The sequence below is a fragment of the Arvicanthis niloticus genome, chromosome 22 (genome assembly GCF_011762505.2).
Source record: "Arvicanthis niloticus isolate mArvNil1 chromosome 22, mArvNil1.pat.X, whole genome shotgun sequence".
In the NCBI taxonomy this organism is placed as follows: domain Eukaryota; kingdom Metazoa; phylum Chordata; class Mammalia; order Rodentia; family Muridae; genus Arvicanthis; species Arvicanthis niloticus.
In genome coordinates, this window is record NC_133429.1 from 11,737,295 (window position 1) to 11,881,473 (window position 144,179).

Here is a 144,179-nt window from a genome sequence, read left to right on the forward strand (position 1 = left end):
ATACCACATACCACATATACACACACACATACCACACACATATACACACATACCACGCATGTACTTATACACACCACTGCTTAGAACCTGGTAGGGAGAATGTTGAAAGTGGATTTGAGTGAATCTGCACATATATTGCCTCTGTGTCATTGTGTCACCAAGGAATACTCCCCTGTGTTCTTCTCAGGTTACATTTTGATCAAGTGCCTTTGTTATCTTGCTTAAAGGCATAAATAAATAGAAAAAAATAACAATAGAAACCTTCCATAAGCCATGTAGCTCAGCTGGTAAGCATCCACTTAGTATGAGTAGCGAGTGAAGGGTTGTCTTCCTGCCCTGGATAAATGATGTGTATTTAGTTACTGTTTATCTAGTTCTTGGCATATGGCATATTGCAAATAGTGACTGTTTTGTGAATGAAACCATGGGCAAGTGTATATATTTACATACATGCATGTAAAAAGACAAGGCACAGACAAAGACAAAGTGATACAGGAGTTCACAGGGATGCACCACTGTTTCTGGCTTATACAGACAGGGCAGTGTAGTCGCAGTCTACTTAATAGTCCAGTGTGGCCAGAACAATAGATGAATTACATAAAGCCGAGTATTCGCTTACAAAGCTCAGGTTAGACTTAACAGTAAAGGGCTTGGGTTGCTGCTCTGATTTCACTGAATCACCAACATAAAAACTGATGGAATTCAACGTATCACACTCCTGAATAAAGAATGTTTTAAAGCAGGTTTCTGTAGTCTAGAAATATGCATGCAGTGTGCTTTACATATAAATGTGAATACTTTCTATCTCTGTGTGTGTGTGTGTGTGTGTGTGTGTGTGTGTGTGTGTGTGTGCAGGCTCATGTGTGTATGGGTGCACATGTATATGGTGTGTATGCGCACATGTGTGCATGAGTATGTACATGTGTGTGTGTGCATGCTTATGTGTGTCTGGGTGCACATATGTGTGCATCATGTGTTCTTGCTCATGTGTATATGGAGACACAAGTGTGTGTGTGTGTGTGTGTGTATGTGTGTGTATGTGTGTGTATGTGTGTGTGTGTGTGTGTGTGTGTGTGTGTGTGTGTACACGCGCGTGCATGTACATGCATGTATGTATGTGTGTGTTCTGGTCCAAAAGTCACATCAGATACTTTCCTCTATTGATTTATTTTTAAGGGAGGGACTCTCACTGAATGTGTAAATCACAGATTCAGCTAGTAGCTATCTCCAGAAACGGATCCTCCTATCTCTACTCCTCCAGCACTGAGACATAAGGAATGCGCCACTCCTCTGGCTTGTCGTGTTGGTAATGATGAACTCAGGGGCTCTTGCTTGAGCAGGAGATGCCAAACCATCCCCTCAGTTTCAAATATACTATATACTTTTCTTTTGTAAGACAGGTCACTTTTATTCTGTCACCAGTGTATCAACACACTAGCAGAAGGGTAAGTGTTAACACATCAAGGGTATATACATTCACAAGTTACTTTCTTTATGAATTTTTACACAGAAAAACATACATTCCTTTTAGAGGAACTTATTAGAAGTTTCTTACTATTAATGGAAGAGATTGTAAGATGGAAGTAATAGGACGGTGCCCCTTTTCCTTGAAGGTGTGGGACATCAAAGGGCCTCATTTCCCACCAGCTAGTCTGTTACTCAGCGGTAGTATTGAGAGGGTACACATCTGAAACTTGCTTTTTATATCTTAAGCCCTCCTGACAATGACTGTTAATTTGACATTAGACAGGGGTGTGCTGCTAGTCTAAGGAGTGGGAGACAAATACCCAGGATGAAAATATAATTCTCCTAGACTTTCTTCATTTTTTTCTCTCTTTCCTTTCTTTTCTTCCCTTTTCTTTTCTTTCTCATTCTCTTTTCCAATGCCCTCCTTATTTTTTTTGCTTGTTTTTTTTTTTTTTTTTTTTTTTTTTTTTTTTAAAATACACTTACTTAACTGGAAGAATGAGAATTAACATTATAATCCCACGGGTATCAAATTTCAAGTGTGCCTCTGACTCAATTTCTAAAGTCAAACATCCTGGCCAAGGCAAAAGCGTCTGTGTTCCCTGAAAAGAGAGTACATCAGGAAGACATATTATTTACGTGATTACCCATAGACCCCATACCATTGCGTTTCTCCATGCACTATAAAATGTGTAACATAGTTAAGCCTCACACATGATTTTTGTCACATAACATTTGTTTGAGGGAGTCGATGATAGACCCATTTAAAGTGATGCTGGAGTTCAGGGCACCCAAGCAGCCCAGCCTGACCTTTTTTGATCACTTTCTGGACTGAACTAACTTGCATGATCCTAGCTTACTACATTGAGTTATTCTTCAGGTGGTATAGACTAGTGGCTGCCAGAGAAGAAAGTTTGCTTTTCTTTAGGGTGACCCCGGCATCAGCACAAATGGTCGGACTGTCCCAGCAATGAGGCACATCTTCCAGTCGTTCATTAACTTCATGGCTTTCCTTCATAGAGAAAATTCCCCAGGGTAGGACAAATGCAGTGCTGGCATTGTGGTGCTTGTGACCTAGGTGCCACCGTGGAAATGTTATCTATTAACTGCAGAAGTGCACAGGGGTGGCCACTGGTGCAGAACAGAAATGACTGTCATTAGACTATTCTCTGTGACCTCACTTAGTATCTGTTCTGGCTTTATTCTCCCCACTGTAAAGATTCCATTCAGTCCCCAGGGCCTTTGGGTTTTATGTTATGCTTGTTTTATATTGGGTCCTAAGAGTCATTTGGTTGTTCTATTGGGTTTGTACTTAAGGGCAGCACCTGGCAAACTGTCAATGCTTTCATTTGCATTATCTGCAAAATCCCCTGGAGTGAGAGGTTTGGTAAAGGCCAGGTGTTGGGAGGCTTGACCTTAAAAACCCTTTGGTAAGAACAGAGGCTCCCACTTAGAAGACTCGGGTTTCTCCCAACTCTGTAAATACTACAATCATCTCGGGATGTCTCTTGCTTTGCCAACCAGTGGAGTGAGATTAACAACCCTGGCACCTTGCAGAGGAGTTCACCAAGGCCAGGATGTGGGATCACCACCTTGCTGGAAGCCCAAGTTGGGAGAAAGCCTGCCAGTTGGGTTGGCAGGGCTCTGACTCCAACAAGATCCAAATGTGAAGTCACCGTTTTCCTTGTGAAGAGTTAGGGATGTGAAGCCAGGGTTGATTAAAGGGGGCCAGCTCAGCGAGTACTTATTAGACAGGGAAAGAAAGAAAAGGAAGAAGTGGGGTGCAGAGGGACCCCCAAAGAGTACCCGTCTTCTTCAGCCTTACGAAACCCAGGCATCAAAGTGAAGATGGTGTTTGCCCTCAAGTTTACCTCTCTAAGAAGTTTGGTAGTCATCAAGTGAGAAGCATTAAAGCCCCATGTGTCTAAACAAAACGTATCTAAGTCACATTGGGAGTATCAGCAGGACACTACTTAGCATTGAAGTTGCTTGGCTGTAGCTTTTCACACCTAAAGCTCCAAGAAGACTACACTGCAGAGAGCCCATCGTTGGTTCCTTCCAGAAGAGTATAAGTGTTTTCCTAGTCCAAGAGCAGCTTTAACCGAGATGCTTCCTTCAGGAAAGCAAATGTCCAAGTGTGCTCCTCTGGCTTCATGCTTTGTTTCATTAGAGGCAGACCACTCTGCAAGAAAGTCTGTCTGAACCTGCATCAACTAGATCATGCTATATCAGACCAGCCTGAACTTCAATCTGGGGTCTATGATTTACTATCCATACATTAGCAAACACTCTTAAGTTCTCCTAGCTGTCCTCGTGTGTCTCACAGCTACTTCAAGAATGTCATCTATTCCTAGAACAGCACTAAGCCCTTTTAAGTCAAAATGAAAAGAGAATATTCCATTAAAGTATATGAGATCATTAAATGAGATCATTAAAGTAAGATGAAAGAAAGAATTGAATATAATATACACTGGATTGTAGTAGTTAGATCATCATTCATTGACCAATTCTATTGGCCAGCCATTAAACACCTAAAAGTATACTCAGAGCCAGGGATAGGTAGATAAATGGTGACAGCTTAGCTATGCAGATGCTATACTGGGACTAGCAACAGATGAGGCTACTGAGGAAGAGCATCTTTTAAAGTTAAGAAGGGGACTTAAACGGAACAAAGGACTCTAGGACCCATCTCATGTCCCTGAAGTGCGAGACCCATGAACAGAGCATGTTGGGAAAATGGCTTCAGCAATAGGCATTGGCTGGATTGCTTTGGGGAAAATGGTAAAAAAGAAAAAAAAAATTCTACCCAGTAACGAGGCATTCATCAATCCAATGGAGGATGATGGAGGAAAGTGGAAAGGAAGGAGGCGGGTCTTAAGGACTCTGTGAGAGAATGGACACATGTGGTGAAGTCTGATGAGTAGGTACATAGAGTTGTCACAGAAGCGAGCCAAGACCTCACCCTTGGAGATGTCCAGAGTCCTTGAAGAATAAAAAGGAACACTGAGAAAATAAGTATGCACCTATACAAATGGGCATATACGCTAAAGTTTCAGCTGACTTTAATAACAGAGCACCTAGCACCAGAACCAATGTTCTTAATACATGCTATAATACTTGCTCAATTAAAAAAAATTGGTTGATGCAGAATATTACTATTAATTTTAAAAAAAAATCTGTTATCACTCTGCTACTCAAATTATATTATCATGACACAAACAAGGCCAGGTCCTGAAGTACCCTCTGAAAGCAAAGGATGGACAAATGTCTACCTTTATTGATCCTTACCCTAAAAACAACCTGGGCTTAATTAGGCCTGAAATTTCTCTCCACTGATACAAACAACAGATTGCACTGTGAGGTAATGAACACACTTCATCTCGTCTAGAAAAACACAGCACAGATGCTTAAGTAGGTGTTTGTGTGTGTGTGTGTGTGTGTTTGAGTGCTGTGAGGGTGTGTGTGCGTGTGCTTTATGTATATTTATTTTCTGCTGAGAAAAATAAAAACCAAAACACCCAAAACACTGACACCGGTAAGCAGAACCATTGTAAAATGTCAGTGGCACAGTGAAGGCCGGTGCTGGAAGAGATCTTCCTTTGAGCAATAATCAAGCAGCAATATGTGACGTAACCAACTGTTTGAGGAAAAAAACCCACACAGACGAAAGTGTAAATCAGAAAACGTGGACCATTCACTTGAGATTTCTTCTTTTTGGGAAAGATTCATATTGTCATGATTCGGTGTCAGTGAGGGTATCTTTGGAGAGCCATTGGTAACATGATCAATTCTGTATCAGCTAACCTACTTAGTCAAATGTCCTTTAAATGTTGCTATAATATTTTTAAGTTTATTAATTTTTATTTAGTGTGAGCACTGTGTGTGTGTGTGTGTGTGACACATTCATGTGCCTGCTTGCCTACATAAGCATATACATGCATGTACAGACAAACGTGAGGGGGTTGATGCTCCACCTTATGGCTCCTGGAGCTACAGCTTAGGCTGTCAGGAAGGGCAGCAAGTGCCTTCACCTGCTGATTGATCTCACTGACTTTCCCGTGGTTGTTTTTTAAAGAAGTATTAATATGTAAGTATTAATATGTAAAGAAGTATTAATATGTACGTCAGATTCTTAGTAAAGCTGATTTCTATTCACCACGTGGCTGCCCCTTACCCGGCTGATTGGAGGCCTCACTAGAGAGTAGCTGGCTTACTTGGGTGAAAAAGAAGGAATTGTGATTTCAAACTGCTCTTAGGTGGTCAGCAATTCATCCTCAGCTTTCCAGCCTACTGGTCTACGTGTAGATTTCAAGTATCCAACCCACTACATCTGTGTAAGTCGGTTCCTTAAAAGGGAAATACTGCATACATATATTAGGCTTCTCTAAGGAATCTTGACTAATGCAACTGTGTTTAAAATTTTATTAAATCAATATTAAATAGTTAATATTCATTCCCTGAAAGAAGCTGAGGCTCCAAGACACCAAGACATTATAGAGTGGAAAAACATATACTGTAAGTACATCTGTGTCTGAAGGGGTTGATTCAAAGCTCAAGGAAACAGATAAAGGGACTCCACAGTCTAGGGTGGCAGCCTCATCTCCCACATCACCCCAACACTTGAAACCTCATTCTCATGTGCCTCTGCTCATACTGTTCCCAGTGTCTGGGACAGCCTCCACCATGCTTCAACTTGGAAGTGAGCTCATGCTTCCAGAGTATATGCTTATAATGTGTCTTATTACCAAAGGTCCCAGTGGATACAAAGTCTCATCTTTAATTGAGTACTCAAACTTTTGTCCATGCAAGGGACCCCTACAGGAAATAATCTAAAATATTCCCAAGAGCCTCCTTGATTATTTTATTTTTAAATGAGGCTGGAGGCAGTTCCCTGTCTCAAGGAGCAGAACAAAACACCCTCAATCACATGAAGAGGTGGGATGAACTGATAATCCTGTTTCCTGGACAGTTTAGGGCTTCATAGAAATTAGACCCTTCATCTCAATTCTTAAATCATTATCAAGTATAATATTCTCCTTTTCCCATAAAAATCTATTTCCAAAAATACAACCATTGAAGTTGGATTTAAAAAAAAAAATGGAATCTCTGTGAACACTATGGAGTGATCAGTCAGTGTATCAGCCCTCCCCCGGGCTGCTGAAACAAACCTGGGTAATAATGTAAACTGTGTTATGGTAAATCTTGATTACCAACAGGATTGGCTCTGAAGTCAGCAGAGAAATGCCTCTGGGAAGGTCTCTGAGGGCATTTCCAGGAAGGACTATCTGAAGGAAGAAGACCCTTCACCTCAGTGGAGGACATCTTTCAGAGGCAGTCTAATTCCTCCAGAAAGGTAATGTTGCTTTGTCTGCTTGCCTTTGCTTTCTGAGTGTGAGGACACCTATTTTGTAAATGTCTCTGTTTGCTGCCATTCTTCATAACACCAGAATCTAACTTTTCCAGTATTCCAGTGTAGACAGAAGACCAGCAGATCTATAGAAATCCTGCAGCTTTCAGTACCAGACTAAGGTTGCATCCAACTTAGTGGGCTGTGGTCATAGAATTCTCAGTTTCTCAAGATGCAGGTGGCCATTGTTGGACTGCCTATACCTTATTGTGTAAGCCAATCTATATGTGCTCATTCTATCAATTCTGTCCTTCTAAAAAAAACCCAGAATAACACAGTCCATTACTGTACAAAATGTTGTGGTTTTTTTGTTTTTTTCATTTTTGTTTTAAGCTCTGTGCTGTCCTCGGGGCTCATCATACAAGAGAAAAATAAAGGATTGAGACTATCCTTCGGTCATTCAAGGAAGCTGCCAATGAGGGAGAGGATAAAGGGACTTTACAACTAGCTCACTGTGACCATGGTGACAGACTCAGGTCCTATGTTACCCCAATACTTGGAACTCACCTTGCCCAAGCCTGGACCAACACTAGCTGTGTTCCAACTTGGAAATAAGCTTTGCTTCAAGCCTTAACTCAATCCCAACTTGTTATAACATCTGCCAGATCCTTTCAAAGACTGGTTCCAAATATGAATGAGACTAACAGAGATCTAAACTATCTAGAATGTAATTAATCCATGTATAGGGGCCATTTCCCCCTAAACATCCACAGTCTTTGTTATCAGCATTTGTCTTGTAACTGCATTTACTTTCCCAGCACAATAACATGTCATGTGGCACAACACTCAACTGTTAGACTTCCGTACGTCATCCATACGCTGTCTGAACTATTGAACATCCACAGTGGTATTTACTTAGTATATATATATATGTGTGTGTGTGTGTGTGTATACACACACATATATATATATATTAAATTGATTCTTTTGAGACTTAGATACATATATTTAATATTCAATTTTAAATTATTTAAGGTCAAACTCGGGAAGACATAAAATACATGCTTCTTTTTTCTCATAGGCAGACTCTGGATTTGTGTGTGTGTGTGTGTGTGTGTGTGTGTGTGTGTGTGTGTGTGATGAGACTGGAAAGGGAGAGGAAGGGAAGATCTGAGAGAAGAGGGAAGAGACCAATGGAAGGCATGTGACATGAAAGCAGAAGAAAAAACTATTTAGGGCTAAGAGAGGAGCAGTTGTGGGATAGAAAGCCAAAGGGAGCAGAATAAAAACAAATTGCAGTGTCTAGTATGGAAAAACCATACTATTTTGTATACTGACTTTAAAAATAAAATAAAATCCATTCCTAGAAAATAATAATGCATTTATTCTAAATCCACCACCCCTTCTCTTAAATAGAAATTCCTAAAATCAGATGCCCAAGACAAACTTTGTAAATTATAGTAACATTAAATATTAATAATATAAGGCCATATTATTGAATTCTGGCTAGAAACTGCCACCTCTAAAAACTTTGGGTTTGAGGTCTACTGTCCCGTTGTTATTAAAGGGAGAAGCAAGATGGGGGGAGGCGTTCCAACCAACTAGGGTCAGATTGAAACTTTCTTCTTCATGGATTCAGGATAGAAAGGGGGTTAAAAATGGAATCACTTCTGTATTTAGTGAGTCTTTGACTGCAGGTGTTCTAACCCACATTTTGAAAACCAAGGTGTCAGAAACTATGAGGAGTACACAAGAAGACTGAATCAAGCTCCCCTTGGGAGCATCTAAATTTAGGTTTTATGGAATACATCATTTTTCCATCCAGCAATCCTTACACCCTGTGTCTTTTTTTTTTTAATTAATAAAATGAGAGGCCTGGTCATTTTACTCAGAGGCTTTATGCCTTTAAAAAATACTTTACTTTTACTGTCATTTATTCTTTGTTCTATAAGTCTTTTAACACCATGTTTTAAGCTTATACCAGGAGACTGGGAATGAAGAAGTCATTCCTGAAGTTTACAATACTTCTTTTCCCCCCTGAACACTTCTCTTTTAAATGATAGTGAGAATATCTTTATTTTAAAGAGTTTGATTAAATAAAGATATGCACAGCTTATGTTTGAATCCAGGACTGTTCAACCCTCCCCCAACACACACACACACACCTTCTAGACACATGGCCAATAAAGATTGAAGTGGCAGTTTTCCAAATGGCCACAAGAGGGCGCGCTGCTTTTTAAATTCCCAAGGACAGAGCCTGGGTGGGTTCTAGCCCAGAGGTTTGGAATTGGAGTGTCCTTGCCCACTTTTGGTTCAGTGTGGACAAGTACCATGAACTCTCATGAGTTCATGAGCTCTCTCTCTCTCTCTCTCTCTCTCTCTCTCTCTCTCTCTCTCTCTCTCTCTCTCTCTCTCTCCCAGCCCACACTTGCCCCTTGCGGTGATGCCTCATCTACCACCACTAAGACTGTTTTGCTCACAAACCCACATTAATTTGGTTTGTTTGTCCTTTTGACATTTTAGAAGAAATCAAATCCAAGTTTGATGTTGAGAAGAAACACTGATATCTTCAGTGAATGGATTCATCGTCTCTTTTCCCCCTGGAGAAAACGTTTCTTCAAGCAGTTACAAGCAACTCCCAGAGATAGAGGATGTCTTTCTAGGACCAACAGGAAGGAGGCTCTGAGCAGAAGGTTTGGGAAACCTAGCAGGTCCCTTCTCTTTAGCACATTGAGTTTTGGGGTCCATTCCTTTCCTCTTCACCTCAGACATTGGATCACAGTTCAGAAAACCTTCCCTACAAAGACAGACCCAAGAGAGACACCAGTGTCACCAAGTTCTCTGCCCGGTGGCCTTTGAGGATGCTGGAGCCCATTCCCTCCAAATCTCCATCCAGAACTTCTCCCCTCCCCTCCCCCTCCACCCTGCTCTCTCTTGGCCCTAAATAATCCTTCCTTCTGCTTTCAATTCAGATGTGTTCTATTATTTACTTTTTCTTCCCTCTTCCTGTCTTCTAGTTCCCTCCTCTGTAACATTCATGCGCATGCGCCCATGCATGCACGCGCGCACGCACACCACTGACATTAACGTCAGCAACAACATTAAAGACAAAGATTTGTTAATATGCCCAACAATGCGACATGACCTTTTAAGGTGTCCTCTCTCTAAGGAACACAGAGGAGATGGGGATAGGGCTCCAGCAGAAAGGCCAGGGGACAGGGGATCGGGACAGGCTCATTTTCTGTGACTCTCAGACAACCTTTGCTTTCTGAAAATGAACAAGTTCATTTTCTTTCTCTCTTTCTTTCTCTCTCTCTCTCTCTCTCTCTCTCTCTCTCTCTCTTTCTTTCTTTCTTTCCTTCTTTCTTTTTAAAGAAAGGTGTCAGAAGTCTTCTGAAGCTGTGGTGTTATGCAAATACACCACTCAAGTAGAAGGCTCGAGGGGAGAGTTATTTATAACCAACAGGCATTACACATGCAAAAGGTGAAACTGTGAATCCGAGTCTCCAGAGTGGATGCTCTCACGATGAGCACATCTTTGCAGCTAGCTATTTTTGTGGCACACAGTTCCCATATCCGTTAGATTCTTTTTCCAGACAGGCAACTATAGAGGTCTTCGCTAATTTCACAATGACCATGGATATTCCTTTCCAGTGGGATTTTCCTGGCCTGAACTCTCCCTGGACATCACTTTGCCATCACCTGAGCTTCATCAACAGATGCACCCTTGCTTTCTCTCCTAAACAGGCACTGTACCCACCATTAAAGGCCCCTTTCACCTTTACTTTTACTCCTGGAATCTACAAAGAAAATGGACATTTCCCCAGGAATTATTGACCCCTGCTTCATTGCCAACCTACCCTCCCTACTAATAAAGACCATTCTCCAACTTGAAATACGTGGCAATCACTTCAGGAAGTTGCTCCCCACTCTAATAGGAAACCGATAGTTCACCTCAGAATGTTACCACAGCACAGCTGATGACAATTACGATGCACCGAAATTCAGTTTGCTTTGACTGCGACATAAACTGGGACATAAGTTAAAAGTCAATTATCTTTTAAGGGTGATTGGGGTGATAAACCCAAGTGATTCCCTGTGTCGGCATGGCTGGGGTGCAGTATCTCATGGAATGATATGTGTTCAGTCCTCAAAGCAGCCCTTGAGACAAAGCAGTGGAGGGATAGGTGGTCTCTGCTGTGGACCACATAGCATCTTGGGACAGCAGAGCAAAGCACAGCACAGCACAGTGCCCAGAAAGCGCAAGAGTCAGAGTAACAAATGTGGAGAGATGCAGTAAGCTTCTAGAATATATCCAGACAAAGTTTGCTACAACTGCGTTGGAAAGAGGAGAGTCAAAGTACCGGCTTGAACAAAAGGCGCCAGAAGTAGATGAGAGTGTCTCGCCTGGACCCAATTCTCCAGACTTAGAAACCAAGGACCTGTCAACTCTCAACTGAGAAAGAGTTGAAAACAGGAGGTCTTTGTCTTTGGTTCCATGTAATATACTCATTAAGGTCTGAAAGAGGAGGATGGACTATTTGTTTTCTCTCTCTCTCCTTCCCCTTCCCCCTCTCCTTCCCTTTCCCCCTTTCCTTCCCCTTCTCTCCCCTCTCCCACTCTCCCACCTTCCTCCTCTCCCTCCCCATCCCCTCTCTTTCTCTCTCTCTCTCTTCATACACACACACACACACACACACACACACACACACGATCTCCAAAAGTTATCATAATTCAAGCACTCAAGGATGGCCTGTTAGCAGAAGCCTTGGTTACTGCATGTGCAGGGATTTCCCATTACTGCAGCCTTGGAAGGACCACCTGGTGATGCTGTACTTCTGTGTGTTCTCAGAGTCCGTCCTACCCACAGGAGCTTCCCAGCTATTGCCTCTCACACAGTATTCTTTCCTTCTCCTATTTCCAAAGGCTTTCACTTCCTGCCTCCCTGAGAAACTGCTGCCCCCTCCCACCACTCAGAAGTCTTCACGCTTCACATACTCAACATATAGCAGGAAAGTGTCTCTCTCCCTGCCTGTTGCATGCTTCCTCTTGCTTCTCTAGAGGTATATGAAATCCAGTACATAGTAGGTGCTCTCGTTGCATGATGTCTCCATCAATGGATACCTAACATCACCCACCACTGAAACAGCCTCACGGGTTTCTAATGTTCCTGTCTGAAAGGTAAACATCGCCGTGAAGTATTGACCACACAGAGGGTTGGACCAAGCCCAAACCCCTTGCAAAACCAAACTGATTTCATTTGAAGACAACCATCACCTCCCCAAGCAGATCTCTAGTCATGGGGCAGCAGAATGAGGCAGTGTGGAGTTTCCAGCTGGCCTCTGTCTCCACTGATGTGTCAGTACGTTCAAATCCCCCGAGAGTCCCAAGAGAGTCAGAGACTGATGCAAGTCTGGCTCACTTCCATCTCCCCTGGGAAAGCACACCTGGAGAGACATCCGTGGAAAGTGCAGCATCTAATCTGGGCTTTTGTAACCTTCTTTCATAATTCACTTTCTTATCTATTGCCTCTGAAAACCACTGAGAAATAGGTACAAACTGTATCAACAAAAGATCAGAACTCGATTCTCTATGGCAAAGGCAAGTTTATACATTATAAATAGCGAAGCAGCCGGCTTGATCCATGCTGCCAGCCACTTACCCAGTTGAGGGATTTGAATGACATCATAACCCTGGAGAGCTAGCCAGCTGGTATTATTTGGAATACACACACACACACACACACACACACACACACGCATGCATGCACACACACATACACACAGACGCACACACACAACTGTGCCCCACTTACACACACACACACACACACACACACAGACACATGCATGCACACACACATATACACACACGCACACACACAACTGTGCCCCACTTACACACACACACATTTTTGCAGAAGAATACAGCCAGTGGGAAACAGTGTGCTGCTCCCATCCTGCTTCCTTGGGGTCGAGGAGATGACAGACATCCAGCTTTGTTGAAAAATAGGATCATTTTATTTTTCAATCTGTCCCAGAGCTCAGCATAGTCTGATTCTCTGCACAAAGCATGATGCAGTGTCCTAACGGGAGGCAACCCACTGCTGCCTGCCCATCTATAGGTTTAAGAAATGAGATCATTCCCCTCACTTGGCAACTAGGACAAGGGTCACCCCCTTCCCTCCCCCTCACTCTCCCTTACACCCCTTCTCCCCCCCCCCCCCCCGAGAACTGGCTTTCAATCTAGTTTACCCTGGTCATTTCAGGGTTAACATCATTGTGCTTTCTGGAGATGGTCTTTTCTTCCTTTTTTATAAAATTGTTTTTTTTTCAAATTTTGCATTCGCCCTAAAATATAGCATTGCTCCGATGTCCCACTTACACCCTCTAATCCTGGTAAGGTGTATTAGCAGACAAGTGTACCTTCAAGCCCCGTGGAAAGTTAATCAGAAAACAGATCCTATTTTCTACGGCAGCCTCAGTATTTAACGTCTGCTAACCCTGTCAGAAACACACATTCTTTTAAGGGGGGGAGAAGAAAACGCTTCTGTGCTCCAGTTAATAAAAGCAAAGGTATGATGTTATTTGTCACAGTGCCCAAAAAAGTCCTTACTCGATAACTTTGCCAGAAGAGGGAGAGAGAGAGAAGGCGAATGTTCCCCCAGCTGTTTCCTGTCTACAGTGTCTGTGTTTTGTAGATAAATGTGAGGATTTTCTCTAAATCCCTCTTCTGCTTGCTAAATCTCACTGTCACTGCTAAATTCAGAGCAGATAGAGCCTGCGCAATGGAATAAAGTCCTCAAAATTGAAATGTGACATTGCTCTAACGTCTCCCATCTCTCTGGATTTCTTTTCCCCTCATTATCCCTGCCCACCAATTCATCTCCAGACTTTGTACTTCAGAAGCGATGGGGGAAATGAGCAGTCTTCCAACTCAATTATTTAAGATCTGCCTCTGTGACTTCTTGAAGGTAAATATCTCTTAACTTCTTCTTCTTCTTCTTCTTCTTTTTTTTTTTTTTTTTTTTTGAACTCGTTGGAGAATTGTATTTAAACTGTGTACTGTTTTCTTCTGCCTAGACTCGTTATTCGTTTTAGAATTTGCATTGTTTCAGAACTGGGAGTTATTTACAAATTGCTGAATGTGCAGTTCTGTGGGAGCTGTGAAAAGAGCTCTGGGAGATGAATGCATTTGCAGAGATATCTGTACGGGTAGAAACTATTGCAAGGTACTTAAGCTAAACCCTCCACTTCTACAGGGCTTCCACGCCGCCGCTTTAAGAGATTCCTTTAAATCTTGCCTGTGGCTCCGGGCTCTAAAGCATGAATATAAACTCGGGATGTGCTTCTCTTTCACAGGTGCAAGCGTTTGCTTTTTCAGATCATGTTCGTGTGTCTGTGTCTATGTATGTGTGTGAATTGTCAGGACTTTATTTAACGAGGCATGTCACAGATTAAAAGTTACATTTTAGATGATAGCTTTCTTTAAAAAAAAAATGCTTTTTTTTTTTTTTTTTTTGGAGCCAAGAATCAGGAATTCTTTGCACTTCTGCCCAGAAAGTCAAAGTTAAGAGTAAAGTTTAATTTGCTTTTCTGTAAAAGCTCTTAGACAACTTGCTGTCTTTGCATATTCAGAAATTTTAAACAGATCCACGCTGTGCTCGGAAAGCAGGAGCATTCTGGCGGCTGCTTGTCCAACTTTTCTCTTTGGAAGGGGACTTTCGTGACTGAGTTTGGGCTTGGATTTCGGTTTGAGGCTCTGCTGTTTGACTCGGTGTGGTAAAGCCTCTTTAGGTGAATTTAGCTGCCCGCTTGCTGCTAGCTACCGCTGCCACTGCCACTGCCGCTGCCGCTGCCGCTGCCGCTGCCGCTGCCGCTGTCGCAGCCGCAGCCGCAGACGCCGTCCGTGCACTGCCTTCTCCTTTCCATCACTGGCCCTATTTCAAGTTTCCATTCTCAGCAAAATTATATCCTTCCAGACTTGTGTTTTTTCAATTTGCAAGCACTTCTAAGCCGCTGTCACTGGCTCCTCGGAGGCAGTTGCCGGAGGGCTTAATTCATAAAAGATCCCAGTCAAAGAGTGCAGCGTTTCTGTGCTGCTTTCAAATGCTTCCTCGCTAGGACTGTCCTTAGGCAAGTAAGTGGCTTTGGGACTTAGGGAGACAGCCTTGTCAAGCACCTAATTGTGCCGTCTGTGAGATGCCAGCAAGCTCCAGCCACCTTACAGGAGTGAAGTCAGCGTTCATATACGCTGTGTGGTCTGGCAGCTGGGATTGGTGTCTCCCAAAGGGACTGTGGAATGTTACCTCGGCAGGCATTCATTTCGCCTTTGGAAAATCGGCTCCAAATGAACTTTCTTTCCGTGCTGGGTCTGCAGAACATTTCAGACACGGAGCTAGCAATACGCTTCAACTTTTCCCTGTACTTGCAGCAGGAGATGGCTGAAGGGAGCTGCTTCGTGGTGGTCTTTGAAACGTAGCTCAAGGGATAGAGGTCAGCTGCATAGAGCGGTGCACACAGGGCACTGGCTGGCTGTCTCAAGGTATTTCCCAGTGCCTGAGCCAGGGAAGGTGGGGGAGGAAGGGAAGGAGCTGGAACTCGGATCCCTATTCTGGGTAGCCAAGATAGAGAGCCATACAATGGAAATTAGTGGCTTCACTTGGGGGAAAGGATGGACTCCAACCCCCAGCTGTGCTATCTGCTCATTGTTTGAATGGACAAAAGGCAGTTTACCCAGGCTCATAGCATACCTGCCTGGGTGTCCGAATGTAACTAGATGCTTTCACAAACCCCACCCACAAAACAACACATGTTCTTAAGTCCTCAGTTTTGTATTCACCTCGGCCTCATAGTACCCACTCTGACCTGCTGTGTAAACGACCTGGGACCTACCAAAATGACCGCACCTCCAGTGAGTACCAACTTGCAACTATTGCCCTTGCATTTTGACCAGCCATTTTCGTTGTTGCTCAGACATCTGGAATCAATTGATACCTCACTTGTTTAACACAGAAAGGCCCTTGGAGACGTAGTTTTGTCAGTGATCTTTGAGGGAAGTGTTCTGAGTTCAGGATTGGCTTTTTTTGGCCCTCTCTTGCTCAGGCCCTTCCTTGTCCTCTTCCTATTACACCTATGGCTTGTATCTACTTGTTTTCCTTGTGGTTGATGAAATAAGGGGCTGGGGGAATGGAGAACATATGGGGGGACTTGTTTTGGACTTTTTAAAACTCCTAAGCAAGTCCGTTATTGTTTTCTGTTTGGGAACCATGATGTGATAAGCTCTGATTTTCTGTGAGTGTGCTGGACTAGTCTCTGAGCTAAAGAAAAATGCACCAAAGGTCCTAGGAGTGTAAGTACTGATATGTATCAGACGGTGGTTTTCAGTATAATTCCATGCAGAATGGAAAAGAAAAATTGATTCAAGCAATTTTCAGTTTTTCAATTCTATAAGTACATAGGTCTTGCCGGACTTAAATGCACTATCCCTTAAAATAACTATTAAAATGTAGTTTGGGACAGCTTGTGACAGTCTAAATTTACAAAGGCTGTGAGATTGAGTAACAGTTCCTGTGGAGTTGATCCAAACTAACCATTGCAGGTGCCTGGCCTTCACCGCTATCTGAAACTGAGCAGGGGTAGGGGGCAGTGTTTCAGAAATGGGTTTGCTGGAGTAACGTCCATTCTAGAGCTGATCTGTTGCCAGAGTGTAGGCAAGTGTTCTCTAAGACCAATTATGGAGATTACAAGCCTGCCCTTTCACAAAGAACCATGAAGCCCTGTTGGATTGGATTTTTTTTTTCAAATTTCCATGATAAATACTGAAGGGGGAGCTCCTCTTTCTTCTTTTTATAACTAAGAGGAATGTCTAGACACTTAGATCACTTCTAGAAAATCTGGTGTCTTTGGTTGTATGGAGATGGAGTACTTCCATACTGAAATCCTACTGAGCAAAGGTACCAAGGGCTTAACTGAGGATGTACCTCCTCCATAATTGCATGTCCTCTGTTCCTGATGATTTGAGAGCAGAGGGTTCCTTTCATCACCTGCCGCTCTGTAAGTGCTACTTAAATATTTACCTGTTGAGATCAAGAATCAGAGGCTTGGAGTTCCTCAACCCCTCCAGATGCTAGACTGAAGAATTAGCCACTAAATTGAAAATGGGTTTAAAACAGTTGAGCAAAATTCGCCAGTGATACAGAGCCATTAAGCGGAAAGCTCACACAGGACAGGGGAAGTGGCCATAAACTAAATGTCTGAGTCGCATTCTCCAAACAAGTTGAGATTGAATGAATTCACCTCAACAGTGAGGTTTAAAAAAAAAAGCCTCTTTTAAAAATTATAGCTTCCAGTATATCTCCATGAGCCCTTTTATAGGGTGGTTCACCCAATACCCTGTTGGTAACTCTTTCCACAATATTGAAAGCTTATGTCTCTGAAAGGGGTGAAGCCACTCACCTTGGGGGCCTTCCTGGAAGAAAGTATATGCTGATTCCACAAGTAGAAATACTGAAAAATGGAATGTCATCATAGTCTCTGCCTGCTTCTTAGAATGAAGAGAGACTTGAGTCCCAGGAATCCTGACTTTGGCAGGGATGCCATTTGGCTATTAACCATCGACTAGCTTGTGCCAACCAAAGGTCCCTTGGTGGATTTTTTTATAAAGTTGATAAGAGTGGTCCATGAACGCTTCCCAGAGATTAAGTCATAATTCCTGTTGCTCAAGAAAAGGCTCTTTCAGATTTTAAGCCCAGTGCCCTGAATTTAAAAATGACTCTCAGTGTGTACCTCTCTCATAGTGAGTTAGACGAGAGCAGCTTGGAATACAAGGATTACATTTATGTCCTGTTGAAGCTTGAGAAATGATTTTTAAGCTCCCCAACCTTCGGCCAGCCCTCTATTTTTCTGCTTGTGACTCTGCCCCAAGGCAGGAATAGAAATTAGAAACTCACTTCCCCAAGGCAGCCATAAAACATAGACATTTGCTTCTAACCTCCCATGACTTTCAGTAGAGAAGCTGGCCAGAGAGAAATCTGCTGCCTGCCCAGACTGATGGTAGGTCACTGGCCCCTCCCCACAGAAGGATCTTAAATCTCATACCCAGGATTTATGAATGCTTCACAAAGGGGCATAGAAGAATCAGGAGAAGCAAGACATGCTGGGTTTCCCACCTCAGTCTAATTAATGCTAATTCTGCCCACTGTCCACACCCCATTGCAATGAGGCAGCAAGGTGTATGGGAAAGCCCACCTCATCCCACCCTCCATTGTGGAGGTTTGTTTTTTTCTCTCCTGAAGGTTCTCACCTCACACAAATCTTTAATTAAATAAAGACATCATGCCTTTCCCCATCAGCCAGCAATTTTGTTATGGAGGTACAGACTATGGCCTTCATGATATAGAAGGAGAGGGATCACACCTTTCTGTCACAATGCTTTTTGAGACAATTGGGTTCCTAAATCTTCCATGTTTTTCCTGTTTTGGGATTGTTTGTTTGGTTTTCCACTTGTGGTTGTGTTAGCTGCTAACATTCACAGGTAATATTTCTCTCTTTCTCCACTTCTGCTTCCCCTCCCTCCTTCCCTCCCTTCTTCCCTCTCCTTCTCTGAAAAGCTATAAAGATAAATTTTTGTAATACTGTTCTGGCCAGTGTAAAATCTTCTTAGTCTATGGCCAGAGGATGATGGCTTGGTTAATTTAATATTCTGATCAATAATAAATATAATGAATATATGTACCATCTGGAGATCGTCAGGTTTTAGAGTATGTAAATTGAAAGAGTTTGAGTGCAAAGCTGAGCGAGTTTGATAATTCAAACTGGCATGGGAATCCCACCACATACACACACGCACACACATACACACGCACACACACACACACACACACACACACACACACACACTAAAATAACTGCAGCTTTTGTCGCCCAATAAATGTTTGTAGTCTTTTTACCCTATTTATAAAAGCCCCAGGAGAACTTCCGAAGATCCAGTCAGTAGTAAAGGGACTAACCATAGTATGTCCGATGTCAAGACAGGCTCAGACTAGGACACTTGGGGACCCTTCATGCTACACTGCTCTTCTAGGACAGAGTTTTAATGGATGATGACAAGGAGTACCAATTGAGAATCAACATATTGCTGCCCCACCCTTTCAGGGCCCTCAAGGATACCTGACCATTTTTTTTCTCCCTCTGACAGATAAAGATACACATCATGTCATCTTCACATCTCTTCTACCTGGCACTCTGCTTGCTCACCTTCACCAGCTCCACCACAGCTGGACCAGAGACCCTTTGCGGGGCTGAGCTGGTGGATGCTCTTCAGTTCGTGTGTGGACCAAGGGGCTTTTACTTCAGTGAGTAGCTCTCCCACCCCCTCCCAGCCCTCTTCTCTGTGCTACCTACCACGATTCTGAAGTACATGGTTTTCTGGATTTACAACTGCAGGGATTGGGTGAATAACGGAATGACTGCCTATGGCTCATAGCTATCCCCAGGCTCTGAGATCCATTACCTTAAAGTATGCATAACACTTCAGTGGGGCTTTGGCAGGTTTGGGAGATTTAGGGTCGAATTTTCTTCCTTAAGAGTTTGCCTTTAACTGCTTCCTCTGGGGCCTTCTTCCAGATTTTAGGGTCTACCCCCACTCTCCTGTTCCTCCCAATGAAGAAATGAGGCAGAATAACACTAGAATATTGCAGATTTTGTTCTTAGACATTTGGGCAGATATATAAACATACAGAGGGCATGCAGGATTACTTTGAGTGTTCTGTAATTTAGAGGAAAATGGTAAGGATCCTGTACCCCAAATTCATGTGAACTTGAGAAACGAATTCAATGGATGAAAATGGTAAGGATCCTGTACCCCAAATTCATGTGAACTTGAGAAACAAATTCAATGGATGATGAATTAGATATCTCCAGGCAACACAAAGCCAGCATGAGTGGACAAAAGGTGATCTTTGCCAAGAGATGTTTGTAAGTACATATTCTTTCTCTGACTGTGCACTGTGGTGTCATTATCAATATGCCCTCCATGCAGATTGACTTTGATACTTTCTTTTCTTCCTTTTGTCATTACATTCCTTTGATGTAGTCCTTCCCTGGGTATTATATCCACCTAGAAAGGAGTCTTTGAAAAATTCAGCATCACGTATCTTAAAAGTAGGTCTCAGACAATCAGAAAGTCAGCAGTCCGTGGGAAGGAGACAGAGGAATCAACGTCTGTAAATAACACACACCTGTATGCCAATGGCCACCAAGGGGAGTGACCACTTGAAGAAAAAAAATCTACCTCACACACAGCCATCTCACAGTATATTACAATGCAGTGAAAAACTGAAAGGCGAATGGGAACTCTGTACGTTTCTTTAGAAGTGCAAAGAGTTCCTAGAACCTGAGCATGAATCATTCACCAGGGTTCCTCTCACTCAAGTGCAGACAGATCATCTCAGTGAACCCCCCTTCCACAGCTCAGGCTCTGCATAGCTCCTGAGATGATTCACATTCTTGAAGTCTCTCTTGACTTCTCGCCAAATGCCAGTCTCTCTTGAGGCAGGTGGTAATGGTTGTGTCTTGTGTGGTAGTGTGTGTGTGTGTGTGTGTGTGTGTGTGTAAGAAGGAGGCAAAAGTTTATTCATATAAGTTTGAAACTATGAAGGGAACTACTAAGGAGACTGGTAATGTGTATTTACCATGGTTTTGGCAAAATAAAATAAAAAAGGCAACTTGGCAGGATATCATCGGAGTCGAACACGCTTTCAGCTGTTTGAATGGGAAATTTTCCACTTTGTGCTCCTTGCCAGTCCTTTATTTGAATAAATTCACTTACTCTTCTGGCAATAGAACAGTTCCGTCTAGTTCTCTGGTGCAGGGTAAATGAATGAGTTCGTTGGGTGGGTGATATTTTTTAACTACCACACTTGTTTCACCTTTAAGAACATTCTATACCAAGTGAAATGAGACATGAACACAATGGTACAATGAATCAAGACCATTCCATAACTGGCTGTAATTGAGCCATGTTTTCTCTTTGGAAAACATAAGTGGTTCTTACTTCCAATTCCCAAGGACTTTGTCTTCCCTTGGCAAGGCACTTGTGCAAGGGCCTTCTGGGTAGCGCCATGTTGAATTGTAACACCCACCATGATGTACTCCGGACTTCCATGCATGGTATGTGACCCTGCCTGTTATGTTTGTATCAGATAACGAAAACTAAGGCAAGAAATGATGACTCAGCTCTAGATAACTGGGCAATACTTATATGTGTCTGCGCAGACACTTGAGCGTTGAACACTGGCAACAGAAATCAATTTTAATGGACTGGAAGGGTTTTTGCATTTGATCACCGTGAGGATCAAATCTCAGTAAATGTGTTTCAGTTGTGTTCTAATAACTTAAAATGAAAAGAATTCATGTAGCCACTTGATATTTACAGCAGGGTTCTGGATTTCAAAACAATGGCTGTGTGAAACACGTGCTCTTGAGCATTCTGCCATGAAGAGTGTTTAAAATCACACTCAGCCATATAGAATCCCATGAAATTAAGCTAAATCCCATGCCCCACCTTGTTCCTTGACCATGAAGGTGTTCTTGACAGCTGTCTGGCCAACTCCTCTCTACATGAGAAGAGCCGATCCTTTTAAACTTCTTTAGTTTACTTCAAAACGGGGGGGGGGAGGGGGAGAGGCATATGTCATGTGGTAGCACAACAAGTATAAATGAGAGGCCGGGAGATGACTGAGAGACTGACCTTGCCTCTGAAGAACTCAGTCTAGTCAGAGGTTAGAATAAGTGTGTGTGTGTATCATATGCTGAAAGGGAAAATAACCTTGGAAAAAGAAGTTCAATTCTGTGAGCTTTTCCTGAATCTTCCCCCATGGCTCACGACAGGCCTTTGCCAGGCTCTGCCCTCTAAGTGAACTCCTCAAAGGCCATAGCTATTTATCTTTGAAGATCAGTGTCAAGTTCAATGTTTGAGTGATACAGTAGCTGCTGGTATCTATTAATTTGGACTGGCAAAATTGAATCCAAGGAAAACTTAATAGAACTGCTTCTGTGGGACTCTCCCAGTAAGAACCACCAAGGATTATGACCGCCAAATACTTTAGAACACACTTCTCACCTCGTGCCTACCCAGTTATTTTGATGAAACTGCTTGGCTTTCCTCACAGAATGTAATGTATGTATACCAACAAGAACTTAGAAGATGTCCTTTGACCATCTCCAAGCTACTACTCTCATGGTCTGTTTCCTTCCTGAGCCAATTATTCTTACAGGCATTAACTGTTGTCAACAAATTTTATTGAGTTTCCTTTTCATCCCCTAAGATTTACTGAGTGGGGGAAGTCAGCACTAAGCATTTACAGTCTTCGAAGCACCTTTTAAAGGAGAATACCCTTCACATTTCTGTCCCCCCAGTTGACATTTACAAGATTTTGCTTTTATTTACAAAGTTTTATTGATCCCATACCTTTTTTACTTTAAGCAGGTTCAACTCCACTTTGGAAGTATATATTTCTCTCAGTTGTGGAAGGCAGGGTCTGATTTTGATTTGATATTTAAGAAATTTGCCTCTATATTTATTTATTTATATATGGATAACACAAACTTATTTAACAAGAAGGGGTTTTGAATCCTATTAGAATTATTCTGAGTAAGTCTTTTGTTTGCTTGCTTTGTTTTTGTTGTTGTTGTTGTTTTGCTTTTGTTAATTCTTGCTTTGGGTAGGTTGACCCAGTTTTGCAAACGAGCTCACAACACCCTTCCAGCCCAAGTTCGGTGGAAGCACAGCAGACACAACCTCCTGGATGATCTGTTGTGAATACATCTCCAGCATAAGTAGAGCAGTTGATCCAAAATTAATGTGGCTTCCCCAGACATTTTTAAAAATGACGGATCCAGTGGAGAGCTAATTATGGATTCTTCCCCATGTACCATAGAGAGAGAGCATGTCAATCAGACGTATGCTCCTTTGGCTCTGTGAGGAGGGCAGTGCCATTGTAAAGCTGAAAGCTTACCAGCAAAGAGCTCCGAATGAACTGATTTCTTGGAACCCACACAGAGGACAGCCGCCCCATTATAACTCTGTTTTGTCTGAAGCACACCAGTGGGTAAAACAAAGTGAAAGAAGTTATGCTTGCCATAGGTATAATTTTGGACAGCTATGGCGAGAAACCATTTTTAACATGCTGTTTGGGAACTTCTGGAATTTTTCTCCTTTGAGGTATTTAAGAAGTTGACAGACAACCAACCATCTCGAATGGTTTCAATTAGGAACAACCAGAAGAAAGAGAGGTTCTGGGGTCCTTTTCAGTTTTAAGAGTCTATAAACAGTCCCTTAAATAAACTGTATATGCTTTACCTCGGGCAGTCTGGGGGGAAAGAGAAGTAAATCAATTAGAAAAGAAAGTTGGATACCCTTTCAGCTACCCCAGATTTATGGCTTTTGTAAAACATCCCTCCAGTGCATGCTTATTAGGAACAGATCTGAATAAACGAACGACATTCTTCATGTGTTAAAGCATACTGTTTTAAAAGAGTTTAAGTGAAACTTTGCAATTAGCTTTCATTGTTATTGATTGCACAAACCTTCCGAGGCTTTGGTTATTATTATAAACTCGAACTTCTTCCTTTGATATGCAGAGCTCAGAAAACTACCTCCAGACCTGTCAATCATTATTTATATGACTTTGGCAGGCATTTAAACTTCCTGGGCTGAAATGTCCTTGTCTATAAAACAAGGGGATTTTGTTAAAGCAAATGACCTTTAACTTTAACAGACTTGACGTCTAGGTTGCAAGCAACAAGCATTCATGCTATTGGAGAAGGGAGAGCCCTGGATTTAACTAGTGCCTGAGGAACATTTAACTTCTTTTATCTTCTTGACATCATTTCAGTTGGTCCCCAAAGGAAGCCAATCTGCTCACTTCAAGAAATAAGAGCCAGCTGCTTTGTTTTATTTCAGTTTGAGCTTTAGGTCTCCAAAGACAGAACAGAAATTCAGACATGACCTCAAAGTCCCAGGTCATAAACCTAAGGTTGTCATTTCCCTTTGTTATCAAGGACAATCTGCTGACGCTCATCTTTCAAACACGTTCACCCTGCTTTGCCTTTTGGGAGCAATGAGCAAATCTGTTCATTATCTCAGAACAGAACCCTATGAATCCGCCCCAAGCCTTTGGGCATCCTATTAGATACAGCCTGTCTGGCGAAAGAACAGCATAGGTTAAGAGATACACACACCCTCCACTAGCTTTGGGCCAGTGTGAATTTAGAGCTTCATTCATATGCATTTCCTTGCATAGCACCCCTATGGGAATTCCAGGCATGCATTTGTGTTAGTTCTGGTCCAAGTTAGGGGCATGGTCACTGCCTATAGAAAAACAATTCTCTTTGAAATTGATACATTGGAATTGACCTTATAACCTTGCTCTGTATTAGTACAGAGAGCTAATTCAATATATATACATATATATATATATATATATATATATATATATATATATATATATATATGGCTTTTATCTTGACCCTCAAATTTTTGCTACTACTTTTTAAAATACACTCAAGAGGACTTCTGTGGGAGACTAAGAAAAATGAAGGTTTCTGTGTGAAGTTAGAAAATAACTTTCAATTTTATGACATGTTAATATTCATTAAGACTGTCTTCTCCTGGATCAAAGAACTATAAACAGGAGAAGAAAGGTTCAAGACCAAAACTGTGGCCTCTTTTGACAAGAATCCAGGGCTGAACCTTAGCTCTGTAAACTTCCTGAGCGGGAAACCTTGAGCAAGCTCCTTAACCATGTTGTGCCTCAATTTCTTTATCTGTAAAATGGGACCTGCCTTACTGTGTTGATATTGGGGTTGAATGAGCTGAGGGATTCCAGCATGTTAGTTTAGAGTGGTGCCTGACACATCACACCATGCTAATTAGCTAGTCCATCTATCTACTCTCATCTAAGCTTTGGTTGCAGAATTTGCTGTAAAATGTTAGAGATCTGAAAAATCCACATAGTTATCGACTCACTTTTTTTTTCTGCTTGGGGCAGAAACAGTTCATTGTTGAGACAATTAATAGTAGTAACAATTCTGTGCACAGTGTCCGTATAAATGATGAGAAGAGTGATCTGCCTGTCTCATGTTTACTTTCTCTCCTCCTCTGTCTTTATCCCTACTTTGACAGGCAGAGATGGTTAGCGCATTAGACAAAGAAGTGGGCTGAGAAGATGCTCTGTAAGACACACTTGTGCAAATGTGAAGATGTAAAGCCAGATGCTGTGATGCAAGTTTGCAATTGTAGTGTCCCAATAAAGAGACATGGGAGGTATTCGCAGGAGAACCCTTAGAGGCTTGCAATCCAGCTAGTCTGACATACACAGTGACCAGAGACCCTGTCTCATACAAGGTGAAAGTCAGGAACTTACACCCGTGGATGGCCCCTAACCTCCACACGTATGGGATGGCATGCACACTTGTGCTCATACACAGAATAGACACACCACACACATGCACACATACACACAAAGTGAAATGAAAGGCATGGAGATTTTGAAACTTGATGGATCAAAAAGCCAAGTCCACAGCTTCTTGTCTCTATGAAATACACTCATTTGGTCACTTGTATTGTTTAGATGCCCACAGTTTTGTAGCCTAGGGAAGTGTTTCCTAAACCCTGGTCAACCCCTGGAAAATAAGAAGCAAGACCCCTGGTATAAAGCAGTTGGTTTTCAACATTTTCTTGAAATGAGGCCCCCGGGGTGTGGGGAGTAGGCATATCCATATAATGAACTTGTATTTTACCTCTGAGACCATCGAGAAACTGCTAAGAAAATTTCCTTGGAGTAAAGAAGAAAAGCTTCCTCTGATGAGAGATAGCTGCTGTACAAGACATTTCATAGGACTCCCCCAGATAGTACACAGTCCCTTTCTTGTGAGACCCAAGATGCCCTCTGTTCTGGGGAGCCTCACCCATCATTCACAAGTTTCATATTCTTCCTCTACCAGAAAACCTCAAATATTTAACTTTTTGCAGCATTTCGTTTGAAAGGCTTTCTTTTTTCTCAAAGAATTACCAGGGGGCTATTCAGTGGGAACAAACATCTCTTGTGGGTACCAAGAAAATGCTGTCAAAGGTAATGAAGGACCAGATATATAGTGAGAGCCTTATAAAAGTGGGAATAGCTGGTGGGTTGGAACACAAGATTTCTGTCTGTACAATGCATATCTCTACCGGCTGTTTAAGACCATAGGGTGAGAAGATCACACATCATCAATTGCAGGTAGACATTTAAGATCCAAAAAAGAGATTGAGCATTGTACAGCTTGAATGTTCTTCCAAACACCTTGTCCAGATACCGTGTGCCATGCCAGCACCCCTTAGGAGCCAATCCCATCTCTGTGGGCATCTAAAAAAATATAAGTGACCAAATGAGTGTATTTCATGGAGACAAGAAGCTGTGGGCTTCACTTTTTGACCCATCGAGTTTCAGAAGCCTTTCTTTTGATTTCAAAACCCACGGCACAGATCCAGACACACCAAGAACAGGCACAAGGTCTCTCCCAAGGAGATTCCCTATTGTCCTCACTAACAGGCTACAGAGGTGTTGATCTTTTCTCTAGTCAGATGTCCTTGACAACCATGGTGGCAAATTACCCTGCTTGCACTGAGCTGTTAGCCTGGTAACTGCTCCCATGCAGCACCTACCCACAAGCTCTTATATCCCAAAGAATTATTTTGGTTGCCTGGAAAGTTCAAACCTCTCATTAGCTGTCAGACTGAGGAGACAACATCTCGGAGTTGTGTTTGTTTTTATCTATATGTGAGACCTTGTTTAAGACAGCAAAGAGCTGTTACTTGACATGCAATTCCCCAACTGTAGTGAGTTGTGTGCCTATTTAATGCATTGTTTAGTCTCACATTGGCTAGAGCCATTTAAAGAAGCACTTGGCAAGCTCTAGGTCTTCATTCTTGGCATAACTGCCCCTTTTAGTTTTCCACTGAACCCTGGAACCCGAGAAAACCCGTTCACTTGCTTTACATCTGGCATACTGCTTTATGCAATTCAACAGACCCTTTGCGAGTGGCCCTCAGTATGTGTCCTAAGGTAATTAATGGCTTTGCAATATTTGATCAGCAGAAGCAGAGACACAAAGGGAAATTGTGCAACCCAGAAGAGACCACACAGCCTTTTAAATTAAAACCTTTTGCTTTAAATGTTCTTCTGAGCATTCTGCAGGAATAGAAATTTCCATTTCAAAGGGAAAAATGAAGTTCCACTGAAATGCCCAGGAAGACACTTAAAAACCGGATACTTGATCAAATATACACATCGATATCTCCCTTTTAAAGCTACCTGATTGTTGAAAGGAAGGGACATTGAGAGCCCCTACAAGCTTGGAAACTTTTGAGAAATAATCTTCCCAACGCAAAACAGAAACCCAGAGAGAAGTGATGTGTTCAAGGTCACATAGCTAATTAGAGGAATAGGAGATGTGTGGGTTCTGTTCTCTAATCCCAGTGCAGCCTGCCTCTGCTTAGCATGATCAATCATGCCTGTGTGAAATTACCTGGGAACTTCAAATGAGCAGGAGGGCGGGGGCGGGCTCAAGTCAAGTTCACGAAAACGAGCAGTCCCAGGGGAACCCTGCTTGCTAATAAGCACACCTGAGAGTTGACAATTTGCTCCCTTGTGGCAGAAATACTAGAAATGAGAGACATTTGCTTGCCTGTAGACATGGAGTACAATGCCTTCAGATGTGCTTTGCGCATTGACATCTACTTACGGTGTACTTTAGACTTTTATTGTATATTATGGTCCTCTGGCTACTCTCTCCAGTGTCAACTTCTGTAGAGCTGCTTTGGAATGACTTTAACAATGCTGTGTGTTCCTGGAAACAGCCTCAGCCTCCTGAATTGGAGGATCAGCTTTTTTTTTTTTTTTTTTTTTTAATTTCTCTGTCTCATGCCAAAAGAAATTTACACACCTGCTTTTTTTTCAGACTCTTAAGCAGATACTCTATGAATCTCTGATGGTTTCCTTCTTTGTGCCCTTTATGGGATACGAGGAAGGGCTGCCTGAGGGGCGTGTTTAAGCTAAAGTTTGGTTACACTGCATAAGAACTGTCAGGCAATCCTGTGTTTCTGGGAAGATGGCACTACCTCTGTGCCATTTACCCTGGTGAAATGGGTCTTTCATCAGAAACAAGCAATTTAGAAAGTCTGTTCAGAGCCAGCCACATGGAGCCAACTTTTGATTATCCAATGAAACCGGGGGAAAGGAGAACAAGAGTTAAAACTGAGGATTAAACTGATGTGTGGACTCTGCTGGTTTCTCTCATTCCTCCTCTCTGCCCATTTATGAAACCAGGTAACATGTTTTGATATCATACTTCATTCTCATACAGCCCTTCCTTTTCCTGGCAATGTTACTAGCAATAGGAGTTCCAGCTGCAGGAATATTGATGTTTGGGGTCTGGTAACTTCCACCAAAAGGAGGGGTCTGTCCAGTATATTAAAGTAGGCTCAGAGAAGTATGTTTGGCTCCTACCAATGCCAGGAGTCCCATTCTTCCATTGTAATAAACCTATATATTGCTTAATATATTTGGGGGTGCTAAATCACCCCCAATTCAGAACTACTGAACTAGAAAAGTATCTAGAAGAGAGATAACTAACAAAGTGGAGCAAAACCATGCATAAAATTAAAGATAACACACCACCTAGGAAGCCTTTCTAAATGAAGGGATTATGGGCTCAGGCCTAGGTCACTGATTCAGGAGTTGATAGCCTGTTGCCTGGGTCAAGCAATGAGAACAGTCAATGGAGCTAGGAAACCTTTTCTATGGAAATATACAGCTCTTGCTAGAAGCTATTTTCAAAAGCTTTCGCAGGCTTTCCTTTTTGCCTTACAGCTATAGAACCCACTCACTCGGTTTTGGTAAGAGAGGTGAGGACAAAAAGAAATGGCCCACTACAAATCTGTAGGCTGTAGAAGTTAGATCAAGATCACATGAAGCCAGTGTAAAGGATGCTGGCTACTTCTGCCTCTGTGCCTATGCCTGTTCCTTTCTTAGACCCACAATAAATAAAGTCTCTATCCTTCACTAGTGAAAGGCCTAGTTCAAAGTAAAAGACCTTTTGTCTCCTCCCTTATGCTTTTCCTAGCTGAGCATCATCAGACTCATTGTCCAGAAAGTCAGCAGTTGCACATTGAGTTTGACCCATATCCCCTACCACACAGCTCTGTGGTCTTGGGGAAGTCACTCTGATCTTGAAGCTCACACTTCTCATCATAAAATGTGAATAAAAATATCATGCCTCAGAACTGTTCTGAGACTCAGCCACAGAAGGGCATCCGAAACTAAAAGGGCTATCCAGGTGTGTCACTGTTAACACAGTAAAGGAGACGCTTTACCTTCTGTATTTACTCATTGCTGACAATTTACTTCAGACCTCCAATCTCTGCGAAACTTTCTATAATAATTATAATCTAGAAAAGTTAGCTCAGCCATGTATTCTCCTTGAATTTCTTAGTTAAAATAATGGCACACTGAGATCTTCTTCTCACCTATTTCTTTGTCTTTAGAAGGACCAAGAGCTAATTACTGGAAGAAGCAAGAATGAGATAAAGCGTATCATGTTACCACACTGAGGCTGCTGAGAGAGTTTATTCTCTAGGAAGTAGTCAGGTAGTCACTAAAGCAGCACGCGTAGGCAAAAGATCTCTGTTTCCCTCAGTCAGCTATTAGTGAGTTCTGCTTAGCCTCAAAGCATAGTGTTCAGCAGAGGGGATTTATTTCTAATCTGAAAAGCATTTTTCTCTCTCAAGTGGCCCATTGAAAGTATGTTTTCTTCATCATTGTCTGACTTAGACAATGATTTACAAAGCATCTTTTTGCTTAAGCATGACTTAAATGTAGTCAAAAGTATGAGTTTTGTCACCATATGGACCAATAGCAAGGTGGTTGTTCTATCTCAGAGGATTTACATGCCATCTCTAGAGATACAGATCTGATGTTGAAAATATACATCTGGGGCACACAATGAAGTATTGGCTACTGTTTCTGTGGATTTTCATCCTATTTTATAGCTTGTTGAGGGAAAAACAGAGACTAAATGTCCATAGATTTCTTTTTCCTGGCCACCACAGTTGCCAGCATGAGACACTTAATAAGACCGTGGTTTGATATTGAAAACCTCACCCCAAAATTTAGTTCATTCTTCCCAACCCTAGAATAAAGCCCCTGACCTTCTATCGGTTTCTACTATCATTGTATGTCGAGACTGAAGAGAGAAGAATTCAGTCTTCAGGTCCACTTGAGCTATTGACTCTGAGGTTTTCCTCACCACTGAAAAGTGAGCTCTCGAGACTAAGGCAGAAGAGACTTTTCAAAGCCTTCCAGACCCTCACTCATATGCCCTATCAAGTTTGAAAACCCTACCTTATACTCCATTCTACTCTCTTGTTCTTCTCGACTCATTTACAAGAATCCATTATAGACAAGGGAAGTGAACCCTTGGCATATAACTCAAAACACAGATAGCACAGCTGGAGGGCCTTTTCTCAGCAAACACCATAATAAGGTCCTATTGGTCAAACAGAACTGAAAAGTTGGAGAGCTATGAAGAACCACACAGCAATCAGATCCAGAGAACCAAGAATGAGAGAAAACCTGCTGTACACCAAGCCCTAAAGCAGACTGCTGGGGAAAGCAACCTTGTCATCCACATCCAGTTCCAAGAAAGTCCTGAGCAAGCAGGCACATTAAATGGAACCTTGAAAAAACTCACGTAAAATAGTCCTGGTGACTACAGTCCAAGTCCCCACCATGAGCTACTAGGTCACATTTTCTGGTTAGTGAATGAGAATAGTCATGGAAATTCCCAAGTGCTTTCATTCTGAAAACACTTCTTCCAGTTTCTATGAACCAACCTCATTGGGTCTCATTTCTTCTCCATCAGTGTGACTACATTATACTAAAGATAGCTTCCTAAACCTTAGAAGTTTGATATATTTGGAGCTTCAAAGGAAAGAGCAAAGGTGAAAAGGTAATTTTCCTGAGTCAGTTTAATGTCAGCTGGTTGTCTAGTTACTACATTTTCTATTGCTTACTGATATAAGCTACCCAAAGCAAAAGGTGTGTAAGACACAGTCACTGTACTCTTACCTTGCCAGTCTTCCATGAAGGTCTTCCATGAGGAAGCTTAAATTTTCCTACGTATTTTGAGTTTTCTATTTCTTTCCATTAAAGTCTCCAGTTGTTCATAGACTTATTTAGTTTGGCAGCAGGTGGTGGTGATTCATGGAATGAAAAGGTTGGAAGGCAAAGCTACTGAAAATGGATCTAATTTCTTAGGGTAATTTGGGAGCGAAAAATTGATAATTTGTCTCCTTTTTTTCTGGTTTCATTGGCTGCCATGCTGCCAAATAGTCACTCCATATGGATGCTTGGCCATTCCTGAAACGCATCACAAAACTTAGCTGCAACTCTATCTAATATGGTTGAAAAATAAAACTATGGTTGGCTCATTGTCTCATTGTTCTTGGCTGGACAGCCTCGATCAATGGCTATTGAGTGAAAAAAACAAGATCAGATGGAAACTATTTTCATCTTGTTTCTTCCTATGGATCCAGCCAGTTTACTGTGTTCCTCAATCACAGCAAATGTTCCCTACAAAAAGGATGGCTATGTTTTCAACACAAATGCAAATGCTAGTGAGTTCCACTCTCTCAGTTTGGGTGTTGAGATAGTTTTGTGTGTATGGGGATTACTTCTTTCCTGCTGGTCCTTACCTCCCAGTAGGGATATTTGGAGACAACATCTTAGATGCTCAGTGATGTAGTCACTTAATAGGCTTTCCTTAAGGTGGATGACAAGGATCCTAAGGTTGTAGGAATGTAAGACTTTGAAAAGTGTTCATGCCCTAAGTCTGGTTGGCATTCTTGTAGACTTATCATAATAACGCTTTTGCATGAAATCATGGAATTTTATCTTAATAGATAAGCTATTGGCCAGCAATTATACAGAAGTGATGTATAAGCTAAAGACAAATAGGGACTTATTTCTAGCTGGTTCAGAAGCACACACTTGCCCCTTGGAGCCTTACAGTCACTGGTTGGGTGACTGGTTTCAAGATAAATAACTTTGACCCCACTATCACTACCACATTTTAAAAAAATAGCAATACTAAAGAATAGAGAAATCTATCTCTCCAGGAAAAAAAGATGTGATTGATAGATATAGAAAGTGTTTTATATCAAAAAAAAAAAAAACACAACCTCTTGTTTACATTGGGTCAAGTGTGTTTGATTAGCAAATGCTCTTAAAGATGCATGTTAATGTTGCTTTGTGTATAAACATAGATCTGAAGGCAGGCTGCCCAAAACACCCTAAGAGTTTATTAGAGATATAGGATCAGGGGCTCCTAGCACCCGTAAATAATCTCAAATCTGCAAGTTAACTAGATCTCTTGGGGGAACTGAATACACACGGATGCTTGGTGAAACTTGTTCTAGAAAATAATTTGTGGCACTCATTCCAGAAGAAGGACAATAAAAACTGGGCACTGCTCAGCTGAATGATAACGCTGAGGTCAAACCTGCTTACGATCTCTACCAATGTAGAAGGCAAGGCAGTAGCCGCTATTTGCTCAGGTTAGTGGTTTCTCTACAGAGGAAACACAGAGACGCTTTAAGGATAACCCTGTGGCCTGATTTTCGGTGAACTAGAAATTGGAATTCCCAATTGCTGTGGCTGCAATTTTCAGACCTGTCACCGGGGCCAGGAACTAAGCTCCAAGACCTTAAGATCTTGCCAGTTTTCTTTTTCAAGAGTTACAGTTTTCAAAAATAACCCAGCAATACAGCTGTGTGTATATGCGCAGGCATGTGTGCATGTGTGCATGTGTGTCTGTGTATATACATGCATTTGTTCATGTATATAGTAGATGAGATTGCATTGAGCAAGAAAACGTGTTTCATTCCTACCACTTTGCCTCCATATTTATGCCAGCTAGATTCTCGGGTTCTAGTAGTCTCAACTGACTAGTTCCCTCATGGCTCCTATTTCGGTTTAATGGAAATGACTGAAAATGAGAATATATTTCTGTCACTCATCAGAAGGCAAAGGATAAACTTTAAAACTGTGCCTCAAGGTGATATTCAAGTTTTTTCCAGGGCCAGTCTGAAACATGACAAATCCCCTCCTTGAGTGTAATAATACAGAACCAGGTACACACACACACACACACACACACACACACACCAGCTTCCTGGGGATGTGATCCTGTAGCGGAACAGATAAAGGTGAAAGCAAGCCAGCATGAACTTCTGTCCCCTAAATGAGGATAGAAAGAAACAAAAGAGTGGTTTTAAATCAGACAGCTAGAAGATTTGGGAATCTACTCAGAACTAAATAAATCCAGTGGATGTAATGATCAAATTTGCCACTGGAACAATGTTATTGAGATTAACCAAGGCATTCTACATTGGAAATGGGTAATGGTGATCTCTCTTCTCTGTTTTTCAGGGGGAAAAATAGGCAATCAATACAACTTCCACATTTTCTCAAATACACTTTCCTTAAGGTCTTTGAAACTTCTTGAAGATACTCCATCTAGAATCTTGGTATTGTTCTTAGACTAAAATGTCATATTTGATCTGTCTAGAGCCAGGTGACACTATTTGCATACAATGATATGACTGAATCAATATTGAAAAAATAATATCTACAGCTTATCTGGAACTAGGCGTTTACATTGCATCTAAATCTCTTTAGTCCTGCTTTTTAAAGGTCCAGATAGATTAGGACTTTGTTGTTTGTTTTCACGGTTGCTAGCACGCTTCTCTCATTAACCTTTACTTGGCACTTTAATAGAAACATGTAGACGTTAAATTACAGCAACCTTCAGTTTCACTGTAGAATCATCCACTGAACATCTGCTTTGTGGTGAACAACATCCATGGGAAAATAAAGCCTGCCTTGACAGAAGATTTACTCTTGTGCCACAAGGACTCCTTAAATATCAATCTTATAACCCAAATCAGATAGGCATATTTCCTCCATCTCTGATTCTGTCTCTTGATTTTGTCGTTTACAGAATGCACTCTGCTTAGCCTAGGGCTGGCGACAAGAGGCTTAAAAGTAAACACAGCCACTATGCTCACGGAGTTGGTGAGCAGATCTCACAAGATGCTAGCCGCCACTTACAACCCACCCATCTATAACCCATACATGAATTGTTTTATATATGTGTGTATTTATAATAATCAAAAGATCCTAAGTAAAAGCAAAAATTAACACAGACTCTTGAAAAATAGGCTGACATACTATGATGGGGTCTGCTCTGAAGCCCAAGTGACATCCCTTGGCTGCAGCCTTCAGTGTATGCACTGTGAACCTAGCACTCATCACAATGTCCTTGAAGGCTTATTTCATTCATATAAATGAATGAAGTAATATGTAATGAATGAAGTAATATACTCCTCTGCTTTTAGCATGGGCCCATGCTATTTCTGCTTAAGATATACAAGATCCCTTTGGATGCTAACTATCCACTTTTCTCTCATTCAGTCCATCAGGCACTTATGTACTATCACCCACTCAGTCAGCTAACTTCCGCTGATTCATAGGAATACCACACAGACTTTATCTTTTGCACAACTTCATAGCTTTCCCCAGACATACCAAAGGTACACGTCATCTAGAATTTGTAAGATACCAGGCTCTCTCGATCGAAAGAAGAACCCGAGTCTGAAATCCCAAACATTTAATAAACTTAGAGATCATCAAAGGGACGCTCTTTCGACAGCAAGTGGAGAACTTGGCTACTGGCCTTGTCAAGCAGAAAAGGCTAGGTTCCTAGCCAATTCAATGGACCGTTTATGCAATCACCCAGCATGTTTAGGGCAGTGCAGACCATCAAACCCAACTCTTTTAGACAAAGCAAGCTGTAGCACTATAGTTTGTTTTGCACCGAGATCCAGAACAGCTGTTACCAATTCACTGGAAGATTCCACATGTGTCCCTCCATCCAGTCCAGTCACCATTGAGAGCCTCCCTCATCACTCAGCAAAACTATTGCAACAGCCTCCTCAATGCTCGCTCTGTGTCCAATCTTGCCTGACACCAACCATCCCACCCAGGAGATTAATCTTTATAAACACAGTTCTAATCACTTTACTCCTTTCCTAAACAACTTTCCGGTGTCCATGCTTGGCTAAATAAATTGAGCCCAAATTCTCTAATTTGACAGCAAGGCATGTTAAGGAAGGCCACTGCCAGACTTTGTCCAGTTGCATTTCTTAATGTTTCCCTACAGCAGAACCCACAAACCAGCAGCCTGTACGTCATATCTAGTCTTCATAAGTATTTTTCTTGGAAAAGACTGTGTTTTTGTAAAAATCTGAATTATCTGTCAATATTTTATTTATTTACAGCCCAAATGTTGTCTCCCCTCTAGGTCCCCCATCAAAGATTTCCTCTCCCATCCCATATTCCCTTAGCCCCTAAGAGCGAAGCTCCCCCTGGTATCACCCCACCCTGATGCATCAAGTCTCTACAGGATTAGGCAATCCTCTCTCACTGAGTCCAGACAAGGCAGTCCTCTGCTACATATGTGCAGTGGGACCTCAGACCAGCCTGTGTATGCTCTTTGGTTGGTGGCTAAGTCTCTGGGAGATCCTAGGTGTCTAGGTTAGTTGATACACTGTTGTTTTTCCTGTGGGGTTGCCATATCCTTGAGGGCCTTCAGTCCTTCTCCTAACTCTTCCACAGGGGTCCCCAAGCTTCATCCAATGTTTGTCTGTGGGTATCTATCTGTCTCAGTTGGCTGCTGGGTAGGGCCTCTCAGAGGGATGCTATGCTAGGCTCCTGTCTTCAAGTGTAACATAGCATCATTGGTAGTATGAAGGATTGGTTCCCGTCCCTGGAATAGGTCTTAAAACGAGCTAGTCACTGGTCAGCCATTCCTTAAGTCTGCTCCATCTTTGTTCTTGCATTACTTTCAGACAGGACCAATTTTTGGTCAATATTCATTGAAGGATAACTCTCTTCATAATGACATGTCTTTTCCTTCCTGCCTCACCTGAACCTCCACTTTTCTTAATTGCCTTAGTCTGGCCCATTTCACTTCTCGATATGATTTGCTTCAGTCAAAAACTCACTGAATCTGTTGGCTCATTGGGTCTACAAATGTCCCCCACATCTTCCAACATCCAACCTACATGACTTATTACCAGGTTTTGTTCATGGATTTATTCTTTCAATTGTAACTGCCTTTGTAAAATTTTCTGGCAGATGCCAACTTTCCCCTGAAACAAGAAAGCAATAATATTACTCTAGATGCCTTTATAATGTGTTCTATTTCATGCTGTTGGGTTTGGGGGTGTTTGGGGGCAGGGGTTGTTTTGTTTTGGTGAGTGTTCCTGCTTTCTACCATCTGCTTAGAAATAAGTTTGTCAAAGGTGAGAGAGGGCTATATTTAATTAATTTTTATAAGATTTCCCCTAGCCCCCTGTAAACAGTACACTAATGTTACATGGAATTCATTAAGTTACCCATTTTTCAATGAACCCCACAGGCCAAGAGTAGTTTGTACATTCCCATAGGAAGGCAGTAACTCATTTAAAGTGCAGACATGGCTGGGTTGGATGTTCCCTCTGGGCTTTAGGCATTTTCAAGAAGAAAGTGAGGAGTGATATATCAAAAGAAAACTGCTGAGGGAATTTAGGTAAATAGAACCTGAACCTTTCTGTTGGAATCGTGCTACGATCTCCAGATTAAAACACTATGGCAGGCCTCACAAGGAGCAACTTGTTTAGAATTGTAGGAGCCGGTTCATCTCCAGGGCCTCAGCTGAAAGCTGAGCATTGAGCCAATGCCAGGTAAACCACAAATATCACAGGAAAAATGAGATGCTAAAGTTCTCCCTCCTGAATTCCCAAGTATCTGTTTCTATAGTTTTGGAGTGCCTATAAAACAGACATCTGTACCTTCCCTGAGGACCTGGAAAGATGGGTTATCCACCATCAAGGTTGTAGAGTCAATTTTATGTCCCAGAAATGGATTCGACATAATTAATTTTGATGCGAGGAGACAACTATAAAATGCTGTAAAAGAGAGAGAGAGAGAGAGAGAGAGAGAGCAGAAAGTCCCTATAGTAAATGTAATTAAAGTCTGCAATAGTTCATGAACTATTATTTGTTATAGAGTTACTGTCAACAAGAAAGCAGAATGAATAAAGCCGCAGACTATATAGTACTGTTGATGGGTACCTCTCATGTTATCAAAAGTCTGTTGTAAGGTCTGTCAATCAAGTTTTAAAAAAATGATCCTTACACGTGTATTAGTAAGTACTGGAACCTACTATTTAAAATGGCACATTAAAATAGTATTCCTTTCTCTCTGTTTACCTTTAAATCATGTTATTAAATTTCCAAATCAATACTAAGAATTTTTATTTTATTCTCTTTATACACGATCATGTAAGAACCTCCACCGATGTTTAAGTAGAAGATGGATTGTGTTACTTCTGAGCACTCTCTGCTGAGATCCTTGGTGATGAGATCCTTGGTGAAGTAAAGGTTTGAATGTGCTTCCTATCCTTAAAGAGGCCAGAGATGGGGTGTGGGATGAGCTGATCTAAATTGGAATTGATGGAAAGATTACCTAGGAATCCTTTTTGTGAACGTGACAGATTGGTCTTTCCAACATAAAGTTAATACCTTCCAAATCCTACCTAGAGTTGTAAGGTCCATCCCTTCACCCCTAGCTGATCTCTATCCCACAGTACAGATAGAATCTGATGGAGATCACATGGGTATTGGTAATTTCTCAAAGCATAAGAATATTTTTCCAGAATTAAGCAGAGACTCTGTCTAAGTGTCTGTATATATTGATGTAACATTTATTTCTCTACCAAAAAGACAACAATTATTATAAAAAGGAACTCTTAGCTTGAGGTTAAGAACACTGGTCATCACGAAGGGTTTTGAAGTAGCTGGCTTAGAGCTGGGAAACTTCAAGCAGTTTTCTCCCTTTAAAACATGGATTCGAACATTTCACCTGTCTGCCAAGTGACATCTGCAATTTCCTTACCAAATTATGAGACTCAAGGCTCACTACTAACTTTTACATGTTATTTGCATAACAAGTCCTCAGAACTGAAGAAGAATTGGACTACAATACATGTTGAAGTAGAAAGTAGGTTAGCCAGGCTGGTCTTCATGTACCTTTCTGTGGAGCCTGGGGGCTATCATTTCTTATTTGGGTGTCATGTATCATTTCTTCCGACTGGAATGACAAGGGCAAATATAGGAGTCATTATACCATTGGTCAGTCCTTTGCACATTCCACCGCCCCTTGAGTAGGCTAAAAGGTTAATTACATACATCTCTTGGGCTACAGAAATGATCGAGGCTGTCTCTGGGATACAGTTACTTCAAAAAAACTAGGCTTTTGTTTCAGGGAAAATCTCCCACAGAGAAACATAGAAGGCGAAGGAGAACTATAAATAAGACTGTCATTTATGTCAATTATAAATAGATTTGTTCCCTTTTGATTAGAAGAGTAATGGTAGAAGTACATCTACACTCGAACAGAAACAAAGGACGAGCCACTGACAAAATATTATCACAGGATAACAGGTTTGACACCTGCTCCTTCCAGAGTTAGTTTCTCTGACTTTTCCCTAAATGAAGGCTTTTCTTCTCTTTTCAGTTTGGAATTCAGCATAGTCTTCAAATTCTTTGCCAAGTTACCATGTAGATGCAGGTCCTTATAAGCACCCATTGAGTACTTATAAGCAGTGAGTAACCTGACTGAGGAATGACAGAAAAAGGGAAAGTCTATTTCTCAAACCTGGACACTTGCTAGATAAGGAATGAGTTTTCCTTTCTTTCTGAAGGGAGGAGCGTTATCCAGAGGAATCACAACTCTCTATCTCCCTCACTGGTTTGCCAGTTCCTTATTTTCTGCTTGTGTCTATGAGTCATCTTTTCCCAGTGTTGGGGTGAGAAATGGCAGCTTTCAATCCAAACTGCCTGCTGAGGTCACCCTTGGATGAGGACAAACCAGCTGGGTGCCTCTGTCCTGCTCCAGGTCCCCCTCTGTGTGATGCAGTGGCATGGATCTCATCTTTGCTAGGATGAGGGGACAAAACATCTTGCCCAAGTCTACCCACCTTGGCCCATTAAGGGTTTTGACTCTAGCCACCCCAGATGGGGCATTAAAGGAGGGGCAATTGATAACAGTAGCTGGGAGTGAGGGCTGAGACACTGGGCAGTGATTCCTCTGGAAAACTCATATCCACCTGACATGGCCTCTGTGAGATATTTTTAAATGAATTTAACTCATCAGTTGGGAATTCACTTCTTGACAAACAGCGACCACCATGACAAACTGATTGGGTATCAGAAAGCCTGGCTCCCAACACATGAGGAAATATATAAAACATCTTAAATGTAAGTTTTTAGAACTGTCAGACAGGTTGCTGTGTGTGACTTCTCTCACCGAATGGCATTGCTGAACAACTCAGCTCCCTCTGGAAAGCTGGCATGCTGTTGTGCAACCCAGAGCCACAGTAATGGCATTCTGCTAACTGCATTTGCTATGCATTCAAGTTTTGGGTCAGAAGTTCCAAACAGAACCATTCCCCTGAAACATGAGCCCTTCGTTCCTCTTAAATGTCAAAATACCTTTGAACCTTATATGTCCAGACTGTCAGATCTAGTATTTTCCTAATCAAAACCTAGAAATGGCACTGTGGGTGGCTAGAGCCATGGCCTTCATTCCTTTCTTACCCTCCCTCCATACCCCAAGCCAAGATTTTTCAGGCTTTGCCAGATCAGAAGTGACAAAGCAATTCAGGTCCTTATGTGGCCAGCCCTCAACTCCCTGCCAAGCACTACACTAATGGCAGACTGACTCAGTGGGATGTGAAGACATGAGCCTGTGTACACCAATTTGTTCCCAGACTGTTAGGTAAACAGAAAACAGAAAACACCCTCTCATCATCCCTGTAAGATGTCTGAGCTGCATTCAATAGCCTGACTTTATATCCAGTGTTGACCTCTAATTTAACTGGCCTCTTGATGAGCAGTCTTTCACCTCCACTGAATCATGTATCTGGCTCTATCTATGAACAGTTTTCATAATTGAGGATGTGAGGTCTTTTTAAAAATTATTTTAAAATAAGCTGTCCTAGATGGTGCTTGGAGGCTTCATAAAGAGTGCCAAGTCCTGGCTTGTTCACAAAGGTGGAGATGGCCTTTAGACTCAGTGAAGTCCAACATTGGCACGTGCCATTGACCAGATGATGTGTTTGTCTTGTTCCTTTGGTATTGCTGTCATCTTTCAGGGAAATCTAGGAATAGCAGAAAGATGAGTCTACCCTTTTCCTGCTGCATGTCCCCCTCTCTGGGGATAAAGGAGAAGCCCAGATACTCTCAGATCCTATGAGTCACTCTGAAAGGTCAATCTCGGGCTTGGTTACTCTGAAGACAAGTTCTGTTATATACAATGAGAACCCTTGTGTTCCTCTGAAATCCATAGCTATTAGGTGAAGTGGAACATGGGATTTGATAACTGGAGATGTTCTGGAGAGAGAATGTGATTGAGAATCTGGAGATCACAGGATGGAACATGAAGGTGGAGCATATGACACATCTCGGCAATAGTCTAAATATTAGGGGATGAGGTGGCAAAAAATAAGCCAAAGCCATAATTTGGTACAACATTTACACTGAAGAATAATAACTTACATATTCTGAGCTCTCATTACATGCATGGCACTGTTTTAAACACTTCTGTGAATCATTCACACACTTCATTCTCAGCCACCTGCATAAAACAGGAAGTATCATTATCGTTACAAGAGAGTGCACTGAGAAACACAGATGCACATAAACACCTATGAGAACATAAAAGTCTAGGTGTGACCATTGACATGGTTGCTCAGACAACCAAATTAGGCACTCACTGTGCCTGGTGATATTCATGTCTTTAGTTCTTTGCTCTCTCAGTCCCTTTTCTGGGTAGCCCCTAAGGCTGAGACCATCTATCCTTGACTTACTCTATTCTCTTACACCATTAGCAAGAAGCAGTGCCTTCATATTCCAGGCATTTCTTTATTTGTGCATGGAAAAAATTCCCATATATACTTGTAATAGAGTTATGTATACATTTAGCCATAGTTTCCTCCAACCAGAATCAATGGCCTACTCCTCTGTATAGCCTCAGAATTCAGGACAATGTTTAGCACATGGAGATCACACAATTAAAAGTTTCTGAATTAGGCTGAATGCCTGAGCTTCAAAGTGCTTTACTATTGCAATATGTTGTTAAGATTATCATTTCAAATTCAAAACAAAAACCCCAAACAAATAAGTAAGTGTCTGAGAAATGCAGAGCCCTACAGGGAACTCTCCCACTCCTTAAAGTCCATAAAAATGAGTTTGGAAAGGCACAGTATAGACATTCCCGGGCTATGACCAAGTACAATCATCCCAGGCTTAGTTACCTATGGCCATAAAAGAATGCCACTGACCACAATGTTTCTAAAGGCAAAACTGTGTCTATACTAGATGATTTGTCTCACCAAGGGCTATGGGGTTCCAGATTTTCTAGTAGGCATCCTCCATCCTAAATAAAAGCTCTCAGCTTCACAACCCCTAAACCTGAGCAATTCTGAGGGAGATTAAAAACATCCAATTTAATTGAAACCTGTTTTTTTTTCACATTGAAGTCACAAGTTTTCACAGGGTACAATGTGTTGCCAATGTAGCATTTTCCAAACTAACTAAGGCACTTGCAGTTTTCTTTTTCAGGAGCATGTCCTCAGATTGCTTTGCAACATAGTTATCTCTAAGTACTCTCTGCAGTATAGATGAGGTTCTCGGTAGAAAAACAAATATCGACTTTTAAACATACACTTCTTTTAATGTTTCCCACTGGTTGTCTCAACTCAGCAAGTCAATATCAATAGTAAGAATATCAAATGGCCTACACTGATCTAACTCAGCTAGTGATCCAGATGTGTGAGCACCTACCAGGAGCACGTGCTAGTGCTGAACTGCTGACACAGTTTTGGCCATAGATGCTCAGAGCTTAGAAAAAATACAGGTGGGCAGTGCTACAAGACCATGAGAAAGGGAACGAGCCCTGCCTTCTGGGAGCATCTGATTGGAAGACAGTGTATTTCCTAGGCCTTCTTTCCACCCCAATGATTTGTATATATACATGACCAATCTCCTATCTTCTTCATCTCTATTTTTCTCCTTATTAAGTCCTGCAGTGTGTGTTGTTGTAAACCCACTGCTGTGGGAACTGATTTGAATTTCCTGTGGTGAAGAAGCTTCACTGTAAGGTGCAGTTTAGTTGTTCCTTTTATCTCACCTGGCCAAAAGAGGCATGTTGGTCCATATACAACATCAGACATTTTGTTCCCACTTGTCCCGGGTACTTGGGAACATTCTGAGTGCATTGTCCTTGTCATGAGGAGGCCCTCGATTCTATACATGTCAAGAAAAGGTCTCTTTGCATCCTGATCTAAACTTTTAGAAGTATGAACTTCCTTATCATGTTTTGTAAACATTACGTTTACCATGTTCTATAAACAAACAAGAAAGACGATGATGACAAAACAGTAATGCTCATGGTATTTGCTGGGAAGGGATGTTGAGTGAAGAGCATCTCATATTCTTGAAGATAGACTTTATCTATCTTCAGCCAGTGGGACTGATACACATTTACTGACTAAGTCAATCCCAACCAGGAAGTTCAATGATTTCTCTGCATGATTTCTGGAAAAAAAAAAAGCTAGACTAAGTTTGTGGAACCACTGATAAAATTCCACACAGGAGGCTTTGACTTCACTTGATACAGCTTTGGAGTGTTTCAACCCTAATTTGTTTTCTTACCAGAGGCTTTGTGATCTTACAGAATCCTTTTCTGTTTGTCTTTAAACACCGTTAGAGTGATCGACTACAATAAAACAAGATCCTCTAAGGTTTCTTTTAGTGCTGATCTGTGACTCTGTTTCCCCAGAACCCAAATCCTAACTCTAGTTATCAAAGATTTGAAGAGAAATTAACTCAATACCACTCTTCTGACAATCTACCCAAGATATTGTGAAAGTTTTATTAAAATTAGACAGAATAAGTCAAAAGTCGATGAACAGGTAGAAAGATAGCTATATTGGCAAAAAAAAAAGCATGTAAATATGGGAAAATGAAGCTAAGAGTATCAAGAGAAACTGACTCAATGGATCAAATAAATCATAACAAAATATATAATTTCTTAAAATGACAAATGTATACTTTATCTGTGTTGTTCATGTTAAGAATTAGAGAATGGTTAGTCTTCACTTCAAATGGAGAGAGTAAAGAAGAGATAGAGGAACCACAACCCCCCCCCCCAAAAAATGTAATTAGTATTTTGTCAGGTCTAATTTAGTCTCAGAGCCAATGAGAGTCCACCTGTCTCCTTGGGAAACATTATTTAGTGGCTTGTTTTCATGCACGGCAAAAGTTACTTGTTCTATTGGGGCAACTGAGGCTTTGATCTCTGTGGCATTTTCTAATTCTTTGTCATGGAAAGAGTTGATTTCAAAAAAATAGAAGTGGATTTGTTCTAGTCTAGCCAATGTGGCAGCTGTTAAAAGAACAAATAAAACAAATGCTGGCCAGGATGTGGAAAAAATAGACTATTATATACTGCTGATTGGAATGTAAACCAATCCAGACACTGTGGAAGTCAAGATAGGGGCTCCCCATAACTCTAAAAGATCTCTCAGATTCAGCTATACCACTCGTGGGCATTCTCCTGAAGGACCTCAAGTCAACGTATCACAGAGATAGTTCCACACCAGTACTTGCTGCAGCTGTGCTCATAATAGCTAAGTTATAGAACCCAACCTAAATACTCAACAACAAAGACTAGATAAAGAGTATGTGGTATGCACACAATACAAGTAAGTTATGTTCTTCTCGGGAGATGGATACAACTGGGGATAATGAAGAGAGTTAAGTACATCTCAAGGACAAATTCCATGTTTTCTCTCCCTTGTTGTTCCTAGATTTTTACATAGATACTTCATGCGTATACATATGACATGAGAGTAGAATCCAAGCTGTTTAGAGGAACAAAGGGCTGGTGAAGGGGAAGGACAAAGGTATAAAAGCCCACATAACATGGTACCTTGTACCAAGAATAGACACAACAAAAGTTGAGAACAAAATTAAAAATAAAATAAGCATCTCAGAATTAAAAGAGTTGGAAAAGACCTTCCTCCTCATAAAACATGTCCGTAGAGAAGGCAGTTGCTTCCTCCACATCCTGAAAGAGGCCTGTGATGGAATATCTCCAGAGATGGGGACCAGAAACAGCTTCACAGCTGCTCCTAGTCTGCAAACAGAAAAGCACATCAACACAACATTGCACTAGTCAGTGGGACAATGACTCAGCTGAGTTCCTTCCCTGAACCTTCCTCGCCTGCACCTGCTAAGACACTTAACTTCCTTCTGTTTTGTGTTTTCATTATTTATGAGTTACTTTCCTCTCTACTGAGTCGTAAACTCCTCGAGGATCACAGTTTTTGCTTTCCCATCCATTTTCACAATGCACAGCACTGGGAATCAGTGCCCTGAATATGGTGAGCAACCAGTGATTTTTCTTGTTTTTTTTTTTTTTTTTTTTAACAAATGCTGTTTTTAAATTGACTAGCAGCTTAACTCTGTGAGAAGGCAATTATATTAAAAGAAATTATGTCATGTTCACTGAGTTGTATAGACCTGGAGTCCAGTAAATTTTGGTATGTTCTGTTTTTATTTATTTACAAGTTTTTTAATAATAAAATGTATAAATGTTTTAAATTAAAAAGAAAATAATTTTTGTCAACATACTTTCAATTTTCCTTACTATTTAATCCACTGAAAATTATTCCTGACACAGTAGACTATAAATAAGTATTTTGGAGTGAACTTATGAATGAATGAATAAATGAATGAGTGAGTGAGTGAGTGAGTGAGTGAATGAATGAATGGCTATTCATGTTAATTGTTGTCCCTTTCCTTAAGAAACACAAAGCCTGTCCCAGAAACACCTGTGTTGTGCCTCCTTTTTCTCTGTTCATGTACATTGTATGTCTTATCAGAATGTCCATCCTTATTTAATAGTCTAAAGATGTAAGGGTGTCATTTGAGTCCCTGTAACCTCCCAGTCATCTGTTCCTTTTTTTTATTCAAGAGGTGAGAAGGAAGAGTGTCTTGGGATTGTCCAAGCTTTAATAAGATGAAAGTACAATTGCTCATCTATAAGTTTTAAGCTACATAGTTTAATCCTGCTGAATTATATGTCATGCAAGGCAACTCTGTTCCATAACATCCTCAAGAATCCAGCTCTTGAGCTGGTGAGGCAGCAGATAGAGGTGCTTGTCCTGCAATCCTGATGATGTGAGGTCAATCCCCAGAACGCATATCATAGTGAAAGGAGAGAACTGAACTGACTTCACAAAGTTGTCCTCAGACATTCACAAGGTTCTGTGGTATATGTGAACACACACACACACACACATACACACACACACACCGTAACACATGAACACAATATAGAAAAGAAAAAGAAGAAGGAAGAGGAGGAGGAGGAGGAGGAGGAGGAGGAGGAGGAGGAGGAGGAGGAGGAGGAGGAAGAAGAGGAAGAGAAGGAAAAGCACTGTAAAGTCTGAAAATGCTCTCATGTTAGCCAAGACTTTACTTACATCTTGTCTTTTGGCATCATTTACTGAGCTGTGTGATTTCCGAACCATTTCCAAAGCTGTCAAAAATTGAAGCAAAACCTCTCTCTAAGGTTCCTGTGGAATGATATAGGGACAACTTGGTGATGTTTAGCACAGACAGGCAGAGAGTAGATGCTCAGATCACATTTATCACTCTTATAATTCAGCCCGCATCTAAGGATGGCTTTAAATCAACCTGAGCAAGAAAATATTCCCGAAGTTTCTGACAGCTGTGTTTCTTGAGTAATTTCACACCCTTCCACTTACCAGATGCATTTGAGCAAATGAGCAGCTGCCAAGGAGACTGTAGTGTCTTTATCCTCACCCACCCTTTCCTTCCCATCTTTGTTGGATGCTATTAAACCAGGCAGAAGAAACTAATAAACTTCTCAGAGATACAAGAAATAATTATTGGGATCAGAAATACTCAAAAAAAAAAATGAATAGAAAATTGTACAGAATAGGGGTGGAGAATTTTCATGATGCCAACAGTATTCCTTTCCAATTTGTTTTCTTTATCCAGCTGAGAAAACTAATGTGGGCAGTCACTATAATACAGTAAGGAAAATGTACCTTTCAAACACACATCAAGTAAATGGTTAAGAGGTGTACCAGGATTTTGGTTTTTTCCCATTGTTTCATGCTAAATGACTCTTAGGGAATGTTCTAAGAGGCAGAAAGATCTCCCCATTAACTTCTAACTATTCCCACTGACTAATTAGTCAGGAAGTTTCTCCATAAGGTAAAAGGCAATGTAGTGGAATGAATCAGTGCTTAGAAGGATTCTAGTCTGAGTTCTGGCTTAGTCATTTAATAGACAGCTAAACTGAAGACACAACTTTAGATGTTTTCTAAGCTTCAGTATTCTCAACAAAAGCTGAGGCAAATAATGATGTCCTTATTATAAGATTCTTACATAGACAAATGATACAGTCGTTTCTAAATCAGACATCGGTGTCCTCAGGTTGCAGCCCTGTCCAGTAGCTACTTAAAACGGCTTATGGTTCCTCTCCATTTTCTGTGGGGTTTTCTTTAATCTGAGTCTTCCCATTTCCACTGTTGACTTCTAGGACTGGCATCCCATTGTCTCTCTTCCTTTGCTCTAAGTTCGTCCATATAATTAATAGGAAGAAGGTGGAAGGAGGAGACTTACAAGTTGTTGATATTTTGAAAGATGCGGTAGAAAGTATAAAGGGATCACGAGACCTGTAATAGAAGACTTGGAGTGATAGATCACCTATAGAAAGAAGTTACATATAGCTGTCCAGCTTTGAGTCTGGATAAATAAGAAGAAATGGCAAGTCTAAAGTTCTGACTTGGGTCAACTTGGCTTTAATTGGCAGCAATGACTTTGATTTTATAGATACTGAACCACAAATAATAGACAATCCCTATGGGTCATTAGGATACATAGCCAAAGTGGAAAGAGGGCATCACAGAAGAACTGGCTTACAAGTTTCACTGTACAGGCAACAGCTACAGCACAACCTTCTACTCTACTCAGCAAACGTGAGTTACTTTCTTAATGAAAAAAAAAAATGGTCTGGGGGAGATAACTTCAGCTGGTAGTATGCTTGTTGCACAAGAATCCAGATCCCCAGGGCCTATGTATAAAGCCCAGTGTGTCAGCATGTATTTATAGCCTTAGCCCAAGGAGCTTGGGGTGTGACTGAGACAGACAAGCCCTGAAGCTCATTGGTTAGCCAGCCTTGCTTAACTGAATCAATGAATTTCATTTTCAGTGAGATTCTTTGCCTCAAAAATAAGGTAGAGAACCATTAAAGAAGATTTATGGTCTTCGCATATGCATGAACACACTAACAGTGCATATAACACACACATATACACACCATACCATACTATACACGTACCATATACATACATACGCAATTTTTTCAAAATAAATAAATTAGAATTAATATTACCATTTTAGAGTCTCAGAAAGATTGAGAGACTCAATCACATAAGTGATCTTCTAAGCAAATTCATCCTTTGGACCATCAACTGAACATCTACCCACTATTATTTTTGAAACCATAATTCCACAGAAATATAACATATTGCAACTGGTAGTAAGACTTTCAGTGCTCTTGTTCCAAATGCCTCCCTTGTATTTGAGGATAACAGCAACTCAGGTGGTAATTCTACTAAAATGTGTGTTCTCCCTTGCTCACTGTCTCACTTCTAGCTAAGCTACCAAAGATAGAATTTTAGACAGTTTATCTTCATCAAAAATATTCCTTCTAGCTAAAGTACAGACACAGGTAACAGTAGACCTTATGGGTTAAGAGGTTTACAATTCAGTCCAATGAAGAAAGAACCAGCTGGATTCCTTGAGAGTTTTTTTTGTTGTTGTTGTTCTTAGTCTGAGCAAGAAGAGGATAGATCCAAACTAGATCTCAAATGTCTTGGAGATCTAGCAACCCATGACTTTGTCCAGTTGCATCTACCTTCCAATCCCACACAAGATGGAGAAGCGCCTGCTGCAACGTGTTAGGAGCCCCAACAGGACAAAAGCTGGCCTCTCTCTGTGGGGGCTGCAGAAGGGAAGCAGCTGAAGCAACACTATCAGTTTCCTTCCAGTACTGAGAAGAACAATTGAGCTCCTCTCAAGGGAAGCCATTCAGAGTTGGACAGTGTGGGGTCTGTCCTGTGATGGGAATGGAGGATTACTGAAGAATGGGGGTGCTTAGTCACCACGATTCTCTAAACACAGACTCAAAGATGGATAGAAAGCCAAGAGGTCCTTAGGTCCAGTCCCCTGCCTCTAACTAAGCCTTCCAAAGCAGATGGTAGTCATCCCACATTTAGAGATCTCCAGGGTAGCAACCTCTTCCCGCAGGCTCTGGTTCTGCATGTTTCCCCAGTTTAATCAAATTCTCCCTGATTCTAAATGGTAATGCATAGGGTGTAGACAGAACATACGTCTCCATGTCTGTTCCTTCAGTGCATTGGATGCCTAGTCCTCAGGGGAGATGAGGATCACAACCTTGCTTTTACCTCACCACAGTTATTAAGTCACCTTGCTTAGCCCTGTCTGTCTAGGAGACCTACATCTTAACTTTGTTTTCCATCCAGTTAATCTTTTTTTTTTTTTTTTTAATTTGCTGGAATATCTCCAGCTTCTCCAAATGAATCTTAAAATAGAGTGAAATCTAAGTTCCCACTCTAATTAAAACCTCAGGAATGCCAAGTTTTGTGGAAAGATAACTCTCTAGGCTTTCATTTCATAATCCCCCTCATGAGCCTGCCTCATGTTACAGTGTGTTGTACTTTCTTGCTCACCCAGAGCTCACAGATATTTTGCTATAGTGCTTGATACAGTGCTTGCTGCCAGATGGAACCGTTTCTGTCCATTTTAAACAGATTTTTGTTTTTCGGTGACTCTGTACTGAAGTCACTGAAGATCTCCTTAATTCTAATCCTACCTTCAACTATTCTGACGATCTGTTTCCAGACTCAAGGCAATCTGAAAACTATTCGTTTCTATTATTTGTCATGAAGGAAGGAGTCTGGATTTACACCAATCCCGTGAAGGGCTGGAATGTCACTCATTTCTCTCATTCCCCCATGAATTTGATTTGCACATGAAAAAAATAGTGCTGTTCACCCCTCTATTCAGTTAGGCAAGGGTCATCTCTTGAGCACTAATGATGTGCGCTGGGGATGCAAGAATAGACTAATCAGCTTCCCTATCCATTCGTGAGCCCATCTACTCGTGTATTAAAATGGGTTCATTAAGCAACGACTCTCTGCAGAATTATTCTGCAAAAGTCCTTGGCTTCAGAGACATCACATTCTAATGGGTTTGAGAGCAAAAGGAGACAAAGTACAAGTCAACAAATAAATAAATAAGATCATGTTGAATTTTGGTAAATGCCTTGAAAGAATCAATAGGATATTAGAATTGAGGGCGGGAGACTGCCTTAGATAGAGTGGACAGTAGGGCCTTTTTTTGAGTAGAATGTGCTGAAGACATTACAGCTTAAGATAGTTCTGATATTCTGAACCAAACCCCTTTAGCAAACTAACCCTTCTGTTTTCTCTGACCCAGAACGTTTAATGGGAAGTTAACGTTTGGTAACACATTGTTCCTCGGTTAATCATTAACACACCTCATGGATTCTTTTCAGAACTTTTAATCAAATGTGATAAACAGGGAATTTTGAAATTGCTCCTAGAAAAAAATGGGAGCAGGGTGTCACTGAGTGCGGAACAAGGGACTTTGGTGTCATCTATCTGATGACAGATGGGCTTCTTCATCAGGGGCCTTCCCATGAACTCAGGACTCTCAACATGTATTTTCAGCGCATCTGAAGATTTTTGCATGGAATCTCTTGAACAACAAGTACTCTTTGATGAGTGCTGGCCTAAAGAAACATCTTGGATCTTTAGGTGTCTTTTAACAATATAATTGGCATTATGAAGATGATTCCTGATAGGCAAGCAAGCCCTGGATGTCTGAGAAAAGATTTCAGTGGGAGACAGAGCATTGACTTCTTCAGTTCCTCTGGGAGGCTGGGCCGACATTTCTCCAGTTTCTTTGGATGATGATAGAGACTTTTGAATTTTTAAATTTCCTCTCTGTTAGAAAATCCAGAGACATGTAGTTATACATCATGCAAAGGGAGCTGAATATTGACATAGACCAGCATTTTTAAGGATCTGCCCTTTGCTGGAATTTGAATAAGCCTTAGCATTTGGATCACATGAACCTCTGGGTCATGATTCTTAGTATCTTTTGAACCTTTTGGACCAGGCAAAGTGTTTTACCAGCCTTCATAGGTTTTCTGGTGGAGTACCTGCATATTAAGGAAAGCTCATCAATATTTCCTGTGCCTATGGCTGGTCCTCCGTAAAGGCCCCTGGAAGTTTTGTAAGAAATTAGTAGAGGATGGAGAGTGTCTCACCCCAGAGATGCCAGTCATGCCTTGGGATACATAACACACTTCTGGTTGGGTGAATGAGACCATTCCCATCTTATCTGTCCCAGGAATAGATCTTTGAAGCTGTGTGAGGAGCTTCAGAGTCAATGGAAAGTAGAGACCTAGGAAAGGGATGATTTAAAACTCTAGTTCTTTTTTTTTTTTTTCAAGAGGAAAATGGAAACTGGGACTTGAAGGAAGTTGTAATCATCACACCAGCCACAGCTTCTGCCTTGCTTCTCCATTCAACCTGGCTGGTAGCTGCTGCCCATAGGACACTATTTGGCTTAAAGCTATTAGAAGCTCTAAGGAAGCCTCGTGAGGTGGGATTGGAAACTAAATCATGCATCATTTTCCCTTCCTTGACACTTCTCTCTGGAAGCAATTAAATTGATGGATCCTGCTTTTGCAGCAAGACCCATCCTAAGCCTTGCTTGACACACGTTGATAACTATGGATATAGCCTGACTGACAAACAGAAAGTTGTAATTCTTCTTCCCACACATGTATACATCCTCTTGTCTGTCACCCCTAGTTGGTTCTGTAAGTGATCATTAATGGTGTGCCCACCCCCTTTTGCTCCAGTTCTGAATGATCCCAAAAGGATGTTTTGATGAAATAGTTTTAAATTTGTGTGATTAACCTACTGCACTTTTTTTTTTTTGCTTCTCTATATTACCCTAGGGGATAAAAAGGTGGAAGGCACAGAGGAAGGCACAGAAAAGGACATAGGTTTTTGTGAATCCTGTCTTCTGAGCCTTGTTTTACATCCACTATAGAATTTTGAAAGCTCAAAACCAAATGGAGCTCAGAAAAGCAGTGTTCAGTATGAGAGGGTATCTCTGTGTTTCTAGTTTTCTGGTTTGGCTAGGGGACCTGTTAAGGCTCCAATTTCCTACCCTCAGACCTGGCGTCTTGTCTTCAGGTACTAGCTGGAATCCAGACCGCCAGACTGTGAAAATAAAAAGAACAGCGAAGGGGGAAAGGTCAACATATGGTTTTTGTTTCATTTCGTTTCTTCCTTTGGAAGTTTTTGATGGGCTTTTTTTCCCCCTTCCTCTCTGATTTGCAATAAAATTGGTTCTGCTACCAGACTAACATATGGATACCTTTACGAGGCAATCATCAAAAGAGATATGAAAATACTCTGGCATATTTTAAATGTTTGAAAGAGGTCTTTCTCAGTACTGTTGTTCTTAATGGCTCCTTCTTTTCATTCTTCCTGGGTCCTATTCATGTCTAGGCATTATCTAGTGCCATTATGTGACATTATCCAGTGCCACACAGAAGCAATGGTATCAACTGAGAACTTAAAAATGTGACTTCTCGGGCACTAGGCCAGACTGGCTGAAACATAAATCTGACACATGGCCCACTGGCCCATGTTTTAATAGCCCCTCCAAGTGATATCAATTCAAGCTTATGTTTGAGAACCACTGTGTGTGTTCACTATGTATCCTGGGATGTGTTAGTCTTCTTGGACAGTAGCTGCTTCAGGGACCACCACATATTCATAAGAGAGAAATCCATTCCATCACAAAGCTTTGAGGACAGGAGTGAGAATCAAAGACCTGTCATTTGAGGGCAAAGGAACTTCCAGATTCATCTACCACTTAAGCTTTGGCTTGTTTGCCTATAGAAGGAACAATTCTGGGTATTTAGTGGAGTTGTTGAAAGGGCTAAAGGACAGAAGACCTGTGACAATGACTTGTACTGCCAGTCCTTCTCTGGAGATAGCTGCAGAGTAAGTTGACTGTATGGATCGATAATGCTGACGTACATTATGAACTGCAAGTTCCAGGAGGTGGGGACGAGGGGCAGGAACTGTGTCTCCTTTGTCCTCTTCTGCATTTTAGAGCACCAAATCTGGGTACATAATAGCCAATCACTGACGCTTTTCAGAATGACATCAACTAAACTTGTCAAGTGCTTACTCATGCATCCATCCCAATCCTTATGAGGCTGTTGTCTCTTAGGATGAGCCCTGAGAGGTTCAGTAGTTTACCTGTGTCACATAGCTTAACATAGTGGAACCAATGTCTTAACTCGAGAAAAAGTCCATGTGCAAATCAGCTTCCCACAAAATCTCACTCACAAGTCATCATGGTGATATTTAGAAAAGTGATCTGAGGTGGCGTCTTTCGAGTTCTTGCTGTATACCACCTGATGCTACAGGCTTTCTCTGCACCTTAATTTGAAATTACCTATAGAAATATCTATACAATTATCATGCCTTTAACAGAGAAGACCTAGAAATATAGACACTAGCCACAATACTTGAGGGGTTTTGTTTGCTTGGTAGTTACTATTCTGAGTGGTAATGGTGGTGGTGATGGTGTATGTGTGGTCTCAAACTCAAACCCAGGACCGCACACAGCCAGGGTCAGAATTTTATTGCTATGCTCAATTCTCAGTCCCTGATGTTAGGTTTCTTCTCTCTAATGCTCAGATGTTTTTCATATCGTTTCTCTTTGTGAGCTATTTGTGTACCAGCTTTGTCAATATCAGTACCAATGAGCATTGAGGAAATGCACACAGATCGGACATGATTTTAGACCTAGAAGTACATGGATGACATTTCTGGTTTTAAGGTACATAAAACCAAACCAGAAAAGTAGGCTGATCTTCAAACAACAGAAGGTAAAGTCAAAGAAACAGTCAAATACTGCTTATTGGTTGTTTTACATGTTCAAAGCGATTCATGGAATCAAAATAGAGCAGAGTGCACCCCAGGACCCAAAATAACTTTCTTGTGCTATACCGAGACTTAGCACTTTCTCTGAATAACGGTTACTGAACTGTTGAATTCAGCATCCCTGCATTGCAGTATCCGATAAGATTACCATAGTCACTAGGGTCATAGGTGTATTGATCTGTCATATCCTTCATATTTTTTGCTGAGAAGACTGTCTAGACTGTAGACAGAATAACAAATTCAGTAGCCCACATTTTTTTTTTATTTAGATGGGAAGTTAGAGCGTCAGCATCACATATGCCCCCCAAAGAAGGTTGAACAAGAGCTCAGTTCTCTAGAGAGCACCTCAGCTCAAAAGAAGCATAAAAACAACACCTTTGTTATTTGGGAGGGGAGAGTCTACTCCTTCCCCTGAGGTGTGTGTGTGTGTGGGGGGGGGGTTGCTGTAGCAGCTGTGACCCTTGAGAGCCTCCCTAGAGAAGAAACCTCATAGGTACACAGTGCTTTTGAAAATTGAGAAGCAGGATTTCTTGTCGTCAATTTCATTTCCCTTGGTTTTTCTTCTGCTTGGTAAACCGTTGAATGCCAAACTCAAGCTTGGTTACACCCCATGTTCCTTTCATAAGAAACAGCACTAGTAATTGAAAACAGAAAGTGGTTCCTTTATTCTAATTCAGGGGACGCAGGTACGTTTCCTGTTTGGACCCCACCTTAACTTTCTCCTTCCGAACACTGGGAGAAAATCTGGATATAATTATCTGCTTTTGTGACTAAATTCTCTCTGGTTCTTAGGGTGAAAAAGCAGTCTGTCATCAAAATAGAACTGTCAATAATATCCTTTGATTGGATAACTCTATTTCCAAACATTCATTCCTGCAGATCGTCTAGGAATAGATCTTTAAAAAAAAGAATATTTAATTGCTGCATTAGTTAAAACAATAGTAAAACTGAAAATAGCCAAAATAAATAGTAACACAAAAATAAAGAAACTAAGGATAATAAATCTACCCAATAAAATAATCTGCAACTTTAAAATTATGACTATGAAGATCAGGTGGCCACATGGAAAATGCTTGCAATAAAACATTTTCATTTAACAAATTAAATAAATAAATACATTTTAATTAAAGAAATGCAACATTGCATTACATTTTGGCTGTGACTGTAGCTTTATCATAATTATCTACCCCTGGATGAAAATAAGGAAAAATTGCAAAAACGTTGGTAATGCAATTTGTTGGGATATTTGAGTCATAGGTAAAGTTCTATTATTTTACTATCAATTAACGTTCGAAATCCAGTTGGATTGGAAGTGGAATTGTCTAGCTATATGATAGAACTGAGTATCACCATCTGAAACTGAGTCTTGGCTTTATAGATGAGATGTGAGCACCCAATGTCCAAGTTATGTCCTTGGTTCAGAAGTTCAGAGACATCTCTCTCCCAGGGGCAAAAGCTACGTGTTTCCTTCGAGAACTCACCCTAATGCCTAGAAGAAAACTGTTTAACGCAAGTGCTTGAACACTTGAGTTGAAGGCTCAGCTTAAAAGACCTCCCCTACACCCTTCACTTATATCATGTAGCATGCAATTCTCACTAATAGTTTTCTCACTTTTAGAGGATTCCCAGGAAGGTGGCTTGATTCTGCTACCTAATAAACTAGGTTACAAATTAATCTTTGGAAATCTCAGCTTCCAGATATTTTAAACAGATATGGGCATAATGCCTACCCCATTTAGATGCTATAAAAGTATAAATAAGACATACAAAGTAATAAGGCGTGAAAAGTTTAATAGAAATCACTTAAAAGGAAGACGCTGTTGACTCTGTTGTTAGAAAGGCTTTGGTTTCTCTAAATGTACAAAGAAAACAGTGTTTAATGGGTTGTATCTCTATCTTTTTATGATGCCCTTCGGCTCACTCACTAGTGGATTTCCTCTAGGTATCAATCTTCATCTGTGTTCTTGTTTCTATGGAAGTACTGTCTAGATTACACTGTGTAAGTTGGGTTAGAGAATTGTAGACTTCATATTAGGCAGCATAGCCTCCTTTGCAACTCTGCAGCAATTCAAGTTAGGTAGAAGGATTGGAGCAGCCCAGCTGGAGATGCCTCTGATGACTAGATGACTAACCCAGATGGGGGCTGTGAGAGGACTCAGATGCCAAGAGCCACAGCCAAGGGCAAGAGAGGGATTTGGGTTAAAAGAAGAGCGTTAGGCCATGCACAGCCTGGAAAAAGAAGCAAGGGGTGATTTGTGGCCTGTTGAGCACAAAGGACAAGGTCTGGCCAAAGAAGGCAAGGATGTTGTGAAGAATGTGAGGAATTTATGAAGGGTCATCTTCCCACTGCAAGAAATGTCTGCCAAAGGCAAGCTTCCATAGACCAAGTCTCTCATTCAGTGAGAAGTAACCGAGGGGCTTGGACTCATCAACTGACCTTTATCTGAGTATCTTCTTGATCCAGAAGCAGAAACAATGAGGAGAGCTTATATTAGGGGCAAAAGGAATTGGCAAGCCTTTATAAGTTGGTGAAAGTGTTTCTATGCCACCCACTTCCTATCAATCTCTTCTTTCGAAGTCATCTTCTTTCTTCCGTGCCTCAAGTTTACAGTCTAGGTATGTCTGATTGAACATGAAGTGATGCCCACAGCCTCATATCCTTGACGCCTGGGTTCCCAGCCTGTGTTGACAGGTGGTTGGATAATAAAGACATTAGCTTCACGAAGGGATGGATCTGCTGATGATACCTAAATGGACTTATTAGGGAGTGGGGTGTGGCTTGAGAAAGGAGGTCACTGGAGTATACTTTCGAAGGGCACATCTTATCTATTCATCTGTCTCTTTCTCCCTCCACCTTCTCCTTTCCTCTTCCTTCTCCCTCTCTCTTTCCTTCCCTCTGTTTCGCCATCCCTCCATGAGGTAAAATACATCCCTTCACCATGCCTTTCTGGCATGATGCTTTCTGCCTTGAACCAGAACCATGCTCAAAGCAACTCAGCCAGCTGATCATGAGAGGAAACCATGAGTCAAAAATAAACCCTTCCCCGAAGTTTTTTAGACAGTTCATCACGGCCATAACAAGATACTGAACACAGTGAAGACTATCTAAGGTGTTCTCTGCTGGTTCTTCACAGAACTCCTACTATTCAAAGCCCAAAGCTTCACTTGTCTCCTCTATCTCTACTATATTGAAATGGTCAGGAGACCTTGAGAGTCATATCTTCCCATTAGCCCATTTGTAGATGTAGTTCTTACATAAAAACACATGTATTTATTATGGTGGAGCCTGTACAGACTATACCCATCAGAGGTCACTATGCTTTAAACTGTCCTTTCTTCCAAGATGAGAAACTTTGCATGGGATTCTGAGGAAAAGGGTCCTGAAAGGCAGGCTGAAAAAAATGGAGTGAAGGCTGACCTGCTGTAGGGCTATATATCAGAAGATACCATTAGACCCATTTTCTTCTAAAGGAGGGACAGAGCTTATTATACTTTGGAACCCCTGTAGCATCCCTAAACCTAGATCTAAGCTAAAGTGGACAGACAGAGACACTCAGAGAACCACAAGCAGTCATGCTGGCACGGTGTCCCTGCATCAAATATTCCTCCCAGCTGTGTGTCACATTAGGACTCACACTGCCTGCTCTCTGTGAGGCCAACTCATTCGGCAACTGTGAATAAGTTTTGCGAAGAATTGGAAAATGACTTCTGAGGCAAGGTCTCCAGTTCTCAGAAAGGAAATTCGCAGAAGTGAGTGAATGGTCAGAAGGCCAAAAGGCCATTGCCTCAGACCAAGTCCCAGGGCAGAGTGCTGGGCTGTTCTGTGTTTAGACTTGTAATAAAAAAAATACAAGTAAAAATGTGATTTCTCTATCCAATATCACAACCCTAAAGTAGTTTTTCTATGCCGAATTTAGTAAAATAATTAAGAGGATCATCCCCCACCCCCCCGTTGGTGAAGAATTATATTTGCTAAAAAGCGTTTAATGAGTTTTGGAATGTAGGCATGAGATTGGTCCCAGATGAAATAAAGATGAGAACATCTTCTAACTTGGAGTCAAGCAATTACTTGACTCTCTTTGCCCTCCCTCTGTCAGCCTTCTCTCTCTCTCTCTTTCTCTCTCTCTCTCTCTCTCTCTCTCTCTCTCTCTCTCTCTCTCTCTCTTTCTCCACAGCTCACCTCCTTTGGGTGAGGCTAGGTTGGGAATGTAACAGCTCAAAGCTAACAGTCTCCATGATTGCCAAAAGTTCACTGAGAAACCACTTTAGTTGACTCTGACTTTGCTGTACTATCCAAAGACATTTTTTTTTCAAAAGCTAGAGTGCAAGAGTTTGAAGAAAACACATAAGATCTCTAGATTATACTTAAGAAATCAAATGGTACGGAGAAGGGAGAAGAACCATGACAGAAAATCCACAGAGAAAAATTAATAATGATCTAACAAGTTCACTTTTATCTAAAATGCCCTAAAATAATATAATTATTTATTAATATGTATACATATCCTATAAATAAACCATCTGGCTTCACTCTGTATTCTTGCTTGGTACTTTGATAAATTATATATTCTGTCTGGCTTAAGAACTTTTTATATACACTTTAAGATTTTAGAAACCATAGAAAGAGTTGGTTTTTTTTTATAGACAGTAAAAAAACAAGAGACAAGGAGGGAAAGGGAGAGAGAAAATGAGAACAAGGGGGCACTTGAAAAACACCTTACTAAATGTCTCCTGGGACAATGTGGTAGCCTGCCTAGAAGCCCATTTATATTATCTGCGGTGAGATACTATACATTGTAACTAGTCTTTTCCGAGGAAACTGTGTGTGCCTACCTCATAGGAAGGAAATATCACACAAAAGGTTCATATACCATTGACAGGCATTATGGAAACTGGGGAGTTAAAACCCTCACTGAGTACTAGGAAGTTAAACATTCCAATCAACAATATTAATATCCTTCCCACCTATTGCAGAGAATTACTTATTACCTTCTGAAAGTGAAACCTTGTAAGTAGTAACAATAGAGTAATAGTAAACAATAGAATAATAGTAATAGTAAAAGACCCATTAACGGGTTTTTTTTGTTTAAACAGGGCTAGAGGGGTAGTTCAGCAGTTAAAAGTACTTAATGTCCTGGCAGAGGACCAGAGTTCCAGTCCCAGCATCCCCATCATGGTTCACAACTGTCTGTAAGTCCAGTTTCAGGTGCTCCAACATTCTATTGTGACCTCCAAGGGCCCCAGGAATGTTTGTGTGTATATATACATGCAGCTAAAGCATTCATACACATAAAATAAAACAAAGCTTTAAAAGAATTCAGGATGATTTACAAGCACTCCTCTTTATACCAAGACTCATTTGGAAATCCCAATGTAATGAGAGGCGCTCCTCTTTGTTAGCTTCTTGGTTAGCAGTATGTGCTTAGTTTCTCCCTATTGTCACCAACAGATAACTTTCTGGTGAGTTCTTTCCTATTCTCCTTCTAACTTACACTTGAACCCTACTGAAGTCCCCACAGATTTTCCTGTCTTTGTCCTTTAATGGAGTATCAGAACTTGACATTTTCTTCATTTTCTTGGCTACTAAGCCTAACACTGGTCTTAACTGTCCTTGAATTGAGCTCATGAAACTTGCTTGTATCCAAAACTAATCAGAGAAGAAACTTCCAACTCCCTTATCAGACCCCTCTGCACTGCTACATTTCCCTCTTATTTCAGAAAGTATTACATACTCTGTGTAAACATTACTTATCCACAAAGTGGGAAACATAGCCCACCTGACGCTGTGAAGAGTCAGGGCTTCAGTGACAGTGCCTGATGTTACCCCAAGTTTAGTCTGCTCATGTGAATGAATCTCTGAGAGTCTGGGTGATGTGAGAGGCCGTGAGAAGGCTGTAAGTCTGAGAACCAGTACTGCTCTCAATATACCATACCACCACCTTTCTCTCTCCTGGCTGTGTTTGGCTCAGCACTGAGTGCTATAGAAACACTCGCTGGATCTTTCAGTCAGAGAACAGCAGTGTTGACATACCAGCATGAAAGAACTGTCGCACACAACCCAACTGGCATCTCAGCACACATCAGGAAGTTATTTATGATGTGTAACACCCAAACTGTCTCCTCCTGCCCACCCTCCTCCTTTCCTCTCCCTGTGTGTGTTTCAATCTGTCATTGACTCTGGCTGCCTTTTCCTCTGCCATAGTGCCAAGAGCTGTTTCTGCTGCTGCAAAGGCCGTCTTCCAACAGTTTCCTCTCTGGTGCAAGCCTGGATGCCCGTCTTTCAGGGCCTCCACCTCTCAAGGCTCTCCCTTCAGACATGCCAGACTTCCTTGGCAGCTATCGCCCCTTTACCTGCCATACTGACCCTGTCACAGCCACCCCTGGGAAAATGTCCAGATGTGCCACATACAAAAAGCAAACAAACAAAGGAACCCCTCCTCCCAAAAACCCCAGAAGCCTAAGTAGAGGAGATTGACAGGAAACAGGACCCCTGAGAACCCAGGGCAGGTGGCAAGTTGCAAAAAGAGAAAGGGAGGGGGGGAGGAACAATAGACTCCGATGTGAAAGTAAAAATAAAGAGTGTGTTTTAATACCCTCTCCCCCAGCCCTACTGTGTCTGATTCATCTCTCTGTGGCACCAGAAAGAAGTATTGCTCTCTAATCATGAATGCTTGTGTTTTGACTACAAGGCTCCTATCACAGCTAAGAGGAACCAACAGTAACAGTGTACGTGAAGGAGACAATACTAATAGCAATCTACTATATCCAGATTGGAGCCAGACTCTCTGACAACTTTTGTCTTGATGTTTCAGCAAGAAAAGGGAGACGGGGAAGGGGGGGTCACTGAGGTGCAAAAATGTGGCTCCTCAGCTCCTCAGCTTCTCATTCTCTCTCTTAAAGTTTCTATCTCATCCAGGCCCAAGCCCAAGATGGAGTAGCGATTAGCAGTCTGGGAATCCTGGATGCTTTGTGACTATTCATTCCCAAAGCAGATCTGGCAGGAAGGAATCCTTGGTTTTCAATTAACTAAGGAGGGAACTAGTATCTAATTCCTAGCCTACTATGAACTCAGCATTGACAGGAGCTTCCCTACCTGATAGTCATTAGTGAGGAAAAATAACACCAAATGGCCTTCACCATCGAACCGGGAAAGACGAACTTAAGGACGGAAAGTCGAGAGACACATGAAAAGAACGGTGTCTGAAAGTGTGATACTAACCTCTCTGACCTTGTATTTGGCCCACCCATCTCATGCCTTGCAAGTCGGTTTTGACATAAGGTGGATATGGAAAAGCAATGGTTTTAACTAGTAGATTATTTGGGAGAAACCAAAGGCAGCAAAGATAGACATATCTGACCTCATGTTGTTAGACCTGACTGGAGGATCCAACCACAGCACAACATAAACATTAGCTATCCTCTCAAGGGAACGGTTATTTATTTACCTAAATGCAGACAACCTTGTCTATCTTGAAAACCTGTTTCAAACAGACTCTCATTTGAGGAGGGGTGGGAGGGGTGCGCTCTAAACAGGGAGTGAAGAAGATAATCCTTGCTCTAATCACTGTGTTAATCAACATAGCCCAATAATGCAGATAGCCAATATGTATGTAGTTCACTGCATACGAGTCATGAGGTAAAGAGCTACTTAATACTCTCAGAGTTTCTAGGAGATAGATTTGGAACAGCAAATCTACTGATGAAGATCTGAATCTTCGATTTGGTCCCATCCTAGTGCTGTACAGTTGAGTAAGAGGCAGCATGTAAATGGTCTGACTCCATACCCTGCTCTTTAACCACTCACTCCCCTGCCTCCATCATTGGTGTGGCAGGAATTACTGGAAGATCTCAGATTCAGTCATGTGTTTCAAATGGAAGAAGCCACCTAACTGGTTAATGGTAGCTAACTTACACTGAGAGCCCCAGTGAAATAGTTCCAACATAAAAATGACCTCTTGGTATTTGATTACCTTTCACCTTAGATAAACCAAACTGTTCCCTCAGGACAATAGTTCTGTGCAGGGAAGCACTTCTCTTGCCAACGTATAATTTTGTTGGCTATATCTACCTCCTTTAAGCCTTGGAATAAGCCCCAAACTAGTAAATTCTGCTGTCCTGGCAAGATGCTCTTCCTCCAGGGCATTGTATCGGGCTAAAGTAATACATCACGTTGCTTCCCACTCTGTCAGCCCATTTCTCTAAAGAGTCTTAAAGCAGTAATGTTTCTGCTTTGAATCTCAGTTGTTCTTGCCCCTAAGCATTGCACTTTGACTCTCTGACCTTTTAAATAAAGGGTACCTAAACAGTCTCCTTTCCATACCTGCCCTTGAGTTGGGACTTTCAAAAAGAGAGACAGACAGACAGACTCTCAAGAAAGGTTCAGCTTTCTGATGCTTTATTTCCTTCGTTTTAGACCCAGAGATACATAAACATTGACATGATTGGGTAACAAGGAGACTTTGGTCTTTGGCATTATGGGGATTTAGTAGATGGGAAAGGGTTGCTGAGTGGTGGGGTGGGGTGGGTAATATAGGGTCATGATTCCTAGAAAAGATGACCTCATCCAACTGAGAAGTAGTGGGACTGGCAAAAACTGCCAATTAAAAATTAACATAGGCCAAAAGTGAAATCGATGCCTAAATCTGATAGGTTGTCGGGACCGTTTCTGACACATAGTTCACAGAAAAGAGAACATTTTCTCAGTGTGCACTTTTACAGATGCCAAAGGTCAGGCTTTGGAAAGAGCCTTCCACAGACATGAAGGACTGAACACAGGTATCTAGAGAAGGCTCAGTCAGGTGTTATTTGTAAATATAGGATTTAATCCTTCTTCAAATAATCCTAATTTGAAAAACTTTAATATTGGTTTTGATTCACTTTATTCTCTAATATGTGTGAGTATATAAGTACAAACCCATATTGTTGTAAATAGCTAATTATAGATCCAGCAATGAATTCTCTTTCTACATTTTTTCTAAGCATACAGTCATGCATACCTTTTAATTTATTTAAATTAAATAAGACCTCTATAAAGTCTTTAAAGGATAAAATATTGACTCTCAAAGACATCAAATGGATCCAGGAAATGCTAACCATACAATGTTTTATTATAGTTTTCCTTGTGTTAGGAATTATGAAAGTGTTGGTTTTCCATATAAATCTATCAGAGTAGGAAAGATTGGAAAGCAACTTCTATTTATACAAATGAAAATTAAAATGTCTCCAGGAGTTGCAGCTTCAACCTACAGTCCCAGCACTCAAGGGGTTGGAACTTCTGTGTTCAAGGTTAAGGCCAACTTGAGCTATGTCACAAAACCTGTCTCCAAAGAAACAAAGGGAGGAAGAATGGAAAGCAAAAAGGGAGGAAGGGATGGAGGAAGAGAGAGAGGAAGGGAGGAGAGAGAGAGAGGGAGGGAGGAAGGGGGAAGAAAGGGAGAGAGGGAGGGAGGGAAAATGAAGGGATGGGAAGGGAGGAAGGAAGGAAGGGATGGAAGGAGAGAGAGATGGAGGGAGGGGTGGGTGAAGGAAGAAAGACATTAAAATGTTAAAATGTAGGGCTATGGTGTTCATTGTTCAGGGGTACATCGTATGTTCAGTATGCATAGGCTCCATAGGGCAACAAAAAAACTTTTACTGGACAGCTGTAAGATCGCTTCTTACATAATTTTCAGAACTTTCCTACTGATATGCAACACAAATTGGTGTCAACCGAATCTATTAGATATTCTATTAGATAAGATCCTCATAGACCAATGTTGACTTAAGAAGATTTCTTCTGTATTGTCAGTGAATTGGCAAAATCAATAATAATAATAATAATAATAATAATAATAATAATAATAATAACTTATATAAGAAAACAAAGGTTCTGACTCTTACAGATCCTAACTGTGATATTTGGTTGTGTAATCAATCTTCAGCTAATAAAAATTAAGGGAAGATTGTCTATTATCTAACAATATCATTTATATTTTCTATCAGACATGTTACTGAGAAATTTCTAGAAATTCCCCCCAAACCCCAACTTGAACTTTCTTGCCTCTTCATCCTGTTTTTAATTTTAAAAACTAAATTTAATTTATAAAGAGAAAGGCTCTACTTTAGTACCTCTTCCTCCTATCAGTAATGGTTTTAGAGAATTGTTGAATACTTTATAACCCAGAAAGGACTAAGTATGTTCCTAATTTGAAGATGTTGCATTTGTCATTTTTTTAAATATTCATGCACCAAATCAATATTTTTCTTCTTCCAATGACAGCTTTAAAAGCTTTCTCAATAATCAGAAGGGGAAATTTCACAGGAATCTAGGTAATGTACTGTGTCTCAAGTACATTTCCAGAAACTGATGAGAAACACAGATGTGTGTAGGTTGGGAGACATAGTTTTACTCCTGATTAATGGCCACAATTCTTTGCTCTAGAAACAATAGCCCCAGTTAAATCTCAGAAGTGCACACTTCTTATCAGAGAAGGGGGGGGAGGGGAGTGAGTTGTTTGCATCCATGACAAAATGTGATACTCAGCTAATTGGTGTGGTTTTGATGATACCACAGTTCTGCCCAAAACCCTTGTAACTAGCAAGTTTGCCCTGAAGATTCTTGAATTACTCCACTGACCATGCATTATTTAAAGGGAAGTGCTACTATTATCGAGGCCATCTGTTTAACCATTGGAAGTCTCTCTGTTCAGCCATGTTATGATTAAACATTATATCTACTCACAGTGGACTCAAAAGTCTAGGTTAAATGGTGGCCAGCTTGTCTGAAAAGCTGCCTTTGGTCTACATGTTAGACAACCTCTGAACCAAAACTACTGACAATATATATATAATTTTCTCTTTTTTTCTTAGTTTATTTTTTTTATTCACTTTATATCCTGGTCATGGTCTTCTATCCTTCCTCTCAAGTCTCACCCTCACAAGTCCTTCCCTCCCAATACCCCCTGACCTTCTCCTCAGAGAAGGGGAAGCCCAGTTTGGGTACCTGCCCACCCTGGGACATCAAGTTGCAGGAGGTCTAGGTGCATCCTCTCCCAGTGAGGCCAGACAAGGCAGCCCAGCTAGGGGATGGGATTCAAAGGCTGGCAACAGAGTCAGAAACAGCCCCTGCTCCAATTGTTAGGGGACCCACATGAGGACCCAGCTGCACATTTACTGTAAGTTTTCAATGTTAAGTCTTTGCCAGCAAAACATCTATGGAATGTTACACAGTCAGTTAAGCACACAGACAAGGTCAGATTGTGTCTGATTGTGAAAGGTACTATTCCAGTCACCTGTCCTTTACTGTTGCATTGGCTAAAGGCAATCAGTGGTTTTGAGTGTTCTGGAGAACTGAATGATGAATCAATTTCCATATTCTAGGTTTAAACATATTTGAAGCTCTTTCTTGAGGACAATGTAATTGATTCCCAACTAGGCTGAACATGTAGCCAAGATTTTCTAGACAATCTCCAGCATAAAAAAAGACCACAGAAGCTGTTTCCTTTCTAATATAAGATTCTGCTCCTCTGGTCACCCACAGGTATTTGCATAGCCTTTACTTAGCTGTTTTTTGCAGGGGAGACTTCATTACATTTCTTTACCTTATTTTTTTTTTCTTTTGGCAACAAAATGTTTAAAATCTTTTATGCTAAGACAATTTTGTTTTCTGTTTACCTGATAATTCTGATTGAGCCAATCAGAATAAAATATGTAACAGGAATTTTTAAAGGCATAACCCTTAGTTCTACCTCATTACAAAAAATAAATCAAATGACTAAAATTTTTTTGTAATTTAGATATGATTAAGTTACTCATTTATATCAAAAAGGTACTGGGGAGATTTGCTTGATTGCCCAGGTGATACACTGTATTGCATCAGTCTTCCTATTTTAGACCAAAGAGTAAATACTTTTATTAGGGTTCTAAAAAAAAGAGAGAGACTTATAGGAGGCTGTTGAAGAAAAACCAAAGACTTTGACCCACAACCGTGGTCCCTCAATTGCTGAGAGGTGGCCATTAAAATCAAGCCTATAGGAGACTTCAAAGGATGGATTAAGCTGTAAGCAGCAATAGGTAAACATTTGCTATATTCATAAATGTTGAATGAAGTACAATGAGTCCATTGTAGTCATTATGAATTGGCAAAGACAAGTATCCCTTCAGAACTGTGGTAACTAGAATTAATATAACTGGTTGCTACATTCATGAGAAAATCCACATGTGTATATTACCACTCCAATAGCATTTTAAAGAAAAGAAACAGATGTAAGATAAGATAAAGCTTCTTAATCAGACATTATATAAAAATCCTAAAGCTCTCTGCTTCAAACTCCATTAGTCCATGGCCTGGAAAGCACAAAATAACTACACCAAACTCTGAGCTCCTCTGAGAGATTCAGCAAACTAGGCCCTAAGCACATATGCTATTCTTTGCTGTGGTGAGGATTACTGTCTGTTTCATCTTCTCAAACAGTCTCATGGCTATTGAGAGTCACCAGGAAAGGTCATGTAATGCATGGAAATATTTTTGGCTATGCCAAGATAATGGCTAGTGTCTTTCTCTTGCAGCAAGCAAGGATCACAGAAGTAAGGTTAAATGAGAAGGGCTTGAAATGGAAGTCAGAAATAGGTCCTAGAATCCCCCACCCACCTCCCTCCATGTCCAATCCATAAGCCTGAGCTGTGAGAACAATTATATCTGAAGTGGCCAAGTTTAGAAGTTTCTGGAAGAACTCCTCCAGTCCTAATGCCAAACATCAAATAACTATCCCATAATCGGCAACTGATAGATTAAGAAATCAGTTTCTTAAGAAATTAAGCCCTTTAAGAAATGTATACTATATAAAAAGAATAGCCATTACATGAAGGTTACCATTGTGATGGATACAAAAGAGGCCTCTTCTCTCCTTTGCCCCTACCCGCAAAGAGAACCCAAATGGATCCTCTAGTCTTAACTGGTTAGCCAGTTAGAAAACTATGCAGAAGTCCTTCGTGGATTACAAAAGCCATGTGTGTTCATTTGTGTCTTTCCTCTAATTTATTATCCCAGGAAAAGATTATTAAAGAAAAAAGTCAGGAAAACAAAAAACATTGTTTACATTGCCCAGGGGACTAGCCAGTTTGAACTTGCCAGAACCTGGCTGGCAAACAAAAGCCCTGAGTCCAATTCTATGTTAGTCTTTTCTCTAATGGCCAGTAAAAGTGTTGCTGAGACTCCATTGGGACCAGCTGCCTAGTCCCTCTCAAAGCCTACAACCACGAGGAGCCCACAGTGTCGGCTGAGAGAGAGAGAGAGAGAGAGAGAGAGAGAGAGAGAGAGAGAGAGAGAGAATATGAGAGAGAGAATATGAGAGAGAGAATATGAGAGAGAGTATGAGAGAGAGAATATGAGAGAATATGAGAGAGAGTATGAGAGAGAGTATGAGAGAAAGAATATGAGAAAGAGAATATAAGAGAGAGACTATGAGAGAGAGACTATGAGAGAGGTTGCAGATGCTACCCAGAGAGACTACAATTGGACCTCCAGTAAGTTACTACCTCCAGCTGCCCTGAGAATAAACCTTCCTTGTGTGGGGAAGCAGCAACAAGAATCCTGTGCCAAGCATCAGGAAAATATTTGGGTTCTTAGAAGACTCCATGAACAGTTGGCCTCTCCAGCAGTGAGGCAGCCAAGCTAGTGTGACCAAGGGCCATAGCCATGGTCCTGATCTCCCAGTGAAGAAGTTGAAAATATAGATGAAGACTTTGATTTTCATATGCCCATTCTTAAGTATTGTGCCATTGCCTATGTTATTCTAATGCTTTATTTTAATGCCATGCCTTCTTGTGTTGGGAATTCAGACTAAGCTTATAGCAGGTTGTTAATTGAACTCTTGTGGTATGTGACTTTCTCTCATAAAAGCCTACATGTCTAAGGAGAGATGATAGCATCCCATCTCCCAAAGGATGTGAAGTAGATGAGAACAGTCCAAAATTTTGTGCTCTTATCTAAGACAACACAGCTTCACATTTTGGGTGAGTCAAATCAAATGTTGTCCATACAGCAGTACTATATCAAAGCCTGTAAAAGTGTAGTCAAAATTGAGATCAAATCAACCCAATACCTACTCGGCCAATAAAGACGTCTAATTGATGTGCAAATATCAAAGTAGGTTTGGTGTCCATAGTTTCACTGCCATTTAGCTACGCCTGTCTTAGTCCAGTAGTTTCTTCTGTAGAAAAGAGGCTTTCTGGTGCAACTGGGTAAGCCCCCTCCCCACTAGTATTGTGACCAGTTCTGAGTTTCCAGGATTCCGAATGTGGTAATAGCAACAATGGGTTTTTTATAGACCATTCAAGACCTTGGAGAAGATCCTCAGGAGAAACGAACTAATATGTAGATAAGATCTCTTCTGTAGCAGGTGCTATATGTTACTTTATTTAATATACCATTTCATCTTACCCCCGGTTCTGACAAGAAATGTATCATTGCCTAACACACAATTAGATTGAGACCTACAGAGCTTACGCTGCTTTTCTGGGGTTATAAACCAACACCAGTATTTTCTGGGCTCCATGAGGTCCTTGGGCTTAATAGCAGGTAAATCCGAGCTTGAATCCCGACTCCACTGATTACTTCAAACTCTGAGTCTCAGTTTCCCCAGCAATAAAAGATATGTTTTAACTTCAAACCTTGCTTATATGCAGTTTAATTTACAAGAGAAATGGGTGATAAAAGAGCAGCTGGGCTGCCCTACATATTAAACTGTGGGTATTTACTAAAGTGATTAAGAAGACACAGGTTCCTGGTGCCATACATCAAAGGGGGTTCTTGCTCAAATGTCTGAGATGATGAACAACCTAGATACCCTCAGCTGATTATTAAACAGTATGTATGCATTCCAAAGTCCCAATATTACAATTGCATTGTCAATTTAATGTTTACAACATTTTAAGGAACTTGATCTGTGGAACTTGTTTTAACTAGAACTCTTCAAAGCCTCTCAACTAAGACAATAAAAAGGTGACAGGACTGGTCACAGACAGGATCTTTGAATATAGGTTGAGAACATGGAAAAACGTAATACACATAAAGTGCATGGCAAATGAAGTCTTCCTCATGAGTATGCTCCAACTCCAGGGAACATACGGGAATCTACAAGAATGTACAGGGCCAGTCATATTGAAGATACTTCAAGAAAAGGATGACATGTTGGAGAAGTGTGCAGACTTGATATGGGGAGAAGAAAGGCATCAGAGGTGACATAAAAGTCTGTGAACACAGGCAGTTCTAACGCCAGCCCATTCTGATTTGTGCAGACAAGCCAACAGGCTACGGCTCCAGCATTCGGAGGGCACCTCAGACAGGCATTGTGGATGAGTGCTGCTTCCGGAGCTGTGATCTGAGGCGGCTGGAGATGTACTGTGCCCCGCTGAAGCCTACAAAATCAGCCCGCTCTATCCGTGCCCAGCGCCACACCGACATGCCCAAGACTCAGAAGGTAGGCTCGTGTGGGTGAAACACAGTCATTCTTGATTGCCCTGTTATATGTGGTGCCGGGGGTGGGGTGGGGGTGGGAGTGGGGCAAATGGAAATTCTGTACTATGTCTCCTAGGTACAGGTCAAAAGGTTCCAATTCTACCAGTAGGGTGGCTTATGGGTCCACTCTTCCGATCATTCTCTACTCTGGATTATCCTTTTCACTCCCCTACACAATCTGATACTTGGAGGTGGAAAGCCAGGTAAACCTGTGAAAACTCAATTGGCCAAATAGGATTCCCAAGTCTTAGCTATTAATAACATTGTGTTAATGACAAATATACTGTTACAGGTCGCCAGAACTTGGTAAGTTGATATACTCTAAGATGTAGATCACCTACAAGTGGGATGCCTGCACCAAGTAACTGTTAGACAAGGATTAACATTTGTCATAATTGTATCTAATAACAAAAGTTCCAAGTCTGGGATTCTACAATGGTCCAAAGACAGATTCCTTCCTGGAACCTGTTTGAAATTCACAGCAGCAATTATAAAGTGAAGAGAAATAGACTAAATAGTTAATATTACATTAATTAAAAAAGACATTAAATAGTTAAAAATGCATTCAATAAATTAAAGAAAATAGACACACTCTGTTCAGCTGTAGGGATGCTTAGATGGTTCTAATGATCGAAACATAAGACATCCTTTGTCTGAGCATTTATCATAAAAGAACAGGAAGACCATCTGTGCCATCAGAAACAGATAAAATATCTGACATGTTGGCCACTTGATATACTTGTGAATGAGTGAATGAATGAATGAGTGAATATATTAGAGTGTAAGTAGAATCATAGTCCTTACATAGAAGTAAAGAGAAGATAAAAGAGAAAGAAAAAGAGAAAGGAAGGAAGATTACGAAGTAAAAGTCCTCTCTTAGGTGTTTAAGTTGAGCAAGTGGATTCTATCATTGAAACAAAACTAATGTTGTGCAGAAAGCATGAGATAAGAGACCCAATATTCACACTGACACCTTCGCTGCTTCCTGATCCCAAGCCGAAGCCGAGGCTGAAAAAGGACCATGGCATCTTAGTGGAGACATCCCCCAGTGAGTCACCTCAAAGGGTTTGATACAGACAAAACACAGTGGGCACGAGTCAGAGAGGATGTCAGTTGTGTGAATTAAGGGGAAAGGGGCATTTCTTCGTTCTAGCTGAAGAGGAAATGGGTATGAGAGACGAGGCCCAAAGGTGCCTGAGTTGTAGACCCCTCTCCAGCAGCAAAGCTGGCTCCTGTTTCCTATGGAGCCCAGGCATTCTGGGCAGATTCAAAGACCGTCTTCAGCACAGGAGCCACCCGTTCTCAATGCAATTATTTTTGTGATGTTTGCAGTCCCAGCCCCTATCGACAAACAAGAAAACGAAGCTGCAAAGGAGAAGGAAAGGTGAGCCAGAGACACACCCAGGAGGGGAACCGAAAGAGGGAACGGAGGCAACACAGGAAATCAGAGATCACAGAGAAAAGAGACTGAGCTAGGCACTGTGAACAAGCAGGCCGAAAGAGAAACATGCGGGGATACGGCACTTACACATGAGAAGAATGGCACAGGGAAGTGTACCACCTCAGAAAGTGCCAAGTGACAAGGATAGCACGTTAACAACAACAAGAAAAAAAAAAAACATGACAAGACACGCCCTCCCCCTTTTAAAAAATATAAATCAGAGTAAAAAAAAACTATGCAAAATAAAGATCACATCTTCAGCCTGCATTCCAAATTTTATACAAATCTGTTATAGAAGAATTGCCCATGTCAATATATGTTCAGAGTTAAATATTAATCCTAAATTTGCAGCAATGCTGTATTGAGTCATTGAAGTTCCCAGATTTCCGTCCTGAATTTCACTGGTAGTTCTGCTTCTTGGTCAAGTCCAGGGTATAGGCCAAAGAGCATCGAGTATTTACAAAAAGGCCTGTGAGGTAACTTTTTAAAAGATCACTGAACTTTTATTTTGTACTATGGCACCAGACACAAAGACATATTAGTTCACCATGGCTGCCATAACAAAGCACCACAGACTTAATGGCTTAACCCATAGACACATTTCCCCTCATAGTTCTACAGAGTGGAAGTCCTCACTCAAGGTATCAGTCCCTTGGAGGCCTCCTGCCTGTGTCCCTACAATCTTCCCTCTGTAGGTATCTCAGTGTCTAAAGAATGTGTTTTCGTTAGGATATCAGTGAGACTGGATTGGAAGGTGGGTCTCAATGACCTTTGCCCTTACTTCCCTTGATTTAATCACTGCAAGCAAGATCATCATAAACCAGAAAACAAAACCCCAAGATTATCCAAATTGTGAATTCCCATATCAAGAGAGTATAGAAGACAGAAGGACACTGCCTCGCTAATGATCACCCTTTGGGGTGGTAAAATGACTGAAAGCCACAAGTGAGATATTTCATCTAGTTCACCTACTTCGAAGAAGACCTGGTGTAAAGAAGCATTTTTTCTGCCTAGTTCTTCCTGTTCCTGATAAATTTTTTTTTCTACTCCAGGATCATTTCTCCATGGCTCACTGAAAATCTTGGATGTCCTCAATATTACAAAGGTGTTCAGAGCTCAAGATAGGATTGAAGATCCATTAGAAGCCAGTGTCAAAACCCCCAATGAAAGCAAGCCTACTTCTATTATCATTGCAAAAAGGATTCCTAGATGATCAGGAGAAGCTATGTTCTACTAAGTCAGCACACTTTAGGGCCAGACTCAGACAAAGGCTGTCACTAACTCCACTGTAGTGACTTTAGACTCAGACAGCTTTCGGAAGCAACCGCAGTTCAACAATAGAATTCAGAATCTATGTCCTATGGAAAGAATTGGGTGGTTGTATCTAATTTTAAACCTCATTCAAAGAAAACTGAAAGTGATAGGAGTTTCTAGTTAAAATAAGTGCTCACAGCCCTAGACTGTGTGTTGACATGCATTTCTTTGTGAAGTAGATTTAAACCATCTTAAAGTAATCCTTAGCATGCCTACATGTCATTGCCACGTAATATGGATAATGGAAACATAATCATTGCATTGTTCTTTCATGAAGCTTGTTTCTTTACCTAGGTTAGTGAGGCAGTCAAAAAAATAAGTCAGAAAAGGCAAAGAAGCTTGGCTGACCCCTCACATACTTGAAATAAAGCTCAGAATTGAAATTGTTCAAAGACTTAATGCAACAGTTTTTGATTAGCTTAGTCCTTCACAGTGAATGTGATTGCCCTGGTCGGTGTTTTCTTGAAGTCAACAGAGTCTAGATTCTTCTTTATCATCCCCACATTTGAGCTTCAAGTGTTTCTGTGGAGGAGAATTAGTAATCTTGTTTAAAACTGATTAAAATATATAAGGAATCACAATTCTGAGACAAAATTCATTGAGGACCTAGGACTGTAAACGTCTAAATAAGGCATGAAGCTTACAAGTTGGAGGCGGAGAGTAGCATCGAAAAGACCGACTCTTGTCAGTCTCCCTTGAAGCAAGTCAGAGACTCTTTGTCTACCTGTATACTGATAGGCAAACTGTCTACCTCACCTACATCTCAGTCCCTCATCTCTCAAACATGCCAACAACTGAATCTATCCCATACAGTTGTGAGGACATGTCAAAAGTACATATAGGCATATCTGTATTTGTGCATATATAGAGATATGTATATTATATATGCATATATTACATATTATTCAAAATAATGCTTACACATAATATAAGCACTATTGAACTATTAGCTAGTATTACTGTATTCTGGAAATTGGAGCCGCAGAAAAGTCTCCTGAAGTAGAAGTATCACATATGGCCAATCATGTCCAGCCAGTGTTTGACAACAGTTCTGGCAGTGTACATATTCTCCAACATATGACAGAAGAGAGCTTAGTAGTCTAAGATTTCTCCCAACCTTGAGAATACATGATTCTATGATCAATTCCAATTAAAATGGTTAGTCCAGCTCTTCCACATGAAGAACTGTCTATATTTATTTTAAGGTCATATCTTAGTCAGGGTTTCTATTCCTGCACAAAACATCATGAACAAGAAGCAAGTTGGGAAGGAAAGGGTTTATTCAGCTTACACTTCCACATTGCTGTTCATCACCAAAGGAAGTCAGGACAGGAACTTATACAGGGCAGGAGCATAGAGACAAGAACTGATGCAGAGGCCATAGAGGGTGCTGGGTTTTTGGCTTGCTTCCCCTGGCTTGCTCAGTTTGCTTTTTTATAGAACCCAGGACTACCAGCCCAGAGATGGCACCACCCACAATGGGCTGGCCACCCCCTTTGATCACTAATTGAGAAAAGGCCTTACAGGTGAATTTCATGGAGGCATTTCCTCAACTGAAGCTCCTATCTCTGCGATAACTCCAGCTTGTGTCAAGTTGGAGTACAGTCATACAATGAACTTACAGAAAGCCACCATTTTCTTCTCAACCAGTTAAAATCAAATATAATATGTGTTTTCATTCCATGGTGCCTGGGGACATTTTAATTGTAGCCTGAATTCTAGATCTCACAATTATATATATATATATATATATATATATATATATATATATATATATATATATATATATATATATATTTTTATATATATAAAAATATATATATATATATATATATATATATATATATATATATATATATATATATAGAGAGAGAGAGAGAGAGAGAGAGAGAGAGAGAGAGATTTCCAGGCTCGTAGAGCTTCTGGGACACTCTGGTTCCTAGGGTACCTGATCTAGTGCTGTCCATTGGCATTTGATCTATCAACTGTCTCTTTAAAACAAGCCAACCTCAAACAGCTTTGAATGTGTACTGTTAAGATATGAGGGATGGTAAAGGAGACAAAGAGAATCTCCCAATGAGTAACTCCTCTTCTGCTGGCATCTCCTGACTACCTGCCTCCAAGCAACGGTGGTAGACAGGAAACAAGGCTTTCTAAGGAAACACAGCCGGTAAATGCTTAAATCCATAAGAGTCTATAAGGGTGTGGGGTAGTCTATTTATTTGCCTGGTAGAAGAGAATCAAACTTTTTTGAAATACGTAATAGGTAACTCAACCAGAATAAAGTTGGCAGCCTAAAATTAATGTGAGGACTTGTGAAAGCAGTGGGAAGATTAACAGGTTTTGATCAAACACAATCCCTTTGTGCAAGTTTTAGAATGTCCATCATAGACTTCACTGTAAATGTTATCTCGGGACTGAAAGGCCAGTTATTGGTTCCCCTAATCCAAGAAAAAAAAAAAAAGATATCCTGACACTAGTTAGAGAAGATTCTTCAGGAGTCACTAACCATGCAATAATGAAGTCAACTTCTCTCCCAGGGGCCTGATTGAAATCAGAATTCTTCCCTGAAGCCCACATATTTGGGAACCCATCTCTGATGAGATTTCTCAATGCATTGGGTCTCATCCAGCAACCAAGATATATAATTTAGAAATGTCAACTTAGGTTTTCCCTCCAGAAGACAGAACTGGATGTGGAAAAAAAACTGGGGAACAGATACAAGGTAGATCAGAACAGATCTGTGACCCCATGCCTGCTGCATAGCACCTCTAAGAAAGTTCTCAACACACCAGGCACTCATAAACAGTGCTGTAGTCTACTGGCTGGCTCACAAGAACTCATCCCATCTCTATTAACCATTATGGTTATAGTTTTAGAAAGCATTGGTCAGGAGATTTTTTTTTAAATGGAGGGTTGCTTGTTAGAAACGAGAATACTAATATGTACTTGCAGCTGATTTTAAATCTAAATACCTTTGGTAGGAATTTGAAATCTGTAATTCACTACAGTAAACAGTCTTGTGAGAAGAGAGTGTGTGTGTTCAAATGAACACAAATGTCCACATGTGTCTATGACGCATGTGTTTATGTAGCTTTGTTTAACCCAGTAGGGCTTGTGGGTAAATGACTATCCAAAATCATGGGTAACTACCAGGATGCTTTCTTTCAGTGGATGTAAATTCCTTTGTAAACATCACTTGTCATCCACAAAAATCTCAAGATTCCTTTGTCTTCTGGGAAATAAAGGCAATGGTTTTGGATGGGCAGAATGAAATTGGTCTTGTTTTCATAATACCTTTTAGGGAACCAGGGGCTTCAATCAACTCTCAGCTAATGTACAATCTATAGATCTCTCACATCTGTGGGTCTTGGCAGTTTCCCATAGAATGAATAACATTGCAACTTGAGACAATTTGGTCCACATCTAAATGCTGACTCCACAGATGGGTCTACACATCCAGTCCGTGTTCCTTCCACCAACCTGTCAGAGATTAGGATTATTGTCTATAACTCCCCTAGGCTTCTGCTTCCTCTTGCCCCTTTTCTTTAAAACATTTTTAAATTATGTCTATTTATTCATATGCCATGGAGTGTATACTGGTAGTTGAAAACAACTTCACACAGCTGGTTCTCTCCTTCTACCGAGACATTCCTGGGGATCAAACTCAGGTTGTTAGACTTAGTAGCAATTTCCTTTACTCTCTAAGCCATCTCACCAGGCCCCTACTCTTTCTTAGCCATAAGTCTCTGATGCCCTCTGCTCATTCCAGAACATCCACTATCATTCCCTGAGAGTCTAAGCATCCTAGCAAATATTCTTCTCTTTGTGAAAATGGCTCCAAAGTTCCCAGGGAAAGACCAAGAAATTTCAAAATTTTTTAAATCAAAAGTTAAACTGGCTGAATGGCCCTGACTTCCAAGCAAGAATTCATATGCCAAAAGTTCTTACAAAATTCTGTGTAAAGTCTAGAAGTGTTCACATGGGGCTTTTTGTCTGGCCAACACCAAGAGGTTAAGTAATCAAAGACCAACCAGCCCTGCCATCTGTGAAAATATGATGGGCTATTTTCACAGCTGGAGATAACAGTGATGGCAGGACAAAAAAAATTTCAGATAATTAAGAGCAAGAGTATGGCAGGTTGGGGGTTTGGGAAAGATTCCTACCCATTTGACAACTGTGCTCTTGGAAATGGGTGATGCTGATGTCATGGCAAGGCATGCTTAAAAGTTTATGAAACATTGCAAACAAGAGAAAAAAGAGCATGTAAATGAAGCAGTATATGTATGGCATCATTACTGTTCTTTAGCCAGTATTAGATGTCCAGGTCACTATCAAACGCTATGTTTTTGAATAATATTCATATTCTTCAAAAGAACATGAGGTTAGGAGTCTAGGTGCTTCAAGCACAACAAAATGATTCTAAATTTTTAAAACTGGATGAACCCTGGTTGTAGACTGTTCTGTCTGAGAAAACCACTGACTGGCAGTACCCATGTTTGCTTTTATATGTCGAGGGCTCCCATTGACCTCAAACAGATGCAAATCACTCCAACCTGTCACAGTGCTATTTTGTTCATCCTAAAAGTTCAGGAGAGTCTTTCAAGCTTCCAAAATTTCTCTCAACTCAGTGAGAAGGAAAATTCAGAACACAGAGTTTGAATGCTCTGCCCAGATTTTTCACATACTCAAAGACTGAGTGGAAGAGGACAATGCCCTTTCTTACTAACCCTGTGAACTCATCAGCAGTGCATTGAACTCACACCAGAAGATTTTTCAGAACCTCAGGTCTCTCAAGGACACTGTGACACATATTAACACACACACACTAGTTCAATGTTAGCCTAAGCCATATGCCAGTTGGAACAATGGCACCGGGAAAACATGAGAAAAAAAAGAACATCAAACCTGGTCCTCAGGTGAGGCGTGCAAACATCAGTCACATTAGCAGAATCTGGTATTGCACTTTTGAAATGTTGCATTTGAGCCCTTTCAGAAATTCCAAAATCAATTACCTCAGGAGACAGTAGTGTGGCTTAGTTAAGCTAATTTGTCATCATCACCACCATTATTGTTATTTTTGTCATTGTTATTATTGCTATTGAATTTATCACAAATAAACATTCCTGAGCAACTCATCCATACAATCCTGTCTAAACGACCTTGAACCTGCAGGATTTTCTAACATCCTTCCAGACTGTTAAAGGCAATATAATATTTTCTGCTGCCTAGCCAAAAAGTTTCTTCAGTATTTTCTTCTTCTTTTATTTCCTTCTAGCCTTTAAACCCATTTACCAGTGCTTTCTTACATCACAAGAAGGCACGCTGGAAATCAAATCAGGTGGCTATTTGCAGAGTGAAAGAGTTGCTAAATCAGGCTGAGCTAAATCAAAAAATAAGGGAGGAAGAATGAAAGTTCCTTCACTCCTGGGCATTTCTACTTATTTATCAGACGCTTATTTATTATCATTTATTAAAAAAGAAAAGGTTAAAAAAAAGCTGTGGGCATGCTATCCCAGCAGTTGAGGGTACTCTGCAAATCTAGAAAGTAACTAACTTGGCCCATAATCAGCAGAAAAAGCATGGAAAGTACTCTGGTAGTAGGAACTGTAAAAAAACAAAAACAAAAAACAAAAAAAACAACTAGATAGTAAGAATAGCTACTAGTTATTCAACACTTACCCTTACCCTGTGGCACCAGCTTTAGTGAATCACAACCCTTAATCATAAGCCTGCATGGGAAATGCTATTCTTTTCCCTGCTGTGGGGATAAGGAAATAAGCTGAGAAAGGCTAAATGCCTTGTCAAGATCTTGCTCTCATTTGGCCACGTCAGGATACACATCCAAGATGGATCCCAACATGCTAACCAGGCATGCTACTATTTCATTCACTTCTTAGTTAACACAGATTGTGTCAGTCATCAGCGTAAGTTCTGAGACAGGAGAGGGTTATGTTATATTTTGCTTTGTGAACACAAGTGGCCATACAATGCTTGCTGTTGACCTAAACTCTACCCCATTGTCTCTGCAGAAAATTTAAATCAATATAAACAAGAAGCCACATTTGCTCTTGGCTTTTGTTTCTCAAACACGCTGCTTGAATTTAGGGAGGGTACAGAGATAAAAGAAATATGTCCCCTAGTCTCGGGGAGTGTCCCTTTAAGTGAGGAGATGCACGTGTGCAGAATTTACTGTAAAACATGTCAGTGTTCTAACAAAGGGAGGCACACCAAGATAGCACACAAACCAGACTAAAATGGAGTTGATAAGAACCAAGTTCACAGAATGGATCTCAACCAACTATCTCTGATAGTGAGCCTCCTTGCACACAATGATAACTATCTCCCTATGGTAAACAAGTGTACTAAAGTTAGAGCAGCCAGTCAAATGGCTCGGTGACATCAGTGTTTTTACCCCCACTCTTTCAAGTTATAGAAGAGGAAACTGAGGCCAGAACAAGTCAGTGACTGTCGAAAGTCATGTAACTCTTGTGAGGTAGGGGATCTGCAATCAAAACTAGACATGGCTTCTGGGAGGACAAGCAAGACTTTATTAGAAGATGAACCTACATCAAAGAAAATAGGAAGTTTGGTGGTTTTGGAAAGCCATCAAATAGCAACAGTATTGATCCCAAGAGAAGAAGAGATAGAAAGGAGCTGGGGTAGGACTATCTGAGACTAATATCAGGTCTTCAGGGTAGTGTAACAACCATCAGGGGAAGTCTTTAAGACAAAGCTGGCCACTGAAGATGTATACTTTCTAAGAGTGGGTTCAGTCTTGATATCTCCACTACACTCAAACACAACTTAGGTGAAGGGTCAGCCTGGAACAATCCAAAATGTTCAAAGTAAAACGTCACAGGGATGGAGAGGCGTGAATAGTGATTCCCATCACATTAAAGGAGGAAGAAAGTCATGTCTGAGAAATCAGCCAGAGGCTAGGCAAACTAACATCCTGTACCATACCTACACACCTGTGCCTCGCTCCTAAAGAGTCAGCCACACACAGCAGGAGAATGGGTCTTTTGAACTGTGTTTGGTTTTAAAGTCCCATCCTAACACATAGAGTAGATCTCATGCCCCTCAGCTTGGCTACCAAAGAAGAAAGGCCAACTGGAGTGTTCTAGAATTTGAACTTTTGTTTCCTTGAAGTAAAAAAAAAAAAAAGTCAGAGCTGATACCAAGGCATCTAAATCATCTTCCACAGTGCTGTGTGTTCTCCAAGCCAATCAGGAAAAAAAAAAAAAAAAAAACTTCAACAAATGAAGAATGGCTGTCTGGGCCACCTGTCAATCATCCACTGTTCTTTCTTCTTCTATTTGCCCTTTCATGGAGAAGGTCAATGCTGAGTTAGTACTTTGTTCTATAAATAAGCTGCTAATATTCTATGCCAGACATTATTTCCCCAGCACTTTTTTACAGGATTCCAGGCCCTTCATAGACTATGCCCTTCAATACTTAACTTGTTTGCAGTGGGTGGAAGATGGAAACACAAGTCTATTGAAACTATCAAGGCTTCCTTCCTGGAGTTTAAAGAGTCTATCATCTTTCTTTTATATTCTGCCCCTAGGCAAACTCCCACCCAAAAATATAGGCATGGTGAAGAAAATCAGAAGTAATAATATCCAAGGAGATAGCTCTTGCTAACTGGAAGTGCTACATTTCCAGAGCTCTATAAACAACCATGCAAATGTGACCCAGCTGACATTGTGGTCAGGAAGGACACCCACCCTGTTAGCTTAGAGTCCTCTGGCCCAGACATCCTGCCTTCATTCATAAACCAGCAGGGGTGGTGGACAACTGATGAGATCCTGGTTACCACTGTTAGAAAGAGATCTTTGAAGCTCTAGGGCTGTTTTTTTTTTTTTTTCTTACTTCTTTGGAGTGGTAGGTAGCAGAGTAATTAACAGGTCACCTCCAGAATCAGAAGACACTTCCATCAATCTAAACCAGAAGCCCAGCTTAACTGTAAGAAATAAGTGAGGTTTTTTTTTTTTTTTTTTTAACTCTTTCAATCTTCAGATCCCTTAAAGGTCAAATGATCATGATGCCATGACGAGGAATACTGTGGGATAAACAAGAAAGCTTAGGCAGAGAACATGGATGACATAACCCTTAGCATGTGATGAATACCCCAATGATCATGACTGCCATTTCTTCTCTCGGATCTAACAATCATCTTAGAGGAATCTAGCAGTTCCTCTGCAACCTTAGGCACGTCACTAAACCCTAACAAGCCTCAGCCTGGAAGTGGAGTGGACACAAATAAGGTCACCTTGCCAAAAATGGATGGGAGGAGCCGGTAAGAGAATTCACTAGACCAGAAGGCCTCAGCAGGTGTCAAACAAGATTCTTGTGGTATTTATTGTTAGTAACCTCTGATGATCTTCATCCGCAAAGGGTCTATGGGTAACTTTTCAGGGGAAAGTGTGAGGGCTTTGAAAGAGAGTAAATGGTCTTTATTACAAATTAATCCCTTCCCCAGCTCATCCCTTAATAAGCTGGTTAGCCCTTCTTTCAAAGGGATTGGTTTCTTCCATCAACCCCAGAGAGCTAGAAAACCAGCAATTTTTTTAAAAATAATCTTACCTTCTCTGGTGTCAATTGGAAATAATATTTACTCACTACTGTTTTCCTTTCAAAAAAAATCTGTCTAGTTGCACACTAGAAACAGTCTCAGCTGGTTTGTTTGTCTTGGACAAGCTGCTGAAGTAAAAGAAAAAAGTTTCTGCTTGGCTGCCTATGTAACTGTTTCATAACCCGTCAAGATGTGTATGGAAGGTGGGTGCCAGCTCTGAGGACGGCTGCTCCTAACAGGCCTCCACTTGTAGCCTATTGTGGAGGGGAGCCGGCATAATTAAATTAAGACAATGAGCAAAGCAACAGATGCAACTGAGACCAAGTCCCTGAGTGCTTTTGTACATCACTATCATTGTCTGCAACAAAGAAGTCACATGTGAGAGACTGGGAATGGAGCCAAGTGCAAACCAGACTACACAGCTGGTTTTAAATGGGTTCTCTGAGCCCGTGTGCCTGGAAGCATGCTACTTAGAGTGATGATGGGTGAGCTTCGTGTTCTCTCTCTCTCTCTCTCTCTCTCTCTCTCTCTCTCTCTCTCTCTCTCTCTCTCCTGGCTGCTGAGACAGACTCATGAAATAACCACCAGGGGACACTTCTGCTCAACCTCACCCTGTCTACCTTCTGCTTTCAGAAAATAAGTTAAAAAAAAAAAGAAGAAAGAAAGAAAAACCCAGAAGATAAAGATCTGTAAGATGGCCAATCTAACCTCATCTCCCCACTTTTAGCTGCTGTACAACCCTCATGCATTTAAAAAGTAAAGTACAGAAGATAACTAAACCTGTTCTTCGATAAACTTGTAGCTCACCTTGAGAACTGGGGATTCAACAGATCATGGGATTTCTTTTACTGTTACCCATTTGTTCTTGAACTGGTTTACTGTGTGCTTTCTTGACTCAATTTTCTTTATTTCTAAGCTAGTGTGCATGTTAAATGTGAAAAAAAAAATACTCAAATTCAAACTAGTATGCTTCCCTACCTGTTAGTTCATTCAGTTAACAGTTTTGTAGAATAGTGCTGTCCTTACAGCTACTTCAAGCCCGTGGTGAGACAATCAAATAGGCCCACATGTGAGGTTTCAAAGGGTTGTGAACTTTAATGACCCCATTCTTCCACCACAGATATCTTCCTTTTATTTTTCTCGGAAAAAAAAGATTATAAGAAGCAGAACAAGGAGCAAAAGTTCATCCATAGCTTAGTGTCTAATGCTTTGCCCAGCAATAAATGTGTGTTAATGTCATGAACTTTCTAAGAGTTGTATGCTATGAAAAGGGAAGGTCTCAGGATTTTCAAGGTTCTTTACTCAAGGCCTCACTTCCTACTGGCCTGCTTCTTTTACAACAGCCAGGAACCTGTTACTTTAAAGAGTGTTTTTTATATAATGCCACCTTTCTTCTGTTCTGTCAGTATGATAATGACCATTGACTCACAAAGGGATAGCTTCCTTTCATGTTTCATGAAGGACTCAGAGGCAAATGAATGTTCCAGCAGTGCTGATCAACTTGTATTACAAAACTCTCCACATGCCTCAGAGTTTTTGTTGATAGGTATTGGTTCGTAATGGTTTGTATTGGTAGTATTCATCAGTATTGCATCCCCTCACCTTCCCTAAGTCTCTAAAAGTCTCTTAGTTCCTAACAGCACTGAGATTGAGTAGGTGTGCATTCCCTTAGGTAGAAGAAAAGTTAGGCAATTGTGAATGCCAGTGTGAGAATGGCTGGTCTTGACAGAAACATGTCTCGAAGATAAAAGCTACTGTGGCTTATGAAGTGTATCTTCATATCTGTACCTATAACTGTCTACTGCATCCTCCTACAGAACACCCTCTGATTGTTGTTAAGTACCTACAACATCCCAAACATCCTCCTACAGAACACCCTCTGATTAGAGGTTAAGTACCTACAACATCCCAAATGAGACTCAGAGCTTTAACACTATGAAGTGGATGAGTCTCTGTTCTCATGCGACTTCTGCTCTAAACCAAATTCAAGGATATCAACTCAAAGAAGTTGGCATTTGGGCCATAGAAGTGTTACTTTCTGATTAATATGACGTAAAGGGGCAGGGAGATATCTCAGTTGGTGGAAAGCTACCATTGAAAGCATGAGAACCTGAGTTCAGAATCCTCAGCAGTCCCATAAAGAACTGACAGGCAGGCATGAATGCCGCGAGAGTGGGGGTGGAAACAGGCAGATGCCCTGAGCTTACTCTTCAATACTCTCGCCATGTTCAATGAAAAAAAACCTGTTTAAAAAAAAGACTGCAGCTCCACAGGTGTAGCCACATACATATTTACATGCATACCCACAATACACACACACACACACACACACACACACACACACACACACACACAAATACAAAGATGACATAAGAAAGAGAGGAAATGAATAATAACATCTAATGTCCATGTTGATTATGCCTCTAGTCCAGAAAAGGACCTTCCCAAATGCCAAATCCTTGCCCTTATAATGTAGATACTATTGTTCCATTTTATGGGTGAGGAAACAGTTACTTGAGCAAGTTCACGCTGCCGAAAGTTGAAGAGGGTAGAGGGTTGAGCTCAGGGCATACTGTTGTGATTTTTACCTGATTCCCCAATCTTCTGCTTCAAAGATGCTGCCTCTCTCTATAGAGGGTGGGAAAAAAACAGTAGTGTAACACAATGTGTAACAAGACAACAGAGGTAGCCCCAGAGTCTGCTGGGTTTGTGTTGTTGGGTTGGGTTGGGTTGGGTTGGGTTGGGTTGGTTTTACTCACTGGGGAAAAAAATATGCTTCCAGTCAGAAAGTCAGAATTCTCAGCATCTCCTTCTTGTAAGTGACTCTGGGATAGAGGCAGATAGAAAGGGTAGCACGTTGGTGTAATTATAAAACAATGGCACTTGTGATGTGAGAGCTCCTAGAGACAGGTCAAGTTCAGTTGAATTGTTAACTAAGGACCTTTCCATCTGTATGTTTCCCAAAGAATTCAAGATGCCAAACTCTCTTTAAGCTACGTTGGTGAGGCATAAGATGCAAAAGGCTGAGGGCCAGTGTTAGAAATGGCTGGCACAGTACCTAGAAAGAATCAGTACTGGTCTCCTACAGCACAGGAGCAAAGAGAAAGAGGGTTATAAATTTTAAGAATTTATTGTATATCTTGTAAAATACTACAACTGTGAAAGCTAGCATCATAAAGAAATGATGACTCTGTAAAGGTACTGAAATACTACTCTGTTTGGTCATTGCATATGTGTATCAAGTTAATTATCACAGAGTGGCTAAAACACACAAGGGATAAATGAATCACTTAAAGACACGAATGGGTATATAAAACCACAACAACGTAATGGCCCCTTATCTTTCTTATTTGCAGGAAGTACATTTGAAGAACACAAGTAGAGGCAGTGCAGGAAACAAGACCTACAGAATGTAGGAGGAGCCTCCCAAGGAGCAGAAAATGCCACGTCACCCCAGGATCCTTTGCTGCCTGAGCAACCTGCAAAACATCGAACCACCTACCAAATGACAATAATAAGTTCAATAACATTTCAAAGATGGGTGTTTCCCCCAATGAAATATACAAGTAAACATTCCAACATTGTCTTTAGGAGTGTTTGTTTAAAAAGCTTTGCACCTTGAAAAAAAAAAAAACAGTGGTCCTGGCGTGGGTAGATTGCTGTTGATCCTTTATTAATAACGTTCTATAGAGAAAAAAATATATATATAATTATATCTCCTAGTCCCTGCCTCTTAAGAGCCGAAAATGCATGGGTGTCGTAGAGATTCAGTTGCACTAAATTCCTCTCTGATTTGGGCTGCTGAAGCCGTTCATTTAGCAACTGTGTAGAGGTGGTTTATGAATGGTTCCTTTATCTCCGCTTCTCCCCTCGTAGCTCAAGCTGATCTAGTCTAGCTCCGTTAGCCCCGCCCTTTTCTAACATTTGTATTGGTTGAATTTGGCCTCCTCAAAAGCAAATAAGCAGTCAAGTGGCCCACCAAGTTTTAACGTACCTGACTCCATCTGTGGCATTTGTACAAAATATAAGTTGGATGCATTTATTTTAGACACAAAGCTTTATATTTTTTTTTTTGACGTTGTGTTTCAAGAAGAAAAAAAAATAGAATAACAATAACTACAACTTTGAGGCCAATCATTTTTAGGTGTGTGTTTGAAGCATAGAGCGTCTCTTAAACTCTCAACAGTTCCTTCAAATGATAAGTTAGTATGTAACCTAAGTAGCAGTTTCTCTTTTTTATTTTTTTTCATATAGAGCACTATGTAAATTTAGCATATCAATAATACAGGAAATATCAAACAGTATGTAAAACTCTGTTGTTGTTGTTTTTTAGTACAATGGTGCTATTTTGTAGTTTGTTATATGAAAGAATCTAGTCAACACAGTAAAAGGAGAAAGCAAAGCAAAAACAATGAAAGCCTGGAGCCTAAGATGACAAAATGAGGAAGGGAACTGAAAAATAAAGAAATCCATCCTCCTGAAAGATGCAAACACCTCCCCAATTATGCCTTCCAAGGGAAACTTAAGATATAAAGTCCATTAAGACACACTTACTTGTCAAGTCCAGAGAGGAAGCTATGGAGTGAGAAAAGCAAGAGGCTAGGGATTTTAGGAGTCCTGGTTTCTTTTTATCACCGAAGAAATAAGTATTTGCAACCTCGGTCACCCACGCTCACCACCATGTGACCTCAGTCAAGTCACTCCACCTCTCGGTGCCTCAGTTTTCCTCATCTGCAAAATGGGGGCAATATGTCATCTACCTACCTCAAAGGGGTGGTATGAAGATTAAAAAGTAGACCTTCATATTTTTGTTCTGGGTTTCCAGGAGGGTGCAATGTCAGAATTGCTAGGATGCAAGGACTTCTGTAAATAACTCATTAATGATGTAGCTCTAAGGATTGTTCATCTGTCACTGGGATGCCACCACCATATCCAAGTTCTTATTGGTGAAGCTGTGCAACTAACTGTGACAAGTTAATGACTCAGTCTCTCCAACATGTCACAAGGCAAGAGACATTTGATTTGCAATTTGATTTTACTTCTGCATTTGAGCTTATGACTATAAAAACAAGTGAAAAGAAAGAAAAGATGAGAAAGAAGATCCTTGCTAAGTAAAGGGTAATCAATTACTCTATTTATCCACTCTCATTAATCCTTCCAGTCACTTAGTATCTAGAAATAACTCTAACATTATCAATGAGACTCTACTCAGTTTGCTAAACACAATTCTCCTTCCACTTAGCATATGAAAACAGGCCCTGATATTCTTAAATTTTGAAATAGTATCTATTACAATCACAAGTTGCTGTAGCAGACGTTGTCTTGCCCTTGCTTTTATATGCACATACTTATTTTTTATTTTATGAAAATATGCTGGCAAGAATTGCTACTTGAGAGGCAAAATTTTTCCTTCTCAAGCCTGAGGTTGTCCCTAGTGTCTGCTTAGAAGAAAGAATCCAGCTTCCTGGAAATGTATTGGGTACATTCATCTGGGCATTGATAACCAGAAACATGTTCTTTGTTTATGGAGCAAGATTGTCTGCCTCTTTAAAAAAAAATTCCAATATTCACATTATCTGCAGGCTTGATTCTTTTTCTGCGAGCTTCCTTAATATTCTTATAAAATGTATAAGAAAAACTAAAAGGACACCTTTAGCTTTCCTTCCACTGGGTTGCCTCTAGAATGTCTGGGGAAATGCAGAAGGTGCTGTTGAATAAAGGCCTCAGTCGACTGGGCTTAAGAACATCAGGCACACTGAACATCCCCTGATTACTGTACAGATGTAAATAGAATAAGAGGCCAGTTTGCCATCTACCTGCTTTCCCAGAAGGGTGCAGGGAAAAGTTGGGCCCTCTCACATCATGGGTGGCACTTCTGACTTCTAGTTCTTGTTCACAATGTGTAATTGTTTCCAAATTGGTAATTCCCAGAAAAACATATAGGTGGCCTTCTCCAGATCTGTGGGCTTCCCGCCATGGTTGGATTTGATGATTCCAAGTGTCTGTCACATATTTTGTTCACTTAATTCTGTACACAGTCAGAAATTATCTCAATGAGGAAAGCTTAAGTATGCAATCCTTTATCCAATCTTTAATTCTCTCCTACTGGATCATAAAGCAAGTAATAGATATGAATTTTACTAACTAATTATACTAAAGTATCATTGTGCTTTTAAATGAATGAGTACTGTTAGACAGAACTACATAAACATTGAAAGCCAAGTAACTCGTCATTATATGATATGATATGTTATATTATATTATATGATATGAATCCAAATGACTCAAGATGGATAGAAAGGGACATTTAAAATTCTACAACTCGAAATTTTGTAAGCTTTGCTATGGAGGTAAATTGTTTTAGTGTCTGGAAATGGAGCAATTTTAATAAATTTTCAAAAGAACTATAAAGATAGATAGGGAGAAGTTTTTGTTTGATGGAATTATTGCTGATTTACTTAAAAAATATTCAATATCTAGGTCAAATGTTGAACCTGTTCTCTAAAGAATATCAAGTGCTTGAACATTGTAAGATTGAGTCAGTTCCACAGAAAAAGTCAATGCATCTCTCCTTTATAATCTATTTTCCTGGGGTTAGAAAATCCTTTTTTAAATACCCACCCTACATGTACCCACCATACACATGCATTTGTGCGCATGTGCACACATGCAGACACACACACACACACACAACCCCCCCACACACACACACCACTATTCACCGTAAGAATAAGAAGAAATCATTTCCTTGAAAAATCCTATCTTTCAAAAAAGCAACCGTGCCCCTTGAGACTCCTTCTCCTTCTTTGAATGCCAATGTGAAATGTGGTATGTCTGTGTAGATGAAACCATCTCATACCCCATGGCTCCAGGGTTTCTGTTACGATTTGTGCACCTGGGAGGATGTGCTGAAAACAGGATATACCCACCGAGTTTTGCTTTCCCCTTTAACTGTTTGGCCAGCTACGCCAATGTGGTGCTATTGTTTCTTTAAGAAAGTACTTGACTAAAAAAAAAAAAAAGAAAAAAGAAAAAAAAAGAAAGCATAGACATATTTTTTTAAAGTCTGAAAACAGCAGTTGTATAGTAGACGGCTTACTGAGATAGCATTAGGTCTAGCCACCACCCTAGCCAACACCTTTCAACTTCGTGTCACTGACAAGTAGAGTATTGTTCACCAAGTTGTGAGTTTAGGGGTTCAGAGACAGAGGATGGAAACGTTTTAAAGTTAGATGGCTCGATTCTTTCATTGGCTCTCAAATTTAACGGAATCAGCATTACTTTACCCAATCTGAAGTGATGGTCAGTAACTTGGAGTGGGGGGGAGGGGGGGGAAACTTCAGGCAAATGGCAGAAGGAAATAATTAAGCTACTTCTTGCTCTCTTTGTTGATTGTTTGGTTTCCTGTTGATTTTTGGTTTGGGTTTTGTGTGGGTGGGTGAGTACATGTGTGTAAGTAGGTGTGTGTGTGTGTGTGTGTGTGTGTGTGTGTGTGTGTGTTCCACTCAAAAACAAATACTCAGAAAGTGGAGAAAATACAAAGATTTTAAGAACATAGACTTACCTACTACTAGAAACAGTTCCTGCCACATCCGCCTGGGGAAGGCGCTGATTTCTGGCTTGTAGAGGTTGGTCTTCCATCAGAGACCTCAGAGTGGCCGGTCTCCTAGAGTAATCATGGATCTCATTGGGAGAAGTCAGAAAGTATTTCCTTATGAATTGGGCTTATTTACTAACAAAGAAAGGAAAGATTCTATGATAAATTGTTGAAGAAGATGACTAACAATCTGTGAAAATTTTGTTCTGTTTTTTGTTGGGTTTGGATTTTGATTTTTTTTTTTTTACTTTATGCAATCTTTATGAATGGAAATCTTAATGCTCAAAAAGACTTGGTCCTTTTCCTCTTTCATAACAGAATGGAAGATGACAAACTCACGTAGACTCTTTATAGGCTGGCTAGAAGAGGTGCGGTTTCACTTATTTGAATCAGACCATTTTAAATGTTCCTTTCTAGTTTCAATCATAAAAGATTGTCTTAATTTATTAGCGTAGGCCCTGTTTGGCACTTCTCAAATGGATGAGCAATTCCCATTCAAAGCATGGATTTTCCCATGGTTTCAAAACATGAATGATTAATATTAAGGGATTATTTACTTCAAAATACAGTAGAAGTGTGAGTCTCTGTTCCCATTCCCAACAAAGACCATTAAGCCCTGAATCTGTGGGGGGGTGGGGTGGGGGGGGAGGTGGGGGGATACTAAGGGAAATTTTCATTGCTTGTTTTTGTTTTCAACACTAGTGCTTAATCCTATAGTATACAGATTTGCTTCTTGCTATTGTGATATTCTGTAAGACTTTCCTGTTAGGTATTAGGAATTGATACATAGATACCTTTTTTGTGTGGTTTCTATTTAAAAGAAAAGAGATAAGACTGTCTGAAGCTTAAATGCATAAAGTACATGATAAAGATATCCCTTTAAATAACAAGCCATATCTGGTACAATCCTTTCTTTCTTATCATTTTAAGAAAACCTTTCCCAGATAAGACAGAGACCCAGGGGACTTTTCAAACTGTCTTTGCTCCTCCAATTCAATTTTGCTGGTGGTGATTTTTTTCTCCCAGTGTCTGCCTCAGAATCTTTTAGAGGCTGGCCAAACCATATCCAACAACTAAGGAACTGTCTTTTAAAACACATATTTCACATGGTTCCTCTTAATGAATGATTACACTTAAGTTGACATGATGTTTTTTTTTTCTTTCCATGTATTTTTTTTCTGTCATTGATAAGGGTTCTTAAGGAGAAAAATGCTTTAACAAAGATCGAGAAAGTGTACAAAAAAAAATCTAAATGTCACCACCCAATTGAAATACAAGCTAAAATGGAAATACTTTCTCCTACTTAAATCTCAGACTGAATCACCTTCAAAATGACCTTTCACAATCTTTCCAATTTGCCTTTGTTTAAACTGTCTGGGCCTAAAAGCAAGCATTATTCATTTTCTCTTGCCCAAAGTGTACTTGTGTAAAGTAGAAAAATTAAAAAAAAAAAAAAAAAACCTGCAAAAAAAAAAAAAAAATCCCTTCCAACCACCGGCTGACCTCACTCCGGCTCACAGCAATGTCGTCTCCTCTGTTGATCTATCCTTCATGTCATTTCCTTTGAATATTTACATTGTACCTACTGCTAAACACACCGCAGGAGGCTCCATCCGTATCTCCTATCTGTGTCTGTATATCATTAAACCTTCCAAACATCATGCAGTGTATATTCGGTTTACATGAAAGCTCCAAATAGCATATCAGATTTTGGTTAAGGATTTAAGGAGCTCTGAGAATTTGGATTACAACATGCATTTGGCTTCATTTATTTTTATCACGCTTAAAGGCCAAGGGTGATGATTAACTTACAGACAATGCATTAATTTCCCTACTGAAACCTGAAAGTGATATTTGGTCGTTCATTGTATGCGTTTTACACACACATACACAAAAGCATCTTCTATCAAATTATCCCTGATTGTATTTGAAGTGCTTATTCAATTCATTTATGGCAGAGCAGTATCAGTCCTAACGACTCCTAAAAATGTAACTAACTGAATCATTATCTTACATTTACTGTTTAGTAAAGCATATTTTGAAAATGTACGGCTAGAGTGTCATAATAAAATGGTATATCTTTCTTTAGTAATTACATTAAAATTAATCATGTTTGATTAACTGGTTCCTTTGATGTGGTGTGTCATTTCTTTTCTTTTCTTTTCTTTTTCTGTTTTTTATTGGATATTTTATTTACATTTCAGATGTTATCCCCTTACCCCATTCCCCCTCCCCGGCCAGGAACTCCCTATCCCATCATCCCTCCTCCTGCTTCTGTGAGGATGTGCCCTACCTACCCTCTCACTCCCACCTCCCCACCCTCGAATCCCCCCCCCCACACACACACACACTGGGCATCCAGCCTTCATGGGACGAAGGATCTCCTCTCCCACCTATGCCCAACAAGGCCATCTTTCCCTACATATACAGCTGGAATCATGGGTCCCTCCCTATGTGCTCCCAGGCTAGTGGTTTAGACCCTGGGGGCTCTGGTTGGTTGGTTTTGTTGCTCTCCTCATGGAGCCACAAACCCTTTCATTTCCTTCAGTCTTTTCTCTAACTCCTCCATTGAGAACCCTTTAATCAGTTCAATGGTCAGCTGTGAGCATCTGCCTCTGAATATGTCAGACTCTGGCAGACCTCCAAGGAGACAGCTATATCAGGCTCCTGTCAGCATGCACTTCCTGATATCCACATCAGCATCTACCTTTAGTGACTGCACATGGGATGGATACCCAGGTGGAATGGTCTCCAGATGGCCCTCCTTCAGTTTCTGTCCCACACTTTGTCTCCATATTTGCTCCCTTGAGTGTTTTGTTACTCCTTCTAAGAAAGATGGAAGCACCTGCGTGTCATTGCTTAACATGTCTACTGTTATATAGCATTCTTATTAGTGACAATGATCACAACCCATAAGACAAAAACACTCAGAATAAAACTAATCATTTATCAGAGCGATATCTTACAGAACTTACAGATGAAACGATTCAAAGTATATATAAAAGATGTATGGATTAAAAAATATATGCATGAAATGAGTAGATGAGAATGACACCTTTGACTCTGACCCAACAGTGAGTTATAACTAACCCATGATGCAAGCATTTGGGAAAATATTTTCATGCCAACAGATCTAAATACATCCTATAAGGACCATACACAAATAATACTGGATGTACCCCCTCCCATAAAAAAATTTTGTAAGACTATAATTTCTCAGCACTGAGTTGTTTCAAAAAAATCTGTTTACTGAATACATACCACGTCATAGTACTCACACAAGTATTAGTGCTATTTACTGAATTCAGACCACAGTATCACACTCACACAAGTATTAGTAGAAAGACAAGTTATAGAGTGCAGAAATGCCCCTCCTGTTTAAAGGAGTCTGATTCTATTTCCCTTTTTGTAAGCCTACCTTTAAGTCTTTGGAAAGTTACCCAAATGGAAATAGGAGTCATGAGACTGGCCCTTGAATTTAAAGAAGTAGGGCAGATTTTTTTTTTTTCATGTTGATCCCCACACCATGGATAGTTGATCTCATCTTGACTCCCAGTCTTTGTTCCTTTAAATTTGCTATGGATTTTCCACTAACAATCTGCAGCTGTCCTTAAAATCCCCAATGGGTTTTGTCTCCCATGACCATAGTCGTCTACATAACTCTTTTCCTTCCTCTACCCGGGATGATACCTTTCCCCTCCCTCCATCTACATCCATCTAACCTAGCCATACCTTTTACTAAAATGTTCCGTAGACAATGGAATGAGAGGTTATTAGGCACGTGGCAGAGCAGGGTTTCCAATTTGACACCAATCATCATTAGTAATACAAACCCATTCAGAAATTTCTAACTGCTCGTGTGCCTCGTTGTAAGACCCCAGCCTATTCTGAAATGCTCCCAGGAACTGCAGGACTTTCTGTCAAATCATTTATAAATTTGCAAGAAAATTCCTTCTGTTCTGGGAAGCAATTTTCCCTCACAGCTTTGCTTACGTATGAGGAGACTAACTTACTTTTTCTATTGTTGACTATGTCCAAAGCTGTTTTCCTCCCGAGGAACAATTCTATCCTTGCAGAGACCTACAAGATCATCTAGGCCAAACGACTGCTTTTCTTAAAGGTCGTATTCCTTGCTGTTTGATGAGCATCAATGATAACTACCTCTAACTGTAACAATAATGATGGCTACTAATCACAAGCATAAGCTCTTACTGTGATCTACCTATACTGTCTCATTTATCTTTGGGCAAGCACCATTATGAACTCTAAAGACGAGGAACGGAGGTTCAAGAACACTGATGCACTAAAAGTCAAAGGCAGGCAAAGGAGACCTGAATACGCTCTGAAAACACAAAACTCTGCATACTTGCCACACCATCATTCCATATCCAATCCAGATGCAAAGACACTACAGCACACTAATTGACACCTATTATCCAAAGTTTGTTTTCCAAGTAGAGGAAGAAATGTAGCTACATAGGTCTTTGAGTAAGAAGACATACTTGAGTATATAACCAAGATAAATAAGCAGTTCTGCATAGCAGTCAACATATTGCCCCCCCCAACTCCCCGAACCTGTTTAGACTACACTTTTAAATCCTGATAATGTATTTAACAGTGTCTGGAAAATACAAGGTCAAACCAATCTTGGGAGATGTCAATGAACAAGGTTATGTCTTAGACCCTCATAATAGTCCAGGAATAAACAATTCATACACAAGGAAATGTGTACTTTGGTCATGAAGACTCTTATGAGAAGCTTGGAAGTAATTCATCTGCTTTTTCTTCAATAGTTTGTCAAATTTGTTGAGGTCTCAATGGCAGATGGCTGAATCAATCAAAGGTTCTGTCTGGAGGGGAAAAATGTCTTTAAAGCCTGGAGTTTCATGATGTCAGCAAACCTATACTTCTTTTCTTCCAACTCAGTTTAGTCAGGTCATGTGAGAGGTTCTAATTTTTTTTGAAAGACTTAAGTTGGCACTCTGAGTTGTTGAATAACAAGGGAATTGTTATTGGCATTTATTGGGTAGGGACCAAGACCATAGAAATGATAATCTGTTTATAGTCATCAAAGCCTAGAATACAACTATAACTTACTATAAATTTGAAGTATTCTTCCATGGTTGTAATGTATTTTTATGTATATGAGTACACTATATCTGTCTTCAGACACACTGGAAGAGGGCATCAGATCCCATTACAGACAGTTGTGAGTCACCATGTGGTTGCTGGGAATTGAACCCAGGACCTCTGGAAGAGCATTCAGTGCTCTTAAACACTGAGCCATCTCGCCAGCCCATGGTTGTAACGTAAGCTGAATACTACAAGGATAAAATTACCATCTAATCAAGGGAAGGTAACACCATCCATTGCTTGGAACTTTACCATTTTTAAAAATAACAGCCATATTGGCGACACTCACTGGGTTATTTGAAGTCTCCATTCTGCACCAGTATCCCTCTATGCCACTACAGTTCTTCATATGGTTACAAACATCTGACAACTTTATTATATTTTTCAGTGGAGTAGAGTCAGGCATTTCCATCTTGGGCATAGTTTGCTGTATGTTTTTTTTTTTTTTCTTTCTCCCTACAATTGTAGCCCATGCATCATTGCAATGATTCTCTGTAGAAATTCCATAAGCAGACATTGTTTCACTGAACAATTAACATATAAAAATAGTCATTATTTAAGGAGGGACTGTGGTTCTGATAAAGTGGAAAACCCCAGGACTATCAATTATGACTCAACACATAGTGGAAGATATCTTGCAGAGCATTTGTCCCTAAGGGACACGAGTCTTCAGTGCAGAGCTGAGCTGAAAACAGTCTCCTGTTTATAGATAGAGACTAACTCTCCTTGGGATCCAGCGAAGGATAATGGTTTTAGTTAATACAACATCTGCTTTCTAAATGTTCTTTCCTTCATCCTGTAATGGGCCAAGATGACTTGGAAAAGAATACAGCAATCACTGAAAAACACAGACAGGTGTAAATTAGATTTGAAACAATTGCTACTGTGCATCTGTAGCACACTTTGCCCTTAAGTTTCAAGTAAGGTAGGGCATGTTCTTCTTTTTGGCTTAAAGGGAGAGTCAAAACTGAGTAACTCTCCTGCCATTTCCTAACTCAGTTTCACTTTTTAAAATTAATGGCTCATGCCTACCCCCAGACTCCTCAGAAGGGACAGAGGAGAGAGTTTCTTCCTCCAAATGGAAATTTGAGGCTGGGGGCATAGGCTTCAGCCATAACAACTTCTTTATTCAAATACTGTAAAAAGAACCCAACGTTTCATCCCATAAACATGAAACTGCTCTTCCCAATCTCTAAAGGGGATGGAAAGAGGGTGACGTGCATTTTGTTTGTTTGGTTTTTTGTTGTTGTTGTTTGTTTTGCTTTTGTTTTTTGAGCTATTCAAGGAGAAGACAGTAAGAGAAGCAGAGGCACTGTGTAAGTTTGTGCCTCCCTGCCTTATTTGGCTCGGGACCTCTACTTTAGCCACCCTTATGTAACCTAAAATACGCACAGTTAGAACTACCCCAGAGTCAAATTTCTCTTTATTTCTCTCTGTTTTAAAGGTCATTTGGAAAGTGACATTCTTACCCTCCTCCCATAGCCAAACAGATAGTTCTCTTAAGACTATGAATACTGAGATGCTCCTTCTGTATCTCTAGACCCCACTACTGTAGTAAAAGGTGTTGGGAAATAACTTACTACTAATTGTGCTACAATGTGCTGTTTATTTGTTTTCCCTCACAACTATTTCTCAACATTTTTTTAAAAATCTGTTCCCATAAGGAACGATATTTCATAGCCCCTCTCATCTCTGGTTAAGTATGGCCAACAGGAGACATTCACAAAAGATGGGGGCATTAGGACAGAAGCAGAATGGTTTGCCCCTTTCTATCTTTATCAAAATAGAACTTGCTTGAGTAATTGCAGTTCTTCTCTCCAAGGTCTTTGCCTCTGAGAACAAGAAGTGCCTGTCCCTCCTAATAGACTATCCTCATGATGTTTTCCCAAATGAAAAGATGGCTCCTCTCTGTCTCTCTAGCCATGGGAATGGAGATTCTTTGGTGCTTCTGCATCTTGGGGTTGCCATTCTCCTTTCCTTGACTATTCACTTCTTTATCACCCACAGGAAATTCTCTCTTTACCTAAGATAGTATCTGCTTTCCCCCAGGGGACCCTACACAATAAAAACAGAAACAACAGGAAAAGAACAGGAAGTGCCAGAGCAAGCAGATTGTGGGGTTCCGGGTGTGGCTCCAACATTTTCACCCAGGTGCTTTGGGCAATTAAACAGTTTCCATGAGACTCAGTTTCCTCTTTTATAAGGGTGGTAATAAAGCATGCCTTCTGCCAGCATGAAGATTAAACATTATCATCCAGTTACCCCTATATGTCTTACCTAAGGCTTGCTGGTTTTCTGGGACTCCTAACAGAGTGAGCAGGGGCTGTTTCTGATGCTTTTTCCTTCTTTTGAGACCCCTTTCCTCCTGTGAGTTGCCTCTTGCAGCCTTAATGATGCCTGGTCTTATTGCAACTTGCCTGGCCATGTGTGGTTGTCATGGGGGGAGGGCTTCCCTTTTCTGGAGAAAAACAGAGAAGAAGTGGGTGGGGAGGCAGGAAAGGAGGCAGGGAAAAGAAGGAGAAGAATTGTGGTTGAGATGTAATATATGAGAGAACAAATTAATAAAATATTTTTTTAAAAAGATAGAAATTGGAAGACAATGGCATGGGATGGCAAGAGTCTTTAATAGGCTAAAATAAAGATATTTGAAAAAAATCAGCATCACTGCTTTTTACTAAACAAGGAGCAATTTTAAAACACATGTCAAAGGTATACCATAGTAAAGGGCTTCTCTTTACATTAAATACAGTAAAGATATATGGAAAACACAGCATTTTGTTCTAATTATTCTTCTCCTTGTAATTTCTCTCTGACTGTGAAACTACTAGGCCAGTTGAGCACTCATCTGCATATTAGCTCTTGTGTATGTGACTTCAGGAACTTGTGTCACTATTTTCTCTTTTAAACTCTATTCTTACTGTTGAGAATTTCACACAATACATTTTGATCACGTTCCTCCCCAATTCCTCCTCCCTCCAACTCCTCCCAGATCATTCTCACTTTTGGACCTCCTCCAACTTCACACCAACCTTTTGTTGTGGTTGTTTAATGACCCACCAATTCTAATTTGTGCTGCCCGTATATTCATGGGTTTGGAGCCAGCACTAGAGTGTGGCTGGCTTACTCTACTAAAGCCACCCCCTTAAAGAAAACTGACACAAACACCCTCTCCCCTCAACCCCCCATTTCCAGAAACCACCAACTGTCAATTTCTCTTTAGCTAGAGATGAGGGCTGGGGAGCCCCTTGCCCTTTTGTGCTAAAATGGTGACAAACTTTAGCTTGTGCAGGTGACCACAGCTGTGGTGACTTCAGGAGTACAGGAGCCCTCCCATGTCCAGAAGACACTGTTTTGCTCCATTCCTCCCCAACCTATGTCTCTCTCAATCTTTCCACCCCCTCCTCCACAATGGACCCTGAGCCTTGTGCAGGGATGATAGAAACATCCCATCTATGGTCCAGCACACCATGGATGTTTATTTTCTTACACTTCAGCCAGATGTGAACTTCTTCTCTAACCACCATCCACTGCACAGAGAAAAGTCTTTGATCAGGTCTGAAAACTACACTAATCTATAATTATAGAACTACAAATGTAAAGGCAATTCAATTCAGTTAGCAGAATAATGATATTAGGTTCACCCCTGGGGTCTGTGAGCTTCACAACCATGGGTTCCTGCCCAGATTACCAACACAAGGCATGTGCTTTCTCTTAATCAGAGATCAGTTGGTTACTCCCATATCATTCATGCCATGGACATTATTTGTAGCTCACAAGGCTTGCAACTGGGTACAGTGACTGATAACTCCCTCCCATGTTCTAGCAGCCCACATAGCACCTTCAGGTATGTGAAAGCAAGTCAACAGGGAAGAAGTTTCCTGTCAGTACCAATTTGATGTTTCCATGCCCTGTGACCAAACGGTAAGGTGTCTTGAGCAAAAAGGTCTCACCATCATGTTCTTGTGGGAAACTAAGACCAATGGCAAAAAGCCTGCATTGTTTGGGATGCTGACCAACAATTTGAGAGGCGGTACCTGAAACCTGGCACCGGGATTTTTATTTGGAAACATATGGATTCTAGAAGGGGCATTGTCCCTGTGTAGGGAAACTCCAATTAATTAATTATTTCATATAATTATCATTATAAATTATTAATAAATTATTTCATATATGTGAAGTTTATGAAATATAGGTTTCCATATAGGTTTTCAAATATTCCTAGTGTTAGTTATCCCGCCCCTTCTCCTGTCCTCTACCATACCCTCCCACCTATGGGTGTGTCATAGGAAGAGGAAGGTGGGAATAATTGTCGTGGACTTTATTATCACTACTTCTCTTGTTGTTATCAAGAAGGAGGAAATTGTCAAATATGGTGGCATACACATTTAATCCCAGCACCCCGGAAGCAGAGGCAAGTGGATCTCTCCAAGTTTGAGGCCCACCTGACCTGTATAAGCCAGTTCCAGGCCAACCAAGACTATACAGTAATATCCCTGTCTGCAAAGAGAGAGCATGAATTAAGTATCTAATATTCCCATAATACAGAACCCTCTCTATTGGATTCCTCTTGCATTTCCTATGTACATGCTGACTCATGACCCCAATTTTTCTAACACTAACCAATGTACCACCTTTTCTCCACTAATCTGATTCTTCTTGGCAACAACAAAGGGAAAGGTTAGTATGCATTCTTGTAGCATGCAGCAAACACAGACCTCTAAGTCAAGCATTTTCTTGGAATGCCATTGTACCTCCTCCTGTTTTCTTGCCCCAGTCCTGTTAATAGAACTAGAACTCCTCAGTATCGTGATCTCTAAGTTCTTTGATGGGGTCTGGATACCTCCGTATATCACCCAAATAATTGTTCCTGTCAGTAGAACCAATTCAAAAGAGCAATGCATATAAATCAGGTACTTCTTGCTATGCCCAAATACATAATTGTTTCATTCAGTTATATCACATTCATCAGCATATAAACATAGTTATTCTGCCTTTTACATTTAAGTACCTATTCCACAGTATAATATAAAATATTAATCATATTTTTCGTTACCTGTTTAATGGCTATACAGTGGTATCTGGTGGTTTTGTCTCTTACTCCTCAGTCTTAGGTGGTGTAATATTCCCCATCATAATGAACTTTAGTTCTCTGGAAATAAAAAAGGCAACATGTTTTTAAGTCCCTCTTAAACTATGAAGAGTTCTTCTTATGGACATTTCAAGATGTATGGAATATTCTTCCAAATCTTCTTTGGGAGGGTCATGCCTATGGGACCCTGCAAAGTATCAGTTGGCTGGAACAGTAATTTGGGAATCTCTAAGACTGATTTTTGAAAGTGCAGCATCCACAGAAACAGGCTCAGACACTACCCCAACAAGTGCTTTTAATGGTAGATAAGGCAGAAGTGTTCTGGACACTCATTTCAGGATTAATTTATAGCTGTCATCATTCCTTTGAAAGACATGGCATATTTGATGCTGTATCCTTGTATGACCAATGCACAAGAATCTTGGATGTGAGTTTGTATTTCTCAGTAAGAGTAGCCAGAGAGCTAAAGCAGCCTGGTACAGCATGGAAAATATTGCCTGTGAAAGGTTTGCTTACAGTCTTTGGGTGCACACTCACACTCTGCAGAATTTATTTGTAAATTGAAAAGCCAGCTCTCAAAGTCAAACTAATAATACTCCAGCAAGGGGAAAGAGGCACTCGCAGCAAAGGACTGTGCATTCCTGGATCACCACATTGGACCAGGAAAGGCAGATGGGAGTGGAGGTGCACGTGACAGATCCATGTGCATCTGGTTATGATGCTGTCTCTGAAAACGTGATTCCCCAAGAGCTTAGCGAGAAAGGCAGATTGTGCATCTCAAAGAGGCAGCCCAGATAAGCCTGTCTGAACCTGTTATTCCAGTGGCTCTACTGGACCATACATGATTACTCTTGCCTTCTCACCAGGTCCTCTAGGGACAATGCTACATACTTTTGAGACAAGTTAGTTGGGATTGGGGTGAAGTCTGTGAACCATGGAATGCTATGTTCCTTTTTCTGAAACTAACCGGCCCTTCTGGGGATCAAACCCGTGACCTTGGGCTCCTTAGCACTTTACTTCAACCATGCCCAGGACAAATACAAGTTTGAAGCCAGAGAAGCACTGAACCACACATAAGAATGTAATCAACAGAGCCACAGGGAAACATATAAAGTAAGCACATTCTGTATAGGCAAAAAGAACAGAAGGTTTGGAAAGAACCTACATACTCTGACTCCCTTCCTCATCTCAAGGCTTACTGGAAAGTCTCACTTGGACCTCTTCTAACACTTTGTCTTCATCCCATTTTCCTCTCTCACTGTCTGCCTCGAAAAGTGACTTTCTATTTGGAATTTACAGCCTGTAGCACCACCTCTCAGTAACTAATTCAGAACCTTCAAGTTGTTCTTCACAATGACTTCACCTTTCCACTACACATTAGATTAAATCAGTCCAGCAAGGGAACTGTTCACATCCCTGTCATTATTTCTGCTTCTGTCTATTCCCCAAAATACCATCTTAATCTAACTCTTGTCACCTTCTAGACAGTTGCAGTAACGGCCTCCCAGCTCTGCTCTCTCCGATTCATTGTGAAATCGGTCACAAAAGTCCTGCTTAGCACAACTCAAATTCTGTTATTAGCCAATGGCTACTATTCTAGCTCAATTTATTTTATTTTTTCAATATCTAGTATATCACAACTCTCCATATGCATCCTGCCTTTGCATGTCATTTTACCTTGCCGTTTGTCTCCTTTCCCCTTTCTATATATTCAAAGGCCAGCCTTTGAAGTAGCCATTTAAAGATAATCCATGCTCCAGTTCTGCTATTCTAGGCTACTTCGAAGCCAGTGGATTCTTTTTCTGTTGAATTCCTGGATCCCATATTGCAGTATCACCAAGAGCTAGCTCTTCATTATCTAACACTAGATCTCTTTGTTCTATGAAATTCCTCTCTACTAATCACGTTATAAATTCAGGGAAGACAAGGATTTGGTTATTATGTCATAGGCAATTTTGGAGACCTCATATATGAGAGGTGCTATTCTAGAAATGTAGCCACAAGGCAATCAGATTTATATTCCAGTCATAGAGAAACGGACAATTAGAATAATACATGAACCTGGTTTGTGTCAACTTTTTCTGCATAGATGTGAAAAAAATGTCAGTTCTCTCCAGATAGGGCACTAATGACAGACCAAGGAAACAACTGCACCCAAGTCTGACCTGGTGAACCAATAACTCTAAAAGAGGTTACTTATAGGAGCATGTGTAACTTACAGGTGGATAAACTACAGAGAAAGCCCCACAGCACCTCTCAGTAATTGTCAAATGATCCCATATCCTCAGGGGCGTGAGGGGTTCTTTCTAGAGCTGCCTTCTTAGTCACCTCCTCAGTTGTCTCCTGTATAACGACACGAGCCCTTGGTCCCCTCCATAGAGGAATGCTAGTAGACTCAATATTGTCAGAATCTCACATGAGAAGCTGTGACTACAGCTTCTCTGATTTCAAGATAATAGTAGTAGTCATGGCATGCACAGAGAACAACAGTCTACAATCAACCAAACGAGACGACACTATGATAAAAATGTGAACTGAATTACTACTATTAATTCGTCTCTTATCTGGGCCCAGGCAGACAGTGAATGCCTTCAAATCATGTGTGCTTTGCATGCACATGCTCACTGTTTATATGTAGGGATACACGAGTGCACATATTTGTACAAGCCAGAGTTAAACCTTGGGTGTTGGTCTTCGGAAGCCATTACCTTGCTATTTCATTCTCACTGGCCTGGTACTTGCAAATTAAGTTACACTGGCTATACAGTGAACCCCAAGAATTCCTGTCTCTGTCTCCATAGCACCAATATTACAAGCATGCACCACTATGCCTGGTTTTATGTTAGTTCTGGGGATCAAATGCAGGTCCCCATGCTAGGATATTGGTTACTTCACCAATTGAGCTATCTCCCAGCCCAGGACTTCTGCAAAATAAATGATTCCCCAAATCTAACTAGAGACTATCATCTTATTATCTAGGATTTTTCCTTCCATACAGGCCTTGCCAAACTTACTTCCTCTTTTGAAATCCTGTCCCAATCTTCTGTGTGGTCACCATCTCCAGCTCTAACAACACTGTCCAATACAGCAGAAATTGTGTTCTCAAAATATGGCTGGTACAAACAATAATGTATATAATTATAAAATACCAGATTTCAGAGACTTGCCATGAAAAAAAAATGACAATAACAACAACAAAGTGGCTTTTCCTGGGGACATGTGCATAAATGTCTGTTCACAACAAATAAGCAATAAAGACAGACTAAAGAAATGACCCAATGGAAGTCCAGCTTAGTGAACCAATGAGTCCAGTGGGATTCCTTATTTACAGAAACATGGATGACTCAAAAACTGGTGCATTATCAAAAAGTGTACCCCATGGGATTTATGAAGATGCAGCCCTGGAGCAGCCCTGTGACTTTCAAGAAGTTCAGCTGGTCAGAGATTATCCATTACCCATCAACTGCTACTACTTATTTAACTTTGATGGATAAGGGGATGATTTGGAGGACTTATAAGTTTCAGGAACTTCCTGTGAGTTAGGAGTTGTTTACATCCTTGACCTTACACAATTTCTTTACTTTCTATATCTTAACAAACCTCTCTCTGGAATGGAATGTTTTAATGCACAGAAAATTGCTACATAACACTAATTAATATTTTATATTGATTGTGTATCAGAATGGCACACAATCTGATACAAAAGTAATGACAGAACTAATCTGACATTAGTTCTGACGAGTTAAATTATATTGTTAAAATATGTTTCATCTGTTTTTTATTAGTTTTACTTTTTTAAAAGTAGTAACTAAAAATCCATTACTTGTAGTTTACACATTTTCTGTTAACGTTTATGACTGTATCTCTGTGTGGAAGTATATGTGCATTGAGAGCACACAGGGCATGTGCCACAATGTACTTGCAGAGGTCAAAGGCCAACTTTCAGGAATCAGTTCTCTCTTTCCTCCATGTGAGTTCAAGGAACTGAACTCAAGTCACCTGGTTTGGCAACAGGCGCCTTTAACTACCACCACACATAACCTCATTACATTTCTGTCAGATATTAGTCACCTAGACTATCTGCACATCATAGTGATATTGAATATTACAATGTGCCATTATTCTGATTGTCTGGACTGCCATGTGGTAGAACTAAATGTACTCTTTCTCTTCTCAGGGCTACTTTACGTGTGGGCTTCCCTTCTTCCACCAATGACTCTTTCAATTTTCCAGATTTAGAAAGTCATAAGTTTTTATCTTTCCTCATAAATCACCTCTTACCAAGTCTTGGGCAGTTTTCTTCCTTCCTTTTATTTTCATGACTCTGCCTTAAGTAATATCTAAGGACGGCTTCATGTAGCTTCCTTGCCTCTTTCTCCTCCTTTGTATCCCCCTCCCATTACCTCCATATTAATTTTCTTAATCAACTACCATTATCAGAGTGATATACACGCACAGAAGTCTTTGAGATCCTTATAGGTTCCTTCCAAGTGAGATATAAAAGATTACAGGCATTCTGTCTGACTTGTCCTAGTTATTTTATTCTTCACATGCAGAGCCATGTCTAACTGGCCCAACAATAACCTCCCTCCTTAAAAGATGGCTTTTCTCTAGAGAAGTAAATGGTTCTTTCTGTCTACCAAGTGGTTCAGGTGAAAAGTCTGAGTTACTTTTGATCTTTCTTTCTCTCTCAATCCAAGTTGAATCCATTAAGAAATCCTATAATCTTTCTCTGAAAAAAAATATGTCTCAAATCAGATTCCCCATTCATTATCTTTATGCATATATCACCAAAAAGATTCTTCCACAGTGCACTCAAATTTTAATTTGGCTCTTTACTAGTGTGGTAAGTTGGATTATATTCCTTGGTAAGATAGATTCAAGCCCCCCAAAACCCTTTATATACCAATGACAGTGGGTATCTGGAAATAAGAGTCTTTGCAGGTGAATTAGATAAAACTATCAGGACATAATCCTCCTAGTCCTAGGTAAGCCCTAAATTCAGTGATCAGGGTCTTCCTGATGCAAATAAGAGGACTGGAAAAGAGGGACATCAACACAGGGAAGTAGTCATGGGCCAAGGGTAACAGAGGCTTGAACGATGCTACATCATACCCAAGGTGCCAGATGCTGCCAAAATTGGGCAAAGTCTTCAGAGAGACATGGCCCTGCCAGCATCTTGATTTTATAACTCTGACTTCCAGAACTCAATCTGTAACACAGAAAATTCCTGTTGTTAATCTATTCAGTTTGGGTTACTTTATGATGGCAACTCTAGCTAGCTTATGTTCTGCCCTGTTTCATGCAGTCCATCTGTCTGCTTGGTTTTTAGAGACATTAGCTCATACTATAGGCTCAGACTAGCCTCAAACTCACCATAGAGTCATGGTTGCCGGAAACTCATACTTCCCTGACCTTGGCTTCCCACATACTGATTTCAGGACTAAGCCACTACATCCAGTTTATGATCTGTTCTTAAAAGGGGTACTTTGAGTCTCAGTTTCTTCATTTAAAGAATATCAACATTTAAATTCCAGACAAATTAACAGATAAATATTAGAACAGCCTGCAAAATCAACAATTCCTCTTGCATTCATAAGAAAGAGAAGAGCCCAAGATAAATCATAGATGGATCCAGACTCACAAGCAGCAACTGTGGGAGGCAAGGCTAGGATAGCAAACCATGGACTGCAAAGGACTGAGTCCTGGAGATCTGGCACTGACCATTCTGAGAGTTATACTCTGACGTAGCTCTAAGATCACTCTACAGTATTCTGAGATTTACTGCTGTACTCTCAGCAAGGTTCCAACAGAAATATCGGTAAAAACATTCTCTCCTACTTCCAACATGGTAGTGGGCATAGTACCAGGCAGACTGGACTAGCAGACTGGAGCCTAATCTGTTAAGAGTCATCACAGTTTAAAGTATCTAAGTGAGACATCCTCCTGCCACTCTAGAGGAAAGAGAGCCTATGGGGCTGAGAGCCAAGACACAGGTTCACTGAACACTAAACTTCACTGCAGGATTTTGCACCATTTCCCATTTCCAATGCAACACATCTTCACAGTCATGACAACCTATTTACAGCAGCTTCTTTGATCCAGCTATCAGCAACGATTCAGGACATGAAAGGATGGATTAATGAACAGTTGGGTTGAGACCTGGGAAAAATAGATTAAGATTGTATGAAGGGTCTAAGAGTATGATCTGGATGGCATAAGTGTAGATAGCAAAAAGAACCACATTGAACAAATTTATATGTCAAGCAGTACACAAAGAGCTTAGTATTTTGCCTCAATCAATTCTTGACATGACACTAGTGGGATACCCATTGAGTGAGCTGGGTTTAGAATGCTTAAATAGCTTCATTAGAAAATATGGGGGAAAGTCCCAGGATCTTACCTGTAATTCCTGTAAATCAACATGAAAATACAGATAATACAGTTTAAAAATTGAAAGAAGATATGGAGAACTTGTGGAAGTGAACCCACACACAATCACGTGGAAAGCAGAGTACTACTCTCATTTGTAAACAAAAAAAACAGAAGATTAAGCCAAAGTGAAATACCACTGAAGTGGAAACTTCCAGTCTTTTTGGAAAGTCAGTGATGTCAAAGAATGTTTCACTGAAGCAGACACAGGTAAAAGGATGTTTTGCTAAAGCAGACATGTGAAGGAAAGTTTCACTGAAGCAGATACATGAAAGAACACATGATGTTAAAAAGGACCCAATAGACCGTGGATAACGCTGGATGGTATTGGTACACCTTGCCATTCCTTAATGGTCATCGTTTGTCATGACTGCATAGAAATAAACGCACCAAAAAACTTCAGGTCGTGTTCTGTTGGCTTCTTGCAGCTTCTGCAGGCTCAGGCGACTGGTAGAATGATGTCAGCTGATGTAGACTCACGTGGAGTTTTGCTGAGGAAGACTCATGAAAGGACTTGTGATGTTTGGAAGGAGTATAAATAGGACTCAATGGACAATGACAGGGGTTGCATAGCTAGCTTCACAATGCTTTGTTGTTCTCACATTTTCATCTTTGCTGACCTTCACTTTGTTGAGAGAGCACAGCAGAGAATTTCTCCTGGTATCCCTGCTAGTCCTGGTTGCTCCTACTGAGCCATGTCAATTCAGCTGAGGCCTTGATGTTTCTGCTGGGTCATGCCACCACTGCTGGTTCATGTTTGCTATCTGCTGAACTGGACTGCTGGTATGTATCCTGACAACATAAATTGGATTTGCTCCCAAGAACAATTTCTAAACAGGTCCACTTCCCTTGCATTCTAATAACCTTTCTTTTCCACCACCTCTGGCGGGTGGTGGGCTAGAAGGTAGGTTAAAGCATTTAAGAACCTTTATTAAAAGTAGGATTTGAAAAAAATCTAAGCTAACATAGCAGATTTCCATAATATTGGCAAATTTTAAGGTGTTTTTTTTTAATATCAAGAATTGTAGCAGCACAGGAAAGCGAGTGGTCTCAAAACCCGTCTGTAGGTGTATTCACCAGTTCGCTGACTAGCAAGTAAAGAGTAACCATTGAAATTTTTAGTACCCATATGCTGTGACCCAGCAGATCCACATCCATGAGGGAAGCTCTCACACATGTATACTCAGGGAGGGAAGAAGCATGGGGATGTTTATGGCAGCATTTTATTTTCTAGATGGAAACCCGTGGAGAGCATTAATGTCCTTAGTAGGAGATATTTGACTGAGAGGTAAGTACCCGAGAAAGACTTCTCCTAGTCTCTATATGCTACTGTAAAATAATGATCAATCTATAAAAAATGAACATTTCGTTTCTCAAAATTCCAGTCTCAGAAGCCCTTCGCTTCCAAATTATGTCTTCTTGCTGCATCTTCCAAAGGACACAGAGACAGGAAAGGGGGCAAATATGAACGGATTGAACCACTTCCTCTCGGCCCTTTAGTGTACTGCTTCATTCATAATGATAGAGTTTTCATGAATGAAGGACTTCTAAAAAAGGCCCTGACAACACCATCACACCGGAGATGTCTCAAAAACTTGATTTTAGGCAACATTAAGACCCTCAGAGTGTTTGTAGTCATAAACAGACAGAAGCCTTTACAAAGAATGAGAGAAAAAAATCTCCATGAAGCAGATAACTGGAATCCCAAAGCATTAAGGGGAAAGTAGGCTAGAAAAGACTATCCAAAATAATCCACATGCACAGTAGTAAACAAAACCACCTGTTACTTGTTAATAGGATAAAAGCTGGGTGGATGGATGGATTTTTTTAAATCAAAGGATTATATTATTTTTATTTTTGTGTTTCAGTTTTGTTCCATTAAATCTTTACTGGGAGATTATCAGTCAATGAAATGAACAGCATTCTTTTGTCCCAACACATAAATTAAAAAATAATATGCATGAATAGGTTATCTATGATTCATTGTCCCCACTTCCCATGTATTTCTCCAGTGTACCTGCCTGCTCTTTATCCACTGCTATCACGCTATTTCATTACTGAAACAAAAATCTGACTGCACATCAGAACCTTATGGCTGCACTCAAATGATTCAGAAAGTCTGGAAATTGGGACCATAAAATATCCATCTTCAACAACTCCCCTAAGTGACACTTTTCCACTTAATATCTGTCCACATTTGGAATCCCAGTCACCATATGCAAGATATATACTAGCCTCCCTTGGCTTTAGAAACACTCCCAACTAACAGAGAAACATGTCAGCAACTGTTTGTGAACCAGTGTGCTATCCTCAGGCAAGACAGACAAGTTTAATTTGTGTTGAGCAAGCAATAGTTATGGGATAAATAAATACATAGATGTCAGCTGACCCCACAAGGACGAGTAAAAAGGTGCCGATAGTGGTCTGTAGATCAAGAACTTGGTACATCCTGTGTTGAAGGGCTGCTGGGAGAAGACAAACCCAAGGCCAAGGAAAAGTTGTGTAAGAGGGAAAACGTAAAAGAAGGATTCGGAAGCCGGGAAAGAGTCACATATGAAATAAAGAGTCATTTACTGTTTTCTAATCACAACTCTATTTAATGAGGAGATTTGGCAGAGAGGGGAACCTGGTTGGAATAAAGATGTTTTATTAACTAAAGAACAACCCAGGAGAGATTATAGTAGCCAGATGAACTGCACTGGCCTTCCCTAACTCACCAGCTGTTTCCTTTCTGTTGAATGGAAATAGAAAAAATTTAAACTTTCTAAACTCAATATGAAAATATATTTTTCAGACTCTAGAGAGCATGATCAGGTCCACACGAAAGAAATGACTTAGCGGTGACTTAACGGTCCATCCCCAGAATACAAATTCAAGTGGCCAGACATGGAATGTTCATCAGCCCGATGACATCCACAGAGTTGTTTTCATGCTTAATCAGACGAGTCTCGGGCAGCTTTTAAATATGGAAAGGATGACACACAAAGGTTGGTGCCAATTTCTGGCTATGCACTTTGCTTAGAAATTGACTTGGGCTGGCTGATGTTTTGGTGCAAAGGGGTTCCTGGTGAGACCAGAATGAAATATGAAGAACTGAAAAAGATGTCACCTCTCTTTGAGTGCCCGGGGTTGTAAAAGGTCAGCGAGGTGACAAAGTGACAAATTCTCATGACACCATATAATGAGATTTTGTAGATTACAGTTGGAGTAGGCAATTTCCATTACTATTTCTTGGATAAGTAAATGGTTTTAAATCCTCTATTAAAAGCATAATAAATGACTGAAAGCATAAAAATTAAAACCTGATTCTTTCATTTGCTTTTACCCTAGAAATACAAATTTGGATTATAATGTAAATTTAGATTTTTTTTAAATGCATAGGAAGTCATATCACTGAAAACATTTCTTTCAAGACTAAAAGAAGTTGTCAACTTTCATTCAAAATGAAGAATACCGAAGAAGTAATAAGATCCTGCCACTGCAGAGTTCAGAGTCAAGCTTTGATTTTTCTTTATGTGTTCATACTGAGAGCAATGCAAGATCACAGATTACCCCTGGAATGGGCAACTTTAGAACTTTCAAAGTCTCCAGCTTTCATCTTACCAAGTCATGCTTGGCTTCTAGGAAATACCTGGTGGGAGACCAAAGAGAGAGGGAAGACCCCATCAAAATCCTACCAAAGCTAATTCATTTGGGGAAAAGAAATCACTTTTTTTTTCTTGGCTAAAGGAATTTGGTTTGGCTTTCCACATGACCCAAATTCACCAGATAATTACCAGTTTTCTGTTTCTCTTCATGTCATTTTGGTCTGGCCTTTGAATCCTGGGTGTACCCACAGTCCAAGGAATTAACTGAAAATTTCCCCTGACATTATTAAACCCATATACCATGCAGTTTATGGCCTGCTGCAGAAGCCCAGCTTTACAGCACCAGGAAATGTGCTCTGGCGATCGACACAGGCCCCCAAGTCAGGTCAAGGGGGGAAAGGTTGTAGAACAGGCTAGTTGAGGTTACAAACAACTTGCAGGCAAAGATATGCCTGTTTCAAGCACCATTTTCCCCTGTACCAACAGTGCTGGCCAACACTGAAAAGGGTTCCATAATTATTTAAAGCATTTACTAATCAAGAAACAGTAAAGCAAATCAATAGCCCCGAAAACATTGAGATAATGAAATATAACTCCTATTTTGATTATTATAAAAGCCTGTCAATTTCTCATTCCTTAAATCATACATAAACACGGGCACACACACACATGTATACACGTACGTGTTCATACACATACATGCTCACATGTGCACACATGTGAATTTGCCCTCTTGTGGCAACGTCTCTAACCAGCCGTCACCGGACTCCACTATGTACAAGATATTGCTCTAGCAAAGTCCTCCCTGTGTGTTAATTCATTTAAGCACTGCAAACCCATGTGGCAGGAATTAATGATCACACCATCTGCAAGATAAGGAAACCAGGGCCCGGAGCACTTCTAAAACTTCCTCAAAGTTTCCTAGCTAATAAGGGGGGAGGGCAACTAGGTAAAAGACAGTTACCTGGCTCCAGAGACCGTACGCTTATTGAATTTGTTCTGTGAAGTCCTGAATTAAAACTTAAATGATGGGAATGGTTGGTACACACAACCCCAGTGCTGGGAGCTTCATTTTTACATCCCAAGGGAACGTCCAGAGACTGGCCTTGTGTTTTATAGTGTTTGCTTGTGCCCTTGGGTGTTGAAAAGAGAAATCTGACTAGGTAGCTCATATGGAGCTCGGAAAAATCCAGGAAATTATTTCTGCTGAAAATGTGTGATTGACACGCAGGCAGAGGTTTAGAGAATATTCACAACAGAAAAGACCGTGAGGAACAGCAAATGCGGCCCTCTGAGTAGGTCAGCTGTTCCAAAGGGAACACCAACCCCACGCTCAACAGTTCCACCTCACAAGATCCCCTTATGTCTGTCTCCCTCATCCTAGCCCTCAGCCCACCATTTCCCTCCCTCTTGCAACTATAAGATCACTACCCAGTTGCCTAGAGAGAGAATACCATAACCTGGTCCTTCCCTTAGTTGCTTGGTTTTATGACATGGATCTAAAATGCTCTCTCTCTCCTGTCCTTTATTCTCCAATATCTTTTTTTCTCTCTACAAAAGCACCTGCCTCTTGCCGATTAAAGATGAAGTTGTCAAAGCTATGCTCATCTTATGAAACAGTAGAGCCTCTCGTCCTAACTTCTTTTTGCTTTTCTAATAGTCTCAGCACTTTAAGCAAAATGGATGCCCTTCACAAAAAAGGCTGTACACAGAAGCCAGGATTGCTATTTTCGAGATGAAAGCCTCTCTTCCATGCCAGGCAATTCCACCATTTTGTTAAAAAGAAGGAACAAAATCGACAACTACAACAGTTCATAATCCATCTGACCCTGTTCCATTTTTCTTACTATGTTATACATTATCACTTCTTACCCAAACTTCGGGAAGCCATCATCCAGCATGGACTATTTTGCCCCCAGTGAAAAAGAGCCCTGAACCTTCCTTATTGTCCTAGGATTATCATACACTTGCTGAGAACTTGAGCTGACCACTGCATGGGATGATCTATCCCAGCTGCACGATCTGTGGGACAAACATCCCACACACTATTTATGAGGCAATTACCATGGACCGTCCATTCGCTGGGATGGTGTACTGGATTGCTTCATGTGACAGGATGAGAATCTTGAAAGCCAGGGTGATTTTTAATCCCAATTTTACAGATATGCAAGCTCAGGATTTTAATTACTGTTGAACTCAATTTCAAACTTGTACTTGTTCTTCAGAACTCTGTGTAATCCACAGCTGCATTGCATTAAATTCAGTTTCTGCATGGGTGCTGTTTGTGTGCATTTATATTACTGTCTCACAGCTAAATCTTTTATAAAAGAGATGGATGAGAAAAGCCCTAATGTGAAGTAAAGCTATGCATGACTCTAGACAGGGAATACCTAATAGTTAACCATCAATCTTGGGGCAGAGTCATGGGGATCTCCTCGTCCAAGAAGATATGGGCAGCAAATGTGAAGAACAAGCAAATTCTCTTTGGTTGACCAATCTGGCTTGATTACGTTGATGGGACAATTTCTCACCCTGTTAAGATGAGACCAATGTTGCAAAATCTTAAAAAGAGGCCAAGACAGGGACCACAAGCTTTCTGGCAAAACTCTGGTTTGCAGTGGCTTCTCATGGTGAAATGATAAGGCAGGGAACTCCGGCACCGAGGGAGGAGTCTAATTGGGAAATACGCAATGAGCCATATGCAGACCCTTGTATCCCTGACGCAGCAGAATACTCCCTTTGCTCTGGATGGCAAAGTTGTTTTCCCATTGGGCACGTGGGAGAGAGATGACGCAATTCCCTAACAGTAACTGCGAACAGGTGGGGGGAAACAAAGGTCACTTCCAAGAGGCCTGTTAAAACTTTCCCTTTTCAAACTCAGAGGAAATAATACTCTGGCTGCCCAAATGAAAACCTATCTGTTGCTATGAGGTTGGTGTACACCTTGCTTACCCACCCAAAACTCTCAATGAAAACTGCAGCTGTTATTTGTATGTGCTCAGAGGCTCTCCCACAGTCGTGGCAAAGGAACAAAGGAAAATAACCCTGGGCTGGTAGCTCACCACCTGCGACTGGGTTGAATCGTGGTTGAAGTCAACTGCACTCATACAGATCTAAGGTAATGGTGATGCTTTTCATTGGCACGGAGCTTTACAGTTTGGGACACTCTTCAGCACTACATTTTTCCCCACACATGCGCCAAACTCAAGTATGGTGCCTTACCTTCCTTGTTATGAACAATAGATACAAAGGGCTATTTTTCTGCAGCATGAACACACCTAAACATTGCAGAGACTTTGAGACGATGTGTTACTTGGTCATTACAACGATGCCAAGATTTTCTGCTCAACAAATTTCTTCTTCATGGTAACAACAGTGCCAAATACACACAAACCCTCTTCCCACTCTGGGTTAGGCTACAGTCTCTCTCTCTCTCTCTCTCTCTCTCTCTCTCTCTCTCTCTCTCTCTCTCTCTCTCTCATTTTCTTATTGACTTACAGGAATTATTTGGATATTTCTTGGTATAAAATCTTTGTCAAACATAATCTGTGAATGTCTTCCAGCTATAGATTGGGTCTTCAATGCATATACCATTCATTGACTTTAGAACTGAAAAATAATGCTAGCTGTCCTTTGGGTCCAACTTGCTCATCCACAGTTAAAGAAAATGAATCCAGAAAGGAGTCCATGGAGTTGCCAGATTCAGGATACAGAACACTTGAGTTTCTTCTGGATAGTAGCTAATACCCTGCACTAATGAGTTCTTACCTTGAAGTCATGCAATCCACATACAGCATGGTGGGACAAATTTCTATATACAATGCTATGGATGGATCTCCAATGGAACTACATAGTGTGTAGCTGTGTAGTTCATTTATATAAAATTGAAAGCTAGGCAACAAACCTATGGAGATAGAAGTTAGATTTCTGTCCCTTAGAGAAGACAGCAACTGTTAAGAGGTCATTAGGGCATAAGTGAAGTTTCCCACTGTGTAACACACTATGGCATTTTGAAAGATTTGTTGTGATAGTGTCTTGCTATGTAACTCATGACTTCCTGGAACCTGCAATCCTCCTGTCTCAGCCTTTCAAATACTGCAATTATGGGCCTGCACTGCCAATCCCAGCCTTAAAACAGACTGTGGGTTCTCCAAGAGGAACTCAGAGTTATCTAGAGAAATAGAACCATTAACCTGAATATGTATTATTCAGAAGATTTATTATATTGCTGTACAAGGTATAGGATGGATAGTCCAACAATGGCTGTCTACAGGCTAGAAAGCCTGAAACCTAGTAGAAACCCAGCATTCACAGTCTGTTGTGGAGACCTGGGAGAGTCCCTGGAAAACCAAAGATCCTCAGCCTATATTGAAGGGGAGAAGAAGCTGCACTCAGGAGCCAATGAAAGATGATAGCCTTATCAGAAACAGCAGCAACATAGATGCTCTGACCACCAAGAAGCAAAGATGAGCAGATCAAAGTAGCCCTCTTTTTCTCCAAGACCTCTTTATATGTGAAGGTCAAACAGAAGATACTTTCTATGCTAAATGAGGATTCTCCCCAGTTACTTATTCATTCCAAGAAATATCCTCACAAATCTCTCCAGAGGCATGTCCCTTTGTTGATCCCAGATCTGATTAAGTTGACCACCAACTAACTGTCACAATTTGTGTCTTTACTTGTGAGATGGTTCTACGAATGGATACATAGCAGTAAAAAGTTTCTCAAGTTATACACTTAAATTTTGTGTGTTTCATTGTATATGTTAAATACATTCATATAAAATAAAGAAGAACCATGCAAATAGATTTAATTCTTCTTGACTAATGTGACAGATATTTAGCCAAAAAGAATAATTCTGGCCCTCAAACGACTTTTAATCTGAATTATTCTTTCTGGCTGACTTTTTACTATTACACAAACTGAGAAACTGCCAAATCTCTACTACTTTGAATAATTTGGCTCTTGAACCAGCTGTGGGATGGGCTCTTTGACCTTCAAAATCTCTCCAAACTTCAAATTTTTGGGATTTTTTTTAAAAAAAGATGCCAATATGCATAATCTCTAAGTGGAATGAAGCACCAGAGATTGTCTGGTTCTTGTCTCACATGTTGTAGGGAACTGCAGTGAGCTTGAAGACTGAAAACAACCTATCCAAGGCTATGCATACAACATTGTATGCATCTGCAGACTTCACCTCAAATCCATATAGCAGATAATGCTTAAGTGTCTGCTTTGTCTACTCACTGAGTTGGACACATCCTTGGGTTCCCAGACTCATAAACAGCAGAGATAAAGATGATCAGTGCATGGCTGTGCAAGGAGACCAGTGAGCTCATCCCCCACATGCTGACATGAAGACACCAACAGACAGGGTCTTAAGTCCAAACAGAGAGGACTGAGCAAGGTCAGTGAGGCAGAGTGACATAACTACAGTCTTTTCCATAGTCAACCACAAGGCCACCAGAGCCTCTTCTTGTCCCAGCATTCATGGTTCTGGGACTCTACATTATCACAACAACAGATGGTAGCTTTGGCATCTCATCATGCAACCTAAAATTATGTGAGCCAGAACATCTCTATTTTGTAAATTTCTACTTCCATTTTGATGAAAATGTTAAGCAATGTCCTTTTCAGTGAATTAAATCAGCTTGTCAGGCTAATCACTGTAGCTTTCTTTGAAAATGACTCCAGGTATGATAAATGATACATATGCATATCGGAAATGATTCACTTGACTTTGAAAGACTATTAGACTATACACAGCTAGAGAAAGGAAATTTAAAAAAATGGCCCTACCATAGTTCTGCCACAAACTATCCATGTGACATTTTTCTGGGCAGTAACTTCTCTCTAGGTCTCTGGCCAAAGGGCAAGGAGGGATAGTGGCAAGACAGCTCAGTGCATACAAGCATTTTTATGAAAGCTAAAGGACTAAAGAAGAGGATGAGGGACAGAGAAGACAGAAAGGGAATAAAAAACTAAGGATACTTAAGAGGGAGGTGGTATGATGAATTCTCATCACTACATGATGTACATGTAGATCTACATGATGAATTGCTGCATGAATTCATCAGAGGTTATGCCTTACATAACCTCTGACCTTCCTTCTCCCTTACACCTGTACTCATGATGTAAATGGTACTCCCTTGATCTTCCTGGACCACAGCAGCTCCAAAGCCCCCATCCAGAGTGGCGATCATCATCTTCCTGTACTTCATCATGCTCCATACTCACCTTCATTTTCCAAATCAAAAGTTTGGGGAGAATGTAGTTTATCTCCCCCCCCAAACTCCCCAGTGCACCCCACTGTAATTCTCACCAAAACATATTTCCTTATGTTTTGAATCTTGTGCATTTGTTGGATTTTATGATACTAAGCTTGGAGACTGAAAAGAAAAAAATGTGTAATCTCTACCAACAATAACCTTCCAGAAGTCTTGCCCTCTTGAACCGTGATCTACCTCAGAGTTTACACAGAATCAGATGAAGTTTCTACAGTGGGTACAGAATAGATTCTCACTGTGTCTCTGGAGGAAAAAAAAAATATAGTATTGAGAGCAATTACTAGGGCACATCTGAACCCACTTCATTGAAAGATACTTGAGTGTCCCTGTCTCCAATATGAAGAGTACACCAGCCAGATCTGGTCTTGTTTCCTGGCAAGGTTGTGAAAACTCAATAGAAATTGAACTTCCTAGGAGCCACTCCATCTTTTCTATCATCTGCAGATCAACATCATCTCCCACACATACACTCAAAGAATCCCATGAACTTTTTACATCCCCAGTATACTATGTGGCAGGTCTCCATGTACTTGCTTTGCTTCTTGTCTAGATCTGTAGTTCTCCGTGTTGGATGCAGTAGTCATGTGCATCAGAAACACTAGAGGAACTTTCAAATCTAGACACCTAAGCCATGGCACATAATAATTAACTAAGAACCCCTGAGGATGAATTTCTTATTGACCCTCCTAGATACTATAGTACCCCTGAGGATGAATTTCTGATTGACTCTCCTGGATACTACAGTGTACACAAATAGATAAGCATTGATTTAATTACTTTAAAAGTTACCAAGATGCTGCCTGGGGTTGGACCTAGGTCTGACACATATGTAACAGATGTACAGCTTGATCTTCATGTGGGACTCCCAAAAGCAGGAGCAGGTGTTCTTTCTGACTCATTGCCTATCTTTATTTATATCCCTTACCCCAAACTGGGATGCCTTGTCTAAACTCAAGAGGAGAAGATGCACCTAGTCCTACTACAACTTGATATGCCAAGGGGGTTGATATCCATAGGAGGTCTCCCCTTCTTTGAGGAGAAAGAGAGGGGGGATGGAGAAAGAGAAGGTGGGAAGGAGGTACTGGGAGGAGAGGAGGGAGAGACAGCTGTGATAAATGTGTAATGTAAATAATTAATTTTGAAAAATCTCAATTTAAAAATTACCAAGATACAGGGTGTCATGGTGCAAAGCTTTAATCCCAGCACTCATGAGACAAAGGCAGGTCAATCTTTGTGAATTTGAGGCCAGCCAGGTCTACAGAGGAAATTCTAGGATACCCAGGGCTGCAGAGAGAGACTCTATGCCCATTCCCCCTCCAAAATCACACACACAACAAATAACCTTAGTTTTTATTGTTATTAAAGATTGCCAAAAACCACTCCCGAGATTCCAAATCACTGTGATGTGGGTATCTGTAGTATTAATCTCAAGGAATCTCCTAAAGGAATTACAGTGATGGTTTATAGGTCTCCCCAGGAAAATCCCTCTCCCTGTTGCCTCAGAACACCAAGCATTCTGTCTTCTTGGCTTTCCCTAGGCTTGGCTCTTTGATGGAATGTCTGTTCCTCCCCCTAACCTCCAAGAGAACTTCTGATCCCAACTGTAGACTCCTCTCAGTGACTTGCCCTGACCCTTCCTGGGAAGAATTTATCACTCTCTGTCTGAGTTTCCATGGCAGTCTGTACATGCTTCTGCTAAAGCATTTACCACATCATCATATTATTACTATTTTTTATGTGTCTGTCACACCCTTTGAGTGATATTTTCCCTTTTCATCCAGCCAGCACCTAACACATCACCTGAGACTTAAACTCAATCTAGAAAACGTTTATTAAATTAAGTGAAATCGTTTGTGGGATTGGTCATCATATCAGTGCGCTCTCTCTCTCTCTCTCTCTCTCTCTCTCTCTCTCTCTCTCTCTCTCTCTCTGTGTGTGTGTGTGTGTGTGTGTGTACACTCCAGATGCTGAAAAGGGTCACAATAAAGATACTATTACAAAAGAAGATAGTTGGACACAATGCAACAGTATGGAAGAAAAACCTGGAATGTGGGATAATTCTACCAACCCAGAGTATGTACCAAAATGATCAGCTTTGTTTCCTAACCCCTGCAGGGTCAAAGATGCCCATTTAAAGTTAGAAGTAGATACAAAGCCAGGTCAATGGCTATAATAAATAATCATAACACCTGGGCTTTAATTATTTAAAGTTTAAAAAAAAATAGAACAACAAGCCAAACATCACAAATTAGACCTGCTAAAATTCTTGATGAAAGACTCTGATGGTTCATGTGCTCTCAGATTTGTAAAATAGCAAAGTCAAATCTGCAAGTGTTAGCAGCGGGTAATACTTGTAGTGCAAAGGACCCTGTTGTTCTCTGGTACCTTCACCCAGTGATCTGCCTTGGCTCTAAGTTGCTACTCTCATGGGAAATGAGGTAGTTTTGAAATTTTAGGCGACGGTGGCCAAGGTCACTCTCGGGTCGAAGGAGGCTGGGTCTGGCTTTGGAGAACCTTCATCATGAGTTACATCTTCCTCTCCTATCTTCATGAAGATGCCTGGAGCTGAAGCAAGGATCAAGACAGTGTAGGAACGTTGTGGAGATGCACTGAAAGGTTGCCCTGATAAAGTGGACAGGAAAAAAGAACACACAAAAAAAGTCAAGGCTAACAGTTCCTAACCACAGCAATGTAAAGCTTTAATTCCAGCCATATTTAAGACTCTGGGGAAGAAAAATAATCTGAATGTCATTAGAATCTGTTTTGTCACAGATTCCTATGTTTCTTCTGACAGCACCTGCACGTCTGGGGGAGTCCCCAAACCAACCTTGAGTTAAAATTTCACCACCCTTGAAATAAAGTTAATGTCTGCAGAATCCAAACCAGATTTTCCATGGAACAAGATGGCCCCTCTCATATTGTATTGTCCTGAGATCAACCCAAGAATAGATGATAATAGCCTCATGGGAGGTTAAGAATGGATGGATGCCAAAAACACTCAACTGCACTCACGTGTAATGACTGACATACATTTTAGCCAAAAAAAAAAACAAACAAACAAACAAACAAAAACTCAAATGCAACTCAATTAAAACTCTATTCACTGATCTTTGTTGAAAAGAGCACCAACTGTATACTCAGTGCCATCCCAATTATTAATCCAGTATTTGGGGTACTCTCTCAGAAGAATGAGATGCTATCAAAGATCACAGGAATCAATCACAAGCTAGCTGGAGGCTACAGCAAATAGAATACAATGAGACATGTCAAATCCCCCAAACACTGGTGACCACTGACGGAGAGATGTGTTGGGTGGAGACCAGAGTATAAGAAGAACTTGCTCTTCTGCTGGAATTAACAACCAACTCTGTATTTACAGACCTAAATGTGAAGCATAAGTTACCAGCAATGACATGTGCTCTAAGAAAACACTTCGAAGGCCTGGAAAACCAGTGAGAATTCCTGGGCCATCTCTGAAACAGGCAAATGATTTGGACAGCACAAAGAGAAAAGGAAGTCCCTAATTCCCCTGAAGGACGAACGCGCTACCCCAATACCATACACCACTAGCACCAGCAGTATGAGTAGCATGTCAACTTCTGCTCCTATAGGAGATAGGTTAGAACCACCCAAGGTAAAAGCTATTGAAGTTAGATAGGGTGCAAACGCGAAGCTTCCATTGTTCATGTATCATCTTTTCAGTACCGAGGAGTGAAAATATAAACAGAGAACTCTAATTTAAAAAACTCTAGCTCAGTGCCCAGAGTTTTTATTGGAGTTTCATCAATGATTGATTGCTAAGTGAGCAAGCAAAAGCTTTAGAGTATGCTTCAAAAACTGATATGCAGAAGCAAGTCACCTCCATCAGGATGTTGATATAAAATCCTTCCTAAAGCACGCATCCTGCACAACTGAGTGTGGCACATAAATGCATAATTAGAACCTGTCTGTTAAAATCTCTAATAACATCTGAGATGCAGAAATACATACCACTTGGAAAAAATGTTGAGAAACAGAGAGAGACAGACAGACAGACACACACAAACACACACACACACACAGAGAGAGAGAGAGAGAGAGAGAGAGAGAGAGAGAGAGATATGTTTTTATAGAGTTAACAGAATAGAGTCCTTCCCTCTTCTCTGACTTATAAGAAGGAAGGCTCCAGGTGATAAGGAGCAGGGGGAATGGATGGGGACATTTTCATATTTTGTATCATAAAGATGCACATGTACTCCATATTGTGAAAAGAAGCAATCCATACATGTTATTACTAGCTCAACACACACATTGCTAATGGTCTGTTTGTTCTGAGTTAACACCACCAGCTCAGCTGTCCCAGAAGATGAGTATGATGTTGACATCAACACAAATTTAGATTTCTAGGAGTGCCTGTGCTCAAACATCAACAGAAGGAAGAAAGGGTTGCAAGGTGTGCTGAGGAGAGAGGACAGACACCAAAGCTCTCAAAATGTGACTGACCACCTAGAGGGTCAGGGACAGAAGTGTCACAAAGACCCAACTCTACAATGATTGACTGTCTTTGCTTCCCCCAACAAATTAAATCTGCCTGCTAAAGATGAAATAAAAGATAAATTGTCATGATGTTTGCCTAGTATTTTCCCAGACAGCAGGCGCATTGGCATCTACTAATGACTGTAAATAATGATCTGCAGCATTCTGATTGCATAAACTTTCAGAGTGAGAGTTTCAAGTTTGTACAAGGACTCGGTCATCTGCTGTTTCTGTAAATCCGGTGGTAACCAGAGTTTCTGACGAGACCAAGGGTTTCCATCAACCTTCTCTTCACAATATGTTTCTGATGAGAAGCAAAGATGAGTAGGAGGTTGTAACAGTACACAAAGCATCTGGAATATCGACAGGTGATGAATTTGGCAGCACATATAAGGGGAAAGAGGGATGGAAGGAATGGGGAAGGGAGGAGAAAACTTCAAATCTTGCCTGTTTTAGGGTTCAAATCCTGCATTGCTTCTCCTTTCATAAAGAAGAGTGTTCGGTTATAAACACTAGAAAAAAAAACAACTGTTGATTTTCAAAAACAAAACATGTTGGGAGAAAAATGTCTTTAGGAACCAGAGACCTGAAATCATGCTTAGATGATATATATTCGGGAAAGGTATTCAAAAATGATCAGAGCTCGGTTGACACTGACAGACATGCCACCACTACTAACGTAAGGGGACATTCATTCTCTTAACTACCTTCTAATCATTTCTTCATAGTTTAAAATCTGATGGAGCCATTGTTTCCTCTGCACATCTGCAGAGTGGATCTGTGTGGTCCCTGGTGCTCTGCATCACTGGCTTGCTCTTCTATTTGTGTTTATTTCTCTTACTTAAAGTCTTATATCCGACATCAGGCTGGAAAGATAGTATAAACTTTATAGCATGAACCAAAGGTCGTGGAGGGATGGGTGATGAACTAAAAACAAGATTTGTTTTGGTTTTGTTACTGTAAAAGAAGTTAGTTTAACCAACTAGTAGGAGGGTAATCTTAACAATGTTAACTGATGTTTACATGAAGCAAAAGTCACTGCACAGTGATAAGTATTCTGCATCCTTCACAGGGTCAAAAGTTCAAAGATGGAAGTAAAAGGAACCCAAGAGCTGAAGGAACGATTGCCTGGTTTCTCAGCGTATAGATGGGAGTCTTGTGTCCAACACTGAGATAAAACAACACTGGTAGAGGAAGCACCAGAGACTCTAAGGAGAAAAAAGGATACTATCTGTGGCATTTAAAATAGAAAACATTTCATTATAGGGACTTGGATACAGAGGCAATGAAGAAACTGAGACAAAGATTAATGATGCAGCTTGGACATCAGCGGAAATAGAAGAGCATCTTTCTCCCATGGATTAGGATGGCAATGAAGGGTATAGCATTACCAAATCCATTTAGTAAGTGTCACAGACACACCATTCTACACCAGGACTAGCAAGATGGTCCAGGGGATCAAAGCTCACACTACCAAGCCTCGTGACCTGAGTTTGGTTTCATGAGCCCACTGAGTGGGAGGAGAGAACTGACTCCCGTGAGTTGTCCTCAGACCTCTACATGTGTTCTCTCTCTCTCTCTCTCTCTCTCTCTCTCTCTCTCTCTCTCTCTTTCTCTCTCCTTTTCTTTCTCTCTCCCTCTCTCTCTCCTTTTCTCTCTGTCTCTTTCTCTGTCTCTCACTCTCCCTCTCTCTCACACACACACATACACACATGTGCTTAAATAGTTATACAAATCAAATACTTACGAATAATAAGTTATAAATAGATTTATTTTAAAAAGACCCTTTGGTTTATCAGCTTACTAAAGAGAAATTCAACTCTGCATGCTAATGAGATAGATTTATGTTTATTTTTATATAAAAAATTAAATACTTGCTGAATTATCTGCTACTACAGGACACAGAGCATGGTCACCATCTTTCAGAGTTGTTCCACATTATGCATTTTTAACCATCATACTGAGACCACCATTTCACACAAATATGGAGCACAAAATGGTGGCAATATGTGGAGGGCTTCCAAAATTTTAGTCTCATGCCAAAATTCATTAGACAATTGCTTATGAAACTCATCATTAATTCAAACACCAATTGTTAAAATTAAATGTTCTAACATGATAAAAACCCAAAGATGTGCTAATTTGGTACTTTTATGATGAGGAATAACAGTAGGAAAATACTACAGCTCTTTGATTCCTATAGTTCAATGATAAGCACAGAAAGCTTAGAACGTACAGTCAAAAATGCTGCAATTCATAACTTACAGGAGTTTGCAATATGAACCACGGTGTTTCAGGCAGAATCATGAGCACTGGATAAGAACATAGTGCACCTGCAAAAGCATCCTGCTCCATGATTGCAGGGAAGCTACAGGATGCAACTTACATGATGTAAGTGCTTCTAGGAACACCTCAGACTTATCATGTTTGATTTTTAATTAAATCTTGTCTGCCCCATATTCAGAAAGCTTTTACTGTTGCCAAATGGTTTGAGACCGGCCTCCCCATTCCATTAGACAACTCCATGTTAATTCATTACCACAGTTTAAGAAACTGTGCTCTGAGAAAGGTGGGAACACTGACAGATGGAGCTGACCAACAAGAGCGACAATTACAAAAATGACCACCAAACAGAAGCAGCCGGTGCTGGAAGTCTCATTTAAAAGCAGACATTCTGAGTCATTGTGCTCTCCCATCCACCCTCCAATCAGTGTCTTCCATTAAGCATAGCTACCCGAAAACCAGTTGACAAAAAAAAACTGAGAAATAGGATTCCCTAAATACTGATGGCATGAGCTTTTCAAAAGGATCAGGAGATACAAGCTCCCATGCCATGTTGAGTTTGACCCTATGGTTCGCAGGAGTCTTTAAAACCAATTCTGAAGGCTGGGAAGGCTGTGGGAAAGTAGGAGGTACTCAGCCTCTCCGAGTCCTCATGGCTAGAAAATGAATCACCAATTCATATACAGTGCCTGCTGATTATTCTATAGTCTAGGGTTGACTCTGAAGTGGATGCTGTTTCAACCTTCTGGTAACCACACTGGGCTCTGGTATGGTGTGGTGGAATGCTAGAGAGGTACCCCAGTGTCCCCTGTCAGGACTTGCAAGCCCTGACAATAGGAAGTGTATCCTGTCAGATACCTTCCCAAGCCTGGGCTACGGTTTGTTTCTATTTGATTTTCATGAAGTACAAGCGGCATAGGACATATGTGTATTGGGCTCATTTTCAGAAGTTCTTTTAGCCATCACTCTGTAGGACCAGTGGAGGGCTTAGCGGCTTAACTCTGAAAGAGCCAGAGTTCAAGGGCTCAGTCAGAGGCTGGAAGCTGGTACTTATAAACAATGAACAGGACAGTCTGTTGAACATGCCAGTTTGGCAAAGTCAGAGAAAATTCATTTATTTTCGGCAAATTATTTGACAACCTCGTGTGAAACTTCCTTTCTTTCTACTGGAGCAAGAATCCCCAGGATTACTGTGGCAATAATAAAATATGAACCGCCCAGCTTGCAAAAAAAAAAAAAAAAAAAGAAAGAAAGAAAGAAAGAAAGAAAGAAAGCAAGCAAGCAAGCCTTTATTGCAGGGTGACATACAGCAGATGTAGTCTTGGGACTTAAAATGCACTGTGCCATCAGGTCATGGCACTCCTATATAAGACAGAGCATAGCACCCCAACTTACAGTAGAGGAAACCAGAGTTCACACAATTAAGGAAACTTCAGAAAGATGCAACTATTGAGTAAAGAATGAGATGTGAGAGGCAACAGTATCCAAGCCTTTCCCAGAAGAAAACACTTGTGAAGCCTTCTCCAGGAGGAAGGAATACTTGGTATCTAGCGTATCCAAATCACAAGTCCCTTACAACTGAACCAGGACTAAATCAATAGGCATACATTAAGATTACAAGGCAAGAGACCAGAGGATATTTACCATTGTCTTCCCCAAATTCTATGAGCATTTTGGATTATCAGTGACTCCCTAGTCCCAAACTAGGAGAGGCTGAGGCAAGCAATGCACCCCCTGTATGTGAAAAGCAGCACACTTAGCAGATCCTCAGCCCCCTCTATCTGAAGGCTGTGGTTAGGGTGGGGGTGGAGAAGTGACTGGCCCTCCTTCCCACTTAATTCTCCAGCACAGGATACCTCTCCCGCCTTTTCCCCTACCCTGATTCCCACTGGAATCCACGCTCTGACAAAGGATGCACCAGCTCTGGACTAGGCCCTTTACCCCCCTGATAGGGAGTTTTAGGGTCTCAATTTCCAGAGTTGACCAGGAATGCTATCTGCTGGTGAACTTTACAGGACGCACAACCATAAATTCTGTAAAGGAAAAAGTTTATTACTAAAGTATGGAGCCATGCCCTCCTAGCTAGGCCTGTCACTGAAGGCTCCGTCTGTCTGCTGGTATCTCCTGGCATCAGCTGACTTAATGTCTCTTTGGGTCCTTCTCCATTTAGACAGTTCTATTTCTGCTTTCTGGTATCAAGTTATTATCCTAGAAATACATGAGGAAGGGATAAAGGCAGTAGGAACAGGTCTTGCTCTCTGGGCCACTAGAGAGGTGGGGTCTTTTCTGTCGACCCCCTTCTCTTTCCAGCCTAGAACCTAGACCCTTTTAAACAATATTCTTTTTCCTGTCTGTCGACTAAACAAACTGGGCTCCTCTGTAACTTTTGGTCCTTAGGGTTTTCTCTTTATCCCTGATTGTATTCTGTATCCCCTCTGAGACTTTTCCTCTTCCTGCCTGAGTTTTTTTTTTTTTTTCCTTTCCCCACTTCCAAACAAAAACACTCTTGTAAATCAGTACTCAGACTGGTAAACATGAAGAAGCTAGGGGTTATTTACAGACCCATTTCTAAGTGAGCCATCTGTGCTAAATACCTCTGTACATTATTTTAATTCACCTTTCACTGGCTCTGTAAGGTGAATGCTACGCTTACCCTGTCTTCCAGATGAAGAACTTGAAACTCAGGGTAAACCACCAAGTTTTTACAGGCAGAAGGCTGCAGAGCTGTATATAAATAGAAAGGGGGACCAATTCAAACTGCAGACTAAACTCAGACCAGAAAGAGGATGCATTTACAGAAGACATTTTGTTTCCATTCTCCTATATGGATGGTATTTATACTAGTTAAACTAATCTGGGTGCTGCTATGTCCTGTGCCATTACCAAAGCATAGTGGGTTTAGAACAAGGTTTATTTTTTACTCCTGGTATACTGGGTTGTTGATTCGTTTGACTTCACTATTGTCACTTACAACTCAGGTTGACAGAACCTCCATCCTCTGGGGTGTTGCTAATTACCAACATGTCCTAGCACTAAAAGCTTCTGCCTGAATTGTTGACTGCTGTCAACAAAACTGCTCATATCTATTGGTCAAAGCAAGGGGCATGCCCATACTTTGTGAGTTGTGGGGAAATGTGGAATTACAAGGATCATTTACTAATGTGTTACATATCATAAGGACCCTGTATAAGTAAAAAGTCTGAAAATACAGATGAATAATTCTAATATTGCTTAGTCCCAAGTTCATGGAATTGCCTTGTGAGTCTTTTCACTCCCCTAACTCTATAATTTCCTCTTGTTTGTTTGCTTTGGGAACAAATCCTATTACCTACAGTGATGGTCGCTTTAAGGCTACTAAAGAAAGTTTGTTTCAAGCATAAACTACACAGGCAACATTTCATACCATACTAATAAAACCAATGCTAAACTAAGAAGTGGGAAATGAAGACTCTATGACATAATATATGCAGAAACTCACAGCACATTTCCTGGGTACAAAACAAGCACTCAGTAATTGTTAGCTTCCTTAAACATTTCAGACTCCAATTAATCTTTATATGAAAAACACATCCATCTCCATAACTGCCAAAGACGATTGAATTCCAGAAGCTTTTCTGGCTTTAATGCTCATTCTTAGACACACAGCATACTGTAGAACTACGATGAAAAAATAATAATAAACGGGCTGGAGAGATGGCTCAGTTGGCAGAGAACTTGTCATGCAGACGCAAGGACCTCAGTCTGAATCTTTATACCCCACATAAAAAAGCCAGATGTGGTGGTATATTCGACTGTAGCCTCAGAGCTGGAAAGGTAGATATAGCAGATCCCAGAGGCTCACTGGCCAGTCAGCCTTGGCTATGTGTTGGGTTATAAGCCAGGGAGAGACACTGTTTCACAGAACAAGTTAGATAGCAACTAAGGAGCGACACCCAAGATTGTCCTTTGGCTTCTGAATGCACACATATACACAATGAACTTTGTCAGCGTTCTACCCATGAGAATAAAATGTGAGAAGTTAGTTCTCTGAGACACAGTTATTTTCACGCACTCTCTTTCCCACTGACTAGACTGTTTGAGATGTTTTGATATGCCTAGTTATCAACATCACCTTTGTCGTACAGTTGTACATCTGTCCAGAATCTAGGACATAAGGACACATGAAAGTCAGTGGGAGGTTGTTTTCTCGGGAAGAAAAAAAAAAAACATGGGCATGCTGGGGTTTTCCTATTACTTCTAGAAAGACAGAAACAGCTATTCAGTGGCATAAATGAAGGAAGCCCCACATGACAGTGAGCCAGACTAATCAGACTGTAGATCTTGGAGGAAACCCATGGTATGAGAGCAATTCCCTTTGAGAATCTGGAAAACAAACAAGGGCTGTGCCAGTAATATAATTCTGCTCACCCTTCCTCTGATTCAAACTAGGATACAAAGGAATGCCAGTCTATGAGGGGGAAAGCAGAAATATTGTTTACTCATCTTGTTCACAATGGAGAACTTTGATAATGGGAGATCGTCCCTGACTTTACTCTACCTTACTTTATCCCAGATATGACTACCTTCAACTGAACCTTTTCTTCTTTGTTTTCCACTGTGAAGAAATGCTTGCTGGTGGAACTTTCTAGATGGATACCCTTGAATGCACTTCCTGATGAAGTGGGAGATGAGCCAGCTGCCAGGACAGATGTTGAAAGCACTGGGAACAAGTAAGGCTGATTGTAATAGCACGTTGCATAGGCTGAAGGAGTGTTCTGGTGGTAGAGGCCCCAGTACAGTGTATAGGCAGCATCCAGATAAACAAAGCCAAGGCAAATGTGGCTCACAACAGGGAGGCTCACTTGCTAACATGTTACACGGCATTTGAGCACTGAAGAATCTCTCCTGAAAAGAAAAGGAAACAGTATCATCGGGGAAAACTGAAAGATTTTTGCTCCCAGACTTTATGACTGGCAGTCTAAGTAAGTTGTATAGGCTGTGATTTCAGTCACAGAGAAGACTCCCAGGCAATATATGATTGGTTAACTCCTTAAAGACACTGCCATCATTTGAAAGCTCTAAGGGTTTTTTGCTCTCAGCCTTATTCTGTTAAAATAAAAACGAAGGTCAAAGTATATCACTATCAAGTCACTAATGCCTTATTGAGAATCAATTAATACATTAGAATCTTCTTCCAGAGATTTCAGGGTCCCATAATAGCCAGAAGAAAGGTGTTTCCCATCGGAAGGGATTTTATAGTACATAAAAACTGATTACTGATTGGTGGTTTGGTCTCTATGAGCCCCTGTGAGCCCAGGTTACTTGATTCTGTAGGTTTCTTGAGGTGTCATTAACCTCTCTGGCTCTTTCAGTCCTTCCTCCCCTCTTCCACAAAATTCCCAGAATTCTACCTAATGTTTGGCTATGAGCCTCTACATCAAATATACCAAGGTGGGTTGATACCCACAGGAGGTCTCCCCTTCTCTGAGGAGAAAGGGAGTGGGGCACAGTGGAAGGTGAGAGGGGGGGACTGAAGGGGGGGAGCTCTGATAAGAATGTAAAGTAGATAAATTAATTAATGAATGAAATAGAATTCAAAGAACTGATTACTTTAGACTTAACAAAACAGAGGTCAGGAGTTGTGTTACTGAGAATATGATAGAAAAAGAGAAACAAGAAAGGTAAAACTAAAATTAGACTTCATTCCACCTTCTTGTGTGCGAAAACAGGTACTGGGGATTGTCTCCCACACACTAAGCAAGGCTCTAGCCCTGTCTGATGACCCAGCCCTATTTCATGTTTGGAATGTTTTTGTTTGCTTCAATATTAATTGAGTTATTTAGTTTTGTCTTCTTAAAGCTGGGAAAGTAGAGGAGAAATAAAGCCCAGAGACAACTATTTCAGGCCAAAGATTAAATCTTGATAGCTAACATTGTCATCTTCTTCTCATTGTGTATAGTTGACTAGAAAATCACCTGGTGCAGGGCAGATGGTAAGTATAGCATTGTGAATAAATAAATGAATAAAACTGAAGCTTTAAAAAAACTAACCAGTCTTTGCTTTGAAGTAATCACATGGTAGATTGTAGCCACATCTTAATCGCCCCACATTGCTCAAAACACATGCGAGCAGTACTCTAAGGACTGTCGAAGCAAGTGGAAAAACAGAATTGAAAATCAACAGTCTTCCCCTTTAGTGACATAATGGCTTTATTTACTTATTTTTAATTGTGTTGCAAGTATAATAGTGGGCAGATTTTCAGGCTAGTCTTTACTCTTCGATTAAGAATTCTATATAGCTGAGCATTATGGCACGCATGTCATAAGCACAGAACTGAAGGGCTGGGATGAGAGGACTATTAACATCATCTGGGAGATACATTGCAAAACTGTTTTGAGAGAAAGGGAGGGAAAGAGAAGGAGAAAGACAGAGACAGACAGAGACAGACAGAGACACAGAAACAGAGACAGACAGAGATAAATATTTTCTTATGTGTGGCACAAGAATATCTAAAAAGGAATCTCAACACAACAAAAACTTCTAAGGAACTCTTTGGCCAATTCTGGCCCCTTCCCACATAACTTCTGTAAAAGTAACTGAAATGTTCTTATATAAAAAATGCTAATTAGAGGAGGGTTTTATTCAAATTGCATTGCCGTTTATTATTCATAATGCACATCTCACACAGACAGTATTTTACAAGTAGATGCCCTGCTAGAATAGGGCAATGTTGCATACATCACCCTTGTGATGCTTAACTCCTAGTTCAAGATCTATATTAGCATGGATGTTACATGTACACAGTAAGGATTCCAAGCAATTATCTTAAAGCACGTGCCTTACCCCTGAGTTACTTTACTTCCACTGCCTACTGTTTCTATGTGGATATTTAATATTTACCTCAGATCTACATATCCAAAAATAGCATTGTGCCCTCTTCATTGTTGTTACTTGTTCCTGCACACACACACACACACACACACACACACACACACACACACACACACACACATTCCCACTGCTTAACCCAGTAGTTAAAGCTGTAGTCAGCTTTCTACCCACCATCCAGTCAGCCCCGAGTCCATCTATCAGCAAATGTTGTGGTTCCTAGCTAGCTCAAAAATCCGGCTTATCCTCCATTTCTTCTGGAGTTGTGTCCTCAAAAACCTCAGAAATGTCATTTCAAAACTTCTCTTAAAGCACCTACACTACAAAACATCAAGTCTACTTCAACTTCTCTCAATCTTACATTAGCCTATATCAGACAAAAATCACCCAAACACAAAACAGGTTTGTTTTATAACAAATTATCAGATGTCTTATATAATCACATAGGCACTTTGTAAACATAATGACAAAATATAATACCTGCCTCCCAAAAGCTAGCTTCACAGTAGATCATCACTGTAAAGTAATAGTTCTTTAACTTCATAATAAATTAGTTTTTAGGCCAACTGAGAACAAAAGCTTTCTACCATTGTCCATCATTGGAGAATGTATCATACTGCAAACAACTCACCCAATATCCAAGATAATGACCCAATATCAAAATTTAAAGTGTGTTTTTAATGAAAATGTTCCCTTTTGTATAATTGTAGTGCTGAAATATCATACATTGAACCATCACAAATAAGAGAGCATCTGCATTCCCCAACCTATACTGGTCCCTCCTCTCCATCGCCCATGTGAGCAGCTCTTAGGCCAGTCAAGTTGAAACATAAGATTGACCATCACACCAGTTGAATCAACAAATGGCATTCACAATACAATCTTCTACAGGTCAAGGAGTTCTAAAGTGAACAGCAGACATCACTTATATAAACACAACCATTGGGTTAGATGAATGTATCCATGGGGGCAAGGTTACTAGTAGTGAGCCTATAATTAACTATTAGCTGTTCTAAATAGTGTGAATCACACCGTCTCCAGAAATAGACCAAACACATCCTTGAAAAGAGAAAAGATGATCTAAAAGGAGATAGATATAGATATAGATATAGATATAGATATAGATATAGATATAGATATAGATATAGATATAGATATAGATATAGATATATATCCTGGTCAGCCTTGTAATAGGGCAAAAATGGACTGATCCTAGCACCGACCAGCTGTCCTTCTTTACTCTCTCCTTTTAAGAAATGCAAAGCTCATTCTAGAAGAAGCATTATACCAATTCAAAGCTTTGTTTTTTATCAAATCCCCATAATTATTTTAACTATGTAGCATAGTCCGCACACAGCCAGTGATTAAGCCATGCCACAATTAAAACAATCCCGTGAAGCTAATGACAAATGAGCCAGACAGACTGCTATCCCTTGCTTGGTGTCTGAATATGATTCTATTCTTCAGACATCATTAAAAGCTTCCAACATATTTTTAAATCCCTGGCTGTCTGAGGATCGGTGGGGTCAGGGAAGAATGAGCAGTGACAAAGAATGGGAAAGAATCCTGAATGAAATGTGGGCTGCTCGGGTAAGCTTTTCATCATGAAAGAAGAAAGTACCTAAAAATGCTTCTTGGGAATTTTTTTCCTCTTTACAAAAACTGTTGAATCGGAAAGACAGGTAGTTTAACTGGAGCTTTTTAGAAAGTAGAAAGTCATAGATGATATTTCCCCCATTTAGACAAAGTTCCTGTATGTTCCTAGTCAAAAAAGATGAAGGAAAGAAGAACTGATCTAAAGTTTGATGTTAAATTCTCAACTTGTATGCAATTACCCACACAAGGCCAATGCCATCATTTGCATAGTGCATTCTTATGATATTAACAGGGTTATATACTGTTTTTACTCCCAACTAACAGCAGAAAGGACAACACAAAAGCCATGAGCTACACATCAATAAAGACAATACCTGCATATCAAAAAATACCCACCAAAAAATAGTTACAAGACAATGCAAACTGATTTTTCTCTATTCTAGCCAAAGGCTGACATGTCTAAACATAAACAAAGTCACTCTGAGGAGTTGTTCATGAGGATAGGGGTTCAAGATGCACAGTGAGCATCCATTTATGTTAGATCAGCTGTTGCTGGGATTTCTTTAAACCCATGTATCCATGGATTGGCATCTAGCCCAGTGTTAGGGCACATGTTCACCACAGATGAGACACTGGGTTCATGTCCCAGCACCACATACATACATATACCAGGATAAACGCAGCAGTGGGATATTAACCTAGACAGGACCATTCTGGGCAGCCATGTAAGCATTCTGATAACCCCTCAGGTGATTGTGATGGCCACTACAGCTGTAAATCCACTGCCATTGAATGTTAGTATGATGACTGACAGAAAACGATGAGGATTTAAATATCCCTTAGGTATATCAAGCCTCCATTTTATCAATCAGCCTTCACATGTGCTAGACATCAAGGACAATGGAAATATCCATCTACCAAACCAACCCACAGAAGGAATCTTTTGGGAGTGTCAGTCAAGGAAAGAACTAAGCCATTTGGGGGAGGGGGCAATTTAGGGTAGCATCATATGTTGGAATTTTAGAACTAAAGAGTAATAGATCAAAATCTTTTTGATTTCTAGTCACCCTAAACATTCGTAAGGAGAGGGCACTATTCAGGTATTATACTGTTATTATATGCTTATTCAAATAAGCAAAACTATATTTTAAATAAATGTATGGTTGTGGTCCATGAGAAGTGGTGGTCTTTGGGTGCATTTTCTCCCTACCTGTTGGGAACCACACTAGTCCCTCGTTCGGGCAGCCAAAAATGTTGGGTCTGAGCAAAATGTTGAGGCCCGGGCTGCCCCGAGTTTGGTGGCCAGTGTATCCCGGTCCAAGCTGCCGCTCAGGTCCGAGGGTCGGGGTTCAGCAAGAGAGAGAGGATGGTCGTGAGGAATGGAGACCAGACAGACAGAGAGTTTGTTTCAATCCCGTTTATTCTTCAGTCTCTCTTCCTGGTCTAAGTCCCAAGTCTTGAGTTCCTAGTTCCTAGTTCCTAGTGCCTCCAAGTTCCAAGTTACTTCTTCCAAGTTCTCTCCCAAGTGCCTGCTTCTCTGTCTCCTCTCTGCTGTGTCTCCCTAATGTCTCCTCTGTCTGATTCTCTGATCTGTTCTGTCTCTGCCTTTTATATCTCTCACTTCTAAGCCATGCCTCTAAGTCACACCTATAATCATGCCCTTAGGTCTTGTCTCTAAATCTGGTCACTACACTTCTAAGTCACTCTCTTAAGTTACACACCTTTAATCTCACACACCCAAGGTATCTAAACCAAGATTATCAGAGTGCACTCAGCTGTTGTAGGCTATTGTAACCCAAGTCTCATGTCAGGGTATATGGCTCAAGATGGCTGCAAAACTGATAGCTGCTTTCTGCTAAAAGTCAGCCCCCAACACCTACCATCGCACTTGACCATCTAAGTTACTTGACCACTGACCAGACTCTTTGACTCAAAGGCCTTGACTTCCTAAAAGACATGAGCTTCATTCCTTCATATCTTTTCATCCAACAATATAAACCACACTTCCCTCACATGTCAAGCATTGGGCAACAAGCTATAAAATCAACTCCTGGTATGATATCACCATACCTGGAAACAGGACTACTTAAACATGAAGAATACTTAAGCACTAATCCACAGGAGAAGTGAGCATAGGGTATTATTATACATGTACAAGAGGCTCCATTCTAGTCTAGTTCTTGGGGCATTGAGAACAACCTAGGAGCATCAGAATATAATCTATAGACTTCAAACCCAAGAGGAACCAAGCCAAGTCAGCTAGGATCAACTCATTTGGTGACCCAAGAGTAGTTATAATCAGGATTCATTTGCTGGTGATTGGCCAATGGCAGGAGGATTTGAAAAAAAAATACACAAACGTAGGCAACCATCTGAATTGTCTGATCACTTATTGCTTTCACTGGGCTGTGCTGTGAATCTTTGTGTCTGTCCACTTGTAACTTCGATGGCTGATGTCAAGGCCTCACTCATTCTGAACAACATCCTACCTAGTTGTTTCTCTGCTGCAAAAGTGATATCCAGACGTTGTGCAAACCTACTCTAAGCAACTCGGACCATAACTGGGGAAGTTGATTTCCTCAAGAAGCCAGTGGAACTGAGTTGCCAAAAGAGTTTCCAGGCGAATATGCCTGGAATTTGGGTTTTTTTGATTTGTGTTTCTACAAACTCTGGGCAAGCTGCCCTACTAAAATTACCATTAAGTTGAATTTATGACTAAGTAACGCTGCATTTCTCTCCTTAAGGACAGATCTTCTCTATCTGTCTGGGCTCAGCCATGATCTATGTGGGAAAACAGTAAATCAACAGCCTTGCTTTTCCTTTTTTTTATGTGTGTGCCTTGGGACTGCAGTGGGGTGGGGGTGCCAAAGCAGTTAAGGTTTGCTTTATGATCTGTGTCTCAGGAGGACAGAAGAGTCAGTCTGAGGATTTGTTAAAGGATCAGCAAGATAATTGATAACCAGTGTGCTGGCATGATTCTCTGATTGGAATGTCTTTGAAACAGCTTCCAAATGCTGTGGAGATTAGGGGTATTCTTAAGCAGAGACTGAGTCATATGACCTGGGCAGCCTTCTCTCTTTGCCTTTCACCTGTGAATGTTTGGGTCATACACTTGACCTTAGTGACCCACCATCTGTCAAGTAGGTAGAATAATGGCCATGGCACAGATGGAGCAGCACACAAAGCACCAGGAAACACCATGCAAAAGTTGACATTCGTTTCTATGTCTTTCCTCAACTTTTTTATTAAAATCAGAGGCAAAAATAAAACCTGATTTCAATTCTCAATCTCAAGTTAAAGACACTGTTAGCTTTTTGTTGTTGTTGTTTGGTTTCTGTTTGTTTGTTTTGTGGTACTGGCATCAAGACTGGGCTTTCTGGATGCCACAAATAAGCTCTACCACTAAGCTAAATCGTTAATCTTCTCTCCTCCTTAACATAGTCTTGCCAAATTCCCCACTGCAGTCCTGAAACAGCTTTGTCTCAGTGGGAATACCCCCAGTGATATTTTCTGTGGTCTTAATGTGGTTGGATGACCTCCCAGGCTAATTACTAATGTGACTAGTAAGTTGGTTCTTTCTGTGAGTTCTTCTCCAGGTAGAGCTCTCCACTGGCATCTAGGCTTCTTCACAGCATGGAGACTGGCTTATAAGGATACACATCATAAGAGGTCATTTGTCAGAGCCAGTTTCTTAGGATGTAATTCTAGGTCTTATCATATCAACTGCCAATTTCAGAGCCATCTTTTCAGAAGCTGCTTCAGTAATGTACTTGAAATGTTTTATTGATCAATTATTTTTATTAATCAAATGTTTTAGTGACTTCAACTTTAGGATTGTAAACAAGACTATTCTCTCTGGTATGTGTGTTTTTAAAATCCAATGTGTTTTCACATAAATAGAAACGATAGCATTCTGTTTGAAATTAATCTACAAATAATTCTCTACAGACAAGGACTTCCCCCTGTTATAATAGAGTGCCCCAAACTCACAAATAATGAATGGTATACAAGATGATGTGAACCAACTTGGCCTTACATAGTTATCTGACGCTCTTAGTAAATAAATATTCATCATTTTAGCATTTAATAAACCACAGTAAGCTATGGTAAACTATGGCTACTTCCTTGCTTCATCATTAAATGAGTGGTAATCTCAGACCACAGTCTGCCCAACAGAACACTCATTAGCAAGCAAGTCTCAAATTCTTTGTATGTATAAACTCTTCCCATGGATGCTCTGTTCTCTGCCCTGTAGGCACTCCTACACACTTTACGTAACAGTCTAAGAAAATTCACCAAAGCTTCTAAGCGGACAAAGTAAACACCCTGATTAAGTATTGAGGCACTAACAAAGTTCTGCACATCAGGCCTGGACTCTCTGGGCATTCACTTAAGATCTTAAGCTCTGAGGTTGTTCGGTCTCTCAATTTTCTTCCTTCAAGGACAGCAGCCTATGTTTATATTGATCTGCAGTGACAAACATTACATGATCTTCCCATTTACTTCTTTCTTGTAAAACTCCCTCCTTCAGCACACTTACACACAATGAAAGGGGAGAAGAAGCCTGAAGTATTCGTATGCATTCATGTAAATACTCATAAGTACCATCTACATGTAACACTTCTCTCCTTACCTTACCTTACCTTACCTTACCTATTATCTGGAGGCCTGATGGGTACTGTTTCCGATGATGTCTTTCAAAATATTCCCTTGCAAGATACATATTAAAAATTAAGCATCCTGAAGTTCATAAGGTAACTGAAGATCATCTTCATTTTTTTTTTTTGTCTAATGGTATCTCTAGAAGTCTTGCAAATAAATTGATAGATGATCAGAAATCAATCTAGTTTCCCCACGTAAAACACATCACGTTGTGCTAGAATAAAGGCACATTTTAAAAAGTAAAGGTTTAGAGACATTCAGAAGAACACGCTGGTGTCTGTAAATGAAGAGCTTTTATTCGGTAAATAATCATCCATAACTCAAGACTTAACTAGAAAAACCAGGAATTAATTTTGAAAGACATGAAACAATGATTCATACTTGTCATGAAAACCAAGTAGAAATAAACATTGTTTAACTTCTAGGATTTTGGGGGGGGGGGGGAATTACATTTTATCCTTTCAAAAAATGTAAGTGTTCCAGGGTGTGTCCACAGCTGCTCTGATTCTTTGAGCAAGAGCAGGTTGGGAGTGTCTCTCTTGTGCACATAAGATCTTCTTAAGGTATTTTATATGCATCTAAGCACATCGTTATTTATAATGCCTTACTATAAACCATTTCATTACCCAGATGCATCATGATGCATCTAAAAGTTGAAGTTTTCTGTTATTGTGTATCTGTAAGACGTGGCAAAAAAAAATTGTAGTTTTTTGTTTTTGTTTTTCTCTTCTCTAGTAAAACTAAGCCAAATAATTTAGACCTGCGTTCCAGGGTTCCTGTAAGATGTAAAACCATGCCAGGAAGTTTGAGAAGGTAGAGCAGGTTGAGACCCAGAGACTCGGTGGGCACACACCTGAGGCTTAGGTGACTCTCAGGTCCTTGTCAGACTCCTGACTTGGAACATGTACCTTGGAACACGCTTCTCACATAAAAGAAATGTGGGTCACATAGGCCCAAAACAGAGTTCTCCATGCTAATGAGGTTACCTATAGGCCTGGAGGCTTAGCTAGTAAGCTTCCCTTCCCAGACATTGCTCTCTGCAGATGGTATTTAATCTCAGGCCCACCCTGAGAAGCAGGGTATGGTTTTACACATCTATTTTCTACCATGACAGTAAACTGTTTTGAACCATGGACTGTCTCTTTTCAGCAAGATCCACTGTGAGGAGCCATGAAGAAGGTCTTCACCTACAAAGCCACAGCCTAATCTACTATAGATGACTTCTCTGTACATACAGTCACAACCGCCACCAAGCCTGATGCCACCAAGCCTGATGCCACCAAGCCTGATGCCACCAAGCTAAGGACAATCATTCCTGAGGGACAAGCCAGAGCTCTCCCTTAAGTCAGGTAGCGCTATTTCCAGTTTTCTGAGGAGCTGCCAGACTGATTTCCAGAGCAGTTGTACCAGCTTGCAATCCCACCAACAATGGAGGAGTGTTCCTCTTTCTCTATACCCTCACCAGCATCTGCTGTCACTTAAGTTTTTGATCTTAGCCATTCTGATTGGTGTAAGGTGAAATCTTTCTTACCGTGTGTTTTTAATGTTTTAACTATAATATGTGATGGAGGGTTTCTTTTTTTGGTCCTTTCTATTTGGTCTTCTGTAGACTCTTGTATCTCAATGGGAAACGCTTATTTTTTATTTTATTGAAAATAGATTTTTTTGAATCCAGTATATTCTAATTATGGCTTCCCTTCCATCTATTCCTCCAAGTTTCTTGCCTCTCATCCAGATCGACCCCCTTTCTGTCTCTCATTAGAGAAGAAACATGTGTCTAAGGATTAATAATAACAAATAATAATAATCGAACACATCAGAACAAGACAAAACAGGAGGCAAAGAACTCAAGAAAAAGCACAAGATACAGCTACAGATGCAAAGATGCACTCCAAAATTCCATAAAAGCACAAAACTGAAAGCCATAAAAAAGGACCTGGATTGGGAGGAAAGAGAGGGAGAGAGAGAGAGAGAGAGAGAGAGAGAGAGAGAGAGAGAGAGAGAGAGAGAGAGAGAGAGAGAAATATAATGATAAAAATGAAACAACACAAAAATCCCTGATGTGAAATTACGAGGCAAGGAGCCTCCAAAAGACATCACAAGTTTGTTTTCTGTCGGCCATCTACTGCTGGACATATGGCCTACCATTAAATTTGTTTCCTCAGAGAGGTCCCCTTGAAGAAAACCAGATTTTCATTTGAAAGAGATTCTCAGTTGGAGATAGCTTCTGGGTTAGGGGTGGTACATGTGCCCTCTTCTCTCTTCATCTCTAGGACTCTATCTGGTGTAGACCTGTACAAGCTCTGTGCATGTTGCCTCAGCCTCTGTAAGTTCATGTGTGCATCGTTCCTGCTGTGTGTAGAAGGCCTTGTTTCCTAAATGTCCTCCATCCCCTTTAGATTTTGCACTCTCTCCGTCTACTTTTCCACAAGGTTCCCATCTAGTGCTGAATATCTCCCAGTCTCTCACTCTCTGCATAATGTCTGGTTGTGGGTCTCTACATTTATTCTCATCTGCTGCAAGGGGAAGCTTCTCTGATGATGGCTGAGCAAAGCACTGGTCTATGAGAAAGCAGAATGTCATTAGGAATAATTTTATTGCTATGTTCCTCTAGTTGAGCAGTAGTACTTGGTTTCCCCCCAGGTCCTTGGACTATGTAATCTTGGTTTCCTGCTCATGATGCAGCATCAGGTGCAGGTTCCAACTCAGAGAGTGGGCCTTAAGTCAAATCAGATATTGGTTGATTGGTCCTACAGACTGTGCCACTATTATACCAGCGTATCTTGCAAACTGGACCTATTGCAGATCGAGGGGTTTGTAACTGGGTTGGTGATTATTCTTCTCCTTTGGTATCATGCAGAGAGCTGGTGTTTCTAGAATGCTAGCAACAGGCGGTTCTTTTGATAGCTTTTGGACATTTTCTTCCACTTTTTTTTTTTTAATATCCTCTATGCTTTCACAGTGGTGTTCCTCTCCTTCTTTTATGTCTATAATTCAAATATTAGGTGTTTCCATGGTATCCCACAGCTCCTCTCTGTGTCATATTGTTTCTTTAGAATATACTGTTGACCTTGACTGAGTTGATCCAATTTCTCTCCCTTGTCTTCCAGCCCTGAATCTGTGTTTTCCTCATGATCCATCTTATTGCTGAGGCTTTATATGAAGGTTTTTATTTGACATAGTGAGTTTTCTGACACCAGCAACATTTTAGTCTGGTCTTTCTTCAATGAGTTTTACCTTTTCATCGATCTACTTTCATATCTTGCATTAACTACCTGATCACATTCATCTTTTTTTGCTTTTGTTTGAACATACTTACATTAATTCTTCGACTTCTTTGGGTGAAAATTCTTCCAGGTCTTTTTTTATTAGTTGCCACATTGCTGACCCAGACTGTTATACCCAGAAAAAAATAATCTGAAGGAAAATAAAACTGAAGGATACATAAAAAAGTTTTCATGATAAAAAACAGATTAAAGGAATTTAGAACCACTAAGCCAACTCAACAGAGAATACTGGAAGTAATAATTTAGCTGAAGGCAAAAATAAACACAGCCAAGAGGTCATAGGAAATAATTCCAAATTTTAACTGAAAGGGGTCTAAGGAAACAGCACACCAAAAAAACCCACAAAATGACAAGAATTAGTATACAACTTTCAATAACAACTCTACCACTAATGGTCTCAATTCCTCAATACAGAAACACAGACTAGAGGACTGAATTTAAAAAAATACAATACAAACAAAAAACCCTGACGATCAATCTTTTTGCTACCTCCAAGAAATACGTCACCATCAACAATAGATACCACCCTAAGGTCAAAGAATAGCAAATGGATCTAGCTAGCAAGCTGTACCAACAAAATAGACTTCAAACCAAAACTAGACATAAGAGATAAAGAAAACCATGTCATATGCTTTATAGAAACAACCAACCAAAAGAATATTACAATTATAAACACGAAGGCACCAAGTACACATGCATCCAGTTTCCTAACAGAAATATCATTATATCTAAAAAACACAGCCTGAACCCAAAACAGTGATAGCGGTTGACTTTGCTACCTCACTCCCCAGTAGACAGGGTCCTAGTCAGAAGGTCTTTGCCAATGCTCACACTGTAAAGTGTTTTTATTTTGTCCCCTTGGTTTCAGAGTTTTGTGTCTTGTATTAAGGTCTTTGATCCATTTGGAGTTGATTTTCAACCAGAGTGAGGGATGTGGACCTACCTTCATTTTTGCACATTAATATTCAGTTCTCAACAGGTCTATCAAAAATCAGGTTTTTTGGCTGGAGCGGCCTGAGCTGACTTCTGGGTACTCTGTTCTGCTCCACTGGCCTACACATCTGTTTTGTGCCAATGATACAGAAAAGGTAGTGTAGGGGGAGATATTTAGAAAACGGCACCCGGTCCAGCTTGTTCCCAGGCAGCTACCATGTTCCCGATGCTCCTCGGCTCTGACCGCTGCTCCGCCTAGCTAGGTGTGCAGGTCCTGGCACCCACAAGACGCCAACGTGGGGAATGGCTCTGCCAATCTGCCACGATGCATCCACAAAGCTCTGCTGAACCCCAGACAATATCTGCCATACTCGCAGTACCCAGCAGAAATGAGACTCTTAAGGCTTAATGATTATCTAAAGGATTTATATATTTAGAAATGCTCAATCAACAAGATGCCCACACAATTAGAGTTGTTACCCAACATCTAACCTTTGATAGAAGTTGCTACCCAGGACAGCTTTCGACTCATCCGTGGTTCTCCATGGCTGATAGCCTCCTTCTTCCCCCTCCCTTCCTCTTTTTCTCCCTTCCCCTTCCTCTCTTCTTCTCCCAGCTCCACTTCCTCTTCTACTGCCTAATCACTGAGCTCTACTGCGAATACAATGTAGCAGAATAAATATCCTGCTACAAAGTGGTGGAGTATCCTCAAGTTTGATGGAGGCCTTCTCTCTTACTTTGGGTGGTTTCCACTCAGAAATCAGGGTCAAACATTTACAGTCATACAAAACTTCCACTGACTTCGTGGACTCTGAGTCCATGTCTCCCAAATTCAAAGAACCAGAATGCCAGAATTCTCTTTTTTTTTTAACTGATTTTTTTTCGGTTTTTTATTGGTTATTTTATTTATTTACATTTCAAAAGTTAACTCCCTTCCCAGTTAATCCCCCTATTCCCTCCCACATCCCCCTGCTTTTATGAGGATGCTCCCCCATCTACCCACCCCCTCCTGCCTCAGTGCCCTAGCGTTCCCCTACATTGGATCACAGAGCCTCCACAGGGCCAATGGGTTCCCCTCCCATTGATGTCAGATAAGGTAATCCTCTGCTACATATTCACTTAGAGCCATGGATTCCTCCATGTGTGCTCTTTGGTTGATGGTTTAGTCTCTGGGAGCTTTGGAGAGTCTGGTTGATTGATATTGTTGCTCTTCCTGCAGAGTTGCTAACCCCTTCAGCTCCTTCAATCCTTCCTCTAACTTTTCTATTGGGGTCCCCATGCTCAGTCTGATGGTTGGCTGCAAGCATCTGCATCTATATTGGTCAGGATCTGGTAGAGCCTCTCAGGGGACACCTATACCAGGTTCCTGTCAGCAAGTGCTTCTTGGCATCCACAATAGTGTCTGGGTTTGGTGTCTGCAGATGGGTTGGATCCCTAGATATGGTAGTCTCTGGGTGGCCTTTCCTTCAGTCTCTGCTCCACTCTTTGTCCCTGCATTTCCTTTGACAGGAGCAATTCTGAATTAATATTTTTGAGATGGGTGGGTGGTCCCATCCCTCAACTGGGGGCCATGCCTATCTACTGGATATGGTCTCCAGAATTCTTTTATGGCTCTTCTGGTCTTCAACAAGGATAGGAAAACTATGGAGATTCTTTCTGCTCAATATATCTCTTCCAATCATGCTCTCCAAAAATGGAGAAATAACCATGTTATAAGTTCTCGGCCTGCTCCATAAGACCCAATTATAACTAATAAACAACAGTGACACATTGTGTTACACCTTACTGTGTCAGTGTGGCCAAAGCTATGCCAGGAGGATAAGTTCAAAGGCCACCTGGATACACATAAAAGGCAAGGCTAACCACGAGCTACACAGGAAGCCAAAACAAGAAGAAGAAAAAAAAAAGAAACAAAAAGAAAATGCAAAGGCTGAGCATGTATCTCAGTGATGATACCTGTATCTAATCTGTAATTAACCACAGAGCGGCAGGCTTTGTCCTTGCAGACTTTACAGGATGGAGAAGATTCCAATTCTGAATTACAAAAGTAAAGGTGTATTTTTGGCCCTGTCAGCTGAGGACAAATGAGTTCTTGTTGTCTTTATTGACAGTCATGAAGGACAGGACTGATAGATTAGCTGTTTACTAGGGACTGGGGTAGCTGAGTGGAACTCATTATCTACTTAAGTTTACTTCCTGCTCCCAGGAACAAGAGACACACTTTCTACACAGGGAAGAAGAATGGCCATGTAATGGGAATCGCCATGCTCTTGCTATCTTTTAAGCCCTTGGTGGCTTATTTCTAATCTTGCCAGTATGCCCTCTAACCTCTCTTGTACTATCCTACATAGAAGCAGTTCTCATAACTGTTTCTGTTTCAGCTGGACTATTAAGGCAGCCTTCACTTCACTAGTCAGGGAAGCACTAGTCACCAGCTGCTAAGTACACCTTCCAAATACACTTCCCAGAAGCAGGAAAATTACCACAGAATGAGTCCCAGGCACAGTCAATAAGTCCCCAGTGTGACTGGTGATCAAGAGTGACATGTTAAGTATCCTGGAATTAGTGTCAATGGTCTGCTTTATTTTTCCTTTATTTTTTCTTCTATCAATCAATCTATCCATCTATCTATCCATCCATCCATCCATCCATCCATCCATTTATAGAAAAGGGTTCTATGTATCTCAGGTGGCTTTAAATTTCTCATCCTCCCCAGATCCACATCAACAGTTCATGATGGTACCTGGCTGTAATCCCTCCACTTCCTGAATGTTGGGATTACATCCATGTACCGTCATGCCCTGTTGATGTGGATCTGGGGATCAAACTCAGGCCTTCGTGAATGCTAGCAAGTACTCTACCAACGGAACTACATCCAGAACTCTCTCCCTAAGTTTTAGTTATTCACCTTGTCCCAATGTACAACACCCTGTGGAAAGATCATCAATTATTTTAAAGGTGTTCCAGATCTATAAACTGTCTAAAATCTGACTGATGGGCTGTGATTCTGTTTTTATGACCAAAATTGAACTTCTCTTTACTTGGCCAGGACTCCATCTGCTTACACAAATAAAGTGCTGAGTTGAGCATTCATCTGTTTCACTTCTATGAACAGCATAGGTCTATGTGAGGCAGACCACTCTGATTGCTGCTTTGTCTTTGTTTCTGCTGCCTGTTCTGCTAGCCACACCCACTTTGTTATGGTAACCACACCCAACTTGCCACTGGTGATTGAGCGACACTACTTTTGCCACTGCCACCCATGGGTCTAATTACTACCATCACATTTAGGTTTTCCAAGTCAATTACCACACAGCCCACTGTCATGTCTAGTCTGCAGGGGAGAGCAATCACCAAATCACCAAACCCTTCAAGAATGTGGGGCTCTCCACACAAAGTTGTTTCTTGGTGTCAGCTGGAAGTATGTGTTTTGGACTCTTCCAGCATGCATGAGCTTTGTTAGGTGGTCGAGCCGCCTAGCTCTCTGAACTCCCCAAACTTTTGAATTACTTTTTCTATCAGACTAACACAAATCTGGCATTCCTAGAATATTCTCTGCATTCTACATTTTATTTTATGTTTTAGCCAGTGTGCTAAACTACCTATAGGTGCCCTTTCTACCTACATCAGATGCAGAAAGTACACAATCTACCTGGTAGTCTCTCGTCAACACATTTAAACTGACCCAACTGTGTTCCTACTACCATTAACCCGTATTCCCAATATCCTTCCTTACACGATCTCCTACCTTTATGAATGAGATTATCTAATTAGTTCATTTGGAGTGCACCTCCTTACGGGTTACGTGTTATACCCTGATTCTTAGGGACTTGTAGGGACTCAACTCTTGTTACAAGTATAGACACAATCAGGTGCAGAGTCTAGAGGCCATTAGGCATTATCTTACTTGGAAATTGTCTCAGGGGAGGCGATTACAACTTTCTTAGGCACAAAGTAGTTTTCCTTTCTCTAAAGATGGGAAAAGACTACAACCAGGTATTAATAGAGACCTCCCTCTGGGGCATCTATTTCCATTGGGAGGGAAATAATGCTTCCAGTAGCAGTTAGGGAAGTTGCTTCCATTAACAAAGACATCTGAATTTGGGATTAAATACCTGGAGCCTTCACATCCTTTCCAGTAAGGACACTGACCTTAAATGGCAGTATACACGCTATAAGAACACCACTGTGAAACTTGTGAGGAGGATGCGTGTCTATGCTGACATCCAGCTTCTCCATCTCTGTAGTTACAGGAGGTAAGAGTCTCCTTCAATGTAACCACAGGAAGTTTCAAGTTGCTTATACTTGCCCCTGTTTTTCCTTTTTAATTACTGAGGAATAGCCCATAGTAAAGACTACTTTATTCATCAGTTGAAGGGCATTGGGGTTAATTAATCATGATTATGAACAAAGTTGATATAAATATTCATGGACATGTTTTTGTGTAGACATCTGCCTTCATTTCTCTTGAGTAAATACCCAAGAGTGGGTATTTCTAAGTCCTTCAGTAAATACGTGTAACTTCATTAGGAGCTTCAGATTGTTTCCCAGTGTAGCTAACTGTTTGCCTTTTTATCTGGAACACATGAAAATTGTGGTTGCTACGCATATATTTACCAGTGCTTGGAACTGTTGGCTTCGTTTTTACCAATTCTTGCAAGTGTAAAGTTATATGCCATTTTGGGTTTAATTTGAATTTCCTAGTGATTAATGACATTGAAGATGTACTTCAATGCTTATTTGCCATTGGTAAATCTTAGTCTCTGTCTCTGTCTCTCTCTCTCTCTCTCTCTCTCTCTCTCTCTCTCTCTGGCTCTCGCTCTCTCCCGGCCTCCTCCTCCTCTTCTCCTCCTCCTCCTCCTCTTCTCCTTCTCCTCCTCCTCCTCCTCCTCCTCCTCCTCCTCCTCCTCCTCTTCCTCCTCCTTCTCCTTCTTCTTGTCTTCCTTCCCTGTGTAAGTATGTACATAATTTTATAAATATAAAATTAATCTAATTTTCTTGATGAATGACATTTCAGGTGTATAGTGACCATTCTGTATTTAGAAAAGCTTTGACTCAAGTCACTTTTGTCTATTTTTTAAATTGTCTTACATTATGATTTTTGGCTGTTTTGGAAATTCATGTAAACATCATCTTAGCTGTGTCTCATAAATTTTGATGTTACATTTTCATTTTCCATCAACTCAAAAATTTTTTTCTGGAAACAGAGTATTCCTATGTAGCCCAAACTCAGTGTGGACATTTGACCCTCCTGTGATAGCCTCCCCACACTGGGACCGCACATGTGTACCATCATACAGCATAACTGGAAATATTTTCTTATTTGTATTTTCTTTTCTATTAATAGATGGTATTGAGGTCTGATGTTTAATTTCCAACTTAAGGGAACTTCAGGTTTCTTTCTTTTATTAATTTATAGTTTAGTGTTCTGTGGTTAGAGGATATACTTTCTCTGATTTAATCTTTTGAAATTTATTGTTTATGGAGGTTCACAATATTGTCTATTTTGGCTTCACTCAGAAAGAAGAGAACTCTCTGAAGCCATCACCAGAGACAATGTGTCATTATATATTATAATATAAGTAGTATGGGGCTTGGGAAGCAATCTTGGGTACATTTCCATAGAATTCATCATCTGGGATTCCTCGGCTCTGGGCTCCCTTTCATTTTGGCACTATCAGAGAGGAAGGAAAACTGTTTTGAATTCTTACTCCTTCCTCCTCTCTGCCTCCCTGTGGTCCTCACAGTAGTTGTATCCCTGAAGTCAGGGCTCCTGGCCATCTATTTTCCCCATTGAGAAGATGCAGCTCACACTGGGCCACACTAAGATCACTCTCTGCCCCTTCCCTTTCAGAAGCAGTCCTGGCTGCCCAG

At 40.7% G+C, this 144,179-nt stretch overlaps 1 protein-coding gene and 1 long non-coding RNA gene across 15 annotated transcripts; both read left to right on the plus strand.

The window, feature by feature from the left end:
• The first annotated feature begins 13,274 nt into the window (after window positions 1-13,274).
• Igf1 (insulin like growth factor 1) lies at window positions 13,275-89,760 on the plus strand. 14 transcript variants are annotated; one of them, XM_076919882.1, is made up of 7 exons: window positions 14,030-14,045; window positions 15,248-15,358; window positions 15,637-15,727; window positions 19,013-19,169; window positions 68,485-68,666; window positions 70,037-70,088; window positions 71,198-71,842. In XM_076919882.1, the coding sequence occupies exons 3-7, from the start codon at window positions 15,713-15,715 to the stop codon at window positions 71,356-71,358; spliced, it is 567 nt and encodes a 188-aa protein (XP_076775997.1). In that variant the 5' UTR covers window positions 14,030-14,045; window positions 15,248-15,358; window positions 15,637-15,712; the 3' UTR covers window positions 71,359-71,842. The 14 variants fall into 14 exon arrangements, with proteins under 14 accessions (XP_076776010.1, XP_076776003.1, XP_076776001.1 ...); XM_076919891.1 differs by lacking the exon at window positions 14,030-14,045 and adding an exon at window positions 14,470-14,610; XM_076919892.1 differs by lacking the exon at window positions 14,030-14,045 and adding an exon at window positions 14,470-14,610 and having other exon boundaries at window positions 15,669-15,727.
• Window positions 89,761-110,742: 20,982 nt separating this feature from the next.
• Window positions 110,743-135,834, plus strand: LOC143435681 (uncharacterized). The gene is made up of 3 exons (XR_013106153.1): window positions 110,743-110,993; window positions 125,513-125,669; window positions 135,235-135,834. It is a non-coding gene; the product is annotated as an uncharacterized LOC143435681 (long non-coding RNA).
• The last annotated feature ends 8,345 nt before the right edge of the window (window positions 135,835-144,179 follow it).

Excerpts from the sequence above, each read along its gene's own strand:
- Igf1 (XM_076919885.1), top strand. The coding sequence starts at position 13,959 with ATGTGCAGTTCTGTGGGAGCTGTGAAAAGAGCTCTGGGAGATGAATGC. Across the intron at positions 14,046-19,012 it reads CGGGTAGAAACTATTGCAAG|ATAAAGATACACATCATGTC; the intron begins GTACTTAAGCTA and ends TCCCTCTGACAG. Across the intron at positions 70,089-71,197 it reads GCTGCAAAGGAGAAGGAAAG|GATCATTTCTCCATGGCTCA; the intron begins GTGAGCCAGAGA and ends TTTCTACTCCAG.